The sequence below is a fragment of the Pygocentrus nattereri genome, chromosome 1, assembly GCF_015220715.1.
Source record: "Pygocentrus nattereri isolate fPygNat1 chromosome 1, fPygNat1.pri, whole genome shotgun sequence".
NCBI classification, from domain to species: domain Eukaryota; kingdom Metazoa; phylum Chordata; class Actinopteri; order Characiformes; family Serrasalmidae; genus Pygocentrus; species Pygocentrus nattereri.
Window position 1 is genome coordinate 16,877,802 of NC_051211.1, and position 144,179 is coordinate 17,021,980.

General features: G+C 39.4%; 6 protein-coding genes, 1 long non-coding RNA gene and 3 pseudogenes across 9 annotated transcripts in view; 4 read left to right on the top strand and 6 right to left on the bottom strand.

The window, feature by feature from the left end:
• Positions 1–958: 958 nt before the first annotated feature.
• On the bottom strand, positions 959–4,403 carry LOC108414368. Its single transcript, XM_037542865.1, has 2 exons — positions 4,356–4,403; positions 959–3,011 (listed from the first exon to the last, which is right to left on the bottom strand). Exon 2 carries the CDS (start codon positions 2,993–2,995, stop codon positions 959–961), a length of 2,037 nt encoding a protein of 678 aa, XP_037398762.1. The 5' UTR covers positions 2,996–3,011; positions 4,356–4,403.
• A 10,591-nt stretch (positions 4,404–14,994) lies between these two features.
• Positions 14,995–45,070, bottom strand: LOC108414367 (uracil nucleotide/cysteinyl leukotriene receptor-like). 3 transcript variants are annotated; one of them, XR_005130089.1, is made up of 3 exons: positions 42,513–42,640; positions 35,472–37,733; positions 14,995–15,124 (listed from the first exon to the last, which is right to left on the bottom strand). XR_005130089.1 is itself a non-coding variant. In XM_017687211.2 (2 exons), exon 2 carries the CDS (start codon positions 37,709–37,711, stop codon positions 36,755–36,757), a length of 957 nt encoding a protein of 318 aa, XP_017542700.1. In that variant the 5' UTR covers positions 37,712–37,733; positions 44,984–45,070; the 3' UTR covers positions 35,254–36,754. The 3 variants fall into 3 exon arrangements, 2 of the variants coding, with proteins under 2 accessions (XP_017542700.1, XP_017542701.1); XM_017687211.2 differs by lacking the exons at positions 14,995–15,124; positions 42,513–42,640 and adding an exon at positions 44,984–45,070 and having other exon boundaries at positions 35,254–37,733; XM_017687212.2 differs by lacking the exon at positions 14,995–15,124 and having other exon boundaries at positions 35,254–37,733.
• On the top strand, positions 17,138–20,823 carry LOC108414366 (annotated as a pseudogene).
• LOC108414365 lies at positions 21,918–22,790 on the bottom strand (annotated as a pseudogene).
• Positions 45,071–49,951: 4,881 nt separating the features above from the next.
• On the top strand, positions 49,952–50,948 carry LOC119263304. Its single transcript, XR_005130231.1, has 3 exons — positions 49,952–50,057; positions 50,609–50,691; positions 50,829–50,948. It is a non-coding gene; the product is annotated as an uncharacterized LOC119263304 (long non-coding RNA).
• Positions 50,949–71,569: 20,621 nt separating this feature from the next.
• On the bottom strand, positions 71,570–74,920 carry LOC108412170. The gene is made up of 2 exons (XM_037536786.1): positions 74,856–74,920; positions 71,570–73,834 (listed from the first exon to the last, which is right to left on the bottom strand). The coding sequence occupies exon 2, from the start codon at positions 73,824–73,826 to the stop codon at positions 71,769–71,771; it is 2,058 nt and encodes a 685-aa protein (XP_037392683.1). The 5' UTR covers positions 73,827–73,834; positions 74,856–74,920; the 3' UTR covers positions 71,570–71,768.
• A 98-nt stretch (positions 74,921–75,018) lies between these two features.
• On the top strand, positions 75,019–78,325 carry LOC108412173. The gene is made up of 4 exons (XM_017684098.2): positions 75,019–75,101; positions 76,587–76,615; positions 76,889–77,373; positions 77,467–78,325. The coding sequence occupies exons 2-4, from the start codon at positions 76,593–76,595 to the stop codon at positions 77,964–77,966; spliced, it is 1,008 nt and encodes a 335-aa protein (XP_017539587.1). The 5' UTR covers positions 75,019–75,101; positions 76,587–76,592; the 3' UTR covers positions 77,967–78,325.
• Positions 78,326–96,544: 18,219 nt separating this feature from the next.
• On the bottom strand, positions 96,545–99,979 carry LOC108412171 (annotated as a pseudogene).
• Positions 99,980–137,646: 37,667 nt separating this feature from the next.
• LOC108412172 lies at positions 137,647–141,005 on the bottom strand. The gene is made up of 2 exons (XM_017684097.2): positions 140,934–141,005; positions 137,647–139,886 (listed from the first exon to the last, which is right to left on the bottom strand). The coding sequence occupies exon 2, from the start codon at positions 139,876–139,878 to the stop codon at positions 137,815–137,817; it is 2,064 nt and encodes a 687-aa protein (XP_017539586.2). The 5' UTR covers positions 139,879–139,886; positions 140,934–141,005; the 3' UTR covers positions 137,647–137,814.
• Positions 141,006–143,216: 2,211 nt separating this feature from the next.
• The window catches only part of LOC119263709, a 1,023-nt gene continuing 60 nt past the window's right edge, over positions 143,217–144,179 (top strand). Inside the window, exons 1-2 of the mRNA XM_037540188.1 lie at positions 143,217–143,413; positions 143,533–144,179. The exon at positions 143,533–144,179 is cut by the window's right edge and continues 60 nt beyond it. Of these exons, the coding sequence (XP_037396085.1) occupies positions 143,239–143,413; positions 143,533–144,032 (675 nt within the window). The 5' untranslated portion in view covers positions 143,217–143,238 and the 3' untranslated portion in view covers positions 144,033–144,179. The remainder of the gene's footprint in view (positions 143,414–143,532) is intronic.

Below are 144,179 nucleotides of genomic sequence, written 5' to 3' on the forward strand. Positions count from 1 at the left end.
GTGAATAAACTGCAAGATTTGTTTAGTTTTTCATGGTAAAGATGAGGAATGAGGACAAATTAAAACTCATTTGATCATGCATAAGAGTTTATTAATCATAATTAAAATGCAAAATGATCGAAAGAACTATGATTTTGCAAAAGAGTAAATATGCAAGGATATCATTAACTTTAGCATTACCTGAAGCAATTCTATACACAATGGGTTCAAAAGTTTGAGATCACACTAAAAATCTGGTAGTGAAAATGAACAAAAGAATGTTTCAGAATTTTGAAAACTGAAAACAAATCAAATGTTAAACTGAGCAAAATTACTAGTGCATATCTAAGATTCTTCATTATTTCTAGGTCACAATTCAAAGTTTAGCAAATTTGTGACATTGCACATGTTAAAATCTCTACACAAAAAGGTCAGATTTGTTTTTCAGTCTTATCTCTTTATGATTGAAGCTCATGTTCAGGCTCTCAGCTACATTTGATGTACTTATCAGGGGCTTTTGCACAAACTTGTGGAGCTCATGCTAGCTTAAGTGCACCCTGTCATTAAAGCAAATGTGGACACATAAAACACTAAGAAATTCTGAAATGTAAATAGTAGTATGAATTTATTTTAAGTAACTACATTCTCAAATGTACACTTTAGTATATATTTTAATATTTCAAATATGCTGCTTTTCACTCACACTGTAATGCTGATAATAGAATTTGTAATGAAAAACTGAGAAAACAATTAAAAATAGAAACAATTTCACTAGTGGTCCTAGACTTTTGGACCCCACTGTATTTGTCACCCTACACCATAGCTAACAGTGGCATAATCGCATAACATGCACACTGCAATATAAAGGAAATAATCAGCAACCTGATAAGATAAGATATAGATTATAATCTTTCAGAAAATGTTTTATCTATGAGCAATGTGATTCTGGTGCTAAATGAGAATGATTTTGCATGTATGCTCAGTAGTAATCTGCTTCCTCCTCCGTTGTGAATCCACTTTTGACAGCTGCTTGGATGCTCTTCATCTGTTCTGGAGCAGCAGAGGGAAGAATGGCCAGCAACTCTTTGTTGATCTTCTCCAGTCTTGAATCAGTCTTCTTTTCAAACTCTTCCTTATTCTTGAGAACAAGTTGTAAAATGGCTTTTTGAGCTTCATCACAGGAGTTCTGTAAATGCAGACGCTCCTGTTCAAACTCTGGTTTTTCCTTGTCCATGGCCATAAGTTTCCCAAGTGAGCTGACACGATCCATGAGATACTTATCAGACACTTCAGTGTAGGTCGCTGAGATCATGTGGACGAGGCTGGCGATGTTAGTGGCCTGAAATGCTTGTTTGTACAGCAGATCTTTGGAGAAGAGCTTTGCATTGTAGGAAAGTGACTGAGTCTTCTCAGATGTGGACACAAAATCTTTGAGAGTTCTGCTCAGGCTTGTTTTCACAATGCTGGACACCATCTGAAAGAAGCGCACCATCTTCTCCCACTGCTCCTTCACTCTCCCCATGGCATCCATCCCTTTGACCAGCATTTGTATGGTGGTATTAAAGTCTATCTCTTGGACCTGACAGTTTCTCATAGTGATCAGAACATCAGTCAGTTCCTTTTGGTTTTTCTCCATGCTCTCCACACTCTTCTCATAGAGTTCTCTGGTCTTGTTTAGTTGGGCTTGACTCTGCTCTATGCGGAACCTGGCATTCTCATTTGCTCGTTCTGAAGGACGCTGCTTCTCAGATTTACTTTCTTCCTTTGCCATCATGGGTGGCGTTGGAGTCAGAGAAGGAGTGTTTGTAGCATCTTTGCTCTTGCAGTCAAAAATGCGGGCTGATTCAGTGAGTTTTCTGATCCTCTCGATCAGCTCCTCTGTTTTGGCTTCTTTGCGCCTCCCATCTGGTGCATATTTTGCCAGTTCATTGCAGATGTTTATGGCCTCGTCGCATAACTCTAAGACCTGACTTTTCGGTTGACATTCTGGGACTGTTCTGATGCTAGTGTTAATTTCCTTGAGCTGTTTTTTCAAATGCTCTGTTTTTGTAGCTTTATTCTTCTGGTCATACAATTTCTTCCAATCAATATTGTTCTCCTGCACATACTGCAGAATATTCTGTGTGCATGTCAGTATTGTGTTGGACTTGCTGTAGATTTTTATTTCATCAACTAAATCCCCAGCACAGTCCATCTGTGGATTTTCAAGATAACGACCACATGTTTTGGTCACTACACTTGTCATTCCATTCAGCATAGTGGTGAATCCTTCAGCTATTCCCCCAACCAAGTCCATACCAATCATTTCCCAACCACTAGGCAGGGAGTCCAGTGCTTTAGAGTAGTTCTCTTGTGCCTCCTTCAGTTCCTTTTCCATGATCTTCACTGCCTTCTCCATACGTTCATTGGCTTTTTTTGATGTCTCTTCTCTCAGTTTGGTCTCTTCCAGCTTCTTCTTGATTTCTTCCAGCTCTTCCCCATAAAAGTGTTCAGCATTTATACAGGCTTCCAGCAGCTCTTGGATAATATTGATAACATTGGTGAACTGCTTTTCTGTTTTATTAGCCAGGAGTAAACAGTCATCTGCTATATTATGAATGTTCTGCAGTTGGTCAGGAAGGAGGTTTTTAACAACCTCATCATCACCTTGGAACAGAATCTTCACTGCAGTCTTCATGTAGTCTGGAACAGCCAAGGTGTGGAGCCGAATCTGATCCATGTTCTTGTGGGCCTCATTGAAAGCCCACCAGCCCGAGTTACACACTTGCATTAGACAGGCACGAAATGAATCTGGGTATCTGATGTGCTTGTAGCCGTCTTTGGGTGGGTTTTTGTTAATGGAGAAATCTGTTTTGGAAGAGATGAAGACCAGCTCTCCCAGGATGGCTATGGAGAGTGGTGCAGGAGTCAGGTACTGCTCCCAATTAGCATAAGGCTGCATCACAAGCTTGGTTTGATCTTTCATCTGGTCAGCTGTGGTGAGGCTTTTAGTGAACTGTGCAATTTGGGAATCCATTATTTCTTCGCTTCTGCTAAAATAAACAGTAAGACAGACACATATGTGTAAAGAGTAATAACATATTCATAAAATATGAAAGATCCATTTTTATTATAGTTACATGGTATTTTATGTCAATTTTCATTAGCCACTTTAAGGGGAATTCTCAAAAATTGTTTTCACAAAGGTTAGTGGTTTAATCTGAAATGTCCCATTCTAGAGAAGAAATTTAGCAATTCAGAATTGTTCACAACAATGATGGTAAGAAAGTTACAACATGAAATGTGATAACAAATACTAGGCCTGAGACATTGATTTATGATAGTTCTAAGACAACGTTTTTCCCTAAATGTGAATTTTTAAAACACATTTGTGGGGGACAGGTGTATGTAGGGCAGACAGATACATGCAGGCTGTTGTACAGTCTTAAAAATAAAGTTGTCAGAAAAGATTCTTGCATGTTGCTACAGTAGAACCACTTTCAGTTCCTTAAAGAATCTTTCAGGGGCTTGTCCTTTTGAGAACCATTTCTCTAAATGAGTTATGTGAGTGTGAAGAACATTGTTAAAGTTTATTGATCCTCTACATAATGTAAATGTTCTAGGAAGAACCCTTAAACCCTTTATAGAAGGTTCATTAAGCCTTTAAAAGGTTCTTGGTTCTTTTCGTACACCTTTTGTGATAGTTCAGTAAACTAAAAGTGTGTGTTCAATAACATTGCTCAAAGAATCCTGTTTGGCAGATTTTTTTATGACCAAATAGTATCCATCTAAAACACCTTTGTTCCCATTTACAACTATTTAACATTGTCAATATTTGACAATGGTAAAATAAACATATACAATTTTATATATTTATGAGCATATACAATCTAATAAGACATGTAAGTTCAGTGTTGGCTATGGATAGTAGCAGAACACTAAGCAGAAATTTTTAAAAAATCACTAAAGATCATTTATTTGGGATTCTGCCAAGTTTTATTTCTGACTTTAGTTACCCATATACCACAATATAGCCTTCTTTGTTTTGTACTTTCCATTAGTGGTGTAAAAATGTAACAGTGGATTGTGATGCATCAGTCTGAAGTGATTCAACAGCATTGATTTTGCAATGTTATAATTAGAATTAGAATTATATTGAATTATGTAACAATAATGCTCTTTGAAATATGTACACATTGACATGTAAAAATTAACACATAAAATAAACAAAACAAATTAATACAGTATGTTGATCATAAACATGCAGAGTAACATTAATCTCAACTGCCATACAGTCATGACAGACTGCTTTTTCTCTTTTCTCATTTCCTCTAATGATTAAAAGATTAAAATGCATGTGATAAGTAATAATCTCCGCTTTAGATAAACCATCCTACCTTGATATCTGAATAGTCTTCAGTGACAGTGTGAATGAAGTTTTCTCAGCTCTGCTGTCCAGAATGGAGGAGAAAGAATGAAGGAATGAAGGTAAGTCACAGTGTATTTATATTTACTGTGGGATCAGAAAGTCCAGCCCACCAGCAGAGCAGCTGCACTTTAAAAGGAGTCTCTCAGTCAGTCTCAGCTAGACTAACCATCCTGGGGGATTTAGAAAATCAATAATAAGTCTAGCAGTAATCATAAGGTAGGACATAAACTTTCCTTTTTAAATGGGTGGTCTTCTGTCACAAAAATTTTATTCTGTAATTTTCTGATAATTATGTAATTTTGCTAACTTGTTGAATTTTATTAATGGACACAAATCTACGGAGAAATGGAGAAAAGTCCATGCTCTGAATGTAAATCACAATGGTTCAGTGTTTTAGGAAAGGCATCAGCACATAGTGACATCTCACTATGATTTAGGTCAATTAAATTATTTTGGTATTATTATGGATTATTACTACAATTACATAGAAAATGCTGTAGAAAGAAGATCACCTATGTCTAAGGGTACAGCATCACATTTTAATTAAACCGGACCAGTATTTCAGTGTGAAGAAAAAAAATGCATATATATCAAAAGTTCTATGATGAAGGTCTAATGTTAGTTGATGCTAAAATCTGCTCATATCTCCCTCACACGGATTGGATTCTGGATTTTGGGATTTTTTTTTTCTTTTTTTCATATGATGTGGGATATATGAAAATATTTGTGTTCTCTTTCTATTTTGTTTTTCAGGTTAATATGGACCAAACCTATTCATCTGAGTAAGTGTCTGAGTAAAGCATCTGCAGCTACAGAGAACAGAACAGAAATGTTGTGTTGCAATGAAGTTGTTGACTTTAAATTACATTAATCATGAAGGAATTACAGCAACCAAACTAAAAGACCTTCACAAGTATCACTGGTCATATATCATATCTGAATCTGTGCTTTAATTTCCATCCTGTTGCTTTTATTCTTGTCTCCACAGCGTTGCACTGACAATTGCCTTCAAGGAAGTAATTGTGCCTCTGAAGGATGGTCTGTGCTCCATCAACAATGTCTACGAGGAGCTTATCAATGCACATGTAGATCCCATAAGTGGGCAGTGCTCCAACTACAACTACATCAGAGAGCAGATTGTGAAGTCCAAGCAGAGCCTAGAGCAGTCAGAACAGATGGGCAGTGGACAGCTGAAGGTTCTGGATGGAAAATTTGAGATCCTTACACAAAATGAGGGAAAACTCAAACAAGACATGAGTGATACAATGCAAATCTTAGATAACTTGAGAACAGAGCAGACATCTAATGAAAACTTACTGAAACAGTCTGAAGATGCTCTGGAGCAGGGAAGAACAAATCTGAATCATACAAGAGACATGCTTCATAAACAGGAAGAGAGGAAGCGGACTGCTGAGATCGTGACTGGTGTAGGAGCAGGACTGCTTGCTATACCAGTAATTGGATGGATCGCTGGTAAGACTCATATTACAGATGTACTATGGTTAGACTTTTTTAGACTATGTGAGGGTTAATCTAAATTAGAATTGTTCCCTTTTCTCTGCAGGTATTCCCATGTTGATTGGTGGTGGAGTAGAAATTGATCAAGCTTTACATGCCGTAAGAGTAGCTGAAGAGCAGGTGAGAAACTTTGAGACTCAGGTGGAAATGTTCAAATGTAAAGTGGCTGAATATGAGCTGAAGATTTCTCAGACTGAGCTCAACATCAAGCAGAAACATGATAAGAGGGATAAGATCCGTGAAGAGATCCAGAAGGTGAAGCAGCAGAGAGAGGCTGTAGCTGAGTTTCAGAAGAAGGTGAGAGGAGCCGTGCACATCCTGAGTGTTCTGAGTGGCACATCCAGTGTGGCTGAGATTCAGACTCGCAGATTCATCCTCCTGGAGCCAATAATGACGGTGATGGAAGATCTGATGAAGGCAGCAGGAGAAATCACAGGCAATTATCTCCTCTCTACTGAAGAGATGCCAAAACTCCTTGAAACGATGAGGAAGAACAGCAGCAAACTGGCAGCCATCTGTGCCTCATCCAGCATGACTGAAATTGAAGGTTACTTCTGATAAGCATGAAAAGCCAACTCTGATCTTATCTAACTACTTTTAACTACATTCTTGATATCAAATGCAAACATTAAGAGATATTACTTTTTCTAAATTCATAAGGCTGTTTTCTGTTTTCTGTGTTCTATTTGACGTTCCTTAAAATAATTAAGATTAAAATACAAGTTTAGTTCAGAGTGAAATGCTTTGCAGTGGTTTATATCGCTTTTTCAATTTTACTATAGAATGTTAATTCTAGCTGATTAATGATTGATTTTTTTCTGTATACACACATTACAATCAATAAAAATCATCATATTTCACAATCTGTCTTGTGAGTTCACTCATATATGACAAGCAGCAAACTGAACAGACCAGACAAGCACACAGACTGTTATTGCAAAGAAAATATGAATTTTAACTAGAGGACAAATAAAATAAAAACAGAATAAATGCATATAAATAAAATAAAAATATATACATATCTATAGTTAAATTGTTTCTATATAAATAGGGAGAGAGTGGAAATGTGGAGAGGGCTTTAACGATGTCACTGTTGAGGAAACCTCTGTTTTTGACAAATCTTTTGGATTATTATTTGTTTGAATGACATATCAATCAACAATGCTGAATTTCTGCAAGCTTTCTTGTGCAAATCCTCAAATAAAATAAAAAAGTAAAAACTGCACATTGTAGAGTTAGCTTATTTTCACTTAGAAAATCAACAAACATGTAATTTGACCAGGAGTGTTCAAACTTCTGCAACTATATAATTGCAGTGTTACTCAATAATAACACTCTGTGTTTTATTACATCCAGTAGTGTACTTTTAATATTATAATGTAATGAGTGTAAACAAGTGTGATAGCAATATATCTAAAAACTAAAAGACTAAAAAGTCTATATTTAAACATAGGCAGATTACAATTTAGAAACACTTCCGTTGTAAAACACTGTTGCAAAATTATACATTTAGTATGTATTAAAGTTTGTCATTAAAAATAAGTATTTTTGATATTAAATACACTTTTAGAATGTGTTACATTTTCTTTTACATGTTCATGCTACACAACAGTTTGTTTATCAAAGGTAACACTCAAAAACAGAATGCAGTGTAACAGAATGAAAATGTTAATTGACATGTTTCTTCTCACAGCTTTCACAGCTGTATTCTCTTAAAGAGAGAAACATCCTCATCTCACAAACATTTCTTAAGAATCTTCACAAATAAGAGTTGTTCCCACAGCTCTACTTTCATCACTTTGCAACATCAGGTTCTTTATGTTCCCATGAACATGAAACTACTGTGAACTTGCAATCCTGGGTCTATTTGTGTAAAACCTAGTGATAAGATGCAGGTAAAACTGATTAGCAAACTTTAACCCACCACAGTTTCATTCAGAATATCCCTTAATTGTGTAATGTCTGAAATAAAGCCTTGTAAAGATTCATGTTTTTATGTTTTATAAAGGTTGGACTGTAAGGCTTACTACTTTACAAAGACAATATTTACTGACTGACATTTCCTTAAGTAACTTACAACAATTTACATAAAGTATGAATAAATTTAGTAATTATCTGTCAAAAATAATGTGTTAGGTTTCAATACTAATAACAAACATGATATGGGTGTATTCCTCTACTTAGTAGTTCACATCAGAAGAAGCTAATTTACATGATGAATAGATAACATTTGGCAGACTTTCAGATTAAGTGATGATGCTGTACATCTTAATGAATATATGTTATTCATTGACAGAAAAAGTAGGGTGACAGAGTTGCTATCTACATAAGAGATAGTATCCAAGCAAAAATTCTAAATGTAGTCTATAAAGAAAAATATTTCGAATTCTTAGAATTGAAAGTATGTCTAAGATGGAATAATTCATTTGTCACAGTAAGTAACGGTGTTCCACAAGAGTCAGTTCTGGGTCTGGTCTTATTCAATAAATACATTAATGACATTTGTGCCTGTAAAGCACATCTACATGCAGATGACACTATTTTATACTGCTCTGAAGATTTTGTACAAGCAGCAAGGAAAAAGTTAAAATATTCTTTTGATGCCTCAGTATAGGCTTGTTTTGAATACTTACTAAATTTTACTACCCTGGAGGGAAACAGAATTGAGAGGGTCACTGAAAATAAACACCTCGGGATGTGGCTGGATGAAAAATTTAGTTCAGATATGATATTAGTAAGCTATTTAGTCAATTAAAACAGAAGCTTGAATTCCTTTATCAAAACACATTATGTTTTCCAATGCAGACTACAAAAAGGATTCATAAGAGTGCTCTGTTGTCAATAATTAATGATGTGAATTAGGTGATGTACAACCTCATTTCAAGAACGTTGGGGCACTGTGCAAAATGTAAATTAAAACAGAATGCAATTGTGAAGACAAATATTTGCTTTGCTTACATTGCTAAATAATGCCGGCCCTGGCATATTTGCTTCTTTCTCATTATGATCCTGCAGATCACTTAAAGTAAGTATGTGTATGAGATCAAAAGCTCCAGGTAGTGTGTGTGTGTGTATGTGTGTGTGTGTGAATGAGGGCCAGCCAGCAACAGGATGCGAGCTGAAACCACAGTAGCTATTAACGTGTCCAGCAGAGCATACACAGCATGGGCCCAGACGTGACAGACGTGCTGTCTCAATGGCTTCCTACACAAGGTTTAGCTTGACCCTACTGTTTGCTTGTGTATTTCTGTGCCAATGAAATGAATTGTTGCTTTTTAAGGGACAGGTGTGCCCCAACTTATCATATATATAACCCAGTTTTCTCTGCCTGCGGCCAGAGCACTTCTGATCTGGCATGTGAATGCTTGTACCTGTTTGCTCTCAATAAATGTTACTCAAAGGCTCCATGTGTCTCAATATTTGATTAACTGATTTTACCACGACACAATGATGTGCAAATCACTTAAACACTATGTTTAATTGAACATAGAGCAAAGACAACATATCAGATGTTGAAACTGAAAAATACATGTCTATTTTGAATTTGATACCAGCATTTCAAAAAAGTTAGGACAGGTTGTGTAATGCTGAAAAAAGCATGGACCTGGTGGAACATCTCACAACTAATTAGGTTAATTGACAACAGATCAGTAACACAACTGAGTATAAAAAGAATGTTCTTAACAGAAGAGTTGATGCAGCACAGTGGTAAACATGCTCCCATACCAACTTTTTAAATACGTTGCTGGCATCCAATTCAAATTAGGCATATATTTCACAAAAACAGCAAAAGTTCTCACTTTCAACATTTGATGTGTTAAATATAGAATTTAAATGATTTGCACATCATTGCATTCTGTTTTTCATTTACATTTTGCTCAGCTTCCCAACATTTTTGTAAACAGAGTTGTAAGAGATTTATTATTGGAGACCCCTAGAATGCTCATCATTGCATACTGTATGAAAAAGTAAGTTGGTCCTCTCTTGCAATGCACTGGAAAACACACTGCCTATGTAAATTGTAAACATTAAAAATGAACAGGAATAATGTGTGAAAAAAACTTTATTAGTAAATCTTTAAGCTGAACAAATGGCATTATTACACAGTATAAACATATAATACACAACCAAACATCAACTAAACACAGAGTTTTACAAACATTACTTCAAATCACAACCTGCCGAAATCACATCTCAATTTCACATCTGCTGCAGGTCTGGTACATTTAAACTGATAACAGGTCTGGTACATTTAAACTTTTGGAAAGTACACCTGAATGCATTTTTTTACATGTTTATGCTACAGAACAGTTTGTTTATCAAAGGTAAGACTGAAAAACAAAATGCAGTGTAACATCCTCATCTCAAACATTTCATAAGAAACTTCACAAATAAGATGAGAGTTGTTGGATTTCAGAGGAAATGTCAAACACGTTATGATGTTTCCACAGCTCTACTTTCATCACTTTGTAACATCAGTTTTATTATGTTCTCATGAACATGAAACTACTGTGAACTTGCAATCCTGAGTCTGTTCGTGTAAAAGCCTAGTGATAAGACGCAGGTAAAACTCATGGTTGGGAAACTTCAACCCACCACTGTTTCACTCAGGATCCTTTTTGATTGTGTAACGTCAGTGTTTCCTATAACTAATAGTGTGAGGGGAAGGGGGTCCTTGAGCTCCTGCCCATTTGCCCTCACACTGTGTAAATGCCCTTATACTCAGTGTGCATAATAGCTGTATTTATTATGGTATAATAACTGTTTTAAGAACATTTTGGCTACTCATACTTTAAAATGTTAAATAATCATTCACTACCACTTTTCAGACTCTGTGAAGCTCTTACATAGAGTTGTAAGTAATTAAAAAGTGTAATGAATAATATGAATTTGCGCTCTGGGAATTGTTGTTCAATTTCCAGTAAAGACAGTGATGTTACTGCTTTCAAAGCCTTTGGAAAAACTCTTAACACTACCCTTGGCTTTACCCAAAATACAATTAAACTTTATTGATAGGATAGATTATGATATAGAGTAAATGAAATCAGGTGTGATTAATGCCAGGGGTGTTGGATGGAAATATCCAGGGCTCAGGCTACTCATTTGTAGGAATGGTCTGGAGTATCTTTCCCCAGAATATTTAATATGAAGTTCTACACAACAATAAAACTTGCAGAGATTTCTCCCCAATAAAGTATTCCTCTAATTTCCTGTAACTCCACATCAACCATCTCTTCTACACATCCTCTCAAATTTCAGCTAACAGTGAAACATCTAGAATTCTTATATATTTTTGGCTACTCATACTTTAAAATGCTAAATAATTGTTAAGAAAAACTTTTCAAAAACAAAATTAAAACAATATTTTCAATATAAAAGAATGCACTAAATAAAGCATTTCATTTGAGTAATTATATTAAGAGACTTGATAAACATTTTAGTGCTCTGCTGCCTCAGGAAAACCTGGCAGGGACCAATGAAATATTGGTTTCAGGCTGATCTTTTAGATACAACATAGGGCTCAATTTGGCCTTGTTTTATAATGCATGTTTTTTTTTTTGTTTGTTTGTTCTTTGAATATGTACACATATATTTTTACATTTTATATCTCCATGGATTTTTCTTTTAAAAATACAGTTTGAGCTGCCTTAAAATTTGTAGTTTTATTAAATTCAAATAGATTGACAGAGCATAAAACATAGATTCATGTCCTGTAAAACTTGCTATTCAATGTTTAATTAACTCCTAAGTTTAAAAGAATTTCTAACAGAGGCTTTGGAAAGTGTTCTTCAGTATTTAAACGCAGTAGAACTGCTATGTATGCAGCATCTATGAATGCAGCAACTGAAATGTGTGAGATCCTGTTCATAAGATCTTTTTGTTCTAAAACTAAAATCATGTATAGTTGATGTTCTTAACCAACAGAACAAAATTAAGTAAAATAGAAGAAAAATCAGGGCCAAAATACAAAAGACTAAAAGAAAACTGAGTGGAAATGACTTTACATTACTGACAATTGTAAAACAATTCTGATTGATAATCATAAAAATGACTGAAAAACAGAACAAAGTGTAACAGACTGAAAAAAATATTCGACACTTGTCTTCTCTTTCTCAGCTGCATTATCTTAAAGGGAAAAACGTCCTCATCTCACAAACATTTCATAGGAATCTTCAACAGGGACACCTGTTAGACACACATGTTCATCTTGCAACATCAGGTTTGTCATACTCCCAAGAACATGACGTTACTGTGAATTTGCAATCCTGAGTCTGTTTGTGTAAAAGCCTAGTGATAAGATACAGGCTAAACTGATGGTTAAGAAACTTCAACCCATCACAGTTTCATTCAGGATCTTTCTTAATTGGGTAATGTCTGAAATAAAGCCCTGTAAAGGTCAGGGTGTTTATATTATTATGAGTAGGCATTTGTACCCTTTAAAATAAAGTGATAAAATATCCAACTAGTTTACATATTACACTTAAAAGATCATTTGGGAAAGAATACTATCTACTGAAACCTCTGCATTGGATTTCAGAGTTACTGTTGATGACCTGTGTTGTTAAAATTGTTTTAGTAAACATTACATACAATAGTCACAGAAAATAATTTTAAACAAGCTTGTAAGCCCAACAAATGACATAATTCCACAGTCCAAACATCTAAAAGCATATAATACACAAACAAGCATCAACTGAACATATAAACATTAAATCACAAGCTGCCTAATTCACATCTCAATTTCACATCTGTCTGCTGCAGTAAACTGTAATAACAGGTCTGGTTTATGAAGTTAAAAATAACCTATTAATACTTAGGCCATTATAAATGAGCTTATAACTTTTAAAACTTGATTACAATACTTTGTAAGCATATAATATATTGTAAACTCTAGTAATAATTTCTGAGGCTGTACTAACACATTTGTCACTTTTTAGTCTTTTGGGGTGAGTTGGAGTGATGTTTGTAATGATCTGTTCATATTTATAAAGCACCTATTAAACACATTATAAAACATTATAGACATTTATAAAAGCATCAATGAGTGCTTTAAGCAAACTGATTGTTTTTATGTTGTCCTTTGTTATAATTATTATTATTAATAAAATAATTATCTGATATTTTTAAATATTTTATATTAATAAAACATTTAAAAAATAAAATACATCTTTACTAAAATACATAATTAATAAATATTTTATTACAATACTATACTAATACAATACTATACTAAGCTTTAAACTTTATTTTGTAATACAATGTGAAATCATTATCAAATTCATTTAAAAAAACAAAAACAAAAAAAAAACACACTGCAATTTTTATAAGGCATGGTTCACATCGGCTGATGCATAGCCAACTGAAAATGTTTTGTGCTTTTGTCAGAATGGTTGAATGTTTTTAGAAGTCAAAGTTGCTCTAACCCATACTTCTCTTCTCAGTTCATTGATTGGACTCCTGGTTTGCTGACTGTTGACTCCAATTAGCTTTCGTTGAAGTCATTAGTAGTGGTTCACATTCTTTTTTCAACCTACACTGAAAACATGTTAATGATAACACACCAAATAGGATATTTCTATTAGTTTAGACAAATTTTGTAACAGGACAGACTTAGCCAGATGCTTGCAGTTAAAAGGTGAAAAGAGGCTTTTCTTGTTTGCCCACAGTCCACAATAAAAGAAAAAAAAACAGACAAATGTCAGATCCAGAAAGAGCAAACGATATACAAACACGAGTCCAGGCAACCGAAATCCAAAAAGGGAACAGGAAAAAGGCAAAGTTGATACATAAAAACAAAGGGTGAGATACACAAGGAAGAAATCAGAGCACAGACAAGAATGCTCAATAAGCAATACCTCATTAAAGCCTGGGTTATAAGCTAGCTGGATATAGTCACATGATCAAACACACAGGTGAAAAACATCAATGGTCCGATGAAGCTGATCTCTGATACGTGGACCCGGGTGGCCTAGACATCATTTGATCACCCAGGAGGTTCTGGGAATCAGCTGCTCAACAGTTCAAGGTCATTTTCATTTCATAATGTGCCAAATGAGAGGTCTGGACTACAGGCAGGCAGATTCATTCTGTAGTAATGTGTGTAGAATATGATTTAGCATTGTAAATTTTAGTTTTTGTTTTTAATTTTATTTTATATTATCTAGTCTCAGTCTTATTTTGGTTTTGGAACATGATTCCATGACTGTTACCTATTCACAGTTAACCAAACCAAGGGAACCATGTCCTGGTGGAAATGCCACTGGAACAGTTACTCTCCATTCTCAGAACAATTCAGCCATACAGTGTGTGTGTGTGTGTGTGTGTGTGTGTGTGTGTGTGTGTGTGTGTGTGTAAGGAGTCTTTTTAGCAGGTACAGTAACTAATGTATGCATACACACACACACACACACACACACACACACACACACACATATACACTGCTCAAAAAAATAAAGGGAACACTCAAATAACATCCTAGATCTGAATGAATGAAATATTCTCATTGAATACTTTGTTCTGTACAAAGCTGAATGTGCTGACAACAAAATCACACAAAAATCATCAATGGAAATCAAATTTATTAACCAATGCAGGCCTGGATTTGGAGTCACATCCAAAATTAAAGTGGAAAAACACACTACAGGCTGATCCAACTTTGATGTAATGTCCTAAAACAAGTCAAATTGAGGCTCAGTGTTGTGTGTGGCCTCCACGTGCCTGTGCACAGGGCGCCAGTGGCAAATTTGCCAATCCTGGTGTTCTCTGGCAAATGCCAAGCGTCTTGCACGGTGTTGGGCTGTGAGCACAACCCCCATCTGTGGACGTTGGGCCCTCATACCATCCTCATGATGTCGGTTTCTAACCGTTTGTGCAGACACATGAACATTTGTGGCCTGCTGGAGGTCATTTTGCAGGGCTCTGGCAGTGCTCCTCCTGTTCCTCCTTGCACAAAGGCGGAGGAAGCGGTCCTACTGCTGGGTTGTTGCCCTCCTACGGCACTCCTCCATGTCTCCTGGTGTATTGGCCACACACACACACACACACACACACACACACACACACACACACACACACACAGGCACACCTTGCTGACAGGAGTGGCACCCGGTGTGGTCTTCTGCTGCTGTAGCCCATCTCCTTAAGGTTTGACGTGTTGTGTGTTCAGAGATGGTATTCTGCATTCCTTGGTTGTACCAACCCAGCTGGCACACGACCGACCTTCAACGTCGAAATGTGGTTGAAATATGGTTGAAATATGGTTGAAATAATGTCTGTTATTGTTTCAACGTTGAAACAATGTTAAAACAACATTTAATGTTAAATGATTGTGCAAACGTTGAACTATTAACGTTGAATCAACATAATATCTTCAACCTGCCATTGTATTGCCATTTCAAGTTAAAAAAAACAGTTGGATGCAAGGATGAAAAATGTACAGACAACTCTTGTTGTTTAGGGGCAGAAACAAAACTTCGCAATGTCAAATGAACAAGTTTAAATAGAGCAGGAGTGAAATCGGGCATAGCAACGGCGTGTGTCATGTGATCACTCGAGGGATTCTGGGAGTCATCAGTGATGCAGGCGGAGGGCGTGAAATGTAAAGGTATATGTATGTCCCTTTTTATTTTTCTTCTTACATAATCTCGCGAGACGTTATACAGTGACACCCCTGGCTGCTTGGCGCCGTTTTATAAACGTTGGTGTGACGGCGCTGGGAGAGTTCGGCTTTTTTGCTCACTTGGCATCTTTTAAAGTTTAGCTACGGTAAACAAAGTCAAAGTTTAGTCAATACCCGAGGAGCATAATATAATTAATTACACATAGAGTTATTAAACAGGTGACCCCAGTGACGCTAGGCGGTTAGCTATTCTGGCTAGGTGTTGTGAGGATGCCTGGCTAGCTAGCATGAGCAAAAATTAGAAACGAGTGGATGAAAATTCAATATTTTTACAAGTTTAGATGTTCGTTTGCCTTTTTGCGGTTGCTACTGCGGTTTCCTAAGTGTGTGCATGCTCATTTAACGTTACTAGTGTGTTATGAGGCTAGTTTATGTGTGAGATTTAGTTTAAGCTAACTTTAGCTGCTAATGCGTCCCTGGACCAAAGACCTGTAGCGCTAACGTCAGTAACGTTGTATTTTAGGTTTGGTTGCTAATGTAGTTTCTCATAGGAAGCCAAAGTGGAGCCAAAGTTTTTTTTTCATGTTTTTTTGTAGTCCATGTGTGTAGAATTACAAAGCATATAATGGTAGTATTATAGCCGATGCCGCCGTTTTTTTAATGCGTGGCACAGCATGTGCAGAGAGGGGATAGATCATAGACATGTATACATAGACGCCTCATTCTGGGCTGGAGCGCAGCGTCGCAGCATTATTGGATGGGTCTCCTCACTGAAGGCTCCACCAGACCCAAACTCAGAGAGATCAATAATATGTATGTCCTTTTTCATTTTTCTTCTTGCATATATGTGTATCTATTAATATCAAGGCATTTTTTTCTATTTCACCAGACCCGGCGGTGAGAATCTCGCGAGACTGTAGAGAGTGAGTGGAGTACGTCGGGAGAGTTAATTTTAAGTTAAGGTAAGTCAGTTACCTGAGGGGCATCATTTTATTAATTACACATGTTAACCCAGTAACGTTAGCTGGTTAGCTATCCTGGCCAGGTGTTGTGAAGATAATTTATTATTTACTGCGCACATAACAGAGAGGAGCTAGCAGCTTAAAGCACCACAGAACAATTATATTTTTATCTTTCAAGTCATTTAAATTTTAATTTGTATCGTGAGGAATGTATTTATTTATTAAACAGATATTTTTAAACACTGAAGCTGTGAGTGCATTTATGTATGTATACGTTCCGCACCATGGACAGCGCGCCAGGGTTATGAAGTTAGCCTCATAGCTGCTGGCTTCCTTTTAATCTTCCAGCCCTTCTTAAGTTACATAAAAGGCACAGGTTGCACGCGGTGCCATAATATGACTCCAGCGTGATATTAAAAGATGAGCAGAGAACTAAAGTAATTTTCTGGTTTTAGAAACACACTTTTGACGTGCAACTTATGATCTAAAAAAAGATCCTAATGGAATAACAATGTACAGTTTTTTAAAAATTGTTGGCACTGTACACAGGATGTACAGTATTTGACTATAAACTAACCTGCGGTTTGCTTTTCCTCTTTAGACATTGTTCTCAGCACAAACAAAATCACACAACAGGAGGCAATGGACACGATGGCTAAATACCTCAAGTATGCACCGGAGAGGTTGGGTGGTGGTGGCCGCAAGAAGTAAGATTTATCTTTGACATTCTTTATACTCAGCCTGATGCAAGTTCTTTGATACCCTGTAATTGCTGGACATTTTGTTTGTAGTCCTGCTGTTCCATGTTCTCAGAGAAGAAATTTACAGAGAGAATAAATTGTTCTTTTTTTCATTATGGCATACAGTTGTTTTTTCCTCTCTCCCATGCAATTTTGAGCATCATGAACGTGAGTTTTGTGGTTTATTCAAGGTTGAATGCATGACGTTGAAACAACGTTGGCATATCAACGTTGATTCACTTTTCAAAATCAACACCAAATCCAACGTTGATTCAACCATAACATTTGGCGTTGATTCAACGTTTATTCAACGTTAAAATGCCAGCTGAGAAGTGGTTATTTGAGTTACTGTTGCCTTTCTATCATCTCGAACCAGTCTGTGCGTGAAAATCCCAGTAAATCAGCAGTTTCTGCAACACTCAGACCAGCCTGTCTGGCACCAACAACCACGCCACATTCAAAGTCACTTAAATCACCTTTCTTCCCTATTCTGAGGCTCAGTCTGCTCGGTCTGAAAACAGCAAGTTGTCTTGACCACCTCTACATGCCTAAATGCATTGAGTTGCGGCCATGTGATGGGCTGACTAGCTGTTTGTGTTAACAAGCCACTTAACAGGTGTACCTAATAAAGTAGCCAGTGAGTGTAGAGAGACTAAAAGATTATATACATCTTTTTTTCTCTCTACACAGCTCCCCAGCTGGGCTCTGCGTTGTGATTTGATGTTAATAAAAAGGGACCAGGAAGTGCAGGAATGTCATGCAATCAACTTGTGGCGCTGTTTTATTGTCAGGCTCAGACAGCAGCTTGGCATATCTTCATGGAAGCACACAATACTTTCTTAAATAAGCAGTTTTTCCCACTTCTAACTTACACTAAATGGAAGTCTTGACTAACATTCAGTTTCTTCCATGTAAAATGTACATCGCACTCAGTGGCAGTCCCAGCTCTCGTTCCAATACAAAAAATACATATACTGCTTAAACAGTTGAAATTCCCAAGCCTACATGTCAAACAGGTCGCATTAAACTAAAACTGATAAAACACATGAGCTTTTTAAAGGATTAATTAGGATTAATCACAGAACACAGTCAACATGCCTCACAAATACTAATAAAAGGAAGTACACAATACTGTGCCTTCATTGTTGAGCAGCAACAATAAAGAGAGAAACAAAGCATAGCCCATACACTGCCACCTAGTGCCTAGTGACCATATATATGTATACATACATACACACACACACACACACACACACACACATACATACATACATACATACATACATACATACATACATACATACATACATACATATATATATATATATATATATAAGGGTGGAGGGGGCGGAGCGCAGAGCCCGAGCTCCCCCAACGGACGCGAGTAACGGCAGGATGAGGAGGACGTAGAGTACTGAGCGCCGCTGCCCGGGCCCCGCCCCCCGTTACGCAGCTCGGCCACCGGCCGAGCTGCCAGCTGGGGGCGGTAATGAGACTTTGTTCAGCGTCCTCAAAAACAAATGATCTTGCCTGTGTTTGCCCAAGTTTGTTTCTCAATCAAATTATTGATATGTTTCTATTTCTTATTCAGTGGAATATAACACCATCTCAAGAAAAAAGAAAACCAACTACCCGATATGAAGAATAACAGGAATAATAAGAAGTAGAGACACAAATTCAACTAGAACAATTGAAAGTTGTTACTTATACAGAATGACTGCATTGAGAGGCGACAACCTTTCCAACAGCTTGGCTCTGAAGTGGATATTAGAAATAGGTTGATAATATTTGGGCATAGCTGCATCCAGCCCAGACATTTTTTTTTCTACAATAGGAATTACAGCAGATGTTTTGAGGACAGTAGGAACAGAGAACGAAGCAAATTTTGTGTTATTGAAGTGACAGATAGGAACTGGATAGTACTGGGTGGTAATGGAATTATAGGTAACACTTTGCATGAAATGTTGACTATTATAAAATATTACATTCGTAATTGTAACTGGTTACAAAAATATTTTGCAATTTAATATTTGCTTAATATGCAAATATTAAAATGTAGAGTAACTATTATGAGGTATATTTGGGTATATCTGCCTGTTTTTCAGCATGGTAATTTAATTATTTAAAATGTGATTCACTGATGTCATCAACATAATCTGAGAGCTGCTGGAAGCCTGTATAAATACTGAGCAGTCTTATGGAAAAGAGCTGGAAGAAAATCAAGAAGAAACTAGAAGAGACCAAACTGAAAGAAGACATCAAAAGAAGTCAATGAACGTACAAAGAAAGCAAAGAAGGCTTTGGAGAAGGAGCTGCAGGAGGCACAAGAGAACTATTCCAAAGCCCTGGACTCGCTGCAAAGTGATTGGGACATGACTGATATGGATTTTGTTTCTGGAGTGAGTGAAAGCATCACTGGTCTGCTGAATGGCGTGGCAACCATTGTTAGCAAAATCAGGAATATGAACAAAGCAAATACAAGGACTGTGCTATCCAGTCGATGAAATAAATATCTGCTGCAAATCTGCTGAAATCCTGGCATGTGGAGAGAGTATTCAACAGTATGTGGAAGGGAATGACATTGACTAGAAGGACTTGTATGACCAGAAAGACCATTTTGAAAGAAATATTAACAATGTAGAAAAAATCCCAGATTGCAAACCCAAACAGCATGCCCAGGAATTGTGTGGAGAGGGCATTAACATCTGCAAAGAACTGGCATCATATGCATCAGATGGGAAATGTGAAGAAGCCAACACAGAGGAGCTGATTAAGAACATCAGAAAACTGACTGAATCAGCCCACAGTTTTGACTGCAAGAGCAAAGATGCCACAAAGTCTCCTTCCCTTATTCCAAAACCAATGATGTTTAAGGAAGAAAGTAAATCTGAAGGCATGAGTGCTTCAGGAAGAATGTCAGGTTCCGCATAGAGCAGAGCCGAGCTCAACTGAACAACACCAAAGAGATCTATGACAAGAGTGTGGAGAACATGGAGAAAAACCAAAAAGGCACTGATTGAAATCCTGATCACTATGAGGAACTGTGAAGTCAAAGAGAGAGACTTTAACACCACCATAAAAATGCTGGTCAAAAGGGATGGATGCCATGGGAAGAGTGAAAGAGTAGTGGGAGAAAATGGTGCACTTCTTTCAGGTGGTGTCCAACATTATGAAAACCAGCCTGAACAAAACTCATTCGGAAAAAAAAAAAAAATTGTTTCCATGTCTGAGAAGACTCTTTCTACAATGCAAAGCTCTTCTCCAAGGATTTGCTCTACATTCAAACATTTCAAGCCACTAACATTGCCATCCTCATCCACATGATCTCAGAAACCTACACTGAAGTGTCTGATAAGTATCTCATGGATCATTTCAGCTCATTGGGGAAACTTATGGCCATGGATAAGGAAGAAAACAGAGTACGAACAGGAGTGCAGTTACAGAACTCCTGTGATGAAGGTCAGAAAGGCATTTTACACCTTTTTCTTGAGAACAAAGATGAGTTTAATAAGATTGACAAGACTGGAGAAGATTGATAAAGAGTTGCTGGCCATTCTCCCCTCTACTGCTCCAGAAGAGCATTTAAGCAGCTGTTGAAAGTGGATTTAGTCAGAAAGTTTTAGATGATTACTACTGAATGAAATCACACTTTTAGCCAGTAAACCAGATGCAGCCACCGAAGTCATTTGCAGCATTTGTGCCCAATTCGTTTTGCTCTGTTGAAGAATAAAATCATCTGAAACTTCCTTTATGCCATATAGCATACAAATGATACAATAGTTTATTATAAGTTGTCCTATTAAAGCTTATAGCATTCTTTCCATTGATGTGCAGTGAGTCTATGAGACCCACTATGATCTGGGCCCAACCCGGAATTTGAGCATTTGGGAAAAAATAAATAACACATTTGATTTTACTCAGCATGTAACTATTCTGACACTCTAGATTTAATCTTGTCAAAGTTTATTCATTAACAAATTAAATTTTGGATATGGGGGGCACGGTGGCGTGTTGGGTAGCGCTGTCGCCTCACAGCGAGGAGGGCCTGTGTTCGATTCCCCGGCCGGGCGGCCAGGGTCCTCTCTGTGTGGAGTTCTCCCCGTGTCTGCGTGGGTTTCCTCTGGGTTCTCCAGTTTCCTCCCACAGTCCAAAGACATGCAGTCAGGTCGATTGGACATGCTAAATTGCCCCTAGGTGTGAGTGACTCTGTGTCTGTCTGTCTGTCTGCCCTGCGATGGACTGGCGACCTGTCCAGGATGTATCCCGCCTTCCGCCCGATGACTGCTGGGATAGGCTCCAGCACCCCCCCGCGACCCTGACGGAGAAGCAGCTTGGAGAATGGATGGAATTTTGGATATCATGTGACTGCCATTCACTGTTGTAGTTATATGACTGATAATGCTTTAGGAAACAAGACAAACATTCAAAACAGCTGATGCCATCAAGGCACTTTTCCAAAATCACTCATTGCACAAAATGACCCCTATTTATCCAGTCCATTTAGTGAGGACTTTAACTTGGCCTATTACTTGTTTTACAATGGCTTCTATAATGTTCTATGTTCTATATATAGTTCCTAAAACTCAGCACCAATGGAACATTATCTGTAGACCATAAATCCTTCCCTAAATAAACCTAGTTTATGAGTAGCTTTGTCCCAATTTCACTTTGTTCTTCTAAATGTTCCGCATTCAGGTGGTGGACCTGTCTTTATCGGACATCCTTCCGCACAGCTGAAGCAGAGTGTTCTGGTAGTTCCTTGCCAGGAAAAAGTACATGACTGGATCCAACACACCACTGACACAGGTGAGAGCAGAAGTTAATCAATTACCAAAAGCCAATGATCGAATTTCAACATCTGATATGTGGCCTTGAGTGTGGCGTTTGATGTAAATGAAACGGTGAATGTGGTAGGGCATGAAGGCAATGAGGAAGTTGACCATCGTCATCACAATCATTCTCACTGCTTTCTGCTGGACAGGAGTTCTCTCATGAAATATCATCATTCTGAGCTTGTGCAAAATGAGGATGTAGGAGATCGTCAGGAAGACCAGAGGGATGGCAATGGCCACCGCAGTTGACACCAGAGCTTTGTGGGAAGTTTTCTCAAGGTATAGCTGATGGCACACGGTCACATTCCGTTCTGGTGATTGGATTGTCACAGTCTGGCATGTGAAAAGCACAGGCGCCATTGAAGCAGTCACTAGCACCCATGGGATCGCATTAACATTGGCGGCTTTCCTCAGGTTCTGACACCACAGTGGTAGGACAGTGGCCAAAAGGCGGTCCAGGCTGATGCAAGTCATGAAGTACATGCTGTAGTAGAGGTTTAGGAAGAAGAGGAAGCCCATCAAGTGACAAGACACCTCCCCAAGTGGCCAGTGGTTGCATGAAGCATGGTAGACCACTCGCATGGGCAGAACTAGCACGTAGAGAATGTCGGCCACTGCCAGGTTAAACAGGAACACCTTGGATGAGGAGTATCTCTTGTTTTTACAAAATAGCCAGAGAGCCAGGGCATTACAAACCAAATGTTTAGTAGAGGCCAGTTGAGTAGAGGCCATTCCTCTCCTCCTCTGAATAATTCATACAGATGTAAGCCAAGTCTGGGGAAGCCTAGCTTTTCAGAAGGTTTCATTACAGTTGGTGGCAGTACGAGCTTGGCAAAATTGCCAGAGCCCACACACTTCATCCTATTGTTGCGATGTCAGCACTGAAATGTTTCAAGTGTTTAAAACCAGGAGATACTACGTGCACCCACTGAGCACAGAAGCCACGATGCACTGCACAGTCAGAGCCGTGTGGAACTGTACAACTATCAATATTGCTGTTTAGTGAACTGCAGTTAGCAAACTACCCGGCACACTGAAGGGGTTGGGATGGCTTTATCCTGTAATATTGTTCAAGCTTGTGTATCTTGTGGTCTTAAATATTAATAATTAATGTCTTGCTATTCTACTTAAAGGTCAGGATACTTTTTCTGTGTTTGCAGTGCATTAATGAGTTTGCAACATGTTTTTAAAAATGTACTGTGAATAGGGTCAGCCGCTATAGTAACATCCAATAGACACAATGTGTAGTCATTTTTATGCCTGTTTAATCATATAAAGTAGTGTTAATCTTATTATAAAACTAACAAAGTGAAATCAGTGGTCAGATACCATCATGTCAGGCCATGGTATACATGGAGCAAATTTATTGTTTATTTTTTATTTTTACTTAAAAATGGTAGGTTTGAACTTTATCGAAAATTACTTAGATTTAATGTGTATAATAAAGAATTTAATTGAAATAATATCCAGAATGTCTGGTGTGACAAAATAAGTGGTCAAATCTCAATGCAGAAAAATGTCAGAAAACAATTCCAAAAGGATAAATTTTGCTAAGTTGTTCCATAAAATACTTGAAACATTGAGAAACATCTATTAATATGTTCTGATGACTGGTTTATAATATTTACATCTACATTAAAGTTACTGTTGAATATAAAATACTGACATTGTGAAGCTTATATTTTATGTAAAAACATTTAAAAAGACAGTAAAGTATTCCATTTTATTTGGCTTCCAAACCTTTGAATGGCAGTTTATGGCATGTGTTCTTGTTTTGTTGGCATGATTATTGCAACCTGTACTTCTCCTCTGTCAGAAAGCATGTATTCTTCTGCCTGATCAAAACTGATTAAAATCATTATTTGTGCTTTTATTTCTAATGGGAAAATTAACACATGTGGAGTGTTGGACGATCAATCACTCTGAGAGCTGGATTACCAAGCACATGTAGATATAGTGCCCTAGAATACATTATATTCCTAGAAAAGTAAGACTTTGTGCGGTTTCAGCAAAACTCAGTTTAGCACTGTTCACATTATCCACCAGAGGGCGATAAAGCACAAGTACACAATTTGAGATCTCTACAGACACCTGCAGAGAAATATATGTTTTACATATTTGTTCATACAGTGTAGTGTGCTCTATTATGTTTATGTATATCATTTTCAATACATACAATGTCTTAACCCAACAGTAGATGTTTGACAGAAAGTAGACTGTCACAAACTAAACCAAAAAATAAAAAAGAATATTGTGGTTTTCAGTATTTTTCACGTTGTATTTCCTGATGGTATAGGCTGTGACTTTGTCCCCATGTTCAGGAGGAGTAACTAAAGACTTGCTGACAGATCAAAGCAAATATACAACTACGTAAACTATTTGCCAGTCATCCTGCAGTCTAGTCTACTCCACAGCTGTCCTGAAGAATGAGCGAAATCTCTTGTTCATAACCCCATTGTTTACTGCAAACAGCAGGGTCTGCACCTGGACTACAGTGTTTTCCTAAGCATTTGGTTCTCATGTTCTCAGTTCAGCTTAAGTGGTGCATCAGCCAGCTTCTTGTTTGAATTGTTCCGTTCCACCTCAAGTGGTGCAGGTTCAGGCACCAGATGTTACGGGACAGCATTGGAGACAGACCCAAGCGCAAAGATGAAAACATGTGAGAAAGGGTGTTAAATAAATTTGAGGTGGGATGTGAATTTGGCTCTTTGGGATTGATGTGACCCAGCACTAGGCTCCATAGAGTTACCACTGCGCCACAGGGAAGCACAGGTGACAATAGGTAAAAACACCTCAAGAAACAGGAAATAAAAAAAGCAGGAAAAACGGCAACAAACAAACGCTGAAAGCAGCTCCAACAAAGGCTGAACTAGAAATGTGAAATAAAAGATAATGAGAAAACAAAGGACTCTTCCACTGTAATTTTGAAGGGAAGGCAGACTTTGTTTCACGTGTTTGCTCTTAGAGTAAACACCTTTTGTATGGCTTGGAGTCGTTTGTACCCCAAGCTTTTCTGTGTCTTTCAGTTTGTTAGTTTTTTTTAAGTCATTTTGGGGCAATTACTCTGCTTTGTTTCTTTTTTTTTCAGCTCCCTTTTCTTTTCTTTTCTTTAAATACCCACCTGGACTGCATACCTTACCAGTCACCCCTCTACAAAGGTGGGACTGCTGTTTGCCACAGCCTTAAGTAGAGGAGTCCACAGGTGTGTCAGGTTGGGCCTAATCAGCCCGAGGTCTTCTGGGAATTGCAGTTCCCTGAAGTTATGGCACTTTGCAGCCATCGCCCTCTGCTGGCAGCAGGCAGCACAGGCTCGCCACCTTGCCACGGTCGCCCTCTACTGGCGGCCGGAAACGCAGACTGGACCCATACACCAGAAAGTGACCGCTGTACCATTTAAGGTGGAACGGGAAAACTTGAACAAGAAGCTGGCAAATAGGAAGCCAACTTTAGCTTTGACCATCTTCCTGTGTTTTGAGGGGGTTATTTTATTTTTATATGTATTTGGAAGTGATTCACACATTAATGGATTTGACGGATTTGTTGATATGTGTGAGATTTTGTTTCTACTGGAGCTCGCGCTAAATTTGATTTTTAACATCAGGTGCAGGCTGTATACTTTTCTGCTGGTCCGGATGGCTAATTAGCACAATCAGTTATTAAAGACATAAAAGTTACCAAGAGCAGTCCATGCAGCCTGGATTAGTCTATGTCTGAGGATTATAACAAAACAAATTCCATGAAAATCAGTTGAATGTTATGGAAGCTGTGGTCGATTTAATCCTGAGACTCATCATCTCTCAATACGAGTGAATTTGTTCCCAAGCGGATCTTGACTGCTCCAACATGGCGGACGAGCAGACATATAGCCTCAGATAGAAAACAATGAACAGCATGACGTCTAGGCATGTATATTTATGGCTGTATCATTCGGCTCTGGTTGCAGAGGAGGCTCCTCCGTTGGCCGCTGCTGCTAAGGACGCACTCTAACTAGCAACAGAGTTTTAAATGACCCACACCCATTGCTGCTGTTCCCCATAACCATATTACCTCACTCCTGCCTGTGTGCGCATGCGCGAGAAGAGAGAGACACACTGCTGACTGAGAAGGATGTTAGCGTTACTCTGGGCAGCATGCGTGGGAATAAATTACAGTAGTCTTATAAAAGATTTAGATTCTTGCCTTCCCCCTCACGAGCTTTATCGCTTGTTGCTTTTTATAAAGTAAAAAGTGTCTCGACTTCCGGTTGTAACACCCTAGAGATATGGCGGCATAGGAGAAGCTCGTCCGAATCATTACGAGTTTATAGCCCCTGAAAACTTTGATTTTACCATTGAAGCAATATAAACGGATGGGAAAGAGGGGCAAAGATTGACACTAGGTTTAGGAGTAAGAAATCTCTGCAACAATCCGGGTTTTATGACGAGGGTGAACAGTGTCTCTGTGGCTGGCGCTAGCGAGGGTGGCACAAAACTCTAGGACACGGCCGATTTGGGCCTAATTCTTCAAGAACTGAGAGACTTCCGTCAGGACAATAAATAACAGCTTGAAGATATCAAAGACGAGATTATGAAAACTAATAACAGACTTGCGGAGGCGGAAAATAGAATCGAGAAAGCGGAGGAGAGAATCCAAAACACGGACGACATTTTAGCCGAAATGCTAAAGCTACAAGGCAACTGGAGGCTAAAATTACAGATCAAAAGAGTCGCTCTAGACGCAAAAACATCAGGATCTACGGGATACCCGAGGGGGCGGAGAGTGATTCCGCGTGTATGATCTCCTTTGTGGAGAAAACTTTGCGAGAAAATCTCGACATTCCGAGCGAGGAACCTCTCCACGTTGAGCGGGCTCACCGCTCCCTGGGCACGCAGCCCCCTGCTGGAGCTCAGCCAAGATCCATCGTGGTAAAGTTCCTCAGCTATAGAACGAAGGAAACGGTCCTCCGTCTAGCATGGCAAAAGAAAAGGTTTCACTTGGGAGGGTAAACAAATCAATCTGGACAATGACTATGCACCGCGGGTGCTTGAAAAACGAAAAGCATACGCAGAAGTTCGAAAAGTCCTGAAAGAGAGAGGAATTCGATTTCAAACGTTATACCCAGCCCGACTACGAGTGAAATATGAGGATGGATTCAAGATGTATGAGACAGCAGAGGAGGCAACAGAAGATATGTCAAAGAGAGGACTCCCCATAGGAGTTATCAAGCCACTGGCGACGTTGATGGAACAGCTGCAACAGCTTACCTGGCACAGAGTGGGCGGTCCAAGAGAATGTGCATTGCTCAACAGGCGTAAAGCAAACTACAAGGAGAAACTACAGCCCTTCAGACGAGACCGGCCTCCAAACGACGTGGTGAAATCATAGAAAAGAATCATGTGAAGAAACAGCACTGGTAAAATTGTGCCCTGATTCTAATCGTATACTGATTAACGAAAAATACAGGGTTGGCAGTGGGTCACCCACGTTTTGCCTATATAATCAGAATATGAACAGTGAACTCCTAATTTAGCCTAGTAGACTGTATTTCACATATGATTCAGGGGTTAACGGTTTGGATGGAACTTTCATGCGATGCCATAGTTAAGGGCCCTCTCTATCGTTGTCGAGAGAGGGGTTCTCCCTTAGAGCCACCTTTCGGCTCAGACAAGGTCGTAGAAGTGACCTTAGTGATGGAAGTCACTCAAGTTTGTTGTTCTGAGTTTGTTTTACATGTTTGCATTTTTTACACTGTTAGTGAATCATTTTATGTTTATGTGCTTGTTTTGGTAGTTGAAACCAGGGAGAGAATTATTCATGTCAACAAAAAATCCAATGGAAACTATAAGAATAATTTCATTGAATGTTAATGGTTAATACTCAACCCGATTAAGAGAGGAAAGATTTTGTCTAAACTAAAGAAAGAGAAGATACAAATCGCACTTTTTTTTTTTTTTTTTTTTTTTTTAAACCTGTCAGGTCTGGCCATTTTTGCAATCGGAATGGTAATCCGAATGTACTGATGTACCAAACATATTTGTTTTCACAAGAAAAAGCTCTATAGGTTACTAAAGCCTATTCTTGTTAAAGTTTTTATTTTATTTGTTTGGCCAGGCCTGACAGGCAATAAAAAAGAGGACAGGAAAGAAAGAGAAGAAGGGAGGAGAGAGAAAAAAAAAAATCATAATAATGATAATTAAGTAAGTAAATAAATAAATAGAAAAAAATAATAATAATAAAATAAATAAATAAAAAAAGAGAAAAAACAAATAAAATAAGTAAATAAACAGACAACTAAATAAAAATAAATAGATAAATAAGTAAGTAAATAAATTAAAAAAAAAAAAAAAGGGAGGGGAAAAAAAACAATTATACAGATATACATACATATACATATTCACATATACATATATACACCCAGACATAATTCTACTATTTGCTGCTACATACATACACATGTTTACATATCTATACATATGCCTCTATACATATACACCCACCCACCACACACAATTCTACTGTTTGCAGCAATGTGTATATGTGTGTATATGCGTTCACGTGTCATGTGTCATGGAATGTGCTCAGCAATGAGGGCAAGAAGCCGCAACCATGCCCCCGTGGTCCAGAGACAGATAGGGAAGGACCCGGGGGACCCGGACCATCCACAGCCCATTAGGAACTCAGGAGACCTGAGGCCACATGCTCCGACGGCCACCGCGTGCACGCCCCAGAGGACGAAGAATGGAGGCCCCAGACAGAGCGCCCACAGACAAAGGGCAAGTGACCGGAGAGCCAGAGGCAATGAGCAGCCCACCCCCCCCGGCAGGCCAACATCCCCAGCATGAGCCGAGCATGCGGCCCCCGAGGGCCCAGGCGCCCGAGACCGGCCGATCCCCGGCAGGACCCCCCCCCCATGCCAGAGAGGCCCAAACCACCCTCAGGACACAACCGCCAAGGGAGCAGGGCAGGGACCACGCCAAGATGTCCAGCCATGCACCCAGGGACCCACAGGACACCCATACCCCGGGGGGGGGCGGAGTCGGCAAGCAGCGGGGAGCGGTGGGGAGGGGTAACTCCTGCCCACCACCATGTACCACAGATGTCCAGGCTCAGCAAGTCATAGACCTAGGCCCAGCTGTCCACACACACATGTTCACATGCACCCACACACACCCACACCCACACTCGCACACACCAGTCACCCACTCATGCATACACACGGAACATACATGGACTCACAGTATCGGCGGGCGGACACCAGCACGGGTCAGCGGTAACCCAGGGTGGCAGCCATCCCGGCCCCGAATGACCGGCCGGTCCCCCCACCAGGCAGGGTGCACCAAACCGGGGTGTGAGAGGATAAGTGAGGTCACATCAGCAGCGCCACCCACCATCCACTGAGTGACACCTGCCCCCCAAAGCCCTGTGTGTACTGTACTGTGTCATGAAATGTGTCATTGTAAGGGGGGAAAAAAGGGGAGGAGTGGGACATCACGCATCACAGCGAGCAGAGCCAGGTAGGTGGCCCTACTCACTGTAGCATGGGCCCCCCTCCCCCAGAACCCCCATGTGTAGTGTGATGTTTGACTGAGTGGGAGGAGGGGAAGGGTCAGGATAAGAAAGACCGAGAGGCAGAGAACTACCCCTCGGAGGAAGAGAGCCAGCTGGCGCTAGCTCACTAGGCACCCCGGTTTCCTACACCCGGCCGCGGCGCAGGGAAGGCCGGCCCTGGGCCCGAAGCGGCCACGACCCCAGGACACCACCGTGCTCCAGGCCGGCGCCCGCCCACACAGCTGACACAGCACAAAACATACACACCCACACGCACACAAGAGACAACAATTATCACACATACACATACTCACGATTACAATACACATACTCACAATTACAATACACATACTCACAATGACAATACAAACACAAACAACACACACCCACACGCACACAAGAGACAACAATTATCACACATACACATACTCACAATTACAATACAAACACATACAAACACACACACATACATACCAACACAAACACACTCACCCGCACAAATCACACTTTTACAAGAGACACATCTCAACAATACAGAGCATGCCAAATTAGCAAGAAAGGGTTTTAAGCAGGTATTTTCCTCGCATTACAGGGCGGCACATAGAAGGGGTGTGGCAATACTGCTATACAAAACGTTGAATTACAAACACATATCTGAAGTTAGAGATAAAGAGGGCAGGTTTGTGATGATTACTGGGAAAATAGAAGGGACATTGATGAGTGTCCTGAATGTGTATGTCCCGCCGGGCAGTGCCTGGAATTTTTATAGAGAGGTATTTGATTTAATGGTTACAAAGGCAGAGGGGGTTTTGGTATGTGGTGGGGACATGAATATACGTCTGAATCGTAGACTAGATTGCTCACGGGTGTACCCAGAATTAAACCAAATTAATAAAAAGATGGTTCTGTTAATGGAGGAAATGGGGATCATAGATATCTGGAGGGAGCAAAATCCATCAGGCAGGGACTATACATATTATTCCTCTCCTCACGACACTTATTCTAGATTAGATTATTTTTTTATGTATAGTAAAGATCTGTATAGAGTGGAAAAATGTTCCATAGGATCAATGGATATTTCAGATCATAGTCCTGTTTATTTGTCCCTATATATGAATAAGAGAGTTAGATCTACAACTTGGCGGCTGAATTCGAATATATTGAATAACCCACAGATTAAAGAGCAGTTAAAAACAGAAATAAACACATATTTAGAATTAAATGATAATGGTGAAGTGACACAGCCTATACTTTGGGATGCTCTCAAGGCTGTGCTAAGGGGCAAGATTATTGCTATCACTTCCTATTTAAAGAAGTCCAAACAGCAGAGGTTACAACATTTAGAAATCAAATTGAAACAGCTACAGAACAAATATATTACTAGTGATGATATCAGGGTGAAAGAAGAAATAAATAGGATAAAAAAGGAGATTGACACTATATACACTGAAGAAATACAAAAAAAAATGTTATTCTTAAAGCGACAATACTATGAGGTTGGAGGAAAATCTCTGAAATTGCTATCTTATAGACTGAGAAAACAACAAGCTAACAATAATATCTCTAAGATAAGAGATCCTGATTCAGGAAAGCTAGAGTGTAAGCTTGAGAGGATTCAGCAGTGTTTTAAAAGATATTATGAGAAATTATACTCTCAACCACAAATTAATAATGAACCGCAGATTGAATCTTTTCTAGCCTCAATAAATTTACCTTCTGTTACAGAGGAACAAAACCAAAATTTGATAGCAGACATAACAAAGGAGGAATTGTATTTTGCAATAACAAAATTGAAAGTAAACAAGTCCCCGGGTATAGATGGTTTTACAGCCGAGTGGTATAAGTCATTTAAGGAACAGTTGACTCCAACGTTACTGAAGGTTTTTAATTGGGTAATTCAGAAAAAAGAAATTCCACCTTCTTGGCGAACCGCAATAATTTCAGTTATTCCAAAGGACGGGAAGGACAGGGTAGAGTGTGGAAATTACAGACCAATTAGTGTATTAAATGTTGATTATAAACTATTTACATCTATATTAGCACGAAGAATAGAAAAGATATTACCTGAAGTAATTCATTTAGACCAGACTGGCTTTATCAAGGAAAGACAAACATAGGATAATATTAGAAGGACATTACATATTATTAGATACATCAATCAACATAAATTAGACGCCGCCTTCCTGAGCCTGGATGCCGAAAAAGCCTTCGACTCGGTCAGGTGGTGTTTTCTGTATAAAGTTTTATTGCAGTTTGGTTTTCACAGAACAATAATTGATGTATTCCGAGCGTTATATGATGGTCCATCTGCCAGAATTAAGATTAATGGCTGCATTTCAAATTCCTTTATTCTGAAAAGAGGAACAAGACAAGGCTGTCCGGCCTCCCCCCTCTGTTTTGCCCTGTTTATTGAACCACTGAGTCAGTGGATTAGACAAAACCCTGACATCAAAGGGATAAAAATTATGTCGCGAGAACATAAGCTTGCTCTGTTTGCTGATGATCTATTAATATACTTACTACGGCCTACACAGTCATTGCCACAACTAGTAACCTCTCTTGAAGAATATGGGATACTTTCAGGGTATAAACTTAATATTCAAAAAACCCAAGTAATTACGTTGAATTATGACCCACCTGACCAGATTAGAAATAAATAATAAATATAATTTTGATTGGGAGGCACAATCACTCAAATACTTAGGGGTTAATTTATCTAAAGATACCTCAAAATTATATGAGATTAATTTTTTACCCATAAATGCCAAAATAAAGTTAGATATACAGAGATGGAATACCATACCTTATTTAGGCTTACATTCAAGAGTGGAGGCTATCAAAATAAATATGTTGCCAAAACTGCTTTATCTTTTTCAAACTCTACCAGTAGAGGTATCCTCCCAACAGTTTAATGAATGGGATAAGTTAATATCAAGATTTTTGTGGAATGGGAAAAAACCTAGGATTAGATTTAGAACACTGCAGTTGAGAAAGAACAGAGGAGGATTGAACCTTCCTTGCTTACGAGACTATTATTACGCAGCTCAGTTAAGACCATTAGTCTGTTGGTATAACCCAATGTATTCATCTAGATGGAGTGAAATTGAAAGATCACTGGTTCGGACAGTACCAGTAGCAGCCATAATTGCTGATAGTATATTGGAAATTAAACTGATAGATGAAAGTAATCCTTGGATAAAGCTTGCATTAAAATCATGGCGTGAGATAGTTAGATTATATAATATACAAAAATCATCCAGAATTTTAAGATGGTGTGCATATGACACAGATTTTTTCCCGAATGGGGCTGATTACCGATTTCAACTCTGGATCCAAAAAGGTCTCACAAATTATTCTACTTTTTTGGACAAGGGAGCCTTCATGAGCTTCAATACATTACAACAAAAGCATGGTTTAGAGCGAGACGACTTCTACAGATATTTGCAGGTTCAACATTATTTTGATCAAAACATTGCTAAATCAATAGAAATAAAAGCAGAAGGAATCATAAAAGTTTTTTTTATTGGCAAATAATACAGGGATTTGTAATAAAATTATTTCTAGAATGTACAACAGCTTCCAGCAGGCTAAATTGGAAGATACACTATATGTTAAGGAGAAATGGGAAAGGGAAGGTAACTTTCTTATTAGCGAAGATGATTGGTACAGGATATGCGAATTGCAGTGGAGGTCGACTCGCTCTGCCATGTGGAGGGAATTTAATTGGAAGAATGTCATGCGGTACTTCATTGTCCCCCTGCAAAAGCGACACTTGGACGTTGGTACAGAATGCTGGAGACACTGTGGCCAAAGAGACGCTAATCACTATCATATATCCTGGGATTGTAAAATTCTTATGCCATATTGGAAGGATATACACAGGAATCTGGAACAAATATTTGAGTGTGTCATCCCATTCAAATGTGAGGTTGTATATTTGTGCAATATCCCTACAATATTGAGTAAAAAGGACAAGAAACTAATGCTTATACTCTTAACAGCCAGCAAGAAAGTGATTACGATGAGATGGTTAAACACTACCCCCCCCACTGTGAATGAATGGCTGGACATAATTCACGAAATATATATAATGGAAGGCTTATCTTTCTCTCTTAGTATGCAAAGAAACAAATTTAACCAGATATGGAAAAGATTTATAGAGTACATCAAACCAATAAGATCAGATTTCCATTCATCGTTACAAGGATAAATAAACAATTTATTGAGGTATTGCTTAAAGTATAGTGTGTATGTAAAACAAAACCTCTGTCCCTGAGTTTTTTTGTTTGTTTTTTTTTGTTATTATTTGTTTATTGTTATTATTATTGTTATTATTACCATTTATCTCATCCGTGTAAGTTTTATGTTTATGTTTCCGGGAAAACAGGAGGAAGCCTTGTATTTATGTTGTCTTTTGATATGTAGGAAAAAAAAAGTGGAATGTAAGGTCTTTCCTTCCCAAATAAACACAGAATTAAAAAAAAAAAAAAAAGGATAAAGGATGTGTTAAAAAAAAAAGTGTCTCAAAAGTCACTGAGTCTAGCAGCTCAGGCAGGCATGAGGCAGGGAGGCATTTACTGCAAAAGACTCAGTTGTATGAGCCCATAACTCATAACAATAATATAGCCATAGTGCGTTTTACATATAGCGCATTTTAAGTGACACCAAGGTGTGCGCACCAAAATGACTCAATAGCAGTGTCTCCAACCCTGCACGCTGTCACAGAACGCAAGGCACTTCATTCAAAAAGAATGTGTCTGAAGGGAGATTTCCTGGGCAGGTTTGCCTCTACAGGTCTGTCACATCATTTCACAGGCAATATTGCAATGACGGAAGCGCTCATATAAACATTACTGAATGCCAGCTACTGGGACAAGGCATAATATTGAGTTAAGGCTGATTACGAACCTGCTGCTCTCTGCATCTTTCCTAAACATCAGTTTATTTTTCTCCCCTAATCACTACTTAGTAACCACTACACTATCCCTTATTATCTTGCTTTAACTTTCAGGTTTTCAGCTTTGAGCTAGCGTCCCTGTGAATGCACTTTGAATATGAAGCTCAAGGTATTCAAAAGTATATTTGCCTGCCTGCTGCAAACAACTGGACTGCTGAACAGTTTGGACTTTTTATCTGTCTTTATGTATACATTCCAGCTGTCTGATTTTATGTCATCTTCACTGGGGTTAATGCTTTGTTTGGGTTTATGTTAACCTCTTATTATGTGTGTAATCCTGCTGCTGCTTTGTCTCAACTGGAAAACTTAAAGTGGTGATGTGCCAGCACTGGTTAGCATCCTGCCATCATGGTGGTGCATAGGCCTCATGTAACCCACTGTGATGTCATTAAAAATTAGTTGGCACCCAAAAAAGGTAGTCTTGCCATTGTACCTAAAGGTCAGGAACCAGTCTTGCTGGTGGTTGTTTATCAAATATACACCCGCCTTCTTACCAGAAGTGTCTAAATTACTGTCCCTCTGTGTGACTAAATCATGGTAGCATTCTTGTGACCTATGATTTCAGTTTCATGTTGATGAAGCCTCACACAAAACAGCTATTGAATTCATGCTTTTAACCACATTTGATTTTACTCAGCACATAACTAGTCTGACACATACTCATGGTCACACTGTAGGTTTATGCATGTCATAAAGTTTATTAACGAACATAAATGGAATTTTGGATATTGCAATATCAGACCACTACTGCTTTTTGGTCTGCTTCTGTTGACATGAAAGAGAGTAATAAAGATGAAGAAAAAACATGTAAACAGTGCATGATATGGTCCATCATCATAAAAGAATAACCAGTTACTTTGACAAAGGTATTTTGTATGGATTTGTTTTTAACCTGGAAGAATTTTACCTCACTGAAAAATTTGTCTTACCTTCACAGTGCTAGATGTTTTTGCTCATCTTTTCCAGCAACTATTCCAGACTGCACTGTATCCTTTACTCTTCCATAAAGACATGCAATAACATGCGATTATTTCTATTACACATTTATTCCTAAACACCATAAGTAGTTGTTAGCATATTGTGACCAGTGAGGCAAGCAAAGTGGAGAACAGCAGATACACACATTCAATTCAGTTTCCTCTTTTACGAGACTGTTTGATGAGAAACTGGCTGGTTGTGACATGAGTCACATAGTTCAAAAGGGGAAAATAAAACAGAGATTCCCGATTAAAGGAAACATGTGACTGCCACTCACTGACTTAGTTATATGACTGATAATGCTTCAGAAAACACGGCAAGGGTCATTCTACAGAAACATCCATTTTTGTGTACCTAGCATTTACAGATATATTACACTTGAAAAACATGTTAGGGTTACAGTGTATTTATATTTTTAAATGAAGCCATAAGTAATTTTAACAACTACACCATCAATTTAGCAATATTGGCCATAATATCAATCATATAGAATTCCAAGCACCACAAAAGTGCTCATCCCCACAGTCAGGTGTAAAGGGTGAGACCATATTTTGAAGTAAAAATAACACATTTTTCTTCCTTTCACCTACTTTTCGAGGATCTATGAAGAAAAGCTAATGTTTAGTCCACTGTGCCTTTCAGGTATTAGACATTTTCTCATTTAGCTCATGATTTTATATGAAGCTTTTCGCTGAGGTCAGTGGTATGACCTATTTTATTCCTACATAATTGTGAAAAAAGAGAATACAAATGGACTAATTTACATATTCTAATGGATATTCCATGAATGACGACATGTGGTTTGGTGCTTTGTAGCAACCATTTTGTAACATTTTGCATTTTTTATTAAAAAAGTCATGGTGTTTCTGTTACTGGTGTTACCTTTCTTGTGTGTAACACCAATGAGGACTGGTCACACTAGTGACTCCTGTGGATAGATATAAAAGTGGACGTTTCTTTAGAATGACCCACAAACATTCAAACAGCTGATGCCATCAAGGCCTTTTTCCAAATCATCCATTGCACAAATTACCCCTATTTATCCAGTCCATTTAGTGAGGACTTTAACTTGGCCTATTACTTGTTTTACAATGGCTTCTATAATGTTCTATAAAGTTCCTAAAACTCAGCACCAATGGAACATTATTTGTAGACCATAAATCCTTCCCTAAATAAACCTAGTTTATGAGTAGCTTTGTTCCAATTTCACTTTGTTCTTCTAAATGTTCCGCATTCAGGTGGTGGACCTGTCTTTATCAGACATCCTTCCGCACAGCTGAAGTAGAGTGTTCTGGTAGTTCCTTGCCAGGAAAAAGTACATGACTGGATCCAACACACCACTGACACAGGTGAGAGCGGAAGTTAAGCGGTTGCCGAAAGCCAATGATCGAATTTCAACATCTGATATGTGGCCTTGAGTGTGGCGTTTGATGTAAATGAAACGGTGTATGTGGTAGGGCACGAAGGCAATGAGGAAGTTGACCATCGTCAGCACAATCATTCTCACTGCTTTCTGCTGGACAAGAGTTCTCTCATGAAATATCATCATTCTGAGCTTGTGCAAAATGAGGATGTAGGAGATTGTCAGGAAGACCAGAGGGATGGCAATGGCCACCGCAGTTGACATCAGAGCTTTATGGGAAGTTTTCTCAAGGTATAGCTGATGGCACACGGTCACATTCCTTTCTGGTGATTGGATTGCCACAGTCTGGGATGTAAAAAGCACAGGCGCCATTGAAGCAGTCACTAGCACCCATGGAATTATGCAAGCTGCTTTAGCATTGGTGGCTGTCCTCAGGTTCTGACACCGCAGTGGTAGGACAGTGGCCAAAAGGCGGTCCAGGCTGATGCAAGTCATGAAGTACATGCTGCAGTAGAGGTTTAGGAAGAAGAGGAAACCCACCAAGCGACAAGACACCTCCCCAAGTGGCCAGTGGCTGTCTGAAGCATGGTAGACCACTCGCATGGGCAGAACTAGCACATAGAGAATGTCGGCCACTGCCAGGTTCAGCAGGAACACCTTGGATGAGGAGCATCTCTTGCTTTTACAAAATACCCAAAGAGCCATGGCATTACAGGGCACAGAAAGAATGAAGACTATGGTGTAGAAGGTGGCAAACCAAGCATTTTCTTGATGGGACCCAGTTGAGTAGAGGCCGTTCCTCTCCTCTTCTGAATAATTCAAGCACATGGTGTAGGATTTCTCGTTCAGCCTGAGAGACAGAGAGACAGAGAGAGAGAGAGAGAGAGAGAGAGAGAGAGATGATTTATTTAACAGAAAATTACACACAACCTCAACAATTAAATATAATATCAATTGTCTTTCAGTATTTAGGGTATTCCTTGCCTTTATTACAGCTTGTATTCTTTTTGAGGAGACTTGATTTCAGTTTTCAGATATTTTTCCACACCTCCAAAGTTCAGTCTTAGAAGTGCTTGAGTTCTGTGCCTATCAAGACCTAAGAATTCCCAGTTACAAATTTAGACTTAAAACTTTACACCACATTTTGATGTCCCATTTCTGTGATCCAGTGATCTTTTAATTTTGTTTTCTCAGTAAGGTCATCTGGACAGCTACCTGTACCAAAATTAAGTTAATTGTATTAACTAAACTTAAGTAAAATTCAAGTATATTTTTCAAATATACTTTATGTATTAAGAATATTTATATCAATGTTATAGTAGTATATTTGTATATATGTATATATAGTAGTATACTCCTATTTCAATATTATCTGGGACTAAATTGGCCATTTTTTTACTTGATATATTTTTAAGTAAATTTTGTAAAGTGTAAAGTGTAAAAGTAAACTTTGAGAATGCAACTAGTTTACATCTAAGTTTTATTTTGTACTTCAACTGTACTGTAAAATACAATGTAAGTGACCTTACAAGTACAACCTCATTTCCAAAAAAGTTGAGACGTTGTGCAGAATGTAAATATAAAAACCCATTATTTGCTGGCCATGATCTTTCGGCCCTCAGGCAGCATTGCATTAACAACAGGCATGATTCTGTAGTTGAAATAACTGCATGGGCTCAGAAAAACTACTGAAAACCACTGTCTGTGAAAACAGTTCATCACCGCATCCATAAATGCAAGTTAAAACTCTAAAACACAAAGAAGAAATCACAAATAATCAGGATCCAGAAATGCTGCCACCTTATCTGGGCCTGAGCTTGTTTAAAATGGACTGAGGGGAAGTGGAAAAGTGTCCTGTGGTCCGACGAAACAAACTTTGAACTTTTTTTTGGAAATGTCAAAACACATTATGCATGTGTTACAACAGCATTTCTCCATATTAAAAGAGACTGGGTGCTAAACTGTATATTTTTATATATTGTATACTGTATATTTTATATATTTTTCAAAAAACAAGAACATTTCTTGGTTTCAACATTTGATATGTTGTCTTTATAATATTTTCATTTAAAATTAGGTTTAAATTATTTGCATATCATTGCATTCTATTTTTATTTACATCCAACCAAATACACCCCCTCCTTCTTACCAGAATTGTCTGAACTACTGTCCATCTTTGTGACTAATTATGATGGGAATGGTGATTTCATTTTTTTAATGTTGAAGCCTCAGACAAAAAAGCTATTGATTTCATGAAACTTGTAACCACATTTGATTTTACTCAGCTAGTCTGACACTTACTTATGGTCACATTTTAGATTTAGTCATGTCACACATTTTATTAATTAGCATAAAATAAATTTCCATCTCAGATCACTACTATGTGTTTTAGTGCTTATGACATGAAAGAGAGAGTTTGAAAAATGTAGAACAATATTTTCACAATTCACAGCAGCTGCTTTTAGTAATGCTCTACATGATAAACCTCCTCTACATAACACTACATGGTATTTTAACTGTAAGATCTGCACCAGAAAAAAGTAAAGAGAAGTCTTTGACCACAAAAGTGCTGTGGAAAAATGAACAGATAAAGGCACTTCTGCAGAGCAGAGATGCAATGAAGGAAAATTGAACTATTATAAACTACGTTATTATTCAGTATAAAATTCTTAAAAACCATATTAACATGTATAATGATGCAGTACCAACAGAGAGACAGACATACTATTCAAAACTTACTAATGATGACAAACACAACCTAATAGTTATATTTTCAGAAAAGTGCTTCTTCTTCTTCTTCTTCTTCTTCTTTTGGCTGCTCCCTTTAGGGGTCGCCACAGCGGATCATCTGCCTCCATCTTGCCCTATCCATTGCCTCCTCTACTTTCACACCAACCATCTCCATGTCCACCTTAACTACATCCATAAACCTTCTCTGAGGTCTACCTCTTCTCCTTCTACCCGGCAGCTCCATCTCCAACATTCTTTGACCAATATATCCACTATTCCTCCTCAAAACATGTCCAAACCATCTCAACCTGGCCTCTCTGGCTTTATCTCCAAACTGCTCCACCTTCACTGTCCCTCTGATCTGCTTATTTCTAATCTTGTCCATCCTTGTCACTCCCAACGAAAATCTCAGCATCTTCATCTCCGCCACCTCCAGCTCAGCCTCCTGTCTTTTAGACAGAGCCACAGTCTCCAAACCATACATCATAGCAGGACGCACTGCTGTCTTGTAAACCTTCCCTTTCACTCTTGCTGTTATCCTTCTGTCACACGTCAGCCCTGACACCCGTCTCCACCCACTCCATCCTGCCTGCACCCTCTTCTTCACCTCTTTTCTACACTGTCCATTGCTCTGTATGGTTGACCCAAGATATTTGAAGTCATCCACCTTTACGACCTCTACTCCTTGCATCTTCACCTTCATATTTTCAGAAAAGTGCATTTCCTGAAAAAAATGCAGTGATTGCTAATATTTTGCTAGGTGGTCACTATGGGATCCTGGGTGGTTGCTAAGGCATTGCAAGGCAATTGCTAAGGTATCCCAAGTGGTTGCTAAGGTACTGCTAGGCAGTTGCTATTGTATTCCAAGTGGTTGCTAAGGTGTTGCTAGGTGGTTGCTAAGGTGTTGCTAGGCTGATGAGCAGTGTCCAAAAAATTTTTTGCCATATAATGTGCGCACTGTTTGTGGTATATAATTAGAGGGAGACCGATCAGTGTTTTTGGGGCCGACACTTATCGCATTTCAGCATGACCGGCCGATAGCCGATGCTGCTCAAGGGCGGGGCTGGATGCCACATTCAAAGGTGCAGTAAGCAATTCTGGAGAATGATTGTTGATATTTGAAATCTACAGCAAAACAAATACACCCATTTTCCTCAGTGCTCCTTCAAAAGCTCTGACCCCCAAACTCATTAACACTTTTTTCAGACCTTGGCAGCTTTTTTCTGACAACAGTGATATATATATATATATATATATATATATATATATATATATATATATATATATATAATCATAATCATAATCATACACCCCTCACCACATCATACAAAACATACCACAGTCAGTAAACATAAATATATATATATATATATATATATATATATATATATATATATATATATATATATATATATATATATGTTTACTGACTGTGGTATGTTTTGTATGATGTGGTGAGGGGTGTATGATTATGGTATAAGAGCAGTATCTATAGCAGTTAGTTACACAGTGTTTACTGACTGTGGTATGTTTTGTATGATGTGGTGAGGGGTGTATGATTATGGTATAAGAGCAGTATCTATAACAGTTAGTTACAGAGTGTTTACTGACTGTGGTATGTTTTGTATGATGTGGTGAGGGGTGTATGATTATGGTATAAGAGCAGTATCTATAACAGTTAGTTACAGAGTGTTTACTGACTGGTGAATGTTCATTTTATCAGTGTCCACCAACAGTATATAAGCTTGTAATATGTCAGTCCAGCATTATCAGCTGGATGAATAGTAATTGTTTAAGAGGAATACCGTGTGTGAAAGAAAGAAGTAAAAAGTGAAGTTTGGAATCTTGGTGTGACTCTAGATTCTGGTTAATGTTTAAACCACATCTAAATAATGTTTCTAAACTGAATTTTAAGGTTTACAGAAAATATCACAACCTTATTTATATTTTATTTCTGTCTGTAAGGTACTTCTTTTTCTCAAGTTGACTACTGTAATGCTTTGTTCATATGACCTCCCACAAAATAATTTTTTACTTTAGTATTTAACTATTTTTTTAATTGTTTCCCTTGTTTTTACTAAAATATAAATTTACTTTCATGTTGTATGTTTATTCTTTTGTATTGTAATTTTTTTTATTTTATATTTTTTAATATTAAATAAAAATGTAATTTTTGTTGATGTTTTGTGCAAATGTGTAAATGCTTATTGTAATTTAATGTTAGCCAGATGGCCAATGAGGACAAGGTATTAGCAATGGTATATCTTGTTTATTTTCAGCTTTAGTGTGGGAAATCATACAGCATGGAACAGGCAAGACTCAAAATCTCATTACTGATAACCCTTGAATTTTATGATAGGACTGAATGCTGTAGCTTTTTCAGTGCTTCTAATGATGATATTATACAATACAGGACGGGTATTTGACCCACTACTCTTTTGAGTTCAGAACATACACATAAAAAACTCTGCTTTCCATACACTGCATGTAGCACTGACCAACACGAACAGAGCGTTGAACTGAGCTGTGGTCATACATGCCCAGTAAGAGCATTTAGCATCTTCCATTTAATGTGCTTTAGTCGGGTTTTCCCAGCATCTAATCATGTAACTTGTAACTTAAAGTCAAAATATCTGTAAGTAAGAATGAAGGAGCAGTTGAAACATTCTTGTAGTCGTCTGTTACAAGTGATACGTTTCATTTCTGTGAAGTCTTACATCACTGCACCTTATAAGCCAAAGCTCAAATCAAAGAGGTGACTATTACATTCTATTGAATTTTCACTAACAATAAATATAATTTACTGGAGGACAATATATCACTCACTACATTCCCACTGATCCTACAGTTTCAAGTATATACATTCTGTGAGACTGTATTTCAGTAAAATGGCACTTACCAGTATTTTCAGCAGTCCTCTTTTAGTGGTAAGTATGTTTTAGAATGGTGCTGGTGTGTTTAATCTTTCCCTATTTGTCATTTCAAAAGACTCCTCCTACATATAATACATATTGTAGCCTCTTCCTCTTTGGTTGCTCAGATCTGCTTCACATGAAGTGCTGGGGTAGTCATGGTCTGAAGGTTAGGGAACTGGCCCTGTGACTGGAAGGTCACTGGTTCAATCCCCAGAGCCAACAGCAGTTGGGAACACCCAACTGCTCCCTTGGCGCTGTGAATAGGGCTGCCTACCGCCCCAGGCAAATGTGTGTATGTGATGTATGAGGTGAAATTTCCCTGTTGTGGCACTAATAATGGTCACTTAATCTACTCTAATCTAAACACTATCTAATGTCAGACTCATCTGGTGATCTTCTTGTAAAAGCATCCAAGTATAACATATAAGTACTGATCCTATCGGTATAAAAAAAATCTAATCTTAAAATTGTTTTTAAGAACATTGCTGTTTATTTACTGTATTAAGTTAAGTGATACTTTTTCATCCCACAAATGGGGAAATTCCACCTCCGCATCTAACCCATCCGTGAAGTGAAACACCACATACACACTAGTGAATACACACACACTAAGGGGCAGCGAGCACACTTGCGTGGGCAGCCCAATCCACGGTGCAATTGGGGTGCTCAAGGACACCTCAGTCATGGACTGTCAGCACTGGGGATTGAACCGGCAACCTTCCGGGCACAGGGCCAGTTCCCTAACCTCCAGCCCACGACTGCCCCACAAAGAATTATCAAGTTTGATAACAATAAACCAGAGCAACACTGCTTAGTTTTAATTGTAATCAATTGAGAACCTTGAGAATTGACCAGCACCAATATTACTAGCCTATTGAACCAATATTATTCTTCTAAAATGGTCATCTAAAATGCTGTGCACTTTACTGTAATTGCTCAAACACTTTGATGCATTGGTGCTGTCTCTAGTACTTATAAATTTAGTCACACAAGCACTCACACAATGTTAGTACCTGGAAATGTGCAGTATAATTACATTTACTGCTTAACATAGGTAGATTTATGCAGAAGGAAACTCTCTGAGAAAAATGTTCTGACCACAATTACACAGCGAACTCTACATCTAACTGTAGCATCACAAACTTTAGTATTGCTTTTAAGAATCTGAAAAAGGGGAAACAACCAGATGACAGATGACAAACATGCAAATGTTTTTTTTTTTCATTCTCACACCTACACAGTCTTGCCCACAGCTCTTTCCTGCTCTGTTGTTAGTGCTACAAGGAAGTTTAATGCAAATATGCCTCAAAAACTGTTTCAAATGTCTTCTGCAAGTCCTAGAGACATCACTGACTGTCATCACAAGTCTGACTAGGACTGCATCCAAAACGTTACACTTTCAATCTAAATTGTATGCCAAAAATAGTAAACAAGCATTAGCCATTCATTCATCAGAACGTGTGTATAGTTAGTGTGTAGTTTTGGATTCAGTCTAGGTTTGAGTCAGCAGCAGGTCTCTTTACTGAAAGACTACATGCAAGATGAACTATGTTGCTGCGGTCAGAGCAAAACCTTATATCTCCAAATGGTAACATTTCCATTTTAGGAGAAGAAAAAGACTTTACTTTTAAAGTAAGTCAATGGAACCAGACTTTTTTCCAAGTCATTTTGGTCCATATCTTTCAGTCCATTCATCAAGAAATTAACACACAATGCAAAGGCCAACAGGCATTTATAAATGATGTCAAAAATTAAAAAACGAGAACAATTGAGTTACAAGGTATTTGTTCTGACAGCAACGATATGTTACTACCTGTTATGGGCTTTTACAGCTTTTCAAATGTTCATGTTTAGACTAGAACCAGAAAAAATGTGCACCACCGTTAGCTTGGCACTAATGTACTACTACAAATCTCACAGGGGTGCAGTTTTATCTCTACCAGTCAGGGTTCATTAGAGCATCAAAGTCATTTAGAAATTCCTAAAAAGCCCTCACATATCAAGAGTTAAGAAATTCTGCCTTGAAATTTGCATAGTAGAAAAGAGCATTTGCTTGGTGGATCTGGAGGACCCACACTTTGCTGTGGAGAGTTTATTTCTTATCTTCATTTTCACCCAACAAAATCCAGAAGAGTATATTGCTTATGAGCCACCGATACTATGTATTTGTTCAAGATGCAAAATTTAATTTACTTCTTTATAGAATAATAACAAGCTGTCGACAAGCCCAAAATATTATTATACACTTCTATAACCTAATAATAGCTCCATTAGTTTGCATTAAAGTCCCTGTAGCTATTGAATAGTAAGCCTTTGTGTGTAACAAGCCTGGAATGTTAAGGGGTTAGTTGAATTAAATAAGCTACTGTTATGACCTCTGAAATTTCTAGGCTTAGTTGTAGCATCACACACCATAGCAATGCCTTAAAGTTTCTGATCTTTAGCTTTCTTTTACCTTATCTGTTGTGGAAAGGCATGCTGTTATGATTGGCCCCACCCGATTGGCCCATCCCAGTCCTGTTCATATGCTCATGGTGTTTCCTTCCCAGTCCTGTCCATGTGTTCATGTTTGGTCTAGTCCATGTGCTTTTTGTTTTGAGGCCAGTCCGGTCCCTTGTTTGGTTACTCCGCCCCTGATTGTCCCCACCTGTGTCTTGTGATCCCTTGCTAGCCTTTGTGTATTTAAGCCCTGTGTTTGCCTTGGTTTGGTTTTCATCATAGAATCAACAGTTAAATTATAATAGATAATGAAAAAGAGAAAACACATTAAGTAATGAATTAAGGACACACACACACGTACATTTTCAGTGTTTTGTTCAGGACTATCAGTGAATGCTTAACCGTTGAAGGTAGGGGAAAATAAGAGTAAAGGAACACACCAGGGTTTTTTAACCTGCTGCATCTGTAGCGTACAGTTAGTCTGGTGGGGCCTTGTGATTTCATAATAAGAACATCTCAGAGATTTTAAGTGATAATGTAGACTTATTAAGGTGCAAACACATTTTGAAAGCAATCCAGTGCTTGAAAGAGGAGCTCAAAGTAGGGGGAGATGGTGTATTTATCAACATTATAATATAACATCAAGTCTGTCTATAATTCATAAATGTTATGCAAGTAAGCATGCCTGAATAGTCCCCCAAAACATGTGTACAGAGAACATATTACATATGATCAACATAAACATTCTTTTGCAACGAAAATACATTAACTAACAACAGCTTGTTTTGCTTGTGTTAACAGTTGTACTCTGGATGTTAAAAGTGCACAGACAAACTGGATTTCACCACAATCCAGCACCAAAGGTTTAACAAGAGTTTTATTTTTTCTTTCTTTTTTTCCATTCGGTATAGCCCACTAGCTTATGACTTACCTCCAAACTCCCAATATTTTTATTTATGTATATGCCTCCCATGACTTCCTTCAAGGAATAATTTTACATGATGTGGATAGTATTTTATGCTTAGGCTATAAATTCATTCATGACCTATTAAGTCCTCTGTGCAGTGGGATAACTATGACCTTATGTGCTCCAAATGCCCTCATACAAAAGCCAACTAATTTGCTTATTAAATGGGTATTTTGTCCCAAAAAGCTGATGCGCCGAAGGCATGCCACTCAACCCACTAGCCTCTGATATTAACCTACATGTTTGCGATGCGCTGCGCTACCTGTTTAAAATTATACAAGTCTAAATATTGAATATATCATGTTGAGAAATGGGAAGGATCTGTAACTGTAAAACTGAAGTGTAAAAAGTGTGTTGTAGTTCATGTTAGTGGATTAGATAGCATGTAACCCAAGCATAGGGATGGTAGAGGACCAAATAAAGGTCAGAATGCAACTCAGGAGATGATAATTGTTTTTCAGTTATATATTTTGTCCTAGTCATCTACAGAGCACCAAAGCCACAAGCAGAGTGAATGGAAGCAGAAGTATTCTGTGGTTTATATCAGTCACATGCCTTCAGTCATAGCTAACTAAAGCATAGCTAAAGAGATTACAAAAGAGCCATGCTGGCTTTGAGCCATTCACACAAAGGACAGTTTATTCAATTTCCCTTCGTTCCTCTTTCGTGGTAACTCAAGCCTCGTAAATCATCCTATTCTATGACATTCATACTATGATTTACATGTTCTCAGTAAGCATCCCTAAGTATGTGTTTCCTTTCTGACTGGACCAGTGGTCCTGTGACAAAACCACCTGGCAGAATTGCCTGTATGAGTCCTGTGAGCTGTTTTGCTGCCTCTATCTGTCTGAGGTAGTCTTAGCAGACACAGGCACTAGAATCTGACTAGTAGGTGAAGCCAAACTGGCCTCAGCTACTATGAGACAAAGTGAACATCTGATTAAGACCGTGAGTAGATTTCCTTGACTGCCTCAACCCAAAGTTCATCAGTGAACATGTGCCATCTCCTAAAATCACCCACGAAACACCAGACCAGTACATCATACACCATATTAGCAGTGTTAAAAGATCCCACAGTCAGTCCCCCTAAACCAGAAGAAGGTTATGGATCTGGTTGTAGTCACTGGGATTGCTGTGAGGAAGAGGACAAGGAGAGACCCCTAGTCTCAGTAATTGAAGTGAGTCAGATCTAGTGAGAGACCTTCGAGGTAGAATCCGCTGTGATGGAGATGCCTGCTGCAGGAATCCCAGCAGGCCTAGGAAGCAGTTGCAGTTTGGGCTTCTTCCAAAGGATAGGCCCCTTACTGGAAAGGGAGGGTTTGGAAACCAAAGATTTCAGGAATTCTGTAGTCAAAAGCCTCTCCACCCTGACTGCCACGAGGTTTTGAATATTCAGAAGAGTGCATGTCCTCAGAAGACTTTTCACAAATGGTGGTCTCTGGTTGTTTGATAGTCTGTTCAAGGCTGCCAATGGTCTTGTACCCCTTTCTTATTTCTTCAAGTCCATCCAAGAGATTCCTGAAGGGCTGATTCTGAATTTGATGATGTTTTAGACAGAGCAATTTCAAACCTCTTGGTCTCTTTGTGTTGTTTAATAGTACTATCTGAATCCACTTCATCTTCCTAGACTACGACCTGGAAAGTCTTCTTGCCTGTCTTGGTACCTGTGCGAACGGCTTGTATCAGAGCAGCTAGCTGGTTCCTAGGAATTTTAACTTGGACTTCTTCTTAGCATCCTGTTTGGGGTTTGTATTAGCCTCTGTTGGCATTGCCCCAACAGACAACACTGGTTATAATCAAGAGATGTTACCATGGTCTGTAGGGAACACGAATCCTTCTTATTTCCTATTATCCTACCAGAATCCTTCTTATTTCTTATCCCTCTTTACGTGCTGTCTTACATTCCTTTCCTCCTCATCTTCATTTTCCTCACTTTCCATGTCTATCATCAGATTGCAGTTGAGTCTTTGCTCTTAGGGTCACCAGATGGGCCATCTGTGGATACCTGCAGCTGGTTTTGGGATTTGTCTGTAGTATAAACATATATGATACATATAAGACCAGAGATGGGGTGGCTGTGAAGTAGGTCTATGGTCTGTTGTTTCTTCCGAAGTGCCTTGACCAACAAAGGTGAAAAGACTAAAACAGTGTATTGATGTGGTCTTTCAAATATTTTGGCAGTTGCATATTAGAATGCACACCTGACTAATTTGACTCATATTGATGGCATAACAAATATATTATGACATAAATATTTACTGAAAATAATACATACCACCTGTTTACATATAATTCATTTACATCTGTCTGTACTTGTCAGTATGTCTACAGGCATTGAAAAGTGGAGTGAGGGGGACAAGATTGAAAGTAACAATGAAAACAGCTTCTGATTCTGGACTTTGACAGATGTAATGGATAAATATCCATCTTTGTCTACACTGTAAAAAGTGGCTCATCAGATCTACCTAAAAATGACTTCATCTGGTAAAAAGTAAATGAACTAGTTTCATTCAACCTAAAGAAATACTTTGAATAAAGGACTCTTTCAGTCAATGTAGTTTTTTAAAGTTCAACAAAACTAGTTCAATTGTTTGTTAAGACCTGAAGTAATTTTTTAGGTAGATCTCATGAGCCACTTTTTACAGTGTAACATTTCTATATCTAACATTAGAATCATTACTCATAATCATCTGACATTTGAAATTTGGTTGAAACATGTCACGTCTAGAGTGTTAATCTGCCAGCAAGAGAAGACCTCAAAGGACAAAAATAGGAAGGGGACATTTTTGAAAACATCTTAGATATACTTATGTAGAACAAACTGTTCTTGAACTATCTTCACACCCCCCGTTCAAAGGGAAGTTGTTATAAAAGTACAAGATTAATTGCGTCCTCACCTCAGGCAGGACCTGAGACCAGGGGATTGCGTGTGTGAGAGTGGCATGACAGCTGCTGTATTTATATCTCTGTGTTTGTAAGTAACTAAGAGGTCAGAGAGAGAGAGAGAGAGAGAGAGAGAGAGAGTACATTGACTGGTGTGTTCATTCTCTTGACTTCTGCTTGAGCTCACATAAGGGTCAGTCTTCTTAACTGGGTCTATAATAAATGTAACAAACTTTAACTTTCCACTACAACAGACAGTGCTGTTACAACACGGAGGCTCCTGACCATATACAAGAGGTCACTAAGCCACCACCTGGAACAAGTTCAAGGCTCTGTCTTCTATGACGACCAGGAAGAACACCTGACCAGACCAACCTGGCACTCTTCACTCCACTCTGCTTTGTTTCTTTCCTTTGTTAAGTTTGTGACATTTAGTGGACTTTGAGAACTTGGGGAAAGTAGGGGATGATTGGCAATTTTTTTATGACCTTTTGTTGTGTTTCTCCTATAATTAGTTCTTTTGTTTGTTATTTTGGCGTATGCTCGTCCCTGAAGCCATTGCCCCACCATATTTGAGCTTTTGAAGAAAACAAATCTGCAATTTTCTGGTTTAAATGCTGTCCATTGTCTGCTCTAATGGCTGGTCTGGGGATTTTCTGTTACAGCCTGGCCTTCAGAGTTAAGAATATGACATTCTTCTTGCATTTGTCATTGTACACAAAAAGACCAGGTATCACCTATAAAATGTTACCACAATCATGTGGAAGAGCAGTAAACTCAATTTTCAGATCGCTCAGTTTTTTTATATCCATATGTATTATTGACAAAGTATAAATATGTTTACCACTGGCAATTGCATGTCCAAAAGCTAAAGCTAAAGATGAAGCACACATTAAAAGTCACTGCTTTAGAGAACCAAAGAATATGTTACTTTTCTGATTACATATGTACATAAAGCCAGTCTAATTTAAATTTGATGTTCTACAGGAAGACATGACGTTAATTTTTTAGAGTGAAACTGTAGCTTTGCTGCTAAAGAGAAATGAAGCCCCGTCACCACAAGAAAACCGGAACACTAACACACCACGGAATTTCAGATCCTACATACAGTTTATCAGGTACACCTACCATACATGCACTTCATAGGTTTACAATTACAGACTGTAGCCCATCTGTTGCTTCACAGTTTATCAACTCACATCTACACTGATGGAAAGAGACCACCATAGGACCACCACTGGTAAGATATTACTTGGGTGCTGTCCATTCTTAGCAAGGTAGCATGGTTGTGGGTGCTGCACAGATACAAGTGTGCCACGTTGGTACACAGATCCGTTTTACAGTAAACTGAATTAGTCTTTCCCTAACACTTCATCTGTGGTCAGTTTCTGACCACTGCAAGCTACATATTTTCGTTTGGCAGGCTATTCCAATCCCAGTATTAAGGCTGAGGAGTTAAAAAGTGATAACAATGCTGTTGTGTCTTTTACAGTTATGGACAGTGGTAGCTCCATAGTATTTCTTTCCACTGATGGATGATGTAGAGGGGGGCTAATAAACTATGCAGAAACAGATGGGTTAGTAGGGGTGAGAGAAAAAAGTCACTCGAGTATAATATTAGTATTCGATTGACAAATGGAGGACGAAGTGTCAGTATTTTATTCTTTCCTTGTGAATGTTTTTAATGACTGTTATGCCTGTTGTTTGACAAATGGTTTACTAAATTGTAATTTTGTTTTAAATCCCTGTGATGGTGCCATTATTGCAAACTCAATGCTTCTGTCAATGAAGTCAGTTCTGTCAAGTCACGCAATCTGGGAGAATGGGTTAGACGAGAACCAGAAATTCCCTGATATACAAATATGAGGCACTGGGTAAGATTCCTAACATTACATTTACTTATCATGGTTAACTGATTTAACCCTGTAAGGCCCACTGTTGCAAAATTACATCACTTTTAGCTGTACCAAAAACAAACCTGCAAATGTTTTTTTGTTTTTTTTCTTGTAAGACCATATTTACATAGTCATTAGGTCTTATTGTTCAGCCTTGCAATGCCATTGGATGGTAAATGTGCAGGTCTGACCATCAGGCCATGAAGTCATACAACTTTCCTGGATGCACATCTCCCTCTTTCACTGAAGTGGAATATCTCAACACTCAAGTAAGTAAAATCCCTGAATTATTATTATTATTATTATTATTATTATTATTATTTTGCAATTATTAGAATGTCTAGAACATGTAATTACTAAATTATTCTTGAATGCATGCACCAACTTAGATTTTCAGCTTGTTATGTCTGTGTTGTAGTTTTACAATGTAAAACATAAATAAAATAGGTAACCCTTCAATTTCTGCATGATTTTTATTTTTTTTGCTCTTTGTTCTATTTTTGGGTTTTACAGGGTTAGCAGACAGAATAAATGTGTAAAAACAAAGCCTATTTTGAATGTTTTAAAATAAAATTAAATCTGTACACATAAAAAGAACTTTTTCTTAATATATACTCCACTGTTCTGCTCTTTTTCAATAAATCACAATGTCATACCATAATATTTGACATATCACAAGTCTTTAGTTGCTCTTTAGTTCAGGTTAAAGTTTCTGTTCTCACTCCTGTTGAATACACCCACAATAATATAATTCCAGCAGCAAACTAAAGATTCTGAACGAGAACTGAATTGAGAAGGAGCTTAAAAATATTACAGTCAGAATAACTGTAATATAAAATGTCCTGAATTAATACACCAAATTATTCAAAACTATTGGGCAGTTAATGGAACCATTTTTGACATCAATGCAAAAATGGCAATCAATGCAACCATAGCCTACTGTTAACAATCTGTATAGCTTGATGGAAGAATGATTTATGATTATTTTTATGAATAAGAAATTATTTATTAGACAGTTTGTTAAAAATGTATTTATCATTGTTTGCTTTATTGCATTTTTCAACATGACTACTTAACTCATTCTAAAATGACAGTAATGCAAGGCCTGTTATCATTGATTGCTTTCTTATCGACTTACTGCCCAATCCTTCCACACCCGTGTAAAATATAGCCATCCATCCATCCATCCATCCATCCATCCATCCATCCATCCATCCATTATCTTCCGCTTCTCCGGGGTTCGGGTCGCGGGGGCAGCATCCTAAGCAATGAGGCCCAGACCTCCCTTTCCCCAGCCACTTCCACTAGCTCTCCAAGGGGGATTCCGAGGCGCTCCCAGGCCAGCTGGGCGATATAGTCACGCCAGCGTGTCCTGGGTCTTCCCTGGGGTCTGCTCCCAGGTGGACTTGCCTGTGACACCTCCCGAGGGAGGCGTCCAGGAGGCATCCTAACCAGATGCCCGAACCACCTCAGCTGACTCCTCTCGTTGTGAAGAAGCAACGGCTCTACTCCGAGTCCCTCCTGGATGACCGAACTTCTCACACTATCTGTAAGGGAGAGTCCAGACACCCTGCGGAGGAAACTCATTTCAGCCGCTTGTATTCGCGATCTTATTCTTTCGGTCATTACCCAAAGCTCATGACCATAGGTGAGGGTGGGAACGTAGATTGCCTTATGGCTCAGCTCTTTCTTTACCACAACAGACCGGTATAGAGCCCGCATCACTGCTGACCCAGCACCAATCCGCCTGTCAGTCTCCCGCTCCCTGGATACTTGAACCCCGAGATACTTGAACTCCTCCACTTGAGGCAAGAGCCTATCCCCGACCCAGAGAGGGCTCTCCACCCTTTTCCTGAGAACCATGGTCTCGGATTTGGAGGTACTGATTCTCATCCCGGCCGCTTCACACTCGGCTGCAAACCGATCCAGCGAAAGCTGAAGTTCGCGGCCTGATGTCCCCAATAGGAACACATCATCTGCAAACGGCAGCAATGTGACCCTGAGGTCACCAAACCAGACACCCTCCATCCCCTGACTGCGCCTAGAAATTCTATCCATAAAAATTATGAATAGAATCGGTGACAAAGGGCAGCCCTGACGGAGTCCAACTCTCACTGGGAACGAGTCTGACTTACTGCCGGCCATGCGAACCAAACTCCTGCTTTGTTTGTACAGGGCCTGAATGGCTCGTAGCAAAGAGCCATGTACCCCATACTCCCGAAGCACCTCCCACAGAATACCCCGGGGAACACAGTCGAATGCCTTCTCCAGATCCACAAAGCACATGTGGACTGGTTGGGCAAACTCCCATGAACCCTCCAGTATCCTGGAGAGTTGGTCCAGTGTTCCACGACCAGGACGGAACCCGCACTGCTCCTCCTGGATCCGAAGTTCAACTATAAGCCGGACTCTCTTCTCCAGTACCCCTGCATAGACCTTACCAGGGAGGCTGAGGAGTGTGATTCCCCTGTAGTTGGAACACACCCTCTGGTCCCCTTTTTTAAAAAGAGGCACCACCACCCCAGTCTGCCAATCCAGTGGCACCGCCCCCGATGTCCACGCAATGTTGAAAAGGCGTGTCAGCCAAGACAGCCCCACAACATCCAGAGCCTTGAGGAACTCAGGGCGGATCTCATCCACCCCTGGAGCCTTGCCACCAAGGAGCTTCTTAACTACCTTAGCGACTTCAGCCTCAGTAATGGACAAGCATATTCCCATGTCCCCAGACTCTGCCTCCTCACAGGAGAATGTGTCGGTGGGATTGAGAAGGTCCTCAAAGTATTCCTTCCACCGCCCAATGATGTCTTCAGTCGAAGTCAACAGCACACTTCTCCACTATATACAGTGCTAGTGGCACACTGCTTTCCCCTTCTGAGTTGCCCGACGGTTTGCCAGAATCTTTTCGGAGAAGACTTAAAGTCACTTTCCAAGGCCTCACCAAACTCGTCCCATACACAGGTTTTTGCCTTGGTGACAACTGAAGCCGCAGATCGCTTGGCCTGTCGATACCTGCCAGCTGCCTCTGGTGTCCCACAGGCCAACCATGTAGGACTGGGAACCCGGTAGGACTCCTTCTTCAGCTTGACGGCATCTCTCACCTGGGGTGTCCACCACCGGGTTCGAGGATTACCGCCCTGACAGGGACCAACTACCTTACGGCCACAGCTACAGTCAGCCGCTTCAACAATGGAGGAACGGAACATGGCCCATTCTGAGTCTATGTCCCCCACCTTCCCCGATATCTGGTCAAAGTTCTGACGGAGGTGTGAGTTGAAGATCAATCTGACAGGTTCTTTTGCCAGACGTTCCCAGCAAACCCTCACTATACATTTGGGCTTGCCTGGTCTTACCGGCATCTTCCCCCACCACCTGAACCAACTCACCACCAGGTCGAGGGGCTATGAGAAAGCCCACACCTGCCCACCGCCTCTCACCATGGGCAACTCCAGAAAAGTCCAGCCCCTCCCAAGGAGATTGGACCCGGAGCCCAAGCTGTGTGTTAAGGTGAGCCCGACTATATCTAGCCAGTATCTCTCAACCTCGCGCACCAACTCAGGCTCCTTCCCCGCCAGTGAGGTAACATTCCAAGTTCCAAAAGCCAGTTTCAGCAACCGAGGATCAGAACGCCAAGGCCCACGCCTTCGGACACTGCCCGATCCACAAAGCACCGAACCCCTACTACTGCCCCTCCCATTGGTGGTGGGTCGATGGGAGGGGGGACTCATGTAACTCCTTCGGGCTGGGCCCGGCCAGGCACCATGAGTAAATGCCCGGCCACTAGACGCTCGCTGGCGAGCCCCTCCCCCAGGCCTGGCTCCAGGGTGGGGCCCCGGTAACCCTGTTCCGGGCAGGGTACACAAATCCTTTTCTTGTCTTCTCATAGGGGTTATTATGGATCACACTTTGTCTGACCTGTCACCTAGGACCAGTTTGCCATGGGAGACCCTACCAGGAGCTTTTGCTCCAGACAACATAGCTCCTAGGATCATTCAAGCACGCAAACCCCTCCACCACGATAAGGTGGTGATCCATGGAGAGGGTGTAAAAAATATATATATAAATATATATATATATATATATATATATATATATATATATATATATATTTTTTTTTTTTTTTTTTTTTATTTATATAGAACCACAAATAACACTGCAGGCCACAGTATATATATATATATATATATATATATATATATATATATATATATATATATATATATATACAGTGCCTTGCAAAAGTATTTGGCCCCCTTGAGCTTTTCAACCTTTTGCCACATTTCAGGCTTCAAACATAAAGATATGAAATTGTAATTTTTTTGCGAAGAATCAACAACAAGTGGTACACGATCGTGAAGTGGAACAAAATGTATTGGATATTTTAAGCTTTTTTTTAGAAATAAAAAACTGAAAAGTGGGGCGTGCAATATTATTCGGCCCCTTTACTTTCAGTGCAGCAAACTCACTCCAGAAGTTCAGTGAGGATCTCTGAATGATCCACTGTTGACCTAAATGACTGATGATGATAAATAGAATCCACCTGTGTGTAATTAAGTCTCTGTATAAATGCACCTGCTATGTGAGAGTCTCAGAGTTCTGTTTAAAGCGCAGAGAGCATCATGAAGACCAAGGAACACACCAGGCAGGTCCGAGATACTGTTTTGGAGAAGTTTAAAGCTGGATTTGGATACAAAAAGATTTCCCAAGCTTTAAACATTTCAAGGAGCACTGTGCAAGCAATCATATTGAAATGGAAGGAGTATCAGACCACTGCAAATCTACCAAGACCCGGCCGTCCCTCTAAACTTTCAGCTCAAACAAGGAGAAGACTGATCAGAGACGCAACCAAGAGGCCCATGATCACTCTGGATGAACTGCAGAGATCTACAGCTGAGGTGGGAGACTTTGTCCAAAGGACAACAATCAGTCGTACACTGCACAAATCTGGCCTTTATGGAAGAGTGGCAAGAAGAAAGCCATTTCTCCAAGATATCCATAAAAAATCTCGTTTAAAGTTTGCCACAAGCCACCTGGGAGACACACCAAACATGTGGAAGAAGGTGCTCTGGTCAGATGAAACCAAAATCGAACTTTTTGGCCACAATGCAAAACGTTATGTTTGGCGTAAAAGCAATACAGCTCATCACCCTGAACACACCATCCCCACTGTCAAACATGGTGGTGGCAGCATCATGGTTTGGGCCTGCTTTTCTTCAGCAGGGACAGGGAAAATGGTTAAAATTGATGGGAAGATGGGTGGAGCCAAACACAGGACCATTCTGGAAGAAAACCTGTTGGAGTCTGCAAAAGAGCTGAGACTGGGATGGAGATTTATCTTCCAACAAGACAATGATCCAAAACATAAAGCAAAATCTACAATTGAATGGTTCACAAATAAACGTATCCAGGTGTGAGAACGGCCAAGTCAAAGTCCAGACCTGAATCCAATCGAGAATCTGTGGAAAGAGCTGAAAAATGCTGTTCACAAACGCTCTCCATCCAACTTCACTGAGCTTGAACTGTTTTGCAAGGAAGAATGTGCAAAAATTTCAGTCTCTATGTGCAAAACTGATAGAGACGTACCCCAAGCGACTTGCAGCTGTAATCGCAGCAAAAGGTGGCGCTACAAAGTATTAACGCAAGGGGGCCGAATAATATTGCACGCCCCACTTTTCAGTTTTTTATTTCTAAAAAAAGTTTAAAATATCCAATAAAATTCTTTCCACTTCACGATTGTGTCCCACTTGTTGTTGATTCTTCACAAACAATTACAATTTCATATATTTATGTTTGAAGCCTGAAATGTGGCAAAAGGTTGAGAAGTTCAAGGGGGCCGAATACTTTTGCAAGGCACTGTATATATACACTGTGGCCTGCAGTGTTATTTGTGGTTCTGTGGTTTTGAGAAATACAACATCTAAACATGCATTTGTATTAGCAACAAGTATCACATATCACATGTTTCCAGTCTCATGCATTATATATAACTATAGCTAATATGCTAGTATGCTATTTGCACACAAATCCAATACAATCAGACTTCTTACACCTACAACCACATCTCTGATGCACCTGCAACAAAGTGATTTGACTTTAAGCTGAATGACTGAAAAAATGCATAACTTTATGGGCTTTCCCAGTTTCTACTTGCTCCAGTACAAAAGCATTATGCAAGGACAACATGTAAAATTAGATACATTTACCCTATATTTGAACTGAACCTAGTCCTAGTCTGGAAATGTTTATGAGCAATGATGCAAACTGATTACCATTTACATTTGGCTCTTTCTGTTGACTAATTGTGACCCTGATGCACTGGTGTAGGCAAAGGTTACAAAAGTGTATGTTTTGTTTATATGTTAATAGAATGATGTAAGTTTATAAAAGTGTAAATATTGCCTCATTCTGCAAATTTTATTGAACAGCTACTATTTATTTGCTGAGTTTGTACTGGAAAAATAAAGTATAAAATATGAAATACCTTTTGCACAAGTGACATTTTATGCCTTTTAAAGTATTGTGTTTTTAATGCATTTCAGATGTTTGGATAAGCTGTGAGACTGTACAAGGCAGAACAAAGTAACTAGTGCTCCACTGCAATCATTTAATATGTTAACATTCAACATGAGGCCAGTACTACTGTCACAGCCATGCATTATATGGAAAAAACTATTGGGACACCGTCACATTACACTCACAGGACCTTTCATGATATCCCATTCTAAATCCATAGGTAGAAAATTCCAGAGTTTTGGGGCAGCAGCACTGAAAGATCTGCCACCCATAGTAGAAAGTCTAATTGAGGGAACTGTGAGAAATCCAGAATTAGAAGATCAGAGAGCACAAGAGGGACAATATAATGTAATGAGAGCAGAAAGGTATGTCGGAGGCAGGCCATGTAAAGCCTTGAAGGTAAGAAGAAAGTTTTTTTTTCCTAATCCTAGAACTAGTCGGAAGCCAATGCAACTGTCGGAGAACAGGAGTAATATGAGCTGTGTGAAAGTAAAAACCCTGGCTGCTGAGTTTTGGATGTACTGAAGACGATTTATTAGTTTAGCTGGAAGGCCATAGGAAAGTGACTTACAGTAATTGATGTGAGAGAAGGTGAAAGCATTAATCAACATTTTAGCGTCAGTGTCAGTCAGCATAGGGTGTAACTGTGCAATGTTATGCAGATGATAAAATGCAGTTTTGGTGACAAGCTTAATATGAGACTCAAAAGTGAGAGATAAATCAAGAAGACAGCCAGGGTTCTTAACAAACTGGACTGGCTTAATATCGACACCATCAATGTCAACTGAATTTTCAATACCTGGGAAGTGAGGCTTCAGCTCCAACTAACAGAATCTCTGTTTTATCAGTGTTTAGTTTCAGCTGTTTTGCAACCAAATTTTCATATCTCTGACACAAGAACTGAAAGAGAAGGAAGTAGTGCTGATATACATTTGTGAAAGTTAAAACCATGGTGGCGGATGATCTGACCAAGTGGGTAGGAAATGATAAAGAGGACAGGTCCAAGGACACATCCTTGGGGTACATTTCGATCTACAGAAGCAATACCAGATTTGTGGGAGCCCATAAAAATGCATTGATGCCTATCAGCAAGGTATGACTGTAGGGTACTGTGTACACGTAGTGTGTAGGGTGCGGAAGCCAGACTGAAAAGGCTTATATATGTTATTGGAGGATAGATAGTCATGCAGCTGAGAGGCTACAGCTATTTCCATGACATTAGCTAAGAAAGGGAGATTGGTCTGTAGTTGGACAGTTAGGATGGGTGCAACCCAGGTTTCTTCAGAATAGGAGTGACAGCAGCTATTTTTAGATATGGAGAAACAGTGCCTAATGAAAAGCATAGATTAAACATATGAGCTATGTGCATATGTGCAATAACAGAGGAAGCACACCTGAGAGTAGTTGTAGGAGCAGGACCTAGTTGAGATGTACAAGTAGAGGATGTGGAAGTAATCTCAGACACAGTGGAAGAGTTCATATGAGAGGAAACAGAGAGACAAATATCAGGTGAGAGTGAAACAGAGGCCTGAGAAAGAGAAGTGCCGGTTGCTTCAGGGAAATGCAGATAGATTCATTTTATCCAGAAAATAAAAAAAAAAACCAAGACCACACTCAATGAGCTTATGGTTAGAGAAACCAACAACAGAACCAGAAACTGAAAGATTTAAACTATGGCCACAGAGCAAGTCAAGTGTGTGACTGTGAATATGTGTTGGGACATCAACGTGCTGAATCAGTCCAAAACATTAAAAAATACTGCAGAGTTCGGTACAGAGAGCACAGCTGGTGTGGACATGAATATTAAAGCAGGTGACATAGATGAAGCTAATGTGAGTGATTCATTCAACTCGGATAGAAAGATATTAGCAGGAGATTTAGGAGGGCGGTATATTAACATCAAAAGATGTGGCACAGACGAAAAAACCTTCATAGCTAAATTATTAAAAAGTAGTCACATCATGAAAGTCCAACTGTTTGACATTCAAATTGGTCTGGAATACAGCAGCCAGGCCACCTCCTTTACCTGTAAGACACGTGTTAGATAGGTGTGATGGTGCAGTGTATGCCCATCACTGAGATTAATAGGAACAATAGGAATATCTGTGTAAGGTTGTATGTACCTACCTTGATGTCCTTTGTAGAAGGGGATGAGGGAAAATGGGAGATAAAAGGGACCGAGGCTTCTTGTCCCTGTTGGGTGGATCCACCTTCAGGGAGGGAGAGGGGCCTCAGTGTTCTAAAGGGGGAAAACCTGGGACATCGTCCCTCCGAGCAAGTTATTCGTTTAGTCGGGGCGGGGCTTCGACGATAAGAACGCTCGGTGTTCTTTCAGCTAGGTCTTCTCAGCTACCTGTGGGAGGAGTGGTGTAATCCCGGTGTGATGCTGTTAGCTGCTTGTAACAGGTAGGGAATAACCTGTGTGATGAGGATTAGCCTTGCAGCGAAGCCTCAAGTTTATCTTCCATTTGATTTCTGTTTGATTCAGTTTTTCTTTTGTTTTTGTGTGTAATAAAATAAGCACGTGTGCACTTGAACTTGGAGTCTCGCCTCCTCGTATCCACACCCACGCCCATAGCACCAACTTTGCCGTACGTAAATCCCAGTGCCTCTTCTTTTGGAGGTTGCACCGTTACAATAGGTAAGTAAAGTGTGTGGATACTATTAGATTTAGGTTCAGGAAATCCCCTGCTTGTTGCCATGTTTCAGTACGAAGGAGCATGTCCAGGCTTTTCTCAGTGATCAAGCCATTTATAAGTGATGCCTTGTTAGTACTCTCTGCATGTAACTCCTTTTTGGGCAACTTCTTGTTTTCATGCTTATCGTAAGTATTTTGTTTGTTGGTGTAATTGTTGTGCTTATACCTTCACTAAATGCCTTTACTTGTAACTCCTTGAACTAATTCTAATGCTTCTGCTAAAAACTAACGCTAATGCAAAGGCTAAAGCTTGGCTGTCTTTATGCATAACCTTCAGGCAACACACCCCCAACTTTGTGCAGCCATTCTCTAGGCTGTACTCTAGGGTGTAGGTTACAGCACATTCTATGTGGTATAGCTGCACTTTGGACTGTTTCTGCTTCATGAAGCTGCATGGCACAGCTGCTCTGTGGTGGCCTTGCAGAGCTGCATTAGAAATTGATAATATTCAACAAATCCAGTACTTTAAATCATCAAAATAAGTAAATTAATTTGACACAGACACTCATCAATTTTATAAAACCATGGCCTTCTGTGGGGAAATGAATGTTTGTTTAGTGGAACCCAGTTATAGGCATACAGGATGCTCCATTGCTTACTACGTGATTTGAGGTGACAATGTTAGTCTTATACAGCCAAATAAGCTTCCTCCTGCTCTGGAGTGCTTAATAATGGTCTAAAAGTGATCAAGAGATTGTTGGCTGGTTAACTGTCTGTCCACTGACCAGAGTTTACAAAATGTTTAGGTAAATGACCTTTTTTGAAGACATTGGTTAACAGGATGCTGTTTCCTCTACATTTCTGAACTGCTCATCACTGATTCATTCAAATGTCACCAGCATCCAGGATCGCCAGATTAGCATTTTATGCTACTTGCTATGAACATAACTGTTTAACAGTGCTTTGTTTTTTCATCACCTTGTCATATTCATTAAAAAGCACCAACAAAAGAAAGACAAATAAACACAATTTATACAGTAACAACAACAATAATAATAATTCCAGTATGTTTTTTTATTAATTCATTAAAATGAATCTTTTCGGAATAAAAATGAATAACTTTGCTTAAACATCCCTATGACCTTGATACTCTCTCTCACTTCCACTTTACACACAGTACCTGTGCAGTTCCAGGCTTCTCATACTGCTCGTGCAGATGACCTTTGCTTAGTGTATGGTGGTCATGACTGTGGTGGTGGGGTAATTTCTGCAAGGTAGAGGAAGGGACTAAGATTAAGTGATTAAATTACCCTTATTAGTCCCACAACGGGGAAATTTCACCTCCGCATTTAACCCATCTGGGCAGTGAAACACCACATACTCACTAGGAGGCAGTGAGCACACTTGCCCAGAGCGGTGGCAGCCCTATCCGCAGCACCCAGGGAGCAATTGGGGGTTAGGTGTCTTACTCAAGGACACCTCAGTTATGTACTGTCGACACTGGGGATCGAACCGGCAACCTTCCGGTTCCCTAACCTCCAGCCCACGACTGCCCACAAGATGGCCTTCTCTGAGCCCTGGCTCAGCTTGGCTGTTTTGGCCTTCGCTGCTCTCTTCAGGCTTGTTTTTGTTTATGAGGCTTATACAGAGCTGATGCTTTGACTTTTTTCTCTAGTTGAGATTTGGGGTCTTTTTCTGGGCCTGTCTTAGGGGGTGACTCAGATGCGGAAGGCTCAGTCTGGCTGTCCTCTGCAGTACAAATAATAGTCACAGGTTTTTACGGTAAGGAAATACATCTTTAAGATTCTACTATGCTTTCCCCACATAAATACTGACATAAGCAAAAAAACATAGAGGGACAATACATTTCCTTGAGGTATACAAACAAACTGACCAGTTCCAACTAGATAACCCTCAAGTGCATCAACATCAACTGTCCTCTTTTCTCCTTTTCTCCACAGTGAGATGGACTGAGAGAAACATACAAAAGGCTCTTACACAAATGGATCAGAGGGGCATGGCTAAATGACTTAACCATTTAACTAACACACATGCACACTCATAAACACACAGCCTCTCACAAGCAAGGATAATACACATGAAATGTCAGTTTTTCAGGCTTGATCAAACATCTGTGATTTTGGTTGCAGAAAAATGTATAAACATATTCAAATATTCTGGTCCTGTGCACCATGACATGTTTTAAATGAGTAGATTACTAGAAACTGAGCATCATAAATAAATAAATACATGAAAATAAGAAATCAGTGTCAGATTTGTCCAGAATGATAATATTTGAATCTACATTTTATCAGTTATTGTCTCCACACAGCCCATACATATGTAAGATGGCTGTTTGTGGATTTTAGCACAGCTTTTAATAGAGTTATCCCCCACACACTGGTACAAAAACTGAGTAGCCTGGACTTAGGCAGTTCACTGTGCACATGGATGCTGGACCTTCTGAGCAACAGACCCCAGAATGTCAGGATGGGAGATCAGACATCACCCACTCTCATCTTGAATACTGGCACACCACAGGGGTGTGTCCTCAGCCCCTCCGCTACTCCCTGTTTACCCATGACTGCTCCTCTATTCACCCTACCAACACCATTATCAAATTTACAGATGATATCACCACAGAAGAACTGACATCAGACAATCATGAGGCAGCCTATAGGGAGGAGGTTCTGCATCTGACAGAATGGTGCTGTTACTATAACCCAGACATAAAGCACAAAATCCAAGAAAATGATGGTGGATTTCAGTAATCAAAGCACACACTTCCCTCTGCATACATGGGGAAGGAGGTGTAGAGGGTAGAGAACTTTAAGTACCTTGGTGTGCACATCTCAGCTGATCTTACCTGGACCACACACACCTCCCATCGGGCAGAGAAAGCCCAACAGAGGCATAACTTCCTCTCCTCAGGAAGTTAAGGCGCATGCACCTCTCTTATCACCAGCTTCTATAAGTCAGCAATAGAGAACCTACTCACCTACTGCTGCAAGGTGTTGTTCAGAATGGAAAGGTCCTGCAGCAGGTGGTGAGGGCAGCAAAGCATGCCATTGGTATGATGCAACCACACCTCAAAGACGCTTACAGTGGCCGAATCCAAAAGCCAGCAATATTTTAAAGTACTCCCACTCACCCTCGACATAACCTGTTTCTCCCCCTGCTGTTGGGAAAGAGATTCAGATCACTGAGAGGGGCCTCAGTGTTCTAAAGGGGGAAAACCTGCAAAGGAATTAATTAGTTAATTAATGAATACTTACCGGTAATATGTATATAGTAGTCACGACTAGTCAATAGCTGTGTAGATGGGTGTGTATATATGTATGTGTGTGTATGTAAATTAGAGCCCTGGGACATCGTCCCTCCGAGCAAGTTTAGTTGGGGCGGGGCTTTGACGATAAGAACGCTCGGTGTTCTTTCAGCTAGGTCTTCTCGGCTACCTGTGGGAGGAGTGGTGTAATCCCGGTGTGATGCTGTTAGCTGCTTGTAACAGCTAGGGAATAACCTGTGTGATGAGGATTAGCCTTGCAGCGAAGCCTCAAGTTTATCTTTCGTTTTATTTCTGTTTGACTCCGTTTTTCTTTTGTTTTTGTGTGTAATAAAATAAGCACGTGTGCACTTGAACTTGGAGTCTCGCCTCCTCGTATCCACACCCACGCCCATAGCGCCAACTTTGCCGTACGTAAATCCCGGTGCCTCTTCTTTTGGAGGTTGCACCATTACAATAGGTAAGTAAAGTGTGTGGATACTATTAGATTTAGATTCAGGAAATCCCCTGCTTGTTGCCATGTTTCAGTACGAAGGAGCATGTCCAGGCTTTTCTCAGTGATCAAGCCATTTATAAGTGATGCCTTGTTAGTACTCTCTGCATGGAACTCCTTTTTGGATAACTTCTTGTTTTCATGCTTATCGTAAGTATTTTGTTTGTTGGTGTAATTGTTGTGCTTATACCTTCACTAAATGCCTTTACTTGTAACTCCTTGAACTAATTCCAATGCTTCTGCTAAAAACTAACGCTAATGCAAAGGCTAAAGCTTGGCTGTCTTTATGCATAACCTTCAGACAACACACCCCCAACTTTGTGCAGCCATTCTCTAGCCTGTACTCTAGGGTGTAGGTTACAGCACATTCTATGTGGTATAGCTGCACTTTGGACTGTTTCTGCTTCATGAAGCTGCATGGCACAGCTGCTCTGTGGTGGCCTTGTAGAGCTGCATTAGAAATTGATAATATTCAACAAATCCAATAATTTAAATCATCAAAATAAGTAAATGAATTTGACACAGACACTCATCAATTTTATAAAACCATGCCTTCTGTGGGGAAATGAATGTTTGTTTAGTGGAACCCAGTTATAGTCATACAGGATGCTCCATTGCTTACTACGTGATTTGAGGTGACAATGTTAGTCTTATACAGCCAAATAAGCTTCCTCCTGCTCTGGAGTGCTTAATGATGGTCTAAAAGTGATCAAGAGATTGTTGGCTGGTTAACTGTCTGTCCACTGACCAGAGTTTACAAAATGTTTAGGTAAATGACCTTTTTTGAAGACATTGGTTAACAGGATGCTGTTTCCTCTACATTTCTGAACTGTTCATCACTGATTCATTCAAATGTCACCAGCATCCAGGATCACCAGATTAGCATTTTGTGCTACTTGCTATGAACATAACTGTTTAACAGTGCTGTGTTTTTTCATCACCTTGTCATATTCATTAAAAAGCACCAACAAAAGAAAGACAAATAAACACAATTTATACAGTAACAACAACAATAATAATAATTGCAGTATGTTTTTTTTATTAATTCATTAAAATGAATCTTTTCAGAATAAAAATGAATAACTTTGCTTAAACATCCCTATGACCTTGATACTCTCTCTCACTTCCACTTTACACACAGTACCTGTGCAGTTCCAGGCTTCTCATACTGCTCGTGCAGATGACCTTTGCTTAGTGTATGGTGGTCATGACTGTGGTGGTGGGGTAATTTCTGCAAGGTAGAGGAAGGGACTAAGATTAAGTGATTAAATTACCCTTATTAGTCCCACAACGGGGAAATTTCACCTCCGCATTTAACCCATCTGGGCAGTGAAACACCACATACTCACTAGGAGGCAGTGAGCACACTTGCCCAGAGCGGTGGCAGCCCTATCCGCAGCACCCAGGGAGCAATTGGGGGTTAGGTGTCTTACTCAAGGACACCTCAGTTATGTACTGTCGACACTGGGGATCGAACCGGCAACCTTCCGGTTCCCTAACCTCCAGCCCACGACTGCCCACAAGATGGCCTTCTCTGAGCCCTGGCTCAGCTTGGCTGTTTTGGCCTTCACTGCTCTCTTCAGGCTTGTTTTTGTTTATGAGGCTTATACAGAGCTGATGCTTTGACTTTTTTCTCTAGTTGAGATTTGGGGTCTTTTTCTGGGCCTGTCTTAGGGGGTGACTCAGATGCGGAAGGCTCAGTCTGGCTGTCCTCTGCAGTACAATTAATACAGTCACAGGTTTTTACGGTAAGCAAATACATCTTTAAGATTCTACTATGCTTTCCCCACATAAATACTGACATAAGCAAAAAACATAGAGGGACAATACATTTCCTTGAGGTATACCAACAAACTGACCAGTTCCAACTAGATAACCCTCAAGTGCATCAACATCAACTGTCCTCTTTTCTCCTTTTCTCCACAGTGAGATGGACTGAGAGAAACATACAAAAGGCTCTTACACAAATGGATCAGAGGGGCATGGCTAAATGACTTAACCATTTAACTAACACACATGCACACTCATAAACACACAGCCTCTCACAAGCAAGGATAATACACATGAAATGTCAGTTTTTCAGGCTTGATCAAACATCTGTGATTTTGGTTGCAGAAAAATGTATAAACATATTCAAATATTCTGGTCCTGTGCACCATGACATGTTTTAAATGAGTAGATAACTAGAAACTGAGCATCATAAATAAATAAATACATGAAAATAAGAAATCAGTGTCAGATTTGTCCTGAATGATAATATTTGAATCTACATTTTATCAGTTATTGTCTCCACACAGCCCATACATATGTAAGAAGGCTGTTTGTGGATTTTAGCACAGCTTTTAATACAGTTATCCCCCACACACTGGTACAAAAACTGAGTAGCCTGGACTTCGGCATCAAAGCACACACTTCCCTCTGCATACATGGGGAAGGAGGTGTAGAAGGTAGAGAACTTTAAGTACCTTGGTGTGCACATCTCAGCTGATCTTACCTGGACCACACACACCTCCCATCGGGCAGAGAAAGCCCAGCAGAGGCATAACTTCCTCTCCTCAGGAAGTTAAGGCGCATGCACCTCTCTAATCACCAGCTTCTATAAGTCAGCAATAGAGAACCTACTCACCTACTGCTGCAAGGTGTTGTTCAGAATGGAAAGGTCCTGCAGCAGGTGGTGAGGGCAGCAAAGCGTGCTATTGGTATGATGCAACCACACCTCAAAGACACTTACAGTAGCTGAATCCAAAAGAAAGCCAGCAATATTTTAAAGTACTCCCACTCACCCTCGACATAACCTGTTTCTCCCCCTGCTGTTGGGAAAGAGATTCAGATCAATCAGAGCAAAAACATATTAAAAAAAAGCTTCTTCCCTCCTTAAGTCCCTCCTCCCCTCCTTAAGACTAAGACCAAGATATTTTTCATCTTGCACTACATATTATTTCATTTTGCACTTGTATGTCTGTATATATTATCTCATTGTATTTATCTTTACGCCTTTATTATTTTCTTTTTCTATTTATGTCCTTACCGTCAATTGACAATAAAGTATTCCATTTCTTATGACTTCCCAATCTTTGAATGGTAGTATATTGCTTTGTAGGTTTCTTGGCTTGATGATCACGACCTGTGCTTATCCTGTGTCAGAAAGCAGGTAAAGTTTTCCCAATTATTATTTAACCAGATAAAAAGTGATTTAGAGTTATTATTTGTGCTTTTGACAGTAAAATGTTTCTTTCTAATAGGAAAATTCATCATATGGAGTGTTGAACCTTCAAACACGGTCAGAGCTGGATTACCATGAACATGTAGGTGAATATAATGCCCTATAATACCAGACTTGTAGTTTCAGCAAAGAACAGTTTCAGTTAAGCGCTGTTCACAAGATGTTCACATGATCCACCAGAGGTTTTCTAATACAAAATTAGTAAAATAGTTTCCAATCATCACAAATTATGTTCCCTAGAATGGTGTTCTTTACACTGAGCCAGATTTTAGAACATAGGGTAGAGTGAATAGGGACCATTTTGGACACAATATCAGACATTATGTTATTTCCAGTGAGCATTCCTATGCTTGTTGTAGTGTTCAGCATATGTAGAATACCATTATAGAATGCTGATTTAGCTGCATGAATGGGCCCATGCCCCAAACTAATGGAATGCATGCATGGGCCAGTGGCCCTAAGCTAACGGTATAAGTTCCTAAACAAATGGAGGGCATGTATGAGCCCATGGCCTTACATTAATGGTGTGCATGTAAGGGTCCTTCGCCCTACACAAACATAGTGCATGTATTGGCCCGTGGCCCTAAACAAATGGACAGCATGTATGGGCCCATGGTCCTACACTAACAGAGTGCATGTAAGGGCCCTTGGCCGTATGCTAACAGAGTGCATGTATGTGCCTGTGGCTCTTAGCTAACAGAGTGTAAATAAACAAAGAGCATGAATGTGTATATGGCCTTGTGCTAAGGAAGTGCATGTATGGACACAAGTCCCTAAACAAACAGAGAGCATATATGGGTGTGCATGTATGGGCCTGTGGCTCTAAACTAATGAAGTGCATGTATGAGCCCTACGTTAATGGAGTTATTATGATGGATCTATTAATACACTAATAGAGTGCATGTTAACTTATTTAGTGCTTGTAATAAGTCAGTGGTCCCAAGCTAATGAGTGAATGCAATGGGCCTATGGCCCTGACCACATAAGTGAGGGCAATGGACCCATGGCCCCTAGTCAGTGGAGTGAATTCTGTGGGCTTGTGGTCCCAGCTAATGTGTGAATGCAATGAGCATGAGGTTCCAGTTAAATGCCATTAAGAATTAAATTGGGCTTCCTTCATTCCTCCCTCCTGAGTCTTCTTGATAGAACTGGAAGTTTTAGTAAAGTTCTGCCAGGAAGACTCTAAAGGCTGATCATTCATTCATTACAACTGACCAATTGCCGGCACACATCCGTCTTTAAAATGACTTGACTTATGGACATATTCGGCTGCGTTCAGGTTCTGACATTTCAGCGTACCCCTCCTTCCTCCCCACCACCACCACCAGTTTGGTCCCTGTCCAATTGTCAAGGTGGTAGATAAGATAATCATTTATTAGTCCCACAACAGGGAAATTCTTAACAGCTTTGAATTATTGACAAGGCAACGTGATCTGCCATCCAATCACTGAGCGGACCAGCCTTGCTTAGCTTCATAGATCAATCAAGCCCAAGGGTTCCCAGCCCTATAGAGCCCTTGGTTCTATTCTCCCCACCTGCCATCTCAATCCAACAGGGCCTGCAAGGGGGTCAACACTCCAAGACGTGGACTGAGAACTGGTCCTATTTCAAATATGTTTAAATTTATACTGAATTTTTGACCTTTAACTTGTAAAATCCCATTGAGGATTAAAATTGTCATCCTTCATTCCTGCCTCCTGAGTCATCCTTATACTGGTACAGAAACATTTGCTCAGCAACCTTGTATTTTTGTATGTTTCCTTATATACTCCATAACTGTCAGTTAAGAATAGTTACGTTTGACTGTAACGGAAACATTTTTATACAACCCATAAAAAACTGTGAACAGTAAAAAATAAAATGAACACAGAAAATGGAGAGATGTTTATTAAATGGCAATTCATTTAGTTTTTAATGTGTTTATTTATAACTCCATTTATAAAAAAAGTTAGAAGAATAACAAATAAAACAAGACAAGTTAAACTAGAAAACAGTTTAAAAACAGTCTAAGATTTTCAAAATGGGATATGTGAGCAGGGTGGAGGCAGCATTGGTGTTCACATAGATTTGGGTATTATCAGTGTAAGAGTAAACTAAAGACCATGGATAACATGTATATAATGAAAAGAAGATGATGAAGACAGGAGATGACTGATCCCTTCAACTAATGTAAGAGGATAAGAATACTGAGGGCACCAGAATAACTAGATACTAACACAGAAATCTGCTTTTGAGAGTCTACAACTTTTCCAACATTAGAACTAAGCTGCAAATAAATCTTAAACTGAAACTTTGCTTGTTTGCAAAAAGTTAATTCAGAGCAACTTGGTTCTACATGATAATGATAATTGTCTTCAGGGTTAATAGGACATTAGAGTAATCTTTTAATCTTTTAGTACTTTTGCTTTCGATACTTAAGTACATTTGAAGGCCAATACTTTTGTACTTTTAATCAGGTGGAGGTCTAAAGGGAGGAAATTCTACTTTTACTGAAGTTATATTTTATTTGGGTATCTCTACTTTAACTCAAGTACAGGATTTGTATACTTCTTCCACCACTGATTACATATAACATCATTAATCAGGATACCAGAAAAAGCAACCATATTTTGCTACAGTTACAGAAAACGAACATTAATCAGATTAAAGGTACATTATGAAAACATAGTGAGCAGGATTACACTGGAACAACTATTATTATTAAAGGTGATTTTCTTGCCTATATTTGTCTGTACAAGAAATTTTAGAATAGAAAGAATAGAATTTATAGAATGAATGCTCCTGAGTGGTGAAATCAAGTGTAGGATCTCCAGCAATGCCACTAATATCTGAGGCTGGGAGTGGCGTTTGGCCCTCACTTAGTATGGTAACCAGCACAGGGGTCAGTAAACTGATGTGAACGAACTGGAGATTAGTGTTCTCCTCCAAGTGTGTTGAGCTGTTCAATGATGTTGCGTTAGCTGTAGTTCAAGAAGATGGGCTAGCCTTTAACCTCCTAGTTTATTATTATCATAATTCAGTTAGCAGGTGGGAGTTGCATACACTGGCTTGCATGGGAGACCCCTTTCATCAAAATGAAAAGTTTCCTTTTCGATGAGTCCTTAATGCTTTATTTCCTGCTGTGTAAAGCCTTTATAAAACTTAAAATTGTCCATGGAGGTCCAGCACAGTTTACTCATGCCTGAGCTTCTTTTGTTTGTTTATTCCAGTTTATACCATGCTTCAAAACAAGAAATAGTATTAGCTTTAATTTCAAAACACACTAGATTGTGATGTATTTCACTCCTATTTGGCTAAAAACATGTCATAATGAATTCACATCACAGAAGCAATGTAGTGTGATACTATAATATCAGGATGATGAATATGAAAAATGATGAAGCCTTAATGCTGTTTTAAGTTAGTGTTATGTTTGACCAACATCCACCTTCCTAGCCTACCTGAATTGCTGCTAGGGGTAGACAAAACACTTACCACTGCCATTATAAAAGGCTGAAATCAGCTCTCTCTCTACATATGTATATATAAATCAACATGCAGGAAAGGAATTTTACTGATGTCATAGTAGAGGTATGTTATGCTGCCATCTAGTGGATGTCTATTCATGTGAATTCATTATTGTTTTTTTTTTGGGCAGAGGTACATGTAAGAATATATACTCAAAGTTATAATACTGGAACAAGGACAGATACATAAGTCTCATTTGATCATAAACATGAATTTATTAATCATTACAAAATGCAAACTCATTAAAAGCACCATGAATAAGCAAAAAAGTAAATATGCAAGGATATCAATAATTTTATTAATGAAGCAATTATATAAGTCTGTCACATTACACATAGCTAACAGTGGTATATTTGCTTAACACACATAATATGAGAAGCCTAGAGACTACAGGTTAGATACATTATATTGCCAAAAGTATTCACTCGTCTGCCTTCATACGCATATGCACTTAAATGACATCTCATTCTTAAACCATAGGGTTTAATATGATATCGACCCACCCTTTGCAGCTATAACAGCTTCAACTCTTCTGAAAAGGCTTTCCACAATCACTACACCATAATCCCCCTCCACCAAACTTTACACTTGGCACAGTGCAGTCAGACAAGTACTGTTCTCCTGACAACCACCAAACCCAGACTCGTCCATGGGATTGCCAGACAGAGAAGCCTGACTCATCATTCTAGAGAACATGTCTCCACTGCTCTAAAGTTTCTCCTTTACACCACCATTTTAGATCACTGCAATCGACACGTTACATTGTGCTTGTTGATGTAAGGCTTGGATGCAACTGCTCGGCCATGGAAACCCATTCCATGAAGCTCTCTATGCTGTTCTTGAGCTACTCTAAAGGCCACATGAAATCTGTAGCGATTGATTCTGCAGAAAGTTGGCGACCTCTGCCCACTATTCGCCTCAGCATCCACTGACCCCACTCTGTCATTTTACGTGGCCTACCACTTCGTGCCTGAGTTGCTGTCGATCGCAATCGCTTCCACTTTGTTATAATACCACTGAGAGTTGATTATGTAATATTTAGCAGTGAGAAAATTTCAAGACTGGATTTGTTGCACAGGTGGAATCCTATCACAGCACCACGCTGGAATTCACTGAGCTCCCGAGAGCAACCCATTCTTTCACAAATGTTTGTAGAAGCAGTCTGCATGTCTAGGTGCTATTTTATACACCTGTGGCCATGGAAGTGAAGGGAACACCTGAATTCAATGATTTGCAGGGCTTGAGTGAATACTTTTATCAATATAGTGTATCTTTCAGATATTATCCATACCTTATCCATTATCTATTAAGCAACATTAATGTGGGGAAAATCAAAGCAATCTAGTCATTATTATTCTCATTTAATCTTGCCACTACATGAGTAAGACTTTTACAAATACACTCAGCAGTAATCTGCTTCCTCCTCCTTTGTGAATCCATTTTCGACGGCTGCTTGAATGCTTTTCATTTCTTCTGGAGCAGCAGAGGGAAGAATGGCCAACAACTCTTTGTCAATCTTCTTAATTCTTGAGTCACTATTCCTTTCAAACTCAGCCTTGTTCTTGAGAACTAGGCGTAAAATATCTTTCTGAGCCTTATCACAGGAGTTCTGTAGCTGCAGACGCTCCTTTTGAAACTCTGATTTTGTCTTGTCCATGGCCATAAGTTTCCCCAGTGAGCTGACACGATCCATGAGATACTTGTCAGACACTTCAGTGTAGGTTGCTGAGATCATGTGGACGAGGCTGGCGATGTTAGTGGCTTGAAATGCTTGACTATAGAGCAGATCTTTGGAGAAGAGCTTTGAGTTGTAGGAAAGTGACTGAGTCTTCGTAGATGTGGAGACAAAATCTTTGAGAGTTGTGGTCAAGCTGACTTTCACAATGTTGGACACCATCTGAAAGAAGCGTGACATCTTCTCCCATTGCTCCTTCACTTTCCCCATGGCATCCATCCCCTTGATCAGCATTTTTATGGTGGTGTTAAAGTCTATCTCTTTGACTTCACAGTTTCTCATGGTGATCAGGATTTCAGTCAGTTCCTTTTGGTTTTTCTCCATGTTCTCCACACTCTTATCATAGAGCTCTCTGGTGTTGTCCAGTTGAGCTCGGCTCTGTTCCACGGAAAATCTGACATTCTCTGTTCCCTTGTCAAAAGCTCTCTGCATCTTGCTTCCTTCTTTTGACAACATGGGTGGTTTTGGAATCAGGGAGGGAGTTTTTGTGATATTTTTGCTCTTGCAGTCAAAAGTGCGGGCAGATTCAATCAGTTTTCTGATTCGCTCATGTAACTCATTTGTTTTCTTATCTTCACATTTCCCATCTGGTGCATATTTTGCCAGTTCCTCACAGATGTTAATTGCCTCTTCACATAAATCTTTGGCATGCTGCTTTGGTTTACATTCTGGGAAACTGTTCAAGCTGCTGTTGATTCTTTCAAACTGATTTTTCACAAAGTCTGTTTTTGTAGATTTGTTTTTCTGATCATACAGATCCTTCCAGTCAATGTTGTTGCTGCGCACATACTGTTGAATATTCACTGTCCACGTCAGGATTTCTGCAGACTTGCTGTAGATGTTCATTTCATCCACTCCATCTGCAGGAGAATTTGTATCTTTTACAGCTGCCACTGTAATAGTTTTTGAAACATTTAAAATTGGCACCACTGGCTGAGCCACTATAGCCGTCATGCCAGTGACTACAGATGTGAAACTCTCCGCCATTGCTCCAGCAAACTCCATGGCCAGCATGTTCCATCCATCAGGGAGGGAATCCATTGCTTTCTGGTAGGTGGCCTGTGCTTCCTTCAGCTGCTTTTTCATAAATTTAACTGCCTTCTTAGAGCGTTTAGCAGCTTCTTCTGATGACTTTTTCCTAATTTTATTCTCTTCCAGTTTCTTTTTGATTTCCTCCAGCTCTTCACCATAAAAGTGCTCAGCGTTTATACAGGCTTCCAGCAGCTCTTGGATAATAATGATGACATCAGTGAATCTCTTTTCTGTTGATTCGGCCAGTGCAAGACAGTCATTTGCAATGACACTAATGTTCTCCAGCTGGTCAGGAAGGTGAGCTTCAACAATTTCATCATTACCTTGAAACAGAATCTTCACTGCAGTCTTCATATAGTCTGGAACAGCCATGGTGTGAAGCCGAATCTGATCCATGTTCTTGTGGGCCTCATTGAAAGCCCACCAGCCAGAGTTACACACTTGCATGAGACAGGCACGAAATGAATCTGGGTATTTGATGTGCTTGTAGCCGTCTTTGGGTGGGTTTTTGTTGATGGAGAAATCTGTATTGGAAGAGATGAAGACCAGCTCTCCCAGGATGGCTATGGAGAGTGGTGCGGGAGTCAGGTACTCTTCCCAGTTGGCATAAGGCTGCATCACAAGCTTAGTTTGGTTTCTCATCTCCTCAGCTGTGGTGAGGCTTTGACAAGTCTTAGCAATTTTGGAATCCATAGCTCCTACTAAAACAATCAGGACATGTACATGTAAACAACATGTGTATATAAATATTTACATAAAACAACTCTAGAGCTGGATAGGCAAGCAGTATAAGTTGGCATGGAGTGCTAAAAGTGATCTACTAATGACAAACAATCTAGAATTGGACTGAACTATGTTTAAAGTTAGCTGGTTAAGTAAAATATTCTCATTTGTAATAAAGGTTTAATGGATTCAACACAGCATTGCATTTAATGGCAAACTAACAGCAACATATGCAAAAGCTGGGGTGCCCATGGTCAAATTAAACAATGATTTTCAATTTGAAACTATGTTAACACATCCTCTACACACTTCTGCACATTTTAAATTACTGTTCATTTACTGTATTTAACATATTGGAACATTTCATATATCGTATTTTATATTTTCCAGCATTTAAAGCTTAGCAAGTAAGTAGAAATTGTACACAAAAACTTGCAGAAAAAAAGTCATATTGAATCTTGTTCACTGTAGATTATACGTTATTTCATTTAAAACATCAACAAAGCAAAACATGTGTTTAAACGTTTGTATATGGTGTGGCATCCTGAGAACTTGTTTAGAACATTAAAATTCTTTCTTCTAATTGATTGATATCTGTATGCTGCTTAGGGCCTTGCAGCCACAAGGAGGTCCCGAGACAACTTCTGAGTTGTTATTGTACCATTATGTTGTCTAAGATGATTCAGTGAGGATGAAAAGTGACTAGCTAATCATGGCTCAAAAAAGAAAGTACAATCAGCAATAAACAAATTAACCAGTTATAAAGTTTAGACAGCCTTTGATAGTCAATTCGTAGATGAGGAGCCTGCATAGGGCCCCCAAAAGACTAGAAACATCCCTGTTTGTATGTTTTTAAAAATTATTTATTTATTTTAACAATACTGGAAAGGAACCTAATCCAGTTAATGGACACTGATAAATAAGTCAATAAAGGTGTTGCAAAGTATTAAAAAATAAAAAAGCACGCAGTCAATAATATATTTAAATCAGTGGTCTTACCTTGATATCTGAAAAGTTTTCAGTGAAGGTGTGGATGACGTTCTCTCAACTCTGCTGAACAGAATGGAAGAGAAGATATGAAAGAATACATGAGCATCACAAACTACTTATTGTCTGTAGGATCTAAAAGCCCAGCCCACCAAGTGAGCTGCTGCACTTTAAAAGGATGGACTTATTTGGTCTCAAGTAGACCAACCATCTCGGGTGAGCTACATCAATAAAAGCTCTAAAAGGACTAAAGGGAGGGTAAGAGTTTATTCTCTTCATGGATTGTTTGTAATGAAGTATTGTAAGGCGGTCATTTAACTTTTCATATATGTATACTCATTTGGGTTGAAATTGAGGTCATGCTGATTTAGACAAAAAACATCTTTGATTTAGTAAAACTGAGAGCATAACCGATTTTAGGCATATTGCCTCCTTAACAGTTATCAATTTGTAAGAAAAGACATTTTTTATCATGTTTCTGCATTGACTGAACTCAGGGACTTTCCAGATCAGAAGTGTCATTGTCTTCTGCCATTGTCTTCTGCTCAAGCTTATGAGCAGAGATGTTTGAGTTAGAAAGGACACACAGTATTGTGCGAAGGTTTTAGGCATCTAAGCAAATTTTTAAACAATTTACCTCAGCAGGGAGTTTATCACAATATACATTGGAATAAAGTCATATTCATAATTCAAATAAACATAAAAACAATAAAGTAACAAGAATTTCTTGGGTCCATATTTTTCTTGACACCTTCACAGCCGCCACAGAGACTTGTTAATATCATCAATTAAATCATGAGCACAATTTACTGAAGCACTGATTGGTCAAACCAGGAGCTGCTTTTTAACTACATATAATACTGGGCTTCTTCGAGGAGAGGCTTGGAAATGGTTAAACAAACACACTCACATCCACTATTATTTATATATATATATATATATATATATATATATATATATATATATATATATATATATATATATAAAATCATTATTAATAAATATTGTTTATTCAAATATTAACACTTTTCTCAGCTAATAAACACAAATAAATGCATTTTGAAAATGTGTCTTGGGTGCCTAGACTTTTGCACAGTACTGTACCTATGCATGAATATGTTAAGCTAGGATAATGTATAACACACAGCTTGAGAAAATAAACTGGTATAGCAGGCAATTTTATAACACAGAAACAAGAATAGTTGAACAGTTGACTTGCTATGGGAAACTGGATTATTACCGAGACCTGGACAAAAGTCTGAATCATTACCAAGACCTGGACACATTGAGTCTGAGTCAAGACTAAGACTTAGTAGTAGATAGACATAGTAGCAGTGGAGTCTCAGTCAAGACTGATACCAGGAGTGGCGATACTGAGACAAGACAGACCAGGTAAAGCTTATATGTATGTGTGTGTGTTGTAAATATAGTCTTAGTCCAACTTTGTATTGTAGCATTTGAAAGCAAATGATCGTATAGAGAAAGGACTGTTTCATTCTGTTTGAAAGTTTTGTTGATATTCAGTAATGATAGACAAAAAGTTTCCAGTTACCTCAGATGGGGTAAGTCTCAGTCTGCCTTCCCCCAAGACCAAGATAGAGAGCATTAATTTACTGTCTCGAGACCAAACTCAACTACTACACTACAACTCTACTTGTTCTTTGTGTATCTTACTGTTGCCTCCAGATGGGCTCACTGTCTCTCTGATAACACATTTACTTTCTATTCCTTATTTTCTGTCAGATCAACATGAGCCAACCCCGTTCTTCTGAGTAAGTTGAATAACATCCACATACAAAGTAGCAGAATATTTAAATTGTAACATTTTACATTGAAATGAATTCATTTATGTTTTATATTTATGAATGTTAATGAATATTTAAATCATTAACAGTCGCTTAGCAACACAAATACAAACCATTCTTTGATTTTCCAGGAAATTGGTGCCACAGATAAAGTTGCTCATATGTTTTTGTCTGTATGCTTTGTTTCGTAACCATATGTATATTTTCTTCTCCTTTGCTCTTTTATGTTTGTTTCTACAGTGTTGTGGTGAACAACTCAAATGCAGCATTTATTGAGCCTCTAAAAGATGGCATGCACTCCATCAAAAGAGTCTACGAGGCCCTCACTGAAGCAGATGTAGATCCCTTCAGTGGCCAGTGCTCCAACTACAGCTACATTAGGGAGCAGATTGTGCAGGCCAAGCAGAGCCTGGAGCGGTCAGAACAGGCAGCCTCTGCAGTGCTGAGGAGTCTGGATGAAAGAATTGAGATCCTTACACAGGATGAGGGAAAACTTGAACAAAAGATGACTGCTACACAAGAAACCTTGCAGAACCTGAAAATAAAACAGATGTCTAATGAAAACTTACTGAGTAATTCTGAAGGTGCCCTGGAGCTGGCCAAAACAAATCTGAGCACAACAAGAGAAGAACTTCAGAGACAGGAAAAAAAGAAAGACACTGCTACAACCGTGAGGGATGTTGGACGGGGAGTGGCATTAATACCCATAGTCGGATGGGTTGTTGGTGAGATCACAATCACTAACTGTTGAACCGTTTTTACATACAGCTTATATTTTATGGTAAACTTCAAATTTAGTTGATTCTCTCTTCATGCAGGTCCCGCCATGATAATTGCTGGAGAAGTTGAAATAGCCAAAGCTTCAAGTGCTATTAAAGTGACTGAAAAGGAAGTGAAAGCATCAAAGAAAGAAAAGAAAAAATACAAAAGCAAAGTGTCAGACTACAAGTCCGAGATTTCTAAGACTGAGCACAAAATCAATCAAAAACATAAAAAGGCAGACCAGATCCATGAAGAGATTGGAAAAGTGAATCAGCAGAGAGACGCCATCGCTGAGTTCCAGGAGAAAGTGAGAAGTGCCGTCCGCGTCCTGAGTGAACTGAGTGGGACGTCCAGCGTGGCTGAGATTCAGACTCGAAGGTATATTCTCCAGGGGCCAGTGATGAAGGTGATGGAGGATCTGATGAAGGCAGCTGATAAAATTGCAGGGAACTGGCTTTGCTTACCTGACTCTGAATATGAGAAAATGAATGCAGGCAGGGTCCATGTACCTTTTGTTCATCAGCTTTTCAGTTTATTTTCCAGCAATAAAAAATAATGGAGAACAACCATATTTCCTAATTTTGAATCTCAAATAGTACTGAATTTAAAAAACAGCCAAATTATTTCCGCAATCAAAAATGATTCATTTTGTGTACATGGAAGAGCCCACAGAAACCAGAAGTTACAGAATGGCTCAGGTCTATAATTGAAACAGCTTTAATGAAGTATGATGACTGGTATAAATAGTTTTTGGGGGAAATTTAGCCAGGTTCAGTATAACTTTTTTATATATGTTAGAAGTTTTGTTTAGGCAGAAGTCTAATTTCTCAGCGTGTCAGAGAAGGTGAAAAAATGGAATATAAAAAATTGTATTGATCTATTTAGCCTATGCTTATCATTTGTAGAGTAACTTTCTCCTTCAACCTAAGATAAATGCAGTTAATAATCTGCTAATGTCTGTGTATGGAATCAATTAATATCCTATTAATGTTTATGTATGGAATTCTGTTTCACTGCAATAAAATTGGTTCTATATTTCCATATTCAGATTTCTTTCTTCAGTCACTACAACAAATGTATGCATTTTGAAAAACACAGAACATGCTGATTTCTACAGGCTGCCATGAGAGCTAAGGGTCTCTCTACAAATTACATTACAGTAAAGACACAGTGACAATTGGTGAGGTCCAAGCACTTCTAAGAGTGCTAGAAAAATAACACCTATCAACACCCATCAAGCCCACACACTGTAGCATCATGTCCAAGAGCCCTTTCCAAACTACAGTAATGAAACAAGGTTTTTGAAAGGGTTAACTCTGCTCCAGCTCTGCTCTAAGCAGATTTTGCAGCAAGCGTAGCTGCTGTCCTTGGCAGTTTGCACAAACAACTTGCTTCTCTTATCATGAAGACATTCCGTCCAGAACCATTTGTTCCCTTTTGTAGGTAAGATTATCATACACAGAGCAGAAGCCCCCCTCCATTGGGCAGTTCCGGTGGTCCGTGAGTGTCAGCTTAGCATTTCATGACTGTTAGACAACTTATTTGGGTCCACCCTGTTTGCTTATACGCAACAGGGCAGGACGTGTTTGTATAAAAGAAGGAGTGCCCTTCTTTCTTTGTGCAGAAGACTTAATAAACTCTTTGATTGATTATGAGAGTGGTTCTGTCTTCCTGTACCGAGCGCGCTCGCTGAGACTGAGACTTTCCACAGGACAGGTGATCCACTCTCTGGTTCCTCTTCATAAACGAACCAAAAACGGCCGGTCCTTTCAGTTTTCTTCCGGCACCAGCAATATATATACAATGAACTTTGATATATATGGATCAAACATTGAGATTAAGATTGAGAATTAACATTGAGTGTTGTAGCCTTGGCCCTCTTCCGCCAAGCACAGTTTCCATTGTTATTTAATGTTGTTATGTTGTTGTTCTTCAGTTACAGAGTGTGTGTGTGTGTGCGCGTGCATGCGTGCGTGTGTGTTTGTGTGTGTGTGTGTGTGTGTGTGTGTGTGTGTGTGTGTGTGTGTGTGTGTGTGTGTGTTTACTGTGTTATTTTGTGTCCAGCTCAGAGTTAGTGAGAGTGTGTTTGTGTTTGGTTAACCTCAGAAGAAAGAGTAGGTCTAAGAGTGACCTACCTCAGTTTTGGTTGCTTGTCCAGTGGCATTGTTTTCCCTTGCTCTCAGTAAAAGAGCATTTTTTCAAACAGAAATTATGGCTTCATCTGACTCTTCTTCTGCACCTTGTCAAATTATGTACATATTGAAGCTCCACCCATCTGTGGCTTCACATCATATGTTAGCTACTCTCAGATCACTCTGTCCAAGGGATCACCATGTATAGATATTGATCACTTTAGCAGAATTCCCTTCCTTTAAGGTCCACCTGGAGTTTGTTAGTTTGTTGAAGTTTTTGTTGGCCATCCTCAACCCTTCAACAGTGATTTTCATTCAATATATTCAATGTTCATTGCATATATATTAATGTTCATGCAATATTTCCTGTCTGACCTGCCATAATATATATATATATATATATATATATATATATATATATATATATAGCCATGTTCACAGACTACATCTGACTCTCATTTTAAACAAAAGAGTTAACATTTTATCTTTTTACAAACTTTTGTTGATGTTGTTGTTCATCAGTCCCCAGAAATTAGGTCCAAAGAAATCAATTAATTCTAGTCAGTTATTAACAGCAAGTAAAACAATGTGGTGACAAAAAAAATCAAACCATATATTGATGCTTTTTTTTCACTGAGAGAGCAGAAAATTATCATCATTGTCTTATTGTTTTGCATTCTGGTGTAAATCAGCAGAGGATGATGTCACTATTTGAGTCTGTTATATGGTTGCTCCTAGGGAGTTTTTTTACCACTGTTTCTCTTGGTTTGCTCACTAGGGACACTGTGAAAAGTGCTACATACATTAATTTAAACTGAAATTAAAGTGATTTTGTATTAGAAGACTATTACTAGAGCAATAATGACCTCATCAGATCTTCTGTCTTTTAAAACATTACTTTCATGATGATGAAATGTAATCAAAACAGCCACAGTGAGGAGTAATCTGTTGATTCAGTGGTGTTGCTTAGTTATGTGACATCAAAAATGTGAATTGCTTGTTTAGTTTATTTATCAAAAACAGGCTATTTCATTAAAATTGTGAATATTCTTAATATGTACCATCTTTATTAGGATGAATATATTCCACCATTATTAGAGAAATAAAGATATGTTTTCTGTTATACTTTAACTCTGTTTAATTCTTTTCAAAAACTTATGTCCAAAATTCTTATTAATGGATACGTCACGTCTCATCTTCTCAGAGTAACAGGTAAAACATGCTGTTGTATCTGTGGTGAAACAGAGCAGTTATTCTGATGCTGATACTTTTGTAAACTGTGTTAAATGTTTGTAAAGTATATGAATTTATTTGTAGTAAAGATTTTTAATAAGATGATAATAACATTTATTGTAATTATGTCAATGTCCGTTTTTATAAGGGCAATATTGTTCTTTTGATTCACCCATGTGAGACCAAAGGGAGGCCAAAAGAATGGAAGACAAGGATTAACACCTACTAATTTGTTAGTATTTCATCAAACAACTACTGAGCTTAATAATTAATAATGGTCAACTAATGTTAAGTAAACATGTTACAACTTCATTAGTTAATGTTCAGTTCTTTTGCTCATGTAGTGCAGTTATACATAATGATTGTAAAAGCAATGTATTTTAAATGATAACACTTTTACTTCTCCCTGCTTTTCCCTCAGTTCCATTTCAGTCATTAAGGTTTAGTTGTTTGTTGGGGTTTCACTGTGTCATCTTGTTGAGGCGGCTCAGTTCCTGTTTTGCTTCTTTACTGCTCACACCTCTCACTTTGGAGCATTAATATATTACTTTAGATGCAACAGTAAATAAAAGCCTAACAATATAGTCTAACAATCTTCAGTATCTGTGCTTAAAGTTTCTGAATGTACTGAGCTCGACTGGACCTTTCCAAGTTACTCATTACTTATGTATATAAATGAGAGCAAGGCAATATATTATTTTATATATAAAAGCTTACATTCATATGCTACATTATGATGTATGGTACACTGTATTGCCAAAAGTATTCGCTCGTCTGCCTTCACATGCATATGAAATTGAGTCTCATCATTAATATTCTAATTTTCCTAATTTTATCATGCATGTGTGAGTGTTAGGGATATTTTTAGGAAGTCATCATACATTTAGAAATTGTAAACAGATATTTTCATCAAAAGAAAACCACACAGAGAGCATAATATTGTTTATAATAAAACCAGTAATGTCTTAGAAATGTATTAGAAACATCTATTAAACATTACTAAATATTAATACCTCTCCATGGATCACCATCTTATCGTGCTGGAGAGGTTTGCATGCTTGAATGATCCTAGGAGCTATGTTGTCTGGAGCAAAAGCTCCTGGTAGGGTCTCCCATGGCAAACTGGTCCTAGGTGACAGGTCAGACAAATTGTGATCCATAATTACCCTTATGAAAATAAGAAGAAAACAGGACGTGTGTATCCTTCCCAGATCAGGGTTACTGGGGCCCCACCCTGGAGCCAGGCCCGGTGGATGGGCTTGCCAGCAAGCGTCTGGTGGCCGGGCATTTTCTCATGGTGCCCGGCCGGGCCCAGCCCAAAGGAGTTACAGGAGTCTCAGTAGTAGAGTACGGCAGTAGTAGGGGTTCGGTGCTTTGTGGATCGGGCAGTGTCCGAAGGCATGTGCCTTGGCGTTCTGATCCTCGGTTGCTGAAACTGGCTTTTGGAGCTTGGAATGTTACCTCACTGGTGGGAAAGGAGCCTGAGTTGGTGTGCGAGGTTGAGAGATACCGGTTAGATATAGTTGGGCTCACCTCAACACATAGCTTGGGCTCTGGGACCAATCTCCTTGAGAGGTGCTGGACTTTATTCTTTTCTAGAGTTGCCCATAGTGAGAGGCGGCAGGCAGGTGTGGGCGTTCTCATAGCCCCTCGACTCGGCGCCTGTATGTTGGGGTTTTCTCCGGTGGACAAGAGGGTAGCTTCCCTACACCTTTGGGTTGGGCAACGGGTCATGACTGTTGTCTGTGCTTATGCACCGAACAGCAGTTCAGAGTACCCAGCCTTCTTAGAGTCCTTGGGAAGGGTGCTTGAAAGTGCTCCTCCTGGAGACTCTATTGTCCTACTGGGGGACTTCAACGCTCACGTGAGCAGTGACAGTGAGACCTGGAAGGGTGTGATTGGGAGGAATGGCCTCTCTGATCTGAACACCTGGTGGTGAGTTGGATCAGGTGGTGGGGAAAGATGCGGGTCAGACCAGGCAAACCTAAACGTATAGTGAGGGTTTGCTGGGAACGTCTGGCAGAAGAACCTGTCAGATTGATCTTCAACTCACACCTCTTTCAGAACTTTGACCAGATATGGGGGAAGGTGAGGGACATTGACTCAGAATGGGCCATTTTCCGCTCCTCCATTGTTGAAGTGGATGACTGTAGCTGTGGCCGCAAGGTAGTTGGTGCCTGTCGGGGCGGTAATCCTCGAACCCGGTGGTGGACACTCCAGTTGAGAGATGCCATCAAGCTGAAGAAGGAGTCCTACCGGGCATGGTTGGCCTGTGGGACACCAGAGGCATCTGGCAGGTATCGACAGGCCAAGCGATCTGTGGCTTCAGTCATCGCCAAGGCAAAAACCGGGGTGTGGGAGGAGTTTGGTGAGGCCTTGGAAAGTGACTTTAAGTCAGCTCCGAAAAGATTCTAGCAAACCATCAGGCGACTCAGAAGGGGAAAGCAGTGTGCCAATAGCACTGTATATAGTGGAGAAGGTGTGCTGTTGACTTCGACTGAAGACGTCATTGGGCGGTGGAATGAATACTTTGAAGACCTTCTCAATCCCACCGACATGTTCTCCAGTGAGGAGGCAGAGTCTGGGGACAAGGGAATAGGCTTGTCCATTACTGAGGCCGAAGTCTGCTTCAGGAGTACAGGGTACATGGCTCTTTGCTACGAGCCATTCAGGCCCTGTACAAACAAAGCAGGAGTTTGGTTCACATGGCCGGCAGTAAGTCAGACTTGTTCCCAGTGAGAGTTGGACTCCATCAGGGCTGCCCTTTTTCACTGATTCTATTCATAATTTTTATGGATAGAATTTCTAGGCACAGTCAGGGGATGAAGGGTGTCCGGTTTGGTGACCTCAAGGTCACATCGCTGCTGTTTGCAGATGATGTGGTCCTATTGGGGACATCAAGCCATGAACTTCAGCTTTCGTTGGATCGGTTTGCAGCAGTGTGAAGCAGCCAGGATGAGAATCAGTACCTGCAAATCCGAGGCCATGGTCCTCAGGCGGAAAAGCGTGGAGAGCCCTCTCTGGGTCGGGGATAGGCTCTTGCCTCAAGTGCAGGAGTTCAAGTATCTCGCGGTCTTGTTCACGAGTGATGGTACAAGGGAGCGGGAGATTTTTTTCCATTGTTTTATATAATTTTGTTTTGAAGCATACAGCCTACTGCCAGGGCCGCTTTGATTGGCCTGCTTGAGTGTTCCAGCTTGAGCAGATTTCCAAAGTCATATGCAAAAGCTTGGTGCGAAGCTCGTGGCAGCAGTCTGTTTACAGCCTGTTATTGTGCTCAAGTGTTACCCCACAGAGCAGCAGTGTATGTGGCCCTTTCACATATGAAAACACATTTGAAAAGTCACTTTCTCACGCTCTCTCATGCCACCAGGGCTGCCAACTCTCACACATTGGTCATGAAACCCACACTTTTAGGTCTAAGTTCGTGCTCTCACGCCACAAATATCTCACACGTTTTTACTTCTCTTCTCAAAACAAGCAACCAATTAATCTAAATACTCATAAAGGTTTCCAACTACTCCAGCTTTATTTACTATAAACTCTCAGGGCCTGCAACGGGAGTTTACTTGAATTAAAAAGAGGCAGAGTAGCCTTGCTAAGTCACTACTGGTCCACATGTGCTTTAGTTCAGTGGGGGTGAGATTGGTACCCTGGTATCTGGAGCAACAGTAAATCACTGACAGATGACTGTATGGAAGACGGATCACTGCTGCAATGTGCAAATATAGTGTAATGCATTTGTAAGACACTAAACTCATGACAAATGGCCCCAACTATTAAGAACCAAAGGAGAATTAAGGGGTAAATAACTAAATATGATCAATAACAATATAGATCTTAAATAAAGTATCTAAAGCAGCATTCATAACTACACATAGCAGCACAGCTTATGCTGCACAATGATTCTGATTCTGTCTTATACGCTAACATTTTACAAGCTGAACAGTTTAAGATGAACTTCTAGAATCTTACCCATTTTCACTGTGTAGCTGTAAGCTTTGAGATTGCAGCTAACATTAGTGCTCATGTACATTCTTGACATAAATGAGCATGAACAGGCAATGAACTACTCAGTTTTTGTCATGCCGCAGACAGATCCTCTCAGTGTTGTGAACTCCATCTCCCAAGATACTTTGGGAGCACGTGTGACCTCAGACTTTCCAACAGCTTCAGAGTCCAGAGCAGACTCCATTTCCCAGGAGACTCTGGGTGATCACAGATTTGGTGACGATCAGCCACGCACCGGGTTCCGATCACAATCACTGGATTACTGACTCTCCGCACCTGTTAGGTGATCAGGTGACTAATGAGTATGGTACTTAAGCTAGGGCTTTGGCTGGCTCTTATTATGAGGTATTGTTTCTTCAATGAACTTGCTGAGCATTTTCCTCATTTACCTGTTCTTGTTTTTTGTGCTGGACTCTTTGCCTGTATATTTGGATCTTGAATTTTGCCTTGCCCCTTTGGTTTTGTTTGCCTGTTTTTGGATTCCTAGTTTTGACCTTTTTGCTTGTTTTGATTACCTTACGTATTGGATTATCCTTCTACTTTTGTCTGCCTGGTGTCATGATCACATTGGTGATCATATACGGTTCTGGTCTCGACCCACGACAGCCTCTGAACTTCCCCACTGTTCCAGTCATTTCACTAAGATCTGCATTCGTCTGACTGATATTGAACTCTTACAGTTTTACCTTAGACATTGATAATCCATTAGACAATAATGCATTAGAATTCTTGAAACTTCTAAAGCCATTTGATTTGATTGTCTTTGGCAACCTTACCCACAAGCTAGGTCACATCTTGCACCTGGAAATCACCAAAAGTTTAAACACTAATGTGTCCCTCATCTCTGATGTTTTCATATCAGATCACTTATGTACTTTTTTTTAAACCAACTTATAGCTAAGGAAGAAGTGCCTGAAAGGTACTTTAAAAAGTGTTACACTGACTCAGAAGTTTAAAAACATGTACAACCCCAATTCTAAAACAGTTGGGACACTGTGTAAAATGTAAAAACAGAATGCACTGATTTGCAATTCTCATAGACCCATATTTTATTCACAGTATAACAGAACATAGAACATATATCAGATGTTGAAAGTGAGACATTTTACCATTTCATGAAAAATATGAACTCATTTTGAACATAATGGCAGCAATGCATTTCAAAAAGTTAGGGCCGTGTCTGCTATTGTGTAGCATCCTGTCTTCCTTTAACAACAGTCTGTGAAAGTGTGGGAATTGAAGAAACCAATTGCTGTAGTTTTAGGAGAGGAATGTTGTCTCATTCTTTTGTAATGTAGAATTATAGCTGCTCAAAAGTCTTGGGTCATGATGTGTCAATATTTTCTATTGTTGAAATGTCTGGACCACAGGCAGGCCAGTTCACCACCGGAATTTTCTTCTGCAAAGCCATGCTGTTATGACGGATGCAGTATGTGGTTTAGCAGTGTCTTGCTGAAATATGCAAGACCTACCCTGAAAGAGACACTGTCTGGATGGGTGCATATGTTGTTCTAAAGCTTCTATATACTGTTCAGCATTGATTGTACCTTTCCAGATGTGTAAGCTGGCCACGCTATAAGCACTAATGTAACCCCATACCATCAGAGATGGAGGCTTTGAACTGTGCGCTGATAACAAGCTGGATGGTCCCTCTCCTCTCCTCCAAGTCCACAAGACATGGTGTCCATGGTTTCCTAAAAGAATTTCAAATGTTGATTCATCTGATCACAGAACATTTTTCCATTTTGCCTCTGTTTGTTTTATATGAGCTTTGGACCAGAAAAGACGGAAGTGTTTCTGGATCATGTTGACATATGGCTTCTTCTTTGCTCCTTTTGTGAACTGCACAGCGAACTGTGTTCACAGACAATAATTTCTGGTAGTGTTCCTGAGCCCATGCAGTGATTTCCAGTACAAAATCATGCCTGTTTTTAATGCAGTGCCAATACTGACCATCAGCCTTGCATACAGGGATTCCTCAAGATTCTTTGAATTATGTACTGTAGATGGATATGCAAAGTCTTCACAATTTTACTTTGAGGAACATTTTTCTGAAATTGTTCCATAACTTTTAGATCAGTATTTCACAGACTGTTAAACCTCTGCTCATCTTTGCTTCTGAGAGACTCTGCCTCTCTAAAATGTTCTTTTTATACCAAGTCATGTGAGTTAGTTGCAAATAGCTCCTCCAACTCTTTATAAGTACCACTTACTTTTCCAGCCATTTGTTGCCCCTGTCCCAATTTTTTTGAGATGTGTTGCTGTCATCAAGTTCTAAATAAGTTTCATGTTTTTCATGAAATGGTAAAATATATCTCTTTCTTCATCTGATATGTGTTCTAAAATAGCTTTAAAAAACAGCATAGCTCAGCTGACTGAAGCAAGCTTCTACAACCTTCCTGATGTAAGCCTACTTACATCAGTTTCCTCTGCTTTCAATTTTCAGGAGCATCTCAACCCTGTTCCTAATTCTATCCTTAATATATATGGCTTTTGATTATCAAAGTGATGTTTTAACTGTTTTGAATTGCATTTTCAGAGACTTTTTATAACTGTGCTGGTGAACCCCAAAAAAGAGCAGCATGGATCCTTTCATATTAAATCACACACACACACACACACACACACACACACACACACACACACACACACACACACACACACACACACTTTTTTAAACTGCTTATCCTTCTGGGTCCTTAGCATGTCCTGTTGGCCTAACCACATGTCTGTGGCTTAGAAAAAGAACCTGGAGGAAACCCACGCAGACATGGGGAGAACACACTCAACACAGTCAGGATGCTGGTCGACCGGCCAGGGAACTGAAACCAGACCTTTTTAAAAGTAAAGTCTGAGAAAAAGTCATTTTTAAAAATTATATGCATGTCTAATATCAAACAAGTTATATGAAAAGTTTCAGTCAGTACTGACTGAAACTTACTGAGAGAGCACTGGTTCCCGTTGTGAAAGGCCTCAGGGCTTATGCACAAAATCCTTTTAATCTGGTGTTATTAGATCTTTGCACAGCTTTTGACAGCATTCATCACAAGATTCCAATTCACGGTCTTGAAAACTGGGAAGGCCTCTCAAGAACATTTTTAGAACTGTTTAATCGGTTCATGACTGTACTGGTCCTAAATAACCAGTAAATCCAGCTCATGAGTGTATTAAACTTGGATTATCAACTGAATTTGTTCATGTAGTGATCCTGGGCATTCAACTGTGCTGTTTAATGTTCCAATCCTACATAGCTAATTAATTTTGTTGATCTTATGACTGTGGTGATGTTGGACAGACTGCCTCAATCTTGAGTCTTGGTCAGTTTTTCCTCTTTATGACTTCTGTTGATCCTAGGTAGTCATCCTTTTTCATGTACTGATCCTGCATAGACAGTTAAGCTTCCAATTAATATGATTTACAATTATGTTGTTTTAGGTCCTGTAGACCCATTTGATCTGATTTCTAACTGTACTGGCTCTATATTACCATTTATTCCACTACAAATCTGACCTCTTGACCTCTTAATGACAAGTAAATTCTGATAGTAAATGTTCATAGTTACACTAGCCGTAGATAACTAGTTAATCTACTTAATATTGTTACGACTCCCTTTGGCACTGAGGTCTCTTTCGACTCCATCTCCTAGAAACCCCTGGGGGATCACATGACTCCTGCCTCACTCTTGTGCTCCAATTAGCACTCTAGCTCTCCAGAGAATTGATCATGTCCACCTGCAGCTCATTGATTAGTATAAAGCCTGGGCTTGTAGGATAGGTTCTTTGTGAGGTACTGCTTCTGTCTCTAGAGCTACTGCGCGTTCATATCTGTTTGTTATTCTGGTTCTGACTGTTTTTGACTTTGAATTTGGATTGTGTTTATCAGTTAAGCCTCTCATTCTACTTTTACCCATGAGTGTCTGTGTCATTCTGTCATGTTACAAATAACTGTATATACTATGCATGGTCATTGGAAGTTAAATAATCCCATTGATCAAGTATAATCCATTCAATTGAAGGATAAATATTTGGAAGAAGTCATGAGATTTTAAAAGTGTTATATACAGTTTACATAGATTAACATATAAATTCAGGTCCATAAACATTTGGATTTTGACGGTTATTGTTATTTTACCTGCACCCACAGTATCTTGGAGTTAAAATTAAATATTGAGGTGGTTAAAGGGGGGCAGGACTATGCATACTATACTGTGCTGTACTGTACTGTGCCTACAGTAATAAGATCGTAATTCATACCCTGTGCTTCCGATTTGGATGTAAATACCCTCAAATTGGAATTGCACATCTGCACTTTGAATATTCATTATGTAATTTCAGCTTCAATGTATTGTGGTAGACAATGAAAATAATAATAACTTTACAGACATCTAAACATTTATGGACCTGACACTATCATAATGGAAACTGATGCAAGTTCAATAGACCATTGCTGGGATGAGAATAGTCCACCATACAAAATATGTTCAAATGTTACTTAAACTGACCAGTTATATGCTGGAGAATGCATGCATTCCCTTTTGCACTGATAGGATATAATCTCTGATGACACAATAGACTATTAAAAGGTGTCTGTTCTCTGTAGAGGATGTGATCATTTATTTTTACTTCAATAAATCGATAAAGTCCCTTGAACAAAGGCACCCAAACTTTTAAATATGACTATGCTATGAATTATTTAATAAGTATAATAATTTATTCAGTAATTGCTTTAGATTGAGTTATTTTGTACTTACTATATTTTTTTGATATCTACTATGAATTATTCAGTAACTACAATTAATAACTCAGCGACTAGTGTGAATTATTCAATAACTGAATTATTACATAATTATAATGATTACTCATTGACTGCTTGGGCTAATTTTGTAAGTAATCTGAATGGTTCAGTCAATACTATACATTTTTGAGTAACTACTATGAATTATATTCTGATCTAAATGACCTAAAATTTTATTTCTGAAATATATTTCCCTTCTTCATATTGATTTTTTACAATATGGATATCAGTCTTTATGTCCTTTTCTCTCCCCCCTCTCCTGATTAGCAACAGCTTTTTTACAAAATAAATTCCTCCATTTCAGACTTCTTGGGGCTAAATTTCTAAAAATATAAATAAATTTATAAAGCATCATGTACAGACTCAACTGTAAAAGGGCTGGAACAGAGGGTAAAATGCAAATATTAACAGAAAGCAGTAATTTGTAAATCTACTTCCAGATGCAAAGACATGCAATGCTTTCAATAATTACATTCTCTGTTTTTGTTAACATACATTTTATTGTGAAATTAATGCCCACAACACATTCCAAAAAGTTGAGAAACAGCTGTTTAAGACTACGAACATTGTAAAATGTTCAAAAACATATGAAACAGGTGAAACCTTAATGCTTGAACATAAAATCAGGATCCAGGAAAGGCCTAGTCCCCTATGAGCAAGGATGGGTTAAGGCTTTGCCAAAAACATGCAACAGCAAATAGTCCAACAGCCCAATAACATTCCTCCACCTGGATTTTTGGTATTTCACCCTTTACACACTTAAACAGTTGGTTCTTCAAGAGTTCTTCAGAAAAGATGTATTTCTATTAAGAAGCATGAGTTCTATTTAGAAACTTTTCATGCTTAAATTCTAAGTTCTTTAGACTGATACAGAGTGAGCTGTATATGGTTCTATATAGGACTTTTTAGAAAATTGATCTACAATGCACCAAAAAGGGTTCTTCTATTCTTACAAGTCTGACATCATCACAATAACCATTGCAGCATGCAAAGAACCATTTAAGCATGATATGGTTCAATAAAGTTGAAATAGTTCAGTATAAAGTTCAAAATCCAGGGTCTGTTATGGTTTTGGGTAGTACTCGTCAACATGCACACCTCTGAAGGTGTCATTATTGATGAACACATTTGGAGCAACATATGTTTCTAGATGACATTGCTTTCAGTGACATCCATGTCCAGGGACGTCATCATGGACCACGGCATTCCCTTCGTCTTCCAGCTAACTGAATTCTTAGTGACATGTAATGACTACTAATTAAAGATGAATAAGTAATTAATTACATTTAGCCATATTACCAACTGAAAGTAGGCTACAACATTGGGAGTATGAAATAGGCTACTGAATGTTGAGGATATAACAACATGTGGAACATGTGGATATGTGAAATGATTTCTGGTGCAATCGATTCAGGCATGCAAATGCGTGACCATAGATGAGCTTTTAGAGTTATTAACAAGATATGAAGCAGTACAGATTTAGATTTTTATTGAAACTGTGGCAGTTGATTGGTTGTTCAGCTGTGTTCACCAAAAGATAGTTTCAGCCATGCAGGCTGATTGAGAAGCATTCTAACTGTGCTGTTATTATGCCATAACATCATGGGTTTTTCACAAACACTCCACTGAGACGCTGTTGCTAAGCAACAACTTTGACAGCTGTAGGATCTACTCAGACCATTTAAATGTTTTTATTTCTTACTTTGTGCACAAACAGAAAATGGATACATTAAAGGTCCGATTTGATCCACAGCCAATTTGGTCAGATTCTGAAGATGAGACTACACTAAATTCCCAAACTGTCTGTTGGTCTGTGTGTGGAGCTGGAGAAAGAACTGCCTGCTGCGCAGCGAGTGAGTGGAGCTCGAAAGGAATTGGAAGGAATTGCTAACATTAAAATATAGTAAATGACACATTCACGGCCCAATTTATTTATGTCTTACTTTATTTATTTAACTGTTGTATAAAAGAAATAGAACACTCGAGGTCATGTGTTATCATGAATAACATCATGGCTGAGATGGTCTATGGCACTCACCTTTAGCTTGTGGTTACAACCAACTCACAGCCATGATGATATTTCACAAGAACACATTCCCTCTCATGTTCAGTTGCTTAAATAATTTTTACATTAGGAGTAGGTTTGCCAGATCTCTACTAACAGAAGTAAAGTGGCCATGGCAATGTCTGTGGTAATGTTCTATTTGCTTTAAATTATTGAGTAAGAAGAACAAGTTGGGTTTCTTTTAAGGGTGTTTGAATCCTCTGCTTTGACATGTCTAAATGTAACATCTGAGCAAATGCTATGCATTTTAATTTATGAATAGGGAGGTTTAGACATTTGCAAAAAGTAATAAGAAGTGAAGAAAAATAGATCCATAATAAATGTATAATTACCCTGTTTAATTAAACAGTTAATTATAGTATGAATTATAGGGTAATTATAAAATAAAGAATGGTAATTAAGTATTAATCATCCTTAACATACTTTTACTAGGAAGAGAAAAGTAAAAATGTGTGACAAATGTAATGTGTAAGTGTGAGAGCATAAAACACCTAAATACGTAAAAGTCTCACGGTCAATGCGTGTGAATTAGTATCATAGGTAGCAGGAGAGACAAAGTCACAGGATGTAAAAAGTTTGTGGTTTAACGCTTGAGTGCCACAGCAAGCTGTAAACAAAAATCAGGCTACCAGCCTTGCACGCACATTCTATATATTCTATAGATTATATTTTGCTGAGATAGTTAGTTTTAGTTAGACTGCTTGTGGTGTAGTTGTCATGGTAGTCACTCAGCCACAGTTCCACTAACACAGCTTTTTTTTTTGTTCTCAAAACTTGGTAACACTTTATAGTAAAGCTGCATGATCAGACAGTAGGGCACTGAGGAATAAATGCATGAATAAGTCTTATATTACTCACCAATAACTAATGCATATGTCAATATATCAAGATGAATTTACTTGTATGTCATCTAATATATGAATAAAGTCTTTCTTTAACAACTGAATTTAGCAGTAATGTGTTAATTAAGCAAAAAAAGCAAGTTAATACACATTGTCATACTTCTGGAAGTTTCATTCATTCTGTTCACGCAATTTATTCTATCCTACAAATCCTACTGCAGCTGGGATCTATGTAGACTATGTGACATCACAACTGTGAATTGCTTATTTTGTTTATTTACTGAAATTATTTACTTTATTTTCTGTGGGCCGGATTTTCAGTGTTTACTAAAAGAAAAAAATATGCTATTTATTTTTTCAAGCCCAGTTTCCTTGGGTTTAGCTTATTTTCTATGAAGGACATATAAATAACACACCCCAACACATTTAGATTACATATGTAGTGTTGAGCTGAACCTGCGGGGAATAAAAGTGTGGAGGTGCTGTGTCACTCTGCTCTCCTCCTACATGTCCTGCTGTTAGGGTGTGTATGTGTGTCTGTGTGTGTATGTGTTTGTATATATGTGTGTGTGTGTGTGTGTGTGTGTATGCACAGTCTGCTGACTGGCTACAGCTGCTGAAGAAGAGCCCTACGCTGACCACTGAACATCTGGTATTTTTATATAAATTGTTATGGCTGTAATGATTTTAAAACACAATAATGCGGTGGGTCCACTCCTGAATACTAATTTGGTTGACCTGTTTCATAGGTCGTGTGATATCTTTAGTTTTAGCACAGGCTTTAGCATAGTAAGGTTGCCAAGTATTGTATCGTATTCAACCTACTGAGCATTCTACTGTATATATGATTTGCTGTTTATGACCATTTTGCCAAATTTTCCCCATTCTGTCTTTTACCTTACCCTTTGGATTGTACTGCCTTTTGATCTCTTACCATTCTTTGACCTTTTAGACTCTCTTCTGGAATTTGCCCTTTTGCCTTGTTTTTGTCTTGGATTGTTCTACTGATTTATTATGCTTTGGATCTGGTTGTATTTTCTGGTTTTGACCCACGCCTGTTTTGTGACTGCGAGCCTGTTTCACGTTTCCCTCAGTAAAGCCTGCCTTGATCATTTTTACTGCGAGCACCACACATGGGTTAAAACTGGGAATTGCCTTAATATGTATCTTTACTTAATATGTAATCTTTACTATGAGGAATATATGCCAACTTTATTAAATAAATATTATATCCAAAATTCTTATTAATAGATACTCAGCAAGGAATAAAACTCTTCAATTATTTCCTCATCAGAAAATGTGTTATTTTTCTACACCAGTAAGTGGCAGTAATTCTGGTAGTAGTTACATGTCAAGAGATTTGAGTGGATATTGCCATGAAATCAATCAAGACAGTCAAATAATAGGCAATTTAAAAATATTTCTCTTACTTTTACTGATGGGTACTGGATTGTACCCACATTTTGCATCGCAGATCTAATGCTTTTCTGTGGTATTGTCTAGTTGTGAGTAGAGTGTTGTGAATGGTAGTGTTTATTTTTGAGCCTCAGGTCTTTATGTTATTCAGATGCTGTTATCTCTGAAATCACTGTAAAGTTTGGTTTGGTGCTTACTTATTTTGAAGTAAAGGTTTTTAGTTTTAAGAGTTTAAAAGATGCTGTGGTGCTTCACATGTCTTGGTGGAAGCATGTGCTAGTCTTCACACTCCCAGCTCCTCCTCCCACCCTCTTAGCATCCTGTGATGGGGAGGCCAACTATTTAAAAGTGTCCTTTTTGGTGCTACATATGCTGCTGTGTAAAACCTGTGAAAAACCTAAATTTGTCCTGGAGGGCAAGCAGTTTGGTTGCACCCATAATGAAAAAGTCTGATCATACTTGTGCCTGAATTTTTTTGCCTGCTGCTTTCAATTTGTGGTGTTCTTTAAAGCAAGCAGTAATGTTAGCCTAAGTTTCACACCATGCAAGATTGTGAGGTACGTCACTCTTACTTGGCAAAAAAGATGTCATAATGAAATGCTCACATTAGAGAAGCAATGTAGTTTGATACCACAATATCAGGATGAAGGGATTTTAGAGTCTATGCTAATTTGAAAAACAAGAAAGCTTCATGGCATTTTAACTTAGTATATCATATCCAAGTTTGACCAACATTGTTTTAGCTACCTGAATTTCTGCCTGGGTTAATCAGAAACACACTTATCTCTGTCATGACACAAGGCTGAAGCCGGCTTCCTTTTCAGTTTCATATGTGAATTTTTAGTTTCAGCTTAAATGGTGCATAATATGTTTTGGTGCCTGTACAGATATCAGTTAACTATTGCACAAATTAAGATGAAAAAGAGTACGAACTATGCCAGAAAATAAATCTTTAAGAAATGAAAACAGAAAAAGTTTGCTGGTGTGGGTTGTTGATCTTACCATGGTTACATGATCACCACTGAAATGATCACCACACTGGCCTTTCACAAGCCAGCTGCAAAAAACAGATATGAATGTAAAAAAGTAACAATGAACAATGCATAGTTTTCTGTTTTCAAATAACAATAACAACAACACACACACACAAACACACAATTTCTAAGCCACTTATCCTTCTAGGTTGTGGTGGGAGTTGGAGCCTATCCCAGGAGTCAGTGGACGGAAAGCAGGAAACACCCTGGGCAGGTCACCAGTCCATCACAGGGGAACAACAACAATAATTTGACAACAACAACAACAACAATAATAATAAGTATTATTATAACACAAGTGAAATATGATTATTGGTAAAATAAACTTTTCAAAACTTACATTGTAATTGTGTTTATTCAAAAGGACATTTTTTTTGTGTTTGGTCAGTTCTTATTATTGCAACAACAAATACTGAATCTGCATTAAGTTTGTATAATTAAAAGCAGATTCTTATTCCTCTCATTCCACTGAGAATCACAATGTAAAACATAATGCAAAATGTTGAAATAATTAAATTCATAGGTTGATAAGATTGGCAAACTCTAATTTCTTTTTAATATATGTTTAGTATCATTAAAACTCAACACACATATTAAAACAAGCTGCTATTTTTTATATGTTTGTTTGCATTTAAATCAGTTTTATAAACTTGTTCAGGAAAAAGATGTAACGGATGTCATTATATAGGTATGTTATGCTGCCCCCTGGCGGATCTTCACTTCTTGTACACTATGCACAACCTGCCTTCCGTGCAATGACTGCTGGGATGGGCTCCATTTCCCCTGCGGCCCAGAAGGATAAGTGGCTTAGAAATTGTATATATGCACAGCCTTCTTTTAGATATTTGCAAAGTAGTAAAACAATGAAGCCAAACCAATCAGTGTGCATACAGATGTTTCTACTGGTGGCAAAGATGCATAAATGTATTCTCAAAATCTCAGTCATAGCACTGGAATAAAGACAAGTCTCATTTGATCATGTTACACGAGTTTATTGATTATAATAAAATATTTACAGACTGACTGTAAGAAAAATTTATTCAAATGGTAACTAGAAACAAGATATAGAAATATATGGCAAAGTTTAGCAGTTTACATACATACATGTCCGTGTTTATTTTCTTTACAAGCCAAAAATGAATTATTTACATTTAATACAATATTGCTGTACAAACTCTCATTTCTATAAAATGGTAAGAATGGTAAAAGTACAGGAGAAAGAAAAAACATACTTTACTTTTGATGTATATCAAGGTAACCAGACTGAATTTTCATTCATATGGCCGTTTCTTTGGTCCATTTATCATAAAATCCAAACGGCACTTTCAAATTATGTCAAAAAAATGAAAAACAACAAAAGGGGAGATACAAGCTTTTGTTCCAATGGCAGTTTTAAAAATAACAGCGGCATAATTCACACATTTTATAAAGTAAAGACCCAAAATTCTGACATGCTAGGAGTGTACAAATAGCACCTGTGCAACCCTTTAAACATAATTAACATGGGGAAAAATCAAGGTTACTTCATAATTACCATCAACATCAATGTCATTTTCAGATTAAATGAGAGCAAATTTTTCAAATACACTCAGGAGTATAACACCTCCTCATCTTGGAGCTGCAGAGGGAAGAATGGCAAGCAACTCTTCTTAATTCTTCTTAATTCTTGACTTAGTCTTCCTTTCAAACTCATCCTTATTTTTGAGTACAAGACGTAAAATACCTTTCTGAGCTTCATCACAGCCGTTTTGTAACTGCAGACGCTTCTGTTCAAAAACAGGTTTTGTCTTGTCCATGGCCATAAGTTTCCCCAGTGAGCTGACACGATCCATGAGATACTTGTCAGACACTTCAGTGTAGGTTGCTGAGATCATGTGGACGAGGCTGGCAATGTTGGTGGCCTGAAATGCTTGACTATAGAGCAGATCTTTGTCGAAGAACTTTGAGTTGTAGGAAAGTGACTGTGTCTTCTCAGATGTGGAGACAAAATCTTTGAGAGTTGTGGTCAGGCTGGTTTTCACAATATTGGACACCATCTGAAAGATGTTAAAGATGTTAAGATGTTAAAGTCTATCTGTTTTAATTCACAGTTTCGCATGGAGATCAATATTTCAGTGAGTTCCTTTTGGTTTTGCTCCATGTTCTCCACGCTCTTGTCATAGGTCTCTCTAATGTTCTTCAGTTGAGCTCGGCTCTGCTCTATGCGGAACCTGGCATTCTCTGTTGCTCTTCCTGAAGCACTTTTTCTCTCTGATTTACTTTCTTCTTTAAACATCATTGGTGGTTTTGGAATCAAGGAAGGAGTTTTTGTGATGTCTTTGCTTTTGCAGTCAAAACTGCGGGCAGATTCAATCAGTTCACTGATTTTCTCAGTTAACTCCTTTGTTTTCTCTTTCTCATATTTTCCATCTGGTGCATATTTTGCCAGGTCTTTACAGATTTTAATGGCTTCTTTACATAATTTCTGAACCTTCTTCTTTGGTTTACAATCAGGGAATTTTTCTAAGCTGCAACTGATTCTTTGGAATTGTTCTTTCACAAAGTCTGTTTTTGTAGATTTGTTCTTCTGATCATACAGACTCTTCCAGTCAATGTAATTCTCCTGCACATACTGCTGAATATGCCCTGTCCAAGTCAAGATTTCTGTAGACTTGCTGTAGATGTTCATTTCATCAAGTCCATCTGCAGAAGAGGTCATAACTTTTACATCTTTCACGGTCTCTGCAACTTTCTTTGAACCATTACACATTTGAACCACTATAGCCGTCAGTCCAGTGATTACAGATGTGAAACTCTCAGTCACAGCTCCAACAAGATCCATAGCCACCATGTTCCATCCACTGGGAAGGGAATCCATTGCATTTTTATAGGTATCATTTGCCTCCTTCAGTTCCTGTTCCATGATTTTAACTGCCTTCTCAGAGTGTTTAGCAGCTTCTTCTGATGACTTTTTCCTAATATTATTCTCCTCGATTTTCTTCTTGATTTCTTCCAGCTCTTCACCATAAAAGTGCTCAGCATTTACACAGGCTTCCAGCAGCTCTTGGATAATGTTAATGACTTCACTAAACTGCATTTCTGTTGATTCAGCCAATGCAAGACAGTCATCTGCAATGACACGAATGTTCTCCAGCTGGTCAGGAAGGTGAGCTTCAACAACTTCATCATTACCTTGAAACAGAATCTTCACTGCAGTCTTCATATAGTCTGGAACAGCCATGGTGTGAAGCCGAATCTGATCCATGTTCTTGTGGCCCACACTTGCATGAGACAGGCACGAAATGAATCTGGGTATCTGATGTGCTTGTAGTCGTCTTTGGGTGGGTTTTTGTTGATGGAGAAATCTGTTTTAGAAGAGATGAAGACCAGCTCTCCCAGGATGGCTATGGAGAGCGGTGCAGGAGTCAGGTACTCCTCCCAGTTGGCATAAGGCTGCATCACAAGCTTGGTTTGGTTTCTCATGTCCTCAGCTGTGGTGAGGCTTTGACAGGTCTTAGCAATTTTGGAATCCATAGTTCCTACTAAAACAAATATTAGGGAAGAGACGTGTATTAGTAAGTAGTTAAACAAAAAACAAAACAGAAAAAAAAAAAAAAAATATATATATATATATATATATATATATATATATATATATATATATATATATAAGGATAACAACAGTATAATAACAATGCTTAATCCTAATTGTCTAGATGTTTTGCCAATAACGATAGCATTTGTATCTTTTTTGTTCTAAGCCCTTCAAAAAGCCTGACAGGTGTCTTTCAGCTCCTCTGAGACTGAGAATGGTAAAAGACATCATAGTTTACCATTTTCACTTCGTAGCTGCCGAACTACATTAGCAGTTACATTTGTTGCTAATAACCTACATCTCAAGATGTAGAATATTTATAGTTTCTATAGTAATTCATAGGGACGCCTAGGACCTATCTTACACACCACATTCAACTAGTTTCAGCTTAACAAATGCTACCATGTTAGCTTGTTTTATGATTGCATTGAACAACTCATAACCTCTATCTACAGGTAGAACATCAGCGGTGTTCCACTTAATCTTTTTCAAAATCTTTAAATAATTTGATGTTAAAGCCAAAATAAATGTTATACTGGGGGTCTTTAATTAAAAAAAAAAAAAGGTCCAGTTAGAGAAAATTTCCTCAAGCGAAGGTTTGGAACATCATGATTCGGTGCCATATACTGTTGACTGAAGTAGCCTAATAGGTATATCAACATCTATTGTAGGCAACAACTGAACATCAAATAAAATAAAATACAATTCAGTAATATTTCAACAACATATATTATCAGTTTTCTCTTTTCAGGTCCATATAGGACAGTGTCCGCCTATTAGTTACCTCTATGTTATGCAGTCATATATGAAGGTTTGGGCCTCCTGGTTAAATGACAAGTTTTGTCAATTGAAAATAAATTAACACATCCTCTATAGAGAACTCACATCAGCACATTTTAATACACCATACTGTTTTTTTTTTTTTGCTGAATTTAACATATTAAAGAAAAACCAATGTATAAAAGACACAGTTTTTCAAAATATTATAATGTCATCACATAAATAAAAATTATGCAATATAATTAGCAGAAAATGCTATATTTGAGTTTGTTTCTGGTAGAGAACTTGTTTTCACACAGATAATCATTTGACCAGGCATGTTCAAACTTTTGCATGTGATGTGTAGCAAGCATTTGTCTAACACAGTAAAAGTCTTTCTTCTAAATGATTAATAATTACCTGCATGCAGTGCCAACTCTAATATACAACATAACCTCTGCTTAGGGCACTACAGCCACCAGTGGGCCCCCTAGCAACTTCTGGGTTATTACTATACTGTTATGTACTGCTAATCTAGTTATTGGACAGAGATGAAGGAATCAATAAAAGCGCTGCAAAATGTGACAAAGTAAAGACCAGTAAAAACCAGTAAATACTAATCTTAGATTTAGATCAGCTGTCCTACCTTGATATCTGAGTAGCTTTCAGTGAAGGTGTGGAAAAGGTTCTCTCTTTTCTCTGCTGATATGAAGGGAAGAGACAGAATGAAGGACAAAATTAATGTCACAGAGTATTTATTACCTGTAGGATGTAAAAGCCTAGCCCACCAACAGCTGCTGCACTTTAAAAGGAGGGACTTATTCAGTCTCAGATAGAGAACCATTTTGGGTGATCTAGATCAGTAAACAATCTAAAAGGACTAATTGGAGGTAATATTTCTTACTTTAAACTGAGTGTTTGTGGTAAAATGTGATAAGGCTATCACTTAACATTGCTGAAGTTTAAAATATTCATAATGACTTGTGTATAGTAATGTTTGCCTGAAATGGTTGCATGCCATGTTGAACAGTATCCTTGATTTTAGTGAAAGTATGAAATAACCATAACGTTGAGAGTAAATGAATTTTGATACATTGCTTCCTTAAACAGTCATCTAATTAGAAGAAAAGTCTTTGTTGCTCTAAAACTCTAAATCACCATCTAGAGGTAACTGAATACAAACCAGGTAAAAGGTGTCCTGTGTTTTTTTATAATTTATAAATTTTAATTACATGTATGAACTTATTTAAGTGCATCTTTGGCAGTACTTATTAGAAAGTCTTCTTCACCACAAACCACTACTACTACTGATATTATTATTATAATTATTATTATTATTATTATAGTAGTATAAATATATGGAGAGTCTAATAAACGTTTTCACATTCATTTGAATTAAACAACATAGACGGACGCTTTGCACTCAGTTAGTCAAAGATTGTGAAAAGACAGAGATCGTTGATGTACTGTCTTGACCAGACTTATTTACTGAGACTGGACTTCAGTATTACAGCACAAGTGAATGTATTTATTTATTTATTTTAATGTATGTATCCATCTTTGTTTAGTTTTTTCTTGTTATTTTCAAAATGTCTCATTAATCTTCGTATAACACCAATGTAATATTTTATAAAAAATTATGTCTTACTATGACCTCCTGATGGGCTCACTGTCTTTCTTTTTGATAAAACATTTACTTTCTTTTTCTGTCAGATTAACATGAGCAATCTCTGCTCTTCTGGGTAAGTTGAATAATAACATCAACACATTAAAACATTTTACATTGTTTTAACCTTTCACTGATACTACTCGCTAAGAGAAAATGTGTCAGGGAGGTGGAGTGTTGGAGAGTTGTTTCATTGATTATGGATAGACACATGTTGGCAATGACCCTATGTCTTATTCATCTATTATTCTTAAGAAGGAATTTCTTCTCAATATCTGCTTACACAGTTTTTAACATGATTCTGACATTCACCAATGTTTTGGGATTTGTTCTTAGGTAAGAACAGAATCTATGTACAGTCAAGAGCACAAAGGTGTGAACAGTTCTGCAGTTTAACTCATAGAGTTTGTTGTCTTCTGTTAAGAGGCTATTGTATCTGGTTACTGAGCTGCCCACATGTGTGTGTGTGTGTATATATATATATATATATATATATATATATATATATATATATATACACAGAAAATACTGTACAAAATTGTATATATATATATATATATATATATATATATATATATACAATTTTGTACAGTATTTTGTTTCCTCCTGCTTATTTTTCTACATCATTCTCACTTTGGTGAATAAACATTACTGAATTTTACCATTTTCCCCCTCCCCTTGACCACTCTGACACCATCTACTGGCCTCAACTCCATCAGGAGAGTACATGAGGTCCTCATTGAAGGACATGTAGATCCCATCACTGGGCAGTGCTCCAAATACAACTACATCAGAAAGCAGATTGTGCAGACCAAGCATAGCCTGGAGCGGTCAGAACAGGCAGCCTCTGCAGTGCTGAGGATCCTGGATAACAACATTGAGATCTTTACACAAGATGCAGGAAAACTTGAACGAGAGATAAGCAACACAAAACAAACCTTAGACAATCTGAAAATAAAACAGACATCTAATAAAAAATTACTGAGTGACTCTGAAGGTGCTCTGGGACAGGCCAGAACAAATCTGAGCTCAACAAGAGCCAGACTTCAGAGACAGGAAGTAAGGAGAGAAAACGCTACGACTGTGAGGAATGTTGGACTGGGAGTGACATTAATACCAATAGTTGGATGGGTTGTTAGTGAGAATCTTATTACTCATTACAATAATACAATCACTGAACTTGAATCGTTTTACATACACTTTATTTGTTCAGGTAAGTTTGAACTTCCTGTTTATTCTCTCTATGCAGGTCCTGCCATGATGATTGCTGGAGCAATAGATATGTCCCAAGCTTCAGATGCTATTAGAGAGGCTGAAACAGAAGTGAGAGCACTTGAGAATCTTCTTCTTCTTTCGGCTGCTCCCTTCGCCACAGCGGATCATCTGCCTCCATCTTGCCCTATCCATTGCCTCTACTTTCACACCAACCATCTCCATGTCCACCTTAACTACATCCATAAACCTTCTCTGAGGTCTACCTCTTCTCCTTCTACCCGACAGCTCCATCTCCAACATTCTTTGCCTAATATAGCCTCTATTCCTCCCCAACACATGTCCAAACCATCTCAACCTGGCCTCTCTGGCTTTATCTCCAAACTGCTCCACCTTCACTCTCCCTCTGATCTGCTCATTTCTAATCTTGTCCAGCCTTGTCACTCCTAACGAAAATCTCAGCATCTTCATCTCGGCCACCTCCAGCTCAGCCTCCTGTCTTTTAGACAGAGCCACAGTCTCCAAACCATACATCATAGCAGGACGCACTACAGTCTTGTAAACCTTCCCTTTCACTCTTGCTGCTATCCTTCTGTCACACATCAGCCCTGACATCCGTCTCCACCCATTGCAAACTGCCTGCACCCTCTTCTCCACCTCTTTTCTACACTGTCCATTGCTCTGGATGGTTGACCCAAGATATTTGAAGTCATGATCCTGTCTGACACTCTCTTTACATCCAGAACACTTTTCCCAAGCTGTTCCTTTAGGATTATCCCTACTCCATTTCTCTTCCTCTCTACACCATGATAGAACAGTTTGAATCCACCTCCAATGTTCCTGGATGTCAAAGAATACAGACCTTGCTAATGATACATTGCTCTGGTCATCCAGTACCACATACATCCTAACTTCTTTTCTGGATGCCCTTCTGGGTAAACATGCACTAGACATATTTTAGAGCAGGATTTGTCTTGTAACCCCTGTCCACAGACTTCTGTGCCTGTAGAGGTTAGAACAGCTGAATTATGCTCGTTGTGCTCCCCATCATGGCCTACAGCAGGTGTGTCTGACTCCTTCTTGACCAAGGAGCAGGGCCTGCATTAACAGCAGAAATGTGATGATTGCTTTCACACTCTGAACAGTGAATAAATGCTTTGCACAATTTTGCCTGATGTGCAGTCGATGCACAACATCTGAAACATACAAAGTTCTCCTTCAGGAAACTCATATGTTCCTCAAGTGGCTTTTCCCTGAAACTCCTGCACTTCTTGAAGGAATGAGGTTTCGTGTAAATATGGCATTGTTTGTCTGGATCTACTATGGGCCTCTTAGAAGTGTCAGACTTTTTAAACATCATTGACTCTTTTAATCTAACACAGTGGGTGTCCGGTCCCACACATGAACATGGACATACTTTAGACCTGGTTCTTTCCTATGGTTTGTCTGTGTTAAACCTAGAGGTGTGTAACAGTGGGTTTTCTGATGACATTCTGTTTTATTTGACGTGGTTTTATCCGGAGCTAAATCTGTTAAATCTTGCGCTCCTGCTCGGCTCTGTCGGAGTTTTAACCCCTTCACTGCTGCTCAGTTCTCTACTGCCTTCAATCTGCTTAGAGACAATCCGGACTCAATACCTGTTGATACGGAGGAGCTTAGCTCTAGATTTCATGCCTCCTGCCAAACCATTCTGGACTCTGTGGCTCCATTAAAATCCAGACAGCTGCGAGTTAAACCTGAGCCCTGGTTCAGGGTGGACAGAGCTCTTGCAGCAAAGCGGGAGTGTCGCAGAGCTGAGCGAAAATGGAAGAAGGACAAACTGCAGGTTTCATTTCAAACTTTAAAAGATTGCTGGCGTTCTTATCAAAATATTATTAAAGAAGCTAAAAGGGAATATCTGGCCAAAATTATAGTCACATATCAGCATAACCCACATGTACTGTTTAAGACCATTGACTCTGTTCTAAGGGCCCCTCAGCCACCCTGCTTGGAAGATTCCCCTGAAACGTGTAACCACTTTTTGCACTTTTTCATAGATAAGGTTGTCACTGCCAGAGCTCTTATAACAGCTCCTGCCTTTGACCCATCTGATACTGCCCCAAGCCTGGCTGTTTTTGAAATCTTTGAGCCGGTGACTCTGTCAAATCTGTAAGATGTGGTGGGCCAGATAAAGCCTTCAGGATCACCATATGATGCTGTGCCTCCTCACTTTTTTTAAAGAGGTTTTTCCCAGTATAGGGCAGCAGGTTTTAACCATTATTAACAGCAGTTTGTCATCTGGTGTTGTTCCCAAAAGTTTTAAACATGCAGTAGTGCATCCCCTGCTTAAAAAGCCTGGTCTTGATCCCATAGTTCTGGCTAATTACAGGCCCATTTCCAAGCTGCCTTTTATCTCAAAAATATTGGAAAAAGTGATCTATGCCCAGCTGAAATTCTATTTGGATGAACAAAATATCCTGGAGGTTTTTCAGTCTGGTTTTAAAACCCGCCATAGCACAGAATCAGCACTTATTAGGGTTTTTAATGATATCCTCCTGTCCAATGACTCTGAGACTGGTGATCATGTGATGCTTCTGTTGTTAGATCTCACTGCAGCATTTGACACAGTGGATCACAACATTTTAATATCCAGATTGCAGAATTTGGTGGGGATTTGCGGGGTGGCTTTGGAATGGTTTAGGTCATATTTGTCAGATAGAACCCTGTGTGTGAAGCTGGCAAATTCAAAATCCTCCTCTGTTCCCCTGTCATATGGGGTTCCACAGGGCTCAGTTTTAGGACCTTTACTGTTCTCTCTCTCTATCTGCTCCCACTGGGTTCCATTTTAAGAAAACATGGCATCGCTTTCCATTGCTATGCTGATGACACCCAGATTTATGCCCCGTTGAAGAAGAAAGATGCCTTTTCTATTAAACCTCTTCTCCTATGTCTCGAGGACATTAAAGCCTGGATGTCTGTAAGCTTTTTAAATTTTAATGAAGATAAAACAGAAGTGATGGTGTTTGGTCCCAGTGGTTTCGGTGGAGCCCACACTCTTGTGGAATTGGGCCCCCTTAAGCAGTATGAGAGGAAAGTAATTTCTAACTTGGGTTTTAAAATGGACAGTGATTTTAAACTGGATCACCAGATTGGCGCAGTAGTGAAGTCCTGCTTTTATCACCTAAGGCAAGTGGCGAAGGTGAAGTCCATTTTAGCACATGAGCACTTTGAAACAGTAATCCATGGCTTCATTACATCTCGGCTGGATTACTGTAATGCACTTTATTTTGGAGTCAGCCAGTCCTCCCTCAAACGTCTCCAGGTGGAGCAGAACGCAGCTGCCCGGCTACTAACGGGGTCACGCAAGAGGGAGCACACAACTCCCATTCTGGCCTCCCTCCATTGGCTGCCTGTGCATTTTAGAATTCGTTTTAAGATTCTCTTATTTGTTTTTAAATCCTTAAATGGACTTGCCCCGCCTTACCTCTCTGAGCTCCTGAATCTGCATGTGCCCACACGGTGCCTCCGGTCAGCTGATCAGCTACTCCTGGAGGTACCGAGGTCTAGGCTTAAGCTCAGAGGGGACCGAGCCTTTTCAATAGCAGCTCCGAAATTATGGAACGAACTGCCAGTTTTTATTAGACAGGCCTCTTCTTTGTCCACTTTTAAAACCAGCCTCAAAACCTACTTTTATTCCTTGGCCTTTCATGTAACATAATTTTATTCCTGCATCTTATTTGTGTATGGTTTTATTTATATTTACTTTTATTTTTATTTATTATCTTACTGTTTATAGCTTATATTATTTTATTGGTATGGTTTTATTGGTTTACAGGTCTATATGTCATTTTTGTACCTGCAGTGTTCTGCACTTTGTTGCAGCCTCTGTTGTTTTTAAAGTGCTTTACAAATAAATTTGAGTTAAGTTGAGTTGAGTCCAAGGATGACTGATTTTCAGCCTTTGTTTTACTAACTGTGACAGGGTCTTTGTCGCTCCAGCGTTTGGGTGGGACTTTGTCACACTGCATTTGACGTAGGAAGACTGAAGCTTGGGTCAGTCCTCATCTCTGCATTGCAATGCACAATGTCAGCAAAAAAGGAAAAGGGTGGATATGGTACACTACACTCTCGTTTGTATCTAAACCCTTGACTCATCCATTGCTCTTGGAGGTTGTAAGGTAGTTTCTCAACAATAGGGTTAATGTTAATGCTCTGGCTGTGTCAAGGAAGCTGAGCCCTGGTAAGTAACCCTCACATTTTGCTGCTTCGATTTCTAGGAGCAGATCTGCGAGCTCTTGAAGCTGTAAGTAGTTTTTGTTCGTAACTCTTGGAAACCTTTCAAGTCTTTAAAAAAGAGAAGCTTCTATGGCTTCTGGAGAGCCATTGCATTGGTCAAGCCTCTGCCACACCATATCCAGGCCTGTATCAGGTTGGTTGATATGAACTGCTCTGATTCTTTTAGCATGCTGCAGTGCCTCACAGCTTAACCACTTTATGAAAATATCAAGCAAACATGGGCAGAGCCCCGGGCCACTGGTCTGCGGTGTCCGTCTACACCGTCCCCTCAAATGCCCTGAATGTCTAAAGTGCAGTAAAAACTGAGGGACAGACAGTCGTCAGGAGACGAGTGAGGCCATGACAGCGGGTCGACCTCATCGACCCCCGGCAACATGCCTGCCCCCAGGATCCTAAATGTATGAGTACTGTGTGTGTTTGTGTGTGTTTGCTTGGGTGGGGGAGTAATGTATGTGTGTGTGTGTGTGTGTGTGTCTGGGGGTGGATGGAGGGGGGGGTATGTAGGTCCAGAGGCAATGGTCCTCTGGAAGAGGAGAGCCAGCTGACTAGCTGACCACCCCCACCGCAGAGAGCAGCCCGCCCAGTAACACCAACCACACAACACCACATGCCCGTGCGAACGTGGACGTCCACACATCCACACATCCCCCCCCCCGCACACACCCCCGGACCCACACATACACACACCCGTCCCACACATACATCCACACTCATGTGTACCCACACATTCACCTAGACATATATGTACACCTAGACACATTCACCCTCTATCTACACCCACTCATATATGCACCACCACATCCACCTGCTCTCATATATACACCTACATATAGACCCACACACCTATATACACCTGCACCGAACCATTCCAGTCAAACAACAGTCAAACAACAACAGACATCAACGAGACAAAAGACAAGCTGGCCTGAGTCAGGAACCCATTGCCCCCAGTCCACCCCACACACCCTCCAATGGTCACCGCCCCACCCCCGCCACCCAGGCACCCCAGAACCCCAAGGCACAGACCAGACGCCCCGACGCAAGGCAGGTCAACCCGCCCCACCCGGTGGTGCGCCCGCAGCGGCGCAAGCCATCCCCGCACGGGCAGGGACCCAGCATGGGGTCGGGCGGTTCCAAGGCATCGGGCCCTCCACGCGCCCCTGGCCCTACACCCCGGTAGCTGGAAGGCAGTGTAGGGTCTTTGCCTGGTTTAAGAAGTAGGCTAATGTTAGCAGAGTTCATGTCTGGGGACAGTACATTCTCATTTTGAATTTGAGTTACCATTCTAAAAAAGGTTGGTTCTAGCACAGACCAGAATTCTTTGTAGAACTCTACTGGAAATCCATCTGGGCCTGGGGCTTTGTTATTTGGTAGATGCTGCAGGGCTTCATGTAATTCGGATAGAGCAAGTGGTGAATCCAGGGCAACAACTTGTTCATTTTTCAGCTTGGGGAGATTTATATTATTAAGAAATTCTTCAATAGCTGCGTCAGATGGATTAATCTGTGATGAATATAAGGCTTTGTAAAACTCTTTAAAAGCTTTATTTATTTGTTGTGGGTCATGAGTAATGTTTCCAGTTGAGACTTTAATAGAAGAGATGTGTTTTTTCTTTATTTAGCTTTAACTGGTTAGCAAGGAATTTTCTGGATTTATTGCTATGTTCAAAGTTCTGCCAACGCAACCTTTGCAGTAAAAATTGTGTCTTTTTGTCTATTATTTCATTTAATTCCAGTTTGAGTTTTCTCAGCTTGCTCATTGTGTGTTCTTGTGGTGAAGCAGCATGGGCAGCTTCTAAGGATTTTATTTTTTCTTCCAATTCTAATACCTGCGTTTTTTCTTTTTTTTTCTCATGTGTGCAGTAGGATATTATCTTCCCCCGCATTACTGCCTTTCCTGCTTCCCAAAGAACACACGGTGATGTTCCTGGCAGATCGTTATTTTCTAAATATGTTGTCCATTCCTTTTTGAAATAATTAATGAAATCTTGTTCTTTAAGTAATGATGTATTTAATCTCCAGTTCCTATTTGTTGATGTGGTTCTTTTCTGTGCCAGAGAGAGACACCGGTGCATGGTCACTGATAGTGATAGGATGAATCTGAGTGTCTGTGACATCCATCATAATAGAATTGCTAACTAAGTAGTTGTCTAAACGAGAATGTGAATGGTGTACTGCTGAAAAGAAGGTGTAATCCTGGAGAGTGGGGTGATGTGAACGCCACGCATCAGAGAGCCCAAAGTCGTTCATATATTGTTTTAGAGTGTCTGCAGACTGCCAGTTCCTTTGACTCATTGCTGTACTAAGCCTGTCGATATTTGGATGAAGCACCAGGTTGAAATCTCCTCCTATTATTAGTTTGGTGTCAGAATGATCAGAGAGTGCAGTGAAAATATTATGAAAAAAGGAGGGGTCATCAACATTTGGCCCATATATATTAGCAATACATAAATGCATATTTAGAATAGACAAGTTAAGTATTATAAATCTACCTTCAGGATCTGTTATATTGTTGCTAATGGAAAAGTTTATCCTTCTGTTGATTAGTATGGCCACCCCCCTTTGTTTTGAGTTGTAGCAGGCTGAGTACGCATGAGGGAACTGAGGAGAGGTCAGTGTGTATGTAGGTGTTTTGGACATATGTGTTTCCTGTAGAAAGACGATATCTGCTTGCAAGTCGCTTAGCCGATTAAAAATTTTCAATCTCTTTTCCCTCGAACCAGCTCCACGTACATTCCATGTAACAAACCTCAGTGTACTCATGTTAAAACTAGCTGTTTGAGTGTTGGATGTTTACTAAGGGTGTATGTGTTGTATAATTGTGCTGTATGCCTGTGTTGTATGTTTTGTGTGTGTATCTGCACTATATGTCTGTGTGTGTGTGTCTGTGCCTGCATGTATCGGTTGAGTATGTCTATGTGTCTGTGCTGTGTTTGTGTGTGTGTCTCCTGTATGTTTGTGTGAGTGTGTGCTGTGTGTGTCTGTTAGATATGCCTGTATGTATGTGTGTGTGTGTGAACAAATCTCTTAAAGTGAGTGAACAAATCGCTGTGTGGGTGTTGAAAGAGAAAGGGAGAGGAAAAAAAGGTGATACGTAAAATGAAAGTGCATATACACCAACAAAAAAAAAGGAAAAACAAATACATCTTAAGAAAGAAGAAAACATTTAAATTATTTAAGGCACTCTGCTTATTAAACCGGCATTAATTATTCTTTCTTAGACATGTCTTATTATACTAGTCGAAAGGTGATATGATAAAGTATTAGGATAAAGGCGTCGATGTTGATACAGATCACCTGATTAGTACAGCCATGGTGTGATATTAATGTCGCGGTAGAGTTGTCCGTTAACGTAGAGTTTGTCCACTGCAATGACAGCCCAGGAGCCTCCTTGAATGAAACGCTTACGGATGGGGAACAGGACCTTGCGTCGCTCCAGGATCTCCTTGGGGAACTGGTCGTTAATACTAAAGTCCGTTCCTCTCAGCTCTCGGCCGCGGCTCTTTAACAGCTCTTTATGTTTGAAGTGTTCAAACTTAGCCACGATCGGTCCGGGTCTTCGTGCATCCGGCCGTTTACCCCCCAGGCGGTGAACGCGGTGGAAGCCAATGTTTTTAACGGTGTCCTCTGGAAGTTTTAGGTGAGTTTGTATGAATGATTTGACTGCACTTACCGGGTCTTCGTCTGCCTTCTCCGGGATTCCTGAAAATATTAGGTTGTACCTCATGCTGCGGGACTGGAGATCAAGGACCGTTTCTTTAATTTTTTTATTTTCTTCCAAGAGCCAGGTCATTCCCTCGGTGAGCGATTTCACCGACTCTCTAAGAATCGCATTTTCTGCAGCGAGTGATTCTACCTGCTGCTGGCTGAACTCCACTGACTCCCGCAAGGCCTGAAACTCTTGGTGGAGTATTTCCACTAGAGCCAGGCGCGCGTCGAATCTGGAGAGCTTGTTGTCGATGGACTCCAGAACTTCCACCGTGCTGCTGGCATGTGGGGTGGCCGCTCCTGGGGATTCTTCGGGGCGGCTCCTCTTGGTGGATGGTGTCTTATTATTTGACTTGCTCATGATAACTCTATCAAAGCAGTCGTCTATATAGGTAAATATATCGCGGTGCTCCAGAGTGTTGGAGTTGTTGAAAATAACTAGATAAGAAATAAAGAAAAGACAAGCTAAAAATGGTTACTTATTTTTTTATGCTTGTCTAAGACTAAGCTAGCGGGATAGAAATAAATTAGCTGAAAAGTTTGTTAGCAGTGGCCTGCCGCCATTTTCAAAAAGCTCCGCCTTCAGCCGGAGAAAAAAAAAACAAAAAACTATGCGTTCACTAAGCGTTTGCGTACACAGCAATGCAGACAGGTAAACACTCTTCCAAAAAGAGGCCGAGACATGTGGTGCCTTTTAGCGATTTTACTGGAAGCGGTGTAAAACTGTGAAAACAGAAAAAAGGAAATGTGGCTTTTGATTCCAGTAATCAGTATCAATGCACAAATAAATGCATAACTCAGATATACAACAAAGATTATTACAACTGAATTGGCTTTGAGGTTACTACAACCTATAACATTCCAGTTGAGACCCATATAAACACTGGAACAGGGAAGCAAGCACTAGGGTGACCAGATGTCCCGCTTTGTGCAGGACAGTCCCGCAATTTCATTACTTTTCACGTGTCCCGCAAATTGAGACGTTGTCCCGCATTGTTATAGCCTGTCAGACTCCAGTTTTGAAATGCGTGTTTTTTTTTTAATCAAATGGCTGTGTGTGTGGGAAAAGCAGTGAGGGCTGTCATCAGGGGGCGGGCGGGCTGAATGCAGGCGAAGGGCGCGCCCATCAACACAAACCAATGCAAATCAGGTCAGAACAGCACCGACATGCAGCACGAGCTATGGAGGACAGGGAGGTAAACACGACTCGATCTAAAAAACGAAAATGCAGCTATAACACAGACTGGGAAACTATTTACCCCTGGGTGAAACCAGTGCAAGGTGACTCTTGTAAAGTTTTTTGTGAAGTTTGTTTGAGTCATTTTTCCGTTTCACACGGAGGTGAATACGATGTGAAAAGACACAGACAATGCGAGACTCACAAAAAACGTGTAGCTCAAAAGGAGACTTCCCAGTGTATGCATACGTTCCTGCTAAAACCCAAACTAGATTCAAGCGTAGATAAAGTAACAGCAGCTGAACTAACTAGCGTTTACCACACTGTGAAACACTCCCTATCATACAGGTCAGAAGACTGCGGTAATAAGCTAACATCGACCATGTTTCCAGACTCTGAGATTGCAAAAAAAATGTCATGTGGTCGTACAAAGGCAGCATCCATAGTTACAGATGTGCTTGCACCTGCCTCTGTGGAGAGTTGTTTAAAGGAATTAAAAACGCCTGTGGTTCAAGAACTTACAAGTGATGAAAAAGTCCACACACCATTTTTTTCAGTGGCTTCAGAAAGACCAACTTTGAATACAGTTGTAAGGAATTCTACAGCTTTGCACTTAAGCAGAAGGATTTACTAGAAGCTGCACACTCAAGCAAAAAGTACAAAGTCAAGAGTAACATCTAAGGTAAGATAAACATTGTCTAAGATATAAATTAGAATATTGCACTGAGCAAGTGTGGTGCAAGATTTTAAGACATTGCTCTATTCTTGTGCTTCACTGCTAGATGCATTCTCTGGTGCTAGAAGTACATTGTCTTTGTGGGCCCAGCCTGCCTGCAGTTGTTGGTGTGATGGAGAAAACTGAAAGACCTATGATGGACAGAAGTTCAAAAAATCAGCCATGTGTTCTTCTTGGTGCTGAAAGAGCATTGATTGTGTTATGATAAATGAATGGATAGATGATTATTTAATATATTTTTTGTTTCCTCTTGACCAATTTTGATTTGTATTTCTGGTTTTATTTGTTTTTTTTTTATTCATTTATGTAATTGCTAATTTTATACCCAGTGGTGCTTTTAGATTAGTAAATGTTTTTTGGTAGTCAATTTACGTGATTCTCGTTTGACTGAGTTTTGTTTTGTGCAGATAAACAGCCTATGCTGCATTATCCAGTACATGGTCAATTTGTTCTAGGATCTAGGATAACCGAGGATCAGAACGCCAAGGCCCACGCCTTCAGACACTGCCCGATCCACAAAGCACTGAACCCCTACTACTGCCCCTCCCATTGGTGGTGGGTCGATGGGAGGGGGGACTCATGTAACTCCTTCGGGCTGGGCCCGGCCAGGCACCATGAGTAAATGCCCGGCCACCAGACGCTCGCTGGCGAGCCCCTCCCCAAGGCCTGGCTCCAGGGTGGGGCCCCGGTAACCCTGTTCCGGGCAGGGTACACAAATCCTGTTCTTGTCTTCTCATAGGGGTTATTATGGATCACACTTTGTCTGACCTGTCACCTAGAACCAGTTTGCCATGGGAGACCCTACCAGGAGCTTTTGCTCCAGACAACATAGCTCCTAGGATCATTCAAGCACGCAAACCCCTCCACCACGATAAGGTCGTGATCCATGGAGAGGGCGTAAAAAAAATATATATATGTGTGTGTATATATATATATATATATATATATATATATATAAACACACACACACACACACACACACACTTGTTGTAATACAAATGCATGTTTAGATGTTGTATTTCTCAAAACCACAGAACCAAAAATAACACTGCAGGCCACAGTGTATATATATATATATATATATATATATATATATATATATATATATATATATATATATATATATATATGTGTGTGTGTGTGTGTGTGTGCGTGTGTGTAAGTTCCTGATTCGTGGCCCCCTTGTAACCTTCGGGACACAAACCCCTTGTAACCCCCTGGTTGCAGGTCCTTCAGTAAATCACGCTTCATGACAAGTTGGTTCTGAGCTTTTACTGGAGTTCATCTGCTGGAGCCTGTTTGAGTATAGTCAGAGGAAACTCAGCAGCTAGTCAGTATCGTACTTCTCCAATCTTACAGCTATGAGGCACCAAAGAAATTGCATCAGTTCGCAATAGCATTCAGACCACATGGTGTACAGAGCTAGCATATCTAGCTGTGACTGAAAACCGGTTACAACTCGTGCTTAGCGACTTTCTCCTACGATGCAACAAAGCAACACTGACAAAAACTAAAATGTACATACTGTGTTAATTCAACGCACCAATTCTTTTCCTTGAAAGTACAACAGTAAAACTCATAGTACTTAAACAGAGAGGAGAAGACGTCTGAACCTAACATATCCCTTCAGTGGCAGAACCGAACTGAACCGGATACGGTAGGGGGCTGCTTTATAAGATACGCAATACTCCCTCCAACCAGCGTGTGTCGCTGTTTACTCATAGAACCATATATTCTGTTGTATTTCCTTTTTAGAACAAATTTTGGTGAATTCTACTAAAATAAGTCTACTTAAAATAAAGTTATTATATATATATATATATATATATATATATATATATATATATATATATATATATATATATATGGGTCATTCCACTAGAATGGTTCAAACTGGACTTTGACATTTTCAAATTTTTTGCTTAAATGTATCATTGATATGTATACCTCACAGCATTAAGAATATTTTGAACTATCAGAAAATCATATTTTCCCATCTCAGGCATTAGCTCTTTATTATTATTGGTCATTTTTTCAAGATCTGGGCAATGTTTTTCTTCAACCCCGTTACGTACAAAGTGGAAGCTCTCTGAATATGACCATAAAATGCATTTCTGAAGAAATAAATATTTTCATATTAATCAGATGTCCCCAAAACTAATTCAATAATTGTGAATTCAAAAATTATACAAAATCTCACTTTTTTGCAATACTAAAGCCTGAAATGTCCCTTGAGAGAAATTAAGCTTCTATCTGCTGATCTAAGGTGGTCAACTCCCTGCATTGTTGGTTTGGCCCTTTGATTGCTGACCATATGGTCACAAAATAACCCTCCAGGGTGGCAACCATCAAGGAGTGTTGATGTTCGCCATCCTTGCAGGGAGTCGGCACCTCTGTCCTTTTGATAGGGTAATCATCATCCCCCTGTTTAACCCCCTCTTCCTATCACCCTCATCCCCCTCGCATTCCCTTGCTTAACCCCCCTCTTCTTATCACCCTCATCCCCCTCGCTTACCCCCCCTAAAACTCCTTTTCCGCACCTTTATCCTCCTCCCACAATTTCCAGTGTTTATAAGGTTTTCCTAAAATATCCCTAGTCAGACTGGCTGTGATAGACTGACTGCGATCCACTAAGCTGTGCCCACATTTCATGTGTGTCAATAAAATCAAGTCTACGCTGAAGGTCTCCTGACTTCTGATTCCTGAAAGCTGAATTTCTAACAACTTGGTGCCGTGACCCGGATGGTATACTGAAACCTGCTTGGTGAGTAAACGCCATTTCGAACCAAAGAGAAATTCTGGTTTTATAACACGGAGAAGTCAGTAAAGTTTTACCGGTTGTCACTGATAAAGAAACCTAGTGTTTTTTGTGGCTGTTATACCCTTTGTTTCAAGGGAAGTTTATTTGTCACTGATAAAGAAACCTAGTGTTTTTTGTGGCTGTTATACCCTTTGTTTCAAGGGAAGTTTTACCGGTTGTCACTGATAAAGAAACCTAGTGTTTTTTGTGGCTGTTATACCCTTTGTTTCAAGGGAAGTTTATTTGTCACTGATAAAGAAACCTAGTGTTTTTTGTGGCTGTTATACCCTTTGTTTCAAGGGAAGTTTATTTGTCACTGATAAAGAAACCTAGTGTTTTTTGTGGCTGTTATACCCTTTGTTTCAAGGGAAGTTTATTTGTCACTGATAAAGAAACCTAGTGTTTTTTGTGGCTGTTATACCCTTTGTTTCAAGGGAAGTTTTACCTGTTGTCACTGATAAAGAAACCTAGTGTTTTTTGTGGCTGTTATACCCTTTGTTTCAAGGGAAGTTTATTTGTCACTGATAAAGAAACCTAGTGTTTTTTGTGGCTGTTATACCCTTTGTTTCAAGGGAAGTTTTACCTGTTGTCACTGATAAAGAAACCTAGTGTTTTTTGTGGCTGTTATACCCTTTGTTTCAAGGGAAGTATACTTGTTTGTTTGTTTGTTTAGTTGACTGTCTCGTCACTAGTCACCTCACCATGATTTCCAAAGGCCAAAATGCTCAGAAAAATGTTAAAGATTCCTGGAAACCTCTTAACTATAAAAAGAGCACACTAGTTAGGGGTGGGACTGAAATGCCGCAGTGGACTGACTCTGAATTTGAAATGGTAATGGAGAACATAGTCAAAAAACATGTTAATAAGAAAAAAAGGTCAGAGTACTTTTCTTCCAAAGGTTTTCCTACTGATAGATTGTGGTCTCCTACAGAATGCAAAACAGCTTTGGGCTATGGGATTAAGCATGATTCTGTGAAGGAATGTCTTTTTGAGCTGGAACAATACTGGGGGTATAAACTTAGGCATATGGAGGATAAGTTAGCAGAGGCTGAAGGGAAGATCCTAGAGTTGACTACTGAAAGTAAAATGCACAAAACAGCTTCACTGAATGCCCAAAGAACATGCAAAAAGCTTCAACAATCACTGACTGAGGTTGAACAGTTACATGCTAACTGCAAACCTAAGTGCCATGGTCAACCAGGTCAGCCATGCTACACAGAGGATGAAAATCCTCCAATGTTGCATGGGCTGTACCCGGACATGGGCGCATTCTGCTCACTCTCTGATGAAGATTCTGAATCTACTCAGAGTAAAGTATTTCAAATGAGACCTGTAACAATCAGATCTGCTGAGGTCCTCAATAGGGGTGGTGAAGTCAAGGAAACAAGGGTACAGATTGGCCACATTCCTTTGGATGCCGCCACATTGGATAGACTGTCCAAGGAATTTAAACATCCAAGGGTAATGGGCCTTGACTTCATTGACCTTATTGAGAAAAAGAAAAACCTTTATTCATTGCATCCTAATGACGCTGTAGCAATAGCAAGCCAGGTTCTTAACATTACTGATAGCAGGAAGCTTGCCAATAAAGTGTTATATGGTTTGGGTGATAATGGCCAAGACATTAATAAAGGGTGGGAAGCTTTCAAAGAGTGGATTAGCCACAAATGTCGTAAGACCACTGACTGGGGGCAGATAAGTAACTGTAAACAGAGAAAAGGAGAATCAGCTGCAGAATATTGTGACCGGTTTGAAAGAGTTTTTCTTCGTCATTGTGGCATTGATACTTACAACAACGATAGTATTGATTGCACCACTGAGGGTCCACACTTTGGACAACTGGTTGACTCACTGCAACCAGACCTTAGACAGGCTCTAGTGACAGCTGTTCCAAACTGGCGTAAGGTTAAATGGGGTGAGCTTAAAAGTGAACTGGACAGATTGGATCTTGATCTGGAGCCAAGCCATGTTTCAGCATCTGTACATGTCCTAACAGACAAAGGCTTCAACTCAAGTCCCAATCACAGGGTCACTAACCAGAAAAAGGAGTGCCATTATTGTCATAGAACTGGTCATTTTGCAAGGGATTGTCATAAGAAACAGGCAGACAATTCTAGAAGGTATCCAAAGATGAGGGAAAACACTGCTGGAAGATCCTCTGAGGGATTTCCGCAGGATGATACAATAGGGAAGTCTTTCCAGGGTCTTTCACATGACCAATTCTCTATGTTAATCAAGGCAGTGCAGGGATATACAGAGGTGTCAACGTCTCCGTCTGCCCCGGCTTTAAACTAATTTGCCCAGCCGCTTCTGCCCATCTGTGTGCCATCAGTAGAGTTTTAGAGAATCACCTTTTTGCTGATGTACAAATTAGGGGACAGGATTTTTCATTTCTTGTAGACACAGGGGCTCGGGTTACTACACTTTCTGATATTGTTTGTGCATCTTTAGGAGTATCATTAACAGACAGACACATCACTGCTGAGGGACTGGGTAATGCCGGAATATCCTTAACTTTATCTACACCCATAGATGTTAATCTAGGACCTAAAACCATTTCATGGCAATTTTGGGTGTGAAAGGTTGAGAATATTCTTGGGATGGATTTTCTGAGAAAATTGAACTGTTCTTTGTCTATTAATGCTGATTCGTGTGTTTGGAACATTGCCTCTTTGAAACAATCTGATTTGGCTAATCACCCTATTTGGTCAGATGATAAGGATGACTGTGGCCTTTTAGAAATGGAACCAGTTGTTCTCACTGGTCGTCAACCTCCTTGTACTAAACAGTATCCTATCAACAAAGAGGCCTTACAGGGTATTAGACCAATCATAGATCAGCTTGAGAAAAGAGGTATCTTGGTCAAAACACACAGTGTATCCAACAGTCCTGTATGGCCAGTTCGCAAAGCTAATGGAACTTGGCGGCTAACAGTAGATTATAGGGTAGCTAATCAGCATATTGACAAGCTAACTCCATTGGTGGCTGACCCATCCACCATCTTTGATGGTATCCCTACAACACACAGTGTTTTTTCTGTGGTTGATATGGCTAATGGTTTTTGGTCTGTTCCATTAGCATCACAAAGCCAGCCTTGGCTTGCTTTCACTGTGGGGGATGTGCAATACCAATGGACACGGCTGCCTCAGGGTTTTCATAACAGTCCAACTATTTACCATCAAGCACTCAGAAAACACCTCTCCCAGGCTGAGCACATTTCTCATTACAGTCCTCTGTTGTTATTCAGTATGTTGATGATGTCTTGTTGAGTAGTGAGACTGAGGAAACGCATGACAAAGACTTGAAGGCGCTTCTTGAATTTTTGGTTAGCATGGGACACAAGGCCAGTCGTGACAAAGCTCAGTTGTGTTGTCCTGGTGTACAATATTTGGGGCAATGGGTTACCCAGGGTTCTAGAGGAATTTTGCCTGCTAGAAGCTCAGCAATTAATGCACTGTCGTTGCCAACCACAGTACACAAGTTGCGAGCTTTCTTAGGCCTCTGCAACTACTGCAGACCTTGGATAGATTCTTATGCTGCAATTTCACAACCACTATACGATCTGCTTAAAGGTAAACCTGGACAACATGACCCTCTTGTACACACAGATAACACAACCACTGCTTTTGCAAAGTTGAAATCAGCCTTGATTTCTGCACCAGCTCTTGGCCTTTGTGATTCAAACAAGCCTTTCACTGTCTTTGTGCATGAAGATTGTGGTTTTATGACGTCCTGTCTGACTCAGGAACATGGTGGTATGCAGCGTCCAGTAGCTTATCATTCAGCTAAATTAGACACAGTGGCTCATGGTATGGGTCCATGTTTAAGAGCAGTACAGGCTACATATCTGGCACTGTTAGCATTTGCGCCACGGACGCTAGAGCAAATAGTCACAGTCAAATGTCCTCATTCTGTGTCAGCCTTACTCAACAATGGCCGCGTGTTGTCAGTGACAGCTTCTAGATGGGGCAACTGGCTTGCTGTTTTGACAGCTCCTAATGTGGTGATTCAGAACGCACCAATGAACAACCCTTCCTCCCTTATGATGTCCTCATTGACTGATGCTTATGAGGAAGGGGGTGATCATGATTGCATTGAATTATCCAGTTCTCATCCTGTTGTTAAAGATGTCCCTCTTGATAATCCAGATTTGATTCTTTTTACTGATGGTTCCTCAACTTACACTGATGGTCAGCGTAGATCTGGATGGGCGGTGACTGACAGTCTTCAAACTTTGGCCAGTGGTAGTCTTCCTCCTTCCTACTCAGCCCAGCAGGCTGAGTTGGTGGCCCTAACTGAAGCATGTAAACTTGCATCAGGTAAATGTGCCACAATTTTTACTGATTCAAGATATACCTTCGGTGTTGTGCATGACTTTGCACATCTGTGGAGTCATAGAGGTTTTTTCACAGCTGCTGGCACTCCAGTTAAAAATGCTGACTTAGTACATGGTCTTTTGGAAGCTGTCAAGTTACCCGCAGATCTAGCCGTCGTGAAAGTCAAAGCGCACACAGGTGGTAATTCTTTTGAAGCACAAGGCAATAGAATTGCAGATGAAGCGGCTAAAAGGGCATGTTTTTTACCACCAGCTAGTATTGCATCCCTCACTAATACAGAGCGTAATACTAATGACATTTCTTCTATTCACAAGCTACAGTCCGATTCCCCAAACTGGGAACTCTGGACATGGCTGGACTCAGGTGCAAAAATTGCTCCAGATGGTGTCTGGACCAAAGGGGGAAAATTAGTTGCACCTGAGTCACTACTCCCTTACTTAGCTACACAGATACATTCTTTAGGTCACATTGGAGTGGAAAAGATGGTAAATCAGTTTTCACATTCCTGGTGGAATCCTAAGTTCAGGGAACAGGCTAAAGCAGTTGTTCAAAATTGTGTTGCTTGTAACCAAGTCAATGTTGTTCCTCAGATGCGCAGTCCGGCTACTAAGACAGTAGCGCCTCCAGGTCCATTTCGCCATTTACAGGTAGATTACATCACACTGCCTAAATGCAAGGGAAAACAAGATGTTTTGGTCATAGTGGATAAATTTTCTCGCTGGATTGAATGTTATCCAACTTCCAAGGGCACTGCTGCACACACTGCTAAAATGTTAGTGCAGGATTTTATTCCTAGGTGGGGTCTTCCTGAGCAAATTGAGTCAGATCAAGGCACTCACTTCACTGGACAGGTAGTGCAGGCTGTCTGTAAACTCCTGAAGGTGAACTGGAAACTTCACTGTCCATACAGACCACAAGCTTCAGGACAGGTTGAGAGTGTAAACCGTGTCATCAAGGAACGACTGACTAAACTCCACAGTCAGGGTGTCAAATGGCCTGCAGCCTTGCCAGCGGTACTTTGCAGTATAAGGGCAACTAGCAACAAAACGGTTGGGCTTAGTCCTTATGAAGTTGTGACAGGTAGACCAATGCTGGTTCCAGGGGTGATTGATCTCCGCAAAGCAGATGTGCATTTACTGTCAGATGCACTTCTTAATTATTGCCAAACACTAACACAAGCAGTACAGGCAGCTCAGAGTCAGGTCAATAGCGCTTGGAGCAAACCAGCTGAAGGTGGCCATACAATAATTCCAGGTCAATGGGTCATGGTGAGGAAACATGACAGACAATCTCTAGAACCCAGATGGGATGGCCCATATCAGGTTCTTTTGATTACTAACTCAGCAGTGAAATGTGAAGGAAAGAAAACATGGATTCATGTTTCTCATTGTAAGGTTGTGCCTGCTCCTCAAAAATGAGTTTAAGGGCGAGTAAAAGAGGAGGTGGGTGATGTACAGAGCCTCAAGGAAGAACTATGATTTCTATAATCATGGGGGTTACCCTTGAGGTGAAGACTCCACAACACTGTGTATCACCATAACAGCCTTTTCTGAGGGACAGATAGTGGGGAGCTGCATGACAATCACTGAATGAAAATCTTCAGATTTTGCTGATGAACAGTTCACTGCGTATGTTCCTTTTGTGTATTCTATAGAACCACACAGCGGAGACGGTGTCCCCATCCACTCAGAACACTGCATGGACTTCTAGATGCCTTGTTGACTCTTCAAGAAACGTGCATCTCAAGAAAATCTGCGCAGCTGATTGGAGACAAGGACGAGACCTTGAGGACGACCTACCAAGCAACAGACGCTGTCAAGTTCACCAGGACAACATGAATACATCACAAATTCAAACACTGTGCATGATCATAACCATGATCTATGGTTCAAATGCATGGGATTGCACACGCATGCCCACAGAAGACCTGACGTTCCATCATGCAGAAGCAAATCATCCAAGCTCCCTGACCTGCATCCATCATAGACCAGCTCTACCTGAAGACACCATATGTTTTTGGCACTTCTGCACTAATAAAGACTTGTAGTCATAACATAATTTTGTGATTCTCCATTAAGGAGAGTCAAAGGGGGAATTGAGAGAAATTAAGCTTCTATCTGCTGATCTAAGGTGGTCAACTCCCTGCATTGTTGGTTTGGCCCTTTGATTGCTGACCATATGGTCACAAAATAACCCTCCAGGGTGGCAACCATCAAGGAGTGTTGATGTTCGCCATCCTTGTAGGGAGTCGGCACCTCTGTCCTTTTGATAGGGTAATCATCATCCCCCTGTTTAACCCCCTCTTCCTATCACCCTCATCCCCCTCGCATTCCCTTGCTTAACCCCCCTCTTCTTATCACCCTCATCCCCCTCGCTTACCCCCCTAAAACTCCTTTTCCGCACCTTTATCCTCCTCCCACAATTTCCAGTGTTTATAAGGTTCTCCTAAAATATCCCTAGTCAGACTGGCTGTGATAGACTGACTGCGATCCACTAAGCTGTGCCCACATTTCATGTGTGTCAATAAAATCAAGTCTACGCTGAAGGTCTCCTGACTTCTGATTCCTGAAAGCTGAATTTCTAACAACTTTTTCATGAAACCGCTCTTGTCATTTTTCATCAAAAGTGTGGTTTAACTAAAGAATCTTCACCAAAATCAATAAGCTTATAATAACTCTCAACATTTTAGACAGAAGTCAACAAACATTAAATTACTTTTCAATGCATTTAAAAAAATAATGTATTAAAATGTAGGTGTGACAGGGTTGAGACTAGGGTAACGGGGTTGAAGATGGTAACGGGGTTGAAGAGACGAACAGGGCTTAGAGGACAGGATGCTGGAAATTCACAGGTGAGGTTAGATAATGATGGATAAGTTAGTCATGAGATTCAGCATTGTGACAAATGTTAGTGTGATGATGATCTGAATGACAATGTGTCTCCCATGTGGCTTTGAAATCAAATCAATGAGTGGTGTTCTAAGAGCCCTCATCATGTACTACTAGCCTGTTTGTTTGATCAGTTCTACATGACATGAAATGATGAAAAAAACATCAACATTTAGGAGTGCTGCCTTGGAGGACTTTATTGTCCCCAGCAATGTCAAAGAAAGACAACAGATATAAATTGCAGTTGAACTGAGTTTTATTAACCCAAGTTAAAAACAATGGCAACTACAACAACATCTAATCTAGAAAACATTCTAAACCGAATAACTCATGTTGACAAAGTGGAGTGTGAGGGTGTGAGATTGTGTGTGTGTGTGTGTGTGTGTGTGTGTGTGTGTGTGTGTATTTGTGTCCTGTGTTTTCAGGCATAAGAACCAAGCCTTATTTGGTCAAACATACGTTTGAAATTAAATGATGAGAGGTGTACTAAAAGACACCTATGCCTGTTACTGCACATGCAATTAAACTTGTGTACTGATAATATTGATCAAACTGTTAATTATTTCAGTGTGTCTGTATTTGTGTATGTATGCATGTGCCTCTTGCACCATGGACTTCAGCCTGTAAGTCGGTTCCACACCTCTTTCAAGACCTCCACATGGCGCTTTGTCACAGGCTGCGGGGGTTAGGGTTAGGGTTAGGGTTAGGGACACTCTTGTGCTTGCTCACACTCTCCATACATGCAGCTTTTGTTGGATGAGTTGCAGCACACCATCTCTACCAACTGTTCCAGATTGGCAGTTTTAATAAGTTTTAGCTGACTGAGCTTCACAGCCAGAAAGCTCAGATTTTCATGCAATTTACACATGCATGTGTCTCGTTCAGAGATTGTTGGATTAACAACCCAAAAAGGGCGAAGATAACAAAAAAAGGAATATGATATATTTTGTTCTGGGTTTTCTGCTAAAAATCTTCTGTGAATATTTTGCAGTGTATCCACCAGGAACCTTTTCTGCATTTTGACCTTGTTTCTTGTGAGTGTTTGTTTGGTTCCAGTGGTGATCCTACTGACATCATCTCTTAGATAGAATGCCTTTATTCTTTTTTTAAAGTCATCAGTGAATCTGCCGGTCCTCTTTCTTTCAAAATGAAGACCCTCATTATGTTTGAAATGCTTATTTGAAAATCCAAGAGACTCACTGGCAAATCTTTGCAACCTGTATTTTTTTACAATCCTTCCTGTTGTAACTTTGGCAATCAGCTGTCTTTCACTATGCTTGGTGGCTTTTTTGTATTTATTACTGATATCCTGAATTAGTGATTGGTGGTAAAGCAATGTCTTTTTGATTTTGGGGTTAACAGGGCAATTTGCAGTTAGTAGATTTACTTTTGACCGTGGTGAATCAGAATGTTTCCTTAAACGTTGGCACCTTTTTTTGTATTTTTCCTTCATTTTTCTTTCTTTTTCAACTTTTTCCTTGAGTTCTTTTATTTGCCTCTTGAGCTTGTTTCTTTCTTTTCTGTTCCTCTTCTGTGCCACCAGACGTTGCCTACAAAACAAAACAATGAAGTTAAGGGTTAGGTGCCTTGCTCAAAGGCACTTCAGTCGTGACCTGTTGGCTCTAGTAATTAAACCGACAACCTTCCTATCACAAGCCAAGTACACTAAACACCAGACCATGGCTGCCCCTAGTATTAGGCCTTTTCCCCCTCCTCTCCCCGCTTTTTAAAATCAAATTGTGTAAAAATCATTTTCTAACACTGTTAAAAGCCCATTGCCTTAACCTTGAAGATCCTGACTGCTCTGGGTGATCTCCCTGATCTGGACTGTGTGGAGGAGTGCTTAAATTCTTCAGCGCTACTCTCCTCTCCTTGCTCCTTTTGTATGCTGCTCTCCACATTTTTCGTTTCTGCCGCTGTTCTCTTTTACTTAAGTCCTTAATTGCTTTCTTTTTCCCTTCCTCTACATTCTTTCTCCATCTCTCACGTTCACTCTGCAAGTATTTCTCCCTTCTTTCTGGATCACTTTTAAGGCGTGCCCGATACTTCCTCTGCCTTTCTGCTGCTGTTGTTGGTGCCATCTTAAACATGGAACATAGATTACATTCAGCGTGCGTGTGGTAAAAGAAAGTTAATCAAATATAATAATTCTTAAAATAAGTAGGTAACCTAACAACCAAAGTCTTAAAATCACAACCCTCTCACAATCTCACAACCCCGTTACAGTCAAACATGTAACGGGGTTGAGTGTGACAGGGTTGTGATTTTTGCACAAAATGGCCGCTGCTATACATACTGTATACCAGAGAGAGAGCACATGGCATGCATGAGATTCAGAATTAGCATATAGTTTTGAAATAAAAAAAACTTTTTTTATAAGTAATAGTTTTCTATCTTTTTTTCATGTGACGGTGTTGAGTCACTGAGTTTGGCGACCACAATATCACAAGATAAATGACCAAAATTAAATAAAAGAAGGAAGCCACTTGCCTGTCTTTGCTGTCCTGTTGTCCAAAAGACTTGAGTGATGTCACTTCTTGATGTATATGGATCATATGGATCATACCATTGTTTTTGTGGGGGAGATTCATTTGTGTTACGGGGTTGAGGGGTTACTTAGGTACAGAACTAAATAATGTGATTTTAATAAATAATTATCAATTAATTTTGAAAAATAATATCACAAACAATTAAACACAGACAGTTGTTTAGGTTGACATCAAAATATACGGACTTTTTTATAGTTGTATTTGGTATATTCTAAGTATACTTTCGTTGAAGGCCATGAGGGACATGACAAAATAGGTGGTGTCAGCAAAAATAAATAAATAAACAAAGTTCTCATAAAAAGATCAAATTAAAAAAAATACACTGTATTAAAGGAGATATTTCAATGTATGTGTAAAGCTGTTAAAATATAGATTTTTGTGACCCAGTAGATAAAATACACCTAAAGAGGAGATGAGGACTCAAAATGTGACATTTCCATGGAATGACCCATATATATATATATATTTGTAGAGCTGATTAAAAGTTAAAAATGCTGTTAAACCTTCCAAAAGGGACATAAAGGACCCTTATTTCAGTGTTTCCCAGTGTATATGAGCTGTGAGTTGGATAAACTCTGGTCTGTGCTGGTCTATTGTGAAGAGAAACTCCGGTGAGTTCTGATAGTGCCAGATAAAGAGAGATTGTGAGTGATAAAGTGTATATTTTTGTGTTATAAAATGTTGATAATAGAGTTAAAAGGTTATTAAAACAATCGGAGTATCAGATGTGTGAGCTATAAGATGTTAAGGAGTTCGTTTAACTGAGTTGCAGGCTAACAGGCAGAGGCTAGTAGCAATTAGCAGTAGCGACTGGCAATTACCATTAGCGATTGGTTTAGATGTACCATATAAAGTGTAAAATACTGCTGTTTATTGAGTCAGAGTCGAGTTAAGATTCATGTTGTTTCCATACAGTTTTACTGAAGTTAGTACTGTGTACAGGTTGTTTTTTTTTTTGCTGGGAAAAACGCGCGAACTCTGAGTCCCAGATGGCGAGCCACCCCGAGACTACATGTCCCAGAATACGGTGCGAGTGACGTCAGCTGCGTGAGCACACAAGCAGCAGCGCAGAGAGAGAGAGAGAGAGAGAGAGAGAGAGAGAGAGAGAGAGAGAGAGAGAGAGAGAGAGAGAGACAGACAGACCCCAGATAAGAGGAGCAAACCTTTGACACACGCACGCACACAAAAAACACTAGCCTACCCGGGTAGTGAAGATAAAAACACATGCAACTGACGCATTGGGACAATTTTTACACACAAAAGAAAGGAAACGAAGACTAAGAAACAGAACATTGACTTTTAAAGAAAGAAAGAAAGAAGAAAAAAATTGTTGAACTGTTGGGTTCTGTTGAATTGTTTGTTACTGTTCCTCCTCATTTTATACCCCCGCACTTACTCTAATATTTTATTTATTTTATTTTGTTTTATTTTTCTAACTACACGCACAATTACACACACCAAATCATTTGTTAATAAATTTATAATTGTATCTTTACCTCGATACTTTGTGTTTTATTGCAGTTCTGTCCAAGCCCTCCTCTTAGCATACCTAGAACAAGATTTATACTGGTCCAACCCCTAAGATTTAACACTCAGAAAATCTATGGGTTTCACTTCCCCATAGTGAGAGCCGTTGTGATATACTGTTACACAAAGACTGTGAATTAGCTAATGTAGTTACTGCGTTACGTATACGTGTGCTACATATATATATATATATATATACTGTGGCCTGCAGTGTTATTTGTGGTTCTGTGGTTTTGAGAAATACAACATCTAAACATGCATTTGTATTAGCAACAAGTATCACATATCACATGTTTCCAGTCTCATGCATTATATATAACTATAGCTAATATGCTAATATTTGCACACAAATCCAATACAAACAGGCTTCTTACACCTACAACCACATCTCTGATGCACCTGCAACAAATTGATTTGACTTTAAGCTGAATGACTGAAAAAATGTTTCCCAGTTTCTACTTGCTCCAGTACAAAAGCATTATGCAAGGACAACATGTAAAATTAGAAACATTTACCCTATATTTGAACTGAACCTAGTCCTAGTCTGGAAATGTTCATGAGCAATGATGCAAACTGATTACCATTTTAATTTTAATTTAAAATTTTATTGAACAGCTACTATTTATTTGCTGAGTTTGTACTGGAAAAATAAAGTATAAAATACCTTTTGCACAGGTGACATTTTATGCCTTTTAAAGTATTGTGTTTTTAATGCATTTCAGATGTTTGGATAAGCTGTGAGACTGTACAAGGCAGAACAAAGTAACTAGTGCTCCACTGCAATCATTTAATATGTTAACATTCAACATGAGGCCAGTACTACTGTCACAGCCATGCATTATATGGACAAAACTATTGGGACACCGACACATTACACTCACAGGACCTTTCATGATATCCCATTCTAAATCCATAGGTAGAAAATTCCAGAGTTTTGGGGCAGCAGCACTGAAAGATCTGCCACCCATAGTAGAAAGTCTAATTGAGGGAACTGTGAGAAATCCAGAATTAGAAGATCGGAGAGCACAAGAGGGACAATATAATGTAATGAGAGCAGAAAGGTATGTCGGAGGCAGGCCATGTAAAGCCTTGAAGGTAAGAAGAAAGTTTTTTTTTTCCTAATCCTAGAACTAGCCGAAGCCAATGCAACTGTCGGAGAACAGGAGTAATATGAGCTGTGTGAAAGTAAAAACCCTGGCTGCTGAGTTTTGATTGTACTGAAGACGATTTATTAGTTTAGCTGGAAGGCCATAGGAAAGTGACTTACAGTAATTGATGTGAGAGAAGGTGAAAGCATTAATCAACATTTTAGCGTCAGTGTCAGTCAGCATAGGGTGTAACTGTGCAATGTTATGCAGATGATAAAATGCAGTTTTGGTAACAAGCTTAATGTGAGACTCAAAAGTGAGAGATAAATCAAGAAGACAGCCAGGGTTCTTAACAAACTGGACTGGCACCATCAATGTCAAGTGAGGAAGTGAGGCTTGGTGGCGGATGATCTGACCAAGTGGGTAGGAAATGATAAAGAGGACAGGTCCAAGGACAGATCTTTGGGGTACATTTCGATCTACAGAAGCAATACCAGATTTGTGGGAGCCCATAAAAATGCATTGATGCCTATCAGCAAGGTATGACTGTAGGGTACTGTGTACACGTAGTGTGTAGGGTGCGGAAGCCAGACTGAAAAGGCTTATATATGTTATTGGAGGATAGAAAATCATGCAGCTGAGAGGCTACAGCTATTTCCATGACATTAGCTAAGAAAGGGAGATTGGACTGTAGTTGGACAGTTAGGATGGGTGCAACCCAGGTTTCTTCAGGATAGGAGTGACAGCAGCTATTTTTAGATATGGAGAAACAGTGCCTAATGAAAAGCATAGATTAAACATATGAGCTATAAAAGGTGCAATAACAGTGGAAGCACACCTGAGAGTAGTTGTAGGAGCAGGACCTAGTTGAGATGTACAAGTAGAGGATGTGGAAGTAATCTCAGACAAAGTGGAAGAGTTCACATGAGAGGAAACGGAGAGACAAATATCAGGTGAGAGTGAAACAGAGGCCTGAGAAAGAGAAGTGCCGGTTGCTTCAGAGAAATGCAGATAGATTCATTTTATCCAGAAAATAATCCAAAAAACCAAGACCACACTCAATGAGCTTATGGTCAGAGAAACCAACAAAGGAACCAGAAACTGAAAGATTTAAACTATGGCCACAGAGCAAGTCAAGTGTGTGACTGTGAATATGTGTTCGGACATCAACGTGCTGAATCAGTCCAAAACATTCAAAAATACTGCAGAGTTCGGTACAGAGAGCACAGCTGGTGTCGACATGAATATTAAAGCAGGTGACATAGATGAAGCTAATGTGAGTGATTCATTCAACTCGGATAGAAAGATATTAGCAGAAGATTTAGGAGGGCGGTATATTAACATCAAAAGATGTGGCACAGATGAAAAAACCTTCATAGCTAAATTATTAAAAAGTAGTCACATCATGAAAGTCCAACTGTTTGACATTCAAATTGGTCTGGAATACAGCAGCCAGGCCACCTCCTTTACCTGTAAGACACGTGTGAGATAGGTGTGATGGTGCAGAGTATGCCCATCACTGAGATTAATAGGAACAATAGGAATATCTGTGTAAGGTTGTATGTACCTACCTTGATGTCCTTTGTAGAAGGGGATGAGGGCAAATGGGAGGTAAAGGGGACCGAGGCTTCTTGTCCCTGTTGGGCGGATCCACCTTCAGGGAGGGAGAGGGGCCTCAGTGTTCTAAAGGGGGAAAACCTGGGACATCGTCCCTCCGAGCAAGTTATTCGTTTAGTTGGGGCGGGGCTTCGACGATAAGAACGCTCGCTTCTTTCAGCTAGGTCTTCTCAGCTACCTGTGGGAGGAGTGGTGTATTCCCGGTGTGATGCTGTTAGCTGCTTGTAACAGCTAGGGAATAACCTGTGTGATGAGGATTAGCCTTGCAGTGAAGCCTCAAGTTTATCTTTCGTTTTATTTCTGCTTGATTCAGTTTTTCTTTTGTTTTTCCTTTGGTTTTTTTGTGTAATAAAATAAGCACGTGTGCACTTGAACTTGGAGTCTCGCCTCCTCGTATCCACACCCACGCCCATAGCGCCAACTTTGCCGTACGTAAATCCCGGTGCCTCTTCTTTTGGAGGTTGCACCGTTACAATAGGTAAGTAAATTGTGTGGATACTATTAGATTTAGGTTCAGGAAATCCCCTGCTTGTTGCCATGTTTTAGTAAGAAGGAGCATGTCCAGGCTTTTCTCAGTGATCAAGCCATTTATAAGTGATGCCTTGTTAGTACTCTCTGCATGGAACTCCTTTTTGGGCAACTTCTTGTTTTCATGCTTATCGTAAGTATTTTGTTTGTTGGTGTAATTGTTGTGCTTATACCTTCACTAAATGCCTTTACTTGTAACTCCTTGAACTAATGCTAATGCTTCTGCTAAAAACTAACACTAATGCAAAGGCTAAAGCTTGGCTGTCTTTATGCATAACCTTCAGGCAACACACCCCCAACTTTGTGCAGCCATTCTCTAGGCTGTACTCTAGGGTGTAGGTTACAACACATTCTATGTGGTATAGCTGCACTTTGGACTGTTTCTGCTTCATGAAGCTGCATGGCACAGCTGCTCTGTGGTGGCCTTGCAGAGCTGCATTAGAAATTGATAATATTCAACAAATCCAATAATTTAAATCATCAAAACAAGTAAATCAATTTGACACAGACACTCATCAATTTTATAAAACCATGCCTTCTGTGGGGAAATGAATATTTGTTTAGTGGAACCCAGTTATAGTCATACAGGATGCTCCATTGCTTACTACGTGATTTGAGGTGACAATGTTAGTCTTATACAGCCAAATAAGCTTCCTCCTGCTCTGGAGTGCTTAATAATGGTCTAAAAGTGATCAAGAGATTGTTGGCTGGTTAACTGTCTGTCCACTGACCAGAGTTTACAAAATGTTTAGGTAAATGACCTATTTTGAAGACATTGGTTAACAGGATGCTGTTTCCTCTACATTTCTGAACTGTTCATCACTGATTCATTCAAATGTCACCAGCATCCAGGATCGCCAGATTAGCATTTTGTGCTACTTGCTATGAACATAACTGTTTAACAGTGCTGTGTTTTTTCATCACCTTGTCATATTCATTAAAAAGCACCAACAAAAGAAAGACAAATAAACACAATTTATACAGTAACAACAACAATAATAATAATTCCAGTATGTTTTTTTTATTAATTCATTAAAATGAATCTTTTTGCAATAAAAATGAATAGCTTTGCTTAAACATCCCTATGACTGTGATACTCTCTCTCACTTCCACTTTACACACAGTACCTGTGCAGTTCCAGGCTTCTCATACTGCTCGTGCAGATGACCTTTGCTTAGTGTATGGTGGTCATGACTGTGGTGGTGGGGTAATTTCTGCAAGGTAGAGGAAGGGACTAAGATTAAGTGATTAAATTACCATTATTAGTCCCACAACGAGGAAATTTCACCTCCGCATTTAACCCATCTGGGCAGTGAAACACCACATACTCACTAGGAGGCAGTGAGCACACTTGCCCAGACCGGTGGCAGCCCTATCTGCAGCACCCAGGGAGCAATTGGGGGTTAGGTGTCTTACTCAAGGACACCTCAGTTATGTACTGTTGACACTGGGGATCGAACCGGCAACCTTCCGGTTCCCTAACCTCCAGCCCACGACTGCCCACAAGATGGCCTTCTCTGAGCCCTGGCTCAGCTTGGCTGTTTTGGCCTTCTCTGCTCTCTTCAGGCTTGTTTTTGTTTATGAGGCTTATACAGAGCTGATGCTTTGTCTTTTTTCTCTAGTTGAGATTTGGGGTCTTTTTCTGGGCCTGTCTTAGTGGGCGACTCACATGCGGAAGGCTCAGTCTGGCTGTCCTCTGCAGTACAGTTAATACAGTCACAGGGTTTTACGGTAAGCAAATACATCTTTAAGATTCTACTATGCTTTCCCCACATAAATACTGACATAAGCAAAAAAACATAGAGGGACAATACATTTCCTTGAGATATACCAACAAACTGACCAGTTCCAACTAGATAACCCTCAAGTGCATCAACATCAACTGTCCTCTTTTCTCCTTTTCTCCACAGTGAGATGGACTGAGAGAAACATACAAAAGGCTCTTACACAAATGGATCAGAGGGGCATGGCTAAATGACTTAACCATTTAACTAACACACATGCACACTCATAAACACACACCCTCTCACAAGCAAGGATAATACACATGAAATGTCAGTTTTTCAGGCTTGATCAAACATCTGTGATTTTGGTTGCAGAAAAATGTATAAACATATTCAAATATTCTGGTCCTGTGTACCATGACATGTTTTAAATGAGTAGATTACTAGAAACAGAGCATCATAAATAAATAAATAAATACATGAAAATAAGAAATCAGTGTCAGATTTGTCCAGGATGATAATATTTGAATCTACATTTTATCAGTTATTGTCTCCACACAGCCCATACATATGTAAGAATGCTGTTTGTGGATTTTAGCACAGCTTTTAATACAGTTATCCCCCACACACTGGTACAAAAACTGAGTAGCCTGGCAGTTCACTGTGCACATGGATGCTGGACCTTCTGAGCAACAGACCCCAGAATGTCAGGATGGGAGATCAGACATCACCCACTCTCATCTTGAATACTGGCACGCCACAGGGGTGTGTCCTCAGCCCCTCCGCTACTCCCTGTTTACCCATGACTGCTCCTCCATTCACCCTACCAACACCATTATCAAATTTACAGATGATATCACCACAGAAGAACTGACATCAGACAATCATGAGGCAGCCTATAGGGAGGAGGTTCTGCATCTGACAGAATGGTGCTGTTACAATAACCCAGACATAAAGCACAAAATCCAAGAAAATGATGGTGGATTTCAGTAATCAAAGCACACACTTCCCTCTGCATACATGGGGAAGGAGGTGTAGAGGGTAGAGAACTTTAAGTACCTTGGTGTGCACATCTCAGCTGATCTTACCTGGACCACACACACCTCCCATCAGGCAGAGAAAGCCCAACAGAGGCATAACTTCCTCTCCTCAGGAAGTTAAGGCGCATGCACCTCTCTAATCACCAGCTTCTATAAGTCAGCAATAGAGAACCTACTCACCTACTGCTGCAAGGTGTTGTTCAGAATGGAAAGGTCCTGCAGCAGGTGGTGAGGGCAGCAAAGCGTGCCATTGGTATGATGCAACCACACCTCAAAGACACTTACAGTGGCCGAATCCAAAAGAAAGCCAGCAATATTTTAAAGTACTCCCACTCACCCTGGACATAACCTGTTTCTCCCCCTGCTGTTGGGAAAGATTCAGATCAAACAGAGCAAAAACATATTAAAAAAAAGCTTCTTCCCTCCTTAAGTCCCTCCTCCCCTCCTTATGACTAAGACCAGGATATTTTTCATCTTGCACTACATATTATTTCATTTTGCACTTGTATGTCTGTATATATTATCTCATTGTATTTATCTTTACGCCTTTATTATTTTCTTTTTCTATTTATGTCCTTACCGTCAATTGACAATAAAGTATTCCATTTCTTATGACTTCCCAATCTTTGAATGGTAGTATATTGCTTTGTAGGTTTCTTGGCTTGATGATCACGACCTGTGCTTATCCTGTGTCAGAAAGCAAGTAAAGTTTTCCCAATTATTATTTAACCAGATAAAAAGTGATTTAGAGTTATTATTTGTGCTTTTGACAGTAAAATGTTTATTTCTAATAGGAAAATTCATCATATGGAGTGTTGAACCTTCAAACATGGTCAGAGCTGGATTACCATGAACATGTAGGTGAATATAATGCCCTATAATACCAGACTTTCAGTTTCAGCAAAGAACAGTTTCAGTTAAGCGCTGTTCGCAAGATGTTCACATGATCCACCAGAGGTCTTCTAATACAAAATTAGTAAAATAGTTTCCAATCATCACAAATTATGTTCCCTAGAATGGTGTTCTTTACACTGAGCCAGATTTTAGAACGTAGGGTAGAGTGAATAGGGACCATTTTGGACACAATATCAGACATTATTTTATTTACAACATATGCTTGTTGTAGTGTTCAGCATATATAGAATAACATTATAGAATGCTGATTTAGCTGCATGAATGGGCCCATGCCCCAAACTAATGGAATGCATGCATGGGCCAGTGGCCCTAAGTTAACGGTACAAGTTCCTAAACAAATGGAGGGCATGTATGAGCCCATGGCCTTACATTAATGGTGTGCATGTAAGGGTCCTTCGCCCTACACTAACATAGTGCATGTATGGGCCCGTGGCCCTAAACAAATGGAGAGCATGTATGGGCCCATGGTCCTACACTAACAGAGTGCATGTAAGGGCCCTTGGCCGTATGCTAACAGAGTGCATGTATGTGCCTGTGGCTCTTAGCTAACAGAGTGTAAATAAACAAAGAGCATGAATGTGTATATGGCCTTGTGATAAGGAAGTGCATGTATGGACACAAGTCCCTAAACAAACAGAGAGCATATATGGGTGTGCATGTATGGGCCTGTGGCTCTAAACTAATGAAGTGCATGTATGAGCCCATGGCCCTTCGCTAATAGAGTGCATGTTAACTGATTTAGTGCTTGTAATAAGTCAGTGGTCCCAAGCTAATGAGTGAATGCAATGGGCCTATGGCCCTGACCACATAAGTGAGGGCAATGGGCCCATGGCCCCTAGTCAGTGGAGTGAATTCTGTGGGCTTGTGGTCCCAGCTAATGTGTGAATGCAATGAGCATGAGGTTCCAGTTAAATCCCATTAAGAATTAAATTGGGCTTCCTTCATTCCTCCCTCCTGAGTCTTCTTGATAGAACTGGAAGTTTTAGTAAAGTTCTGCCAGGAAGACCCTAAAGGCTGATCATTCATTCATTACAACTGACCAATTGCCGGCACACATCCGTCTTTAAAATGACTTGACTTATGGACATATTCTGCTGCATTCAGGTTCTGACATTTCAGCGTACCCCTCCTTCCTCCCCACCACCACCACCAGTTTGGTCCCTGTCCAATTGTCAAGGTGGTAGATAAGATATTCATTTATTAGTCCCACAACAGGGAAATTCTCAAGAGCTTTGAATTATTGACAAGGCAACGTGATCTGCCATCCAATCACTGAGCTGGACCAGCCTTGCTTAGCTTCATAGATCAATCAAGCCCAAGGGTTCCCAGCCCTATAGAGCCCCTGGTTCTATTCTCCCCACCTGCCATCTCAATCCAACAGGGTCTGCAAGGGTCTCAACACTCCAAGATGTGGACTGAGGACTGGTCCTATTTCAAATATGTTTAAATTTATACAGATTTTTTGACCTTTAACTTGTAAAATCCCATTGAGGATTAAAATTGTCATCCTTCATTCCTGCCTCCTGAGTCATCCTTATACTGGTACAGAAACATTTGCTCAGCAACCTTGTATTTTTGTATGTTTCCTTATATACTCCATAACTGTCAGTTAAGAATACGTTTGACTGTAATGGAACCATTTTTATACAACCCACAAAAAACTGTGAACAGTAAAAAATAAAATGAACACAGAAAATGGAGAGATGTTTATTAAATGGCAATTCATTTAGTTTTTAATGTGTTTATTTATAACCCCATTTATTAAAAAAAAGTTAGAAGAATAACAAGTAAAACAAGACAAGTTAAACTAGAAAACAGTTTGAGTCTAAGATTTTCAAAATGGGATATGTGAGCAGGGTGGAGGCAGCATTGGTGTTCACATAGATTTGGGTATTATCCATGTAAGAGTAAACTAAAGACCATGGATGGCAGTGAAGAATCTGACCAAGGGCCAACATCTATATAATGAAAAGAAGATGATGAAGACAGGAGATGACTGATCCCTTCAACTAATATAAGAGGATAAGAATACTGAGGGCACCAGAATAACTAGATACTAACACAGAGATCTGCTTTTGAGAGTCTACAACTTTTCCGACATTAGAACTAAGCTGCAAATAAATCTTAAACTGAAACTTTGCTTGTTTGCAAAAAGTTAATTCAGAGCAACTTGGTTCTACATGATAATGATAATTGTCTTCAGGGTTAATAGGACATTAGAGTAATCTTTTAATCTTTTAGTACTTTTGCTTTCGATACGTAAGTACATTTGAAGGCAAATACTTTTGTACTTTTACTCAGGTGGAGGTCTAAAGGGAGCAAATTCTACTTTTACTGAAGTTATATTTTATTTGGGTATCTCTACTTTAACTCAAGTACAGGATTTGTATACTTCATCCACCACTGATTACATATAACATCATTAATCAGGATACCAGAAAAAGCAACCATATTTTGCTACAGTTACAGAAAACGAACATTAATCAGATTAAAGGTACATTATGAAAACATAGTGAGCAGGATTACACTGGAACAACTATTATTATTAAAGTTGATTTTCTTGCCTATATTTGTCTGTACAAGAAAAAATTAGAATAGAAAGAATAGAATTTATAGAATGAATGCTCCTGAGTGGTGAAATCAAGTGTAGGATCTCCAGCAATGCCACTAATATCTGAGGCTGGGAGTGGCATTTGGCCCTCATTTAGTATGATAACCAGCACAGGGGTCAGTAAACTGATGTGAACGAACTGGAGATTAGTGTTCTCCTCCAAGTGTGTTGAGCTGTTCAATGATGTTGTGTTAGCTGTAGTTCAAGAAGATGGGCTAGCCTTTAACCCCCTAGTTTATTATTATCATAATTCAGTTAGCAGGTGGGAGTTGCATACACTGGCTTGCATGGGAGACCCCTTTCATCAAAATGAAAAGTTTCCTTTTCGATGAGTCCTTAATGCTTTATTTCCTGCTGTGTAAAGCCTTTATAAAACTTAAAATTGTCCTTGGAGGTCCAGCACAGTTTACTCATGCCTGAGCTTCTTTTGTTTGTATGCTTCCAGTTTATACCATGCTTCAAAACAAGAAATAGTATTAGCTTAAATTTCAAAACACACTAGATTGTGATGTATTTCACTCCTATTTGGCTAAAAACATGTCATAATGAATTCACATCACAGAAGCAATGTAGTGTGATACTATAATATCAGGATGATGAATATGTAAAATGATGAAGCCTTAATGCTGTTTTAAGTTAGTGTTATGTTTGACCAACATCCACCTTCCTAGCCTACCTGAATTGCTGCTAGGGGTAGACAAAACACTTACCACTGCCATTATAAAAGGCTGAAATCAGCTCTCTCTCTCTACATATGTATATATAAATCAACATGCAGGAAAGGAATTTTACTGATGTCATAGTAGAGGTATGTTACGCTGCCATCTAGTGGATGTCTATTCATGTGAATTCATTATTGGGTTTTTTTTGGGCAGAGGTACATGTAAGAATATATACTCAAAGTTATAATACTGGAACAAGGACAGATACATAAGTCTCATTTGATCATAAACGTGAATTTATTAATCATTACAAAATGCAAACTCATTAAAAGCACCATGAATAAGCAAAAAAGTAAATATGCAAGGATATCAATAATTTTATTAATGAAGCAATTATATAAGTCTGTCACATTACACATAGCTAACAGTGGTATATTTGCGTAACACACATAATATGAGAAGCCTAGAGACTACAGGTTAGATACATTATATTGCCAAAAGTATTCACTCGTCTGCCTTCATACGCATATGCACTTAAATGACATCTCATTCTTAAACCATAGGGTTTAATATGATATCGACCCACCCTTTGCAGCTATAACAGCTTCAACTCTTCTGAAAAGGCTTTCTACAATCACTACACCATAATCCCCCTCCACCAAACTTTACACTTGGCACAGTGCAGTCAGACAAGTACTGTTCTCCTGACAACCACCAAACCCAGACTCGTCCATGGGATTGCCAGACAGAGAAGCCTGACTCGTCATTCTAGAGAACATGTCTCCACTGCTCTAAAGTTTCTCCTTTACACCACCGTTTTAGATCACTGCAATCGACACGTTACATTGCGCTTGTTGATGTAAGGCTTGGATGCAACTGCTAAGCCATGGAAACCCATTCCATGAAGCTCTCTATGCTGTTCTTGAGCTACTCTAAAGGCCACATGAAATCTGTAGCGATTGATTCTGCAGAAAGTTGGCGACCTCTGCCCACTATCCGCCTCAGCATCCACTGACCCCACTCTGTCATTTTACGTGGCCTACCACTTCGTGCCTGAGTTGCTGTCGATCGCAATCGCTTCCACTTTGTTATAATACCACTGAGAGTTGATTATGTAATATTTAGCAGTGAGAAAATTTCAAGACTGGATTTGTTGCACAGGTGGCATCCTATCACAGCACCACGCTGGAATTCACTGAGCTCCCGAGAGCAACCCATTCTTTCACAAATGTTTGTAGAAGCAGTCTGCATGTCTAGGTGCTATTTTATACACCTGTGGCCATGGAAGTGAAGGGAACGCCTGAATTCAATGATTTGCAGGGCTTGAGTGAATACTTTTATCAATATAGTGTATCTTTCAGATATTATCCATACCTTATCCATTATCTATTAAGCAACATTAATGTGGGGAAAATCAAGGCAATCTAGTCATTATTATTCTCATTTAATCTTGCCACTACATGAGTAAGACTTTTACAAATACACTCAGCAGTAATCTGCTTCCTCCTCCTTTGTGAATCCATTTTCGACGGCTGCTTGAATGCTTTTCATTTCTTCTGGAGCAGCAGAGGGAAGAATGGCCAACAACTCTTTGTCAATCTTCTTAATTCTTGAGTCACTATTCCTTTCAAACTCAGCCTTGTTCTTGAGAACTAGGCGTAAAATATCTTTCTGAGCCTTATCACAGGAGTTCTGTAGCTGCAGACGCTCCTTTTGAAACTCTGATTTTGTCTTGTCCATGGCCATAAGTTTCCCCAGTGAGCTGACACGATCCATGAGATACTTGTCAGACACTTCAGTGTAGGTTGCTGAGATCATGTGGACGAGGTTGGCTATGTTAGTGGCTTGAAATGCTTGACTGTAGAGCAGATCTTTGGAGAAGAGCTTTGAGTTGTAGGAAAGTGACTGAGTCTTCGCAGATGTGGAGACAAAATCTTTGAGAGTTGTGGTCAGGCTGACTTTCACAATGTTGGACACCATCTGAAAGAAGCGTGACATCTTCTCCCATTGCTCCTTCACTCTCCCCATGGCATCCATCCCTTTGACAAGCATTTGTATGGTGGTGTTAAAGTCTATCTCTTTGACTTCACAGTTTCTCATGGTGATCAGGATTTCAGTCAGTTCCTTTTGGTTTTTCTCCATGTTCTCCACACTCTTATCATAGAGCTCTCTGGTGTTGTCCAGTTGAGCTCGGCTCTGTTCAACAGAAAATCTGACATTCTCTGTTCCCTTGTCAAAAGCTCTCTGCATCTTACTTCCTTCTTTTGACAACATGGGTGGTTTTGGAATCAGGGAGGGAGTTTTTGTGACATTTTTGCTTTTGCAGTCAAAAGTGCGGGCAGATTCAATCAGTTTTCTGATTCGCTCATGTAACTCATTTGTTTTCTTATCTTCACATTTCCCATCTGGTGCATATTTTGCCAGTTCCTCACAGATGTTAATTGCCTCTTCACATAAATCTTTGGCATGCTGCTTTGGCTTGCATTCTGGGAAACTGTTCAAGCTGCTGTTGATTCTTTCAAACTGATTTTTCACAAAGTCTGTTTTTGTAGATTTGTTTTTCTGATCATACAGATCCTTCCAGTCAATGTTGTTGCTGCGCACATACTGTTGAATATTCACTGTCCACGTCAGGATTTCTGCAGACTTGCTGTAGATGTTCATTTCATCCACTCCATCTGCAGGAGAATTTGTATCTTTTACAGCTGCCACTGACTCTGTAATAGTTTTTGAAACATTTAAAATTGGCACCACTGGCTGAGCCACTATAGCCGTCATGCCAGTGACTACAGATGTGAAACTCTCCGCCATTGCTCCAGCAAACTCCATGGCCAGCATGTTCCATCCATCAGGGAGGGAATTCATTGCTTTCTGGTAGGTGGCCTGTGCTTCCTTCAGCTGCTTTTCCATAAATTTAACTGCCTTCTTAGAGCGTTTAGCAGCTTCTTCTGATGACTTTTTCCTAATTTTATTCTCTTCCAGTTTCTTTTTGATTTCCTCCAGCTCTTCACCATAAAAGTGCTCAGCGTTTACACAGGCTTCCAGCAGCTCTTGGATAATATTGATGACATCAGTGAATCTCTTTTCTGTTGATTCGGCCAGTGCAAGACAGTCATTTGCAATGACACTAATGTTCTCCAGCTGGTCAGGAAGGTGAGCTTCAACAATTTCATCATTACCTTGGAAGAGAATCTTCACTGCAGTCTTCATATAGTCTGGAACAGCCATGGTGTGAAGCCGAATCTGATCCATGTTCTTGTGGGCCTCATTGAAAGCCCACCAGCCAGAGTTACACACTTGCATGAGACAGGCACGAAATGAATCTGGGTATTTGATGTGCTTGTAGCCGTCTTTGGGTGGGTTTTTGTTGATGGAGAAATCTGTATTGGAAGAGATGAAGACCAGCTCTCCCAGGATGGCTATGGAGAGCGGTGCAGGAGTCAGGTACTCTTCCCAGTTGGCATAAGGCTGCATCACAAGCTTAGTTTGGTTTCTCATCTCCTCAGCTGTGGTGAGGCTTTGACAAGTCTTAGCAATTTTGGAATCCATAGCTCCTACTAAAACAAGCAGGACATGTACATGTAAACAATATGTGTATATAAATATTTACATAAAACAACTCTAGAGCAGGATAGGCAAGCAGTATAAGTTGGCATGGAGTGCTAAAAGTGATCTACTAATGACAAACAATCTAGAATTGGACTGAACTATGTTTAAAGTTAGCTGGTTAAGTAAAATATTCTCCTTTGTAATAAAGGTTTAATGGATTCAGCACAGCATTGCATTTAATGGCAAACTAACAGCAACATATGCAAAAGCTGGGGTGCCCATGGTCAAATTAAACAATGATTTTCAATTTGAAACTATGTTAACACATCCTCTACACACTTCTGCACATTTTAAATTACTGTTCATTTACTGGATTTAACATATTGGAACATTTCATATATCCTATTTTATATTTTCCAGCATTTAAAGCTTAGCAAATAAGTAGAAATTGTGCACAAAAACTTGCAGAAAAAAGTCATATTGAAGCTTGTTCACTGTAGATTATACGTTATTTCATTTAAAACATCAACAAAGCTAAACATGTGTTTAAACATTTGTATATGGTGTGGCATCCTGAGAACTTGTTTAGAACAGTAAAATTCTTTCTTCTAATTGATTGATATCTGTATGCTGCTTAGGGCCTTGCAGCCACAAGGAGGTCCCAAGACAACTTTTGAGTTGTTATTGTACCATTATGTTGTCTAAGATGATTCAGTGAGGATGAAAAGTGATTAGCTAATCATGGCTCAAAAAAAAGTACAATCAGCAATAAACAAATTAGCCAGTTATAAAGTTTAGACAGCCTTTGATAGTCAATTGGTAGATGAGGAGTCTGCATAGGGCCCCCAAAAGACTAGAGACATCCCTGTTTGTATGTTTTTTTTAAATTATTTATTTATTTATTTATTTATTTATTTATTTATTTATTTTAACAATACTGGAAAGAAACCTAATCCAGTTAATGGACACTGATAAATAAGTCAATAAAGGTGTTGCAAAGTATTAAAAAATAAAAAAGTATGCAGTCAATAATATATTTAAATCAGTGGTCTTACCTTGATATCTGAAAAGTTTTCAGTGAAGGTGTGGATGACGTTCTCTCAGCTCTGCTGAACAGAATGGAAGAGAAGATATGAAAGAATACATGAGCATCACAAACTACTTATTGTCTGTAGGATCTAAAAGCCCAGCCCACCAAGTGAGCTGCTGCACTTTAAAAGGATGGACTTATTTGGTCTCAAGTAGGCCAACCATCTCGGGTGAGCTACATCAATAAAAGCTCTAAAAGGACTAAAGGGAGGGTAAGATTTTATTCTCTTCATGGATTGTTTGTAATGAAGTATTGTAAGGCGGTCATTTAACTTTTCATATATGTATACTCATTTGGGTTGAAATTGATGCCATGCTGATTTAGACAAAAAACATCTTTGATTTAGTAAAACTGAGAGCATAACCGATTTTAGGCATATTGCCTCCTTAACAGTTATCAATTTGTCAGAAAAGACATTTTTATCATGTTTCTGCATTGACTGAACTCAGGGACTTTCCAGATCAGAAGTGTCATTGTCTTCTGCCATGCCACTGTTAAGCTTATGAGCAGAGATGTTTGAGTTAGAAAGGACACACAGTATTGTGCGAAGGTTTTAGGCATCTATGCAAATTTTTAAACAATTTACCTCAGCAGTGAGTTTATCACAATATACATTGGAATAAAGTCATATTCATAATTCAAATAACATTAAAACAACAAAGTAACAAGGATTTCTTTGGTCCATATTTTTTCTTGACACCTTCACAGCCGCCACAGAGACTTGTTAATATCATCAATTAAATCATGAGCACAAACCAGGAGCTGCTTTTTAACTACATATAATACTGGGCTTCCTCGAGGAGAGGCTTGGAAATGGTTAAACAAACACACTCACATCCAGAAAATCACTATTATATATATATTTATATATATATATATATATATATATATATATATATATATATATATATATATATATATATATATATATAATCATTATTAATAAATATTGTTTATTCAAATATTAACACTTTTCTCAGCTAATAAACACAAATAAATGCATCTTGAAAATGTGTCTTGGGTGCCTAGACTTTTGCACAGTACTGTACCTATGCATGATTATGTTAAGCTAGGATAATGTATAACACACAGCTTGAGAAAATAAACTGGTATAGCAGGCAATTTTATAACACAGAAACAAGAATAGTTGAACAGTTGACTTGCTATGGGAAACTGGATTATTACCGAGACCTGGACACATCGAGTCTGAGTCAAGACTAAGACTTAGTAGTAGATAGACATAGTAGCAGTGGAGTCTCAGTCAAGACTGATACCAGGAGTGGCGATACTGAGACAAGACAGACCAGGTAAAGCTTATATGTATGTGTGTGTGTTGTAAATATAGTCTTAGTCCAACTTTGTATTGTAGCATTTGAAAGCAAATGATCGTACAGAGAAAGGACTGTTTCATTCTGTTTGAAAGTTTTGTTGATATTCAGTAATGATAGACAAAAAGTTTCCAGTTACCTCAGATGGGGTAAGTCTCAGTCTGCCTTCCCCCAAGACCAAGATAGAGAGCATTAATTTACTGTTACGAGACCAAACTCAACTACTACACTACAACTCTACTTGTTCTTTGTGTATCTTACTGTTGCCTCCAGATGGGCTCACTGTCTCTCTGATAACACATTTACTTTCTATTCCTTATTTTCTGTCAGATCAACATGAGCCAACCCCGTTCTTCTGAGTAAGTTGAATAACATCCACATACAAAGTAGCAGAATATTTAAATTGTAACATTTTACATTGAAATGAATTCATTTATGTTTTATATTTATGAATGTTAATGAATATTTAAATCATTAACAGTCGCTTAGCAACACAAATACAAACCATTCTTTGATTTTCCAGGAAATTGGTGCCACAGATAAAGTTGCTCATATGTTTTTGTCTGTATGCTTTGTTTCGTAACCATATGTATATTTTCTTCTCCTTTGCTCTTTTATGTTTGTTTCTACAGTGTTGTGGTGAACAACTCAAATGCAGCATTTATTGAGCCTCTAAAAGATGGCATGCACTCCATCAAAAGAGTCTACGAGGCCCTCACTGAAGCAGATGTAGATCCCTTCAGTGGCCAGTGCTCCAACTACAACTACATTAGGGAGCAGATTGTGCAGGCCAAGCAGAGCCTGGAGCGGTCAGAACAGGCAGCCTCTGCAGTGCTGAGGAGTCTGGATGAAAGAATTGAGATCCTTACACGAGATGAGGGAAAACTTGAACAAAAGATGACTGCTACACAAGAAACCTTGCAGAACCTGAAAATAAAACAGATGTCTAATGAAAACTTACTGAGTAATTCTGAAGGAGCCCTGGAGTTGGCCAAAACAAATCTGAGCACAACAAGAGAAGAACTTCAGAGACAGGAAAAAAAGAAAGACACTGCTACAACTGTGAGGGATGTTGGACGGGGAGTGGCATTAATACCCATAGTCGGATGGGTTGTTGGTGAGATACTTGTTACTCATACAAGAATACAATCACTAACTGTTGAACCGTTTTTACATACAGCTTATTTTTGATGGTAAACTTTATTTTAAAATTTATTTGATTCTCTCTTCATGCAGGTCCCGCCATGATAATTGCTGGAGAAGTTGAAATAGCCAAAGCTTCAAGTGCTATTAAAGTGACTGAAAAGGAAGTGAAAGCATCAAAGAAAGAAAAGAAAAAATACAAAAGCAAAGTGTCAGACTACAAGTCCCAGATTTCTAAGACTGAGCACAAAATCAATCAAAAACATGAGAAGGCAGACCAGATCCATGAAGAGATTGGAAAAGTGAATCAGCAGAGAGACGCCATCGCTGAGTTCCAGGAGAAAGTGAGAAGTGCCGTCCGTGTCCTGAGTGAACTGAGTGGGACATCCAGCGTGGCTGAGATTCAGACTCGAAGGTATATTCTCCAGGGGCCAGTGATGAAGGTGATGGAGGATCTGATGAAGGCAGCTGATAAAATTGCAGGGAACTGGCTTTGCTTACCTGACTCTGAATATGAGAAAATGAATGCAGGCAGGGTCCATGTACCTTTTGTTCATCGGCTTTTCAGTTTATTTTCCAGCAATAAAAAATAATGGAGAACAACCCTATTTCCTAATTTTGAATCTCAAATAGTATTGAATTTAAAAAACAGCCAAATTATTTCCGCAATCAAAAATGATTCATTTTGTGTACATGGAAGATCCCACAGAAACCAGACGTTACAGAATGGCTCAGGTCTA

Bases quoted from the DNA above. Each gene is read 5' to 3' on its own strand.
- LOC108412172 (XM_017684097.2), bottom strand. From the start codon at position 139,878: ATGGATTCCAAAATTGCTAAGACTTGTCAAAGCCTCACCACAGCTGAG.
- LOC108412173 (XM_017684098.2), top strand. From the start codon at position 76,593: ATGAGCCAACCCCGTTCTTCTGA. The intron at 76,616-76,888 runs GTAAGTTGAATA...TTGTTTCTACAG, and splicing joins AGCCAACCCCGTTCTTCTGA to TGTTGTGGTGAACAACTCAA. The intron at 77,374-77,466 runs GTGAGATCACAA...CTCTTCATGCAG, and splicing joins CATAGTCGGATGGGTTGTTG to GTCCCGCCATGATAATTGCT.
- LOC108414368 (XM_037542865.1), bottom strand. From the start codon at position 2,995: ATGGATTCCCAAATTGCACAGTTCACTAAAAGCCTCACCACAGCTGAC.
- LOC108412170 (XM_037536786.1), bottom strand. From the start codon at position 73,826: ATGGATTCCAAAATTGCTAAGACTTGTCAAAGCCTCACCACAGCTGAG.
- LOC108414367 (XM_017687211.2), bottom strand. From the start codon at position 37,711: ATGTGCTTGAATTATTCAGAAGAGGAGAGGAACGGCCTCTACTCAACT.